This window comes from Anolis sagrei, chromosome 1 (genome assembly GCF_037176765.1).
Source record: "Anolis sagrei isolate rAnoSag1 chromosome 1, rAnoSag1.mat, whole genome shotgun sequence".
In the NCBI taxonomy this organism is placed as follows: Eukaryota; Metazoa; Chordata; class Lepidosauria; order Squamata; family Dactyloidae; genus Anolis; species Anolis sagrei.
This window is the reverse complement of record NC_090021.1, coordinates 48,284,265-48,406,458: the sequence shown is the minus strand read 5'-3', so window position 1 is coordinate 48,406,458 and position 122,194 is coordinate 48,284,265. Positions and strand designations below refer to the sequence as shown.

The following is a 122,194-nucleotide window of genomic DNA, read 5'->3' as shown; positions in this document are numbered from 1 at the left end:
TTACTGGAGCCAGTGTCCTTCTCTGTAGGAATGCCTGGTTCGATATCCAGGGATGCCTGGCTTGGTAGCAGTACGTATAAAAAAGATCTTGGAGTTCTTGTGGACAAGTTAAACATGAGATAACAATGTCATGCAGCAGCAAAAAAAAAAAAAAAAAAAAAAAAGCCAATGGGATTTTGGCCTGCATCAATAGGTGTATAGTGCCTAGATCCAGGGAAGTCATGCTACCCCTCTATTCTGCCTTGGTCAGACCACATCTGGGATCACACTGTGTCTGATTCTGGACAATGGAATCTAAGGGAGATGTTGACAAACTGGAATGTGTCCGGAGGAGGGTGACTAAAATGATCAAGCATTTAGAGAACAAGCCCTATGAGGAGTGACTTAAAGAGCTGGACATGTTTGGCCTGCAGAAGAGATGGCTGAGAGGAGACATGATGAGGGCCATGTATAAATATGTGAGGGGAAGTCATGGGGAGGAGGGAGCAAACTTGTTTTCTGCTGTGAACGCAGAACAATGGCTTCAAACTACAGTAAAGGAGATTCCATTTGAACATGAGGAAGAACTTCCTAACTGTGAAAGTTGTTCAGCTCTCTGCCCTGGAGTGTGGTGGAGACATCTTTGGAGGCTTTTAAATGGAGGATGGATTGCCATCTGTCAGGAGTGCTTTGAATGCAATTTTCCTGCTTCTTGGCAGAATGGGGTTGGACTGGATGGCCCATGAGGTCTCTTCCAACTCTTTGATTCTATGATTCTCTGAAAAGCTTGGTTCTTGTTTGACATGGATGGAAAGGGAGGAAATGAGGCAATTTCCAGGTACATGGGTGTTGATACAGCATTCGTAATCAAATCGGGAGTGCAGAGGCAGAATCATGTTACTTTGGTTTGTTTACTTTTTAATTTCTAATACAGAAGAGAGAAAGGTTAAAATGATCCAAGTAGGGTGAGTCTTTGCAAGTGAAGGCATAGTTCACAATGGAAAAAGAATTGAAAACTTGCCTGCCTTCCAACTCTGCCTTGCAAGTGCCCTTTGGCCCAGTATGAGTAGCTAAGGAAACATAGCTCTTCTGGTCTCTCAAATAAAATAATTCTTGCTGGATGGAATTATAAAATCATAGATGTGGAAGAAGACTATCCTCATTCATTTATTTCTATGCTATTTTTCTAATCAGTTGTGCTCATAGCAGCTCTCCTCACATCCACGTGAACACTGATAAGTATCAGTTCAAATGGCATAATAGGAGCCATTGCAAATATTCACTGTGTTAAGTAAATACACAATATAAATATCAGTAAATCCTGACTTATTTATTCCAGACCAATACAAACAAAGTGACCTTGTCCAACAATTTAAACAGGACAGAAGCTAAAAGCCTTACACTTAAATAAAAATGCAGTTAATGGAATGGAAGTTAAATAATTTCCATTGCACAATTAACCGCCACCTGCTAGTTATGAATCACACCTCCCTCACTTGTGGATTTAATCTTAGCTTTCACAATTTAGCTTCCTTACACATTCACCCTTTATCTTGGAAACTAGTCCAGCGGAGTCACTTGTTTTAACAACACCAAAAAGTAAACATCCACCTTTGCCAGAATGGGAACAGCCAAAAAGAGAAGCTGGAAGAAACATTTTTGTTTTGTTTGTGTGTGTGTGATGAGCGACATGAGAAATTGCAAGTTGCTTCTGGTGTGAGAGAATTGGCTGTCTGCAAGGACGTTGCCCAGGGGATGCTCAGATGCTTTACCATCCTGTGGGAGGCTTCTCTCATGTCCCTGCATGGGAAGCTGGAGCTGACAGAGAGGAGCTCACCCCACTCTCCGGATTTGAACTGTTGACCTTTGGTTCACCAAGTCCTGCCGGCACAAGGGTTTAACCCTTTGTGCCACCAGAGGCTCCTGATGCATAGCGACACTTTTTGTGGGCACAGCTTCAAGAACAGTACCTTTGGGACACTGTTCACAGATGACAAATTGTTATTCACAAAAGTATATGCCTAGATGGTAATATTCACATAAAAACACACAGTGCCAAAGGATTTAAAAATACTCACATCTCTGCTAATTAGGTGTATTTTGCATGTCTAAAATGGCTATAAACATGAACAATAAATTGGTAGGTCCCCATTTAAGAACATAAGAACATTTAAGACCAGGTATCCACCCAAGGGCAGGCAACTCAATCTTCAACCTGTAGCATGTACTAGTATAGCCAGATACATTTCTAGGTTGTCATTCCGCCAACCTGGTTAGATTTGCTGGACTCTAACTCACATCATACTGGACTGACCTTGAGGGAGCTGGGGGTGGTAACGGCCGACAGGGAGCTCTGGCGTAGGCTGGTCCATGAGGTCACGAAGAGTCGGAGACGACTGAACGAATGAACAACAACAACTCACATCATTCCAACTAGCATGGTCATTGGCTGTACTGGATGCATATCTGGGGGATGCAGGAATGGGAGAGGCTGCAAGATAGTATATTTTGAAAATTTGTTGTTAGTAATGATAGTATGGAGCCCTCACACTCAGTGGCACAGTGGGTTAAACCACTGAGCTGCTGAACTTGCTGACCGAAAGGTTGGTGGTTCAAATCAGGGGAGCAGGGTGAGCTCCCACTGTTAGCCAACCTAGCAGTTCGAAAACATGCAAATGTGAGTAGATCAATAAGTAACACTCCGGTAGGAAGGTAATAGCACTTCATGCAGTCATGCTAGCCACATAACCTTGGAAGTGTCCACAGACAATGCCGGCTCTTGGGTCTTAGAAATGAAGATGAGCACCACCGTCCAGAGTCGGACACGACTAGACTTAATGTCAAGGGGAAACCTTAACCTTTAACTTTAGTGGTAGCAATAATTGTATCATTCCCATTTCTAGAAAATAATTACTGGAGAAGACTAGATTGTAAATCCAAACCTACAGTACTGAAGGAGAAGATTAAGAACATGAAAAGTGGGGAAACTTTAGATCAGTCGGCTCTGGGACATACCTGCTGGTCTAATCCACTGCTGCTGGCAAAAGAGCCATGTCAGCTGCTCTCACAAGGCAGGGAAGGCTGAGGAAGGGCAATCAGAGTTAGTGTTTACACTGAAATTGGCACTGGAGCCCTGGAGAGCTGGATGCAGCTTAGCTCCAGAAGTCTGGACTGTGCAGCCGAGGAACCATTTTTCCTTCATATTAAATGCTCAATGGTGGTTGCTCAGTTTGTTCAATGAGCAGAGCACATCAAATTGTTTCTTTCTGAAAAGATGGAACAGGGAATAAATAACGAGAGGCATAAATAGGACCTTGGATGTGCAAAAGGAAGGTATTGGGAGATCTTTTTTAAGAAACATGCAAACGAGGCTAGTCCTACCATTAAGCAGAGTCCGGCAGCCACCTCAAGTGGCAGACATGGCTGCCAATCTAGAAATGGTGGGGGTACCAAAATAGGAAGTCTAACTACTGAAGTGACTTACTTTTCCCACATAACCACATTTGTAGATTATCAGTTCCCATTGTATGGCTCACACAGTGTTCTATTTTTGGCTACTTTCTCTTCTCAGTCACACTTTCTGCCATGTAAAGATTATTTAGTATACTGCAATGAGTGTTATATATTTCAAACCTGACAGATCTCTTGTCAGTATTACTATTGAGATCTAATTTAGACGTGATCTGATGCCAACTAAAGAAGATCTTAGGCCCTGATCCTTCTTCTCAAAGCAAGGAGGAGGAATCTTGGGGGGGGGGGGGGAGAGGTTTTGGAAAGTGTGTGCAGATATATACATTATTTTTATGGGCTAGATTTTTTGTTTTTTGTTCATTTTGGCCCCTGTTCCAGAAGAAGGATATGCAAATTAAACAAATATATACATGGTTTGTGTAACCATGGTTGCCTATGTAACTGTATCCGTATTAACCTGTGTATCCGTAGTAACCTATGGATGCGAGAGCTGAGCGAAGGAAGATAGATGCTTTTGAACTGTAGTGTTGGAGGAAAATTCTGAGAGTGCCTTGGAATGCAAGAAGATCCCACCAGTCCATACTCCAGAAAGGATATTACATACTGAAGGGAAGGATATTAGAGGCAAAGATGAAGTACTATGGCCACATAATGAGAAGACAGGAAAGCTTGGAGAAGAGAATGATGCTGGGGAAAATGGGAGGAAAAAGGAAGAGGGACAGACTAAAATGGATGGATGTTATCACTGAAGTGACTGGCTTGACCTTGAAGGGGCTAGGGGTGGCCATGGTGGGCAGGGAGCTCTGGTGTGGGCTGGTCTAGGAGGTCACGAAGAGTCGGAAGCGACTGAACGAATAAACAACGAAAACCATGGTTGATGTCTAATGTGCCATGCGGGGCTATTTTAGAACTCAGGTGTTGACCCACAAAACCAAAGGCCTTGTCTGGAATGTTCTCAGTCTTCCAAATTTACATTCTCAACCTTGTTTTTGAATTTCAACAGAGTGTTACCTCCAGAGGGAGGCCTCTCCGAGCAGAGCTTGAAATTTTTCCCTCTTGGATCCCAGAATCACCCAACCAGCACGTCCTCTATGTTTATTAATGAAAGGCAAAAGGGAGAAACGTGGCAAGAGAAAAGCGCATTAAGCCAATCCTGACTGGGACCACCTTCCACTTGGACACCAATGCCCTCACTGTGGAAGAATATGGGAATCAAGAACGGGGCTCCACAATCACCTATGGACCCACCAAAACACCTCCACAGTCACCTATGGACCCACCAAGAGGACCATCATACTCAGACAATGCGGGATCGCCTAAGTAAGTAAAAGTACTGTGTCCAAAACTATGACTCTTCCCAGTCCTCCTCTGCCTGCAAGGTGAGGATCTGTTGCTTAGATCTTGCAACATGGAAATTGCCATTCCAAAAACAAAAGAAGCCAAGGCACCAAGCAAAACAAGTTCCTTGGAACCAAATAGGAAGTGAAAGTTCAGGGGAGGAGGAGAGGGGAACTTGCCCTCTGCTTTGTAACTCAGTTATGTCCTGGGATTTCTCTAGTTAATGGGCTCATGAAGAACAAATGGCTGCCTCTGAGTCTTATGTGTCTGAGATCCTAATGCCATGATAGGCCTCACTTCTGTCTTTCACCCACTAAGCTTATTACGGAAGTGACAGAGCTGACTCACACTGAAATAGACAGAAGATTACCCCAGTTCCAGACCACAGCTGAATGCACGGAATAACTAGACCCGAAAGATTCAGACTTCATGACCCTTTTTCCTGGGATCCTTTAATACAGTGCTACTCTAAGTGGTGTGGAGAGATGCCAGTCCCAATCCATTGGATACCAGCCCCTGCAAGTTTACAGCAAAGAAAAAAAATCAACGATAGCCAAAAGAGAGTACCTGATGGGAGGAAATGCTGAAAAGTGCTGATTTGACAAGTAGATACCAAGGGCAGATGTGTGCATGTGAACTCTGTGATCTCCCATTGAAATAATCCTTCCTTCAGAAATGAATCCCAGAGGAAAGTCCTGTTTGCTCTATGGTGTTTACACTTTGTTGACAAAGAATGGACCAGATAGATATGTTTGTGTACACATCTATCAGAAAGGTGTCACTGTCTCAGATAAGGGATGCTGAACCTGTACAGTCAGCCTTCCATATCCACCAGTTCTGCATCCATGGATTCAACAATCCACAATTTGAAAATGTCCTCCCAAAAAAGCAAACCTTGATTTTTACTATTATATAGGGTGGGCCAAGAGTCCCAAAAGAATATTCAATGTGTTATCAAATGCTTTCATGGCTGGAATCATTGGGTTGCTATGAGTTTTCTGGGCTTTATGGCCATGTTCCAGAAGCATTCTCTCCTGACGTTTTGCCCACATCTATGAAAGGCATCCTCAGAGATTCAGGGGTCTGTTGGAAACTAGCAAGTGGGGTTTCTATATCTGTAGAATATCTAGGATGGGAGAAAGAACTCTTGTCTGTTAGAGGCTGGTGTGAATGTTGCAATTGGCCACCTTGATTAGAACTGAATGGTCTTGCAGCTTCAAAGCCTGACTGCTTCTTTCCTGGGGGAATCCTTTGTTGGGAGATGTTAACCGACCATGAAAAAACTGGCTAGAAAAAAAGGGAGGGAAGGAAAGAGGGAGGGAAGAAAGGAGAGAAAGAAAGAGGAAGAGAAAGGAAAGAGAAGGAAGGATGTGCGGAAGGAGCGCAGGAAGGAAGGAAAGAAAGAGGTAGAGAAGGAAGAAAGGAGGGGGAAAAGGAGGGAAATAAAAAAGAGGGGAAGGAAGGAAGGAAGGAAGGAAGGAAGGAAGGAAAGAGTTAGAGGATGAAGGAAGGAGAGAAGGAAAGAAAAAAAGGGAAGGAAAAAGGGAGGGAAGGTTGGCCACAGCAACACATGGTAGGTACAGCTAGTAAATAATAATAAACTAGCAATCAAATAATAATAATAATAATAATAATAATAATAATAATACAATAATATCTTATAATAAATAATATAAAATGCCAACAATCATAATAATAAATGATAATAATAATAATAATAATACCACAACAACAATACAGTGTGGATACAGCCCTGGCGGGGTGGGGCTGTTTCCATGCGCCTCCCGCCTGGCCCCCGCGAGGGGCACGTGGGAGGGCAAGGGTCAGCGCGGGGAGCAAAGGCACTCTGCACGCGCTCAAGGGCAGTCTCGCGCCCTCCTCCTCCTCCTCCTCCTCCTCCTCCTCCTCCTCCTCGGGTCGGGTCCAAGGCTGAGTCCCGGCGGAAGTGCTTGCTCTCAGCCTCGGGAGCACTAGGACCTGGAGGCGAGGGCTCTCGGTTGCCGCAAAGCCCGGCCAACAGGCTGGCGGAGGAGAGAAGGAAGGCAAGGCAGGAGAGAGAAGCCCTTGAAGAAGCCCTTGGCAAAGTGTCCCGGCCTCTGGATCCATGTAAGTCTGCACAGCTGGGCTTCCCACACATCTCTGTGTCTCTATATTGTATGTGTGTGTCTTCCCTGCTTCTCTGGGGCTTTGGAGGGAGAGAACGCTGTAGTGCAGGCATGGGCAAACTTCGGCCCTCCAGGGATTTTGGACTTCAACTCCCACCATTCCTAACAGCCTACCGTCTGTTAGGAATGGTGGGAGTTGAAGTCCAAAATCCCTGGATGACCGAAGTTTGCCCATGCCTTCCCCAGGGAAGGCATGAGCTGAAGATCATCATGAGCTGAAGTGCACTCACACCCACAGATTGAACACCACTGAATGGACAAGCCCTTCATCCCTACATGGAAAGTATTTCTTGTGATTCTGACATCCCCCAAAAGCATAGTAGTCCTCTGTGATCTTGGAAGCCAAGCCAAGCCAGCCCAGGTGATGGAGACAGCCGGTGTTGCAGAATGTAATTCAGAAGACTTACTTAGGTGATCCCTCGTTGTCCCAGTAAGAACTTGTCCCCTAAGGTCGGTGTCTTGGCAGTGGGTAAGTAGGGGCCCTATTCTTGACCCGCATCTTCTCCCGCAGTGAGGGTATCGGTTTCCAGGTGGAAGGCGGTCCTGGTAAGGGTTGGCGTGACATGCCTTCCTCTTGGCACATTTCTCTCTTTCACCCTCCATTTGTGCCTCTTCAAATTCTGCAGCACTGCTGGCCACAGCTGACCTCCAGCTGGAGTGCTCAAGGGCCAGGGCTTCCCAGTTCTCAGTGTCTATGCCAGAGTTTTTAAGGTTGGCTTTGAGCCCATCTTTAAATCTCTTTTCCGTTTTCCGTTCTTGAGTTTAGAGTAGAGCAACTGCCTTGGGAGACGGTGGTCGGCATTCGGACAACATGGCCAGTCCAGCGGAGTTGATGGCGGAGGACCATCGCTTCAGTGCGGGTGGTCTTTGCTTCTTCCAGCACACTGACATTTATTTGCCTATCTTCCCAAAAGATTTGCAGGATTTTTCAGAGGCAACGCTGATGGAATCATTCCAGGAGTTGCATGTGCCGTCTGTAGACAGTCCGCGTTTTGCAGACATATAGCAGGGTTGGGAGGACAATAGCTTTATAAACAAGCACCTTGGATGTCCCAGTCCTCAAATACTCTCTGCTTCATTCGGAAAAATGCTGCACTCACAGAGCTCAGGCAGTGTTTTATTTCAGTATTTCTGAAATAAGCTGTATTTCTGGCATTCCATTTATTATTATTATTATTATTATTATTATTATTATTATTATTTGCTTGGGGAAGAATTGAAGACACTGGTATGGAGAGAGGGTGTTGTGCGTAATAGTCACTGGTATGCACTTCCAGGCAGTTTAACTAAGTCATCACACTAGAGAGAAAAATGCACTTTAAATCTGGTTTCTGCCTCCTGCAGAATTCTGGGGTTTGTAGTTTAGGGAGGAACCTTTAACAGCCTCGCTACACTACACACCCCAGAATTCTGCAGGAGGCAGAAACCGGATTTTAAGTGGATTTTATCTCTAGTGTGATGATAGGATCAGGTGCCTCAGTGTAGTGCAAAGTACAAGGCTGTGGTTGTGGTTGTGTGTGACCAAAGGGTAAAGGTATTAAAGTGCCAAGCAGTTCTGCCCCTCTTTAGATATATTTAATAGGATTATGACATTGCTGGGCCCTCTGGTCCCACAGTGGGTTAAACTGCTGAGCTGCCGAACTTGCTGACTGAAAGCTCAGCAATTCAAATCCAGGGAGCAGGGTGAGCTCCAGTTGTTAGCCCCAGCTCCTGCCAACCTAGCAGTTCGAAAACATGCAAATGTGAGTAGATCTCAATAGGTACTGCTTCAGCAGGAAGGTAATGGCGCTCCATACAGTCATGCCAGCCACATGATCTTAGAGGTGCCTATGGACAGCGCCAGCTCTTCAGGTTAGAAATGGAGATGACCACCACTCCCCCAGAGTCGGACACGACTAGACTTAATGTCAGGGGAAACCTTTAACATTACCTATGACATTGCTACTGAGTTTGATTCAGGGATTAAAAGTACGGCTCCCAGAAGCATGTTGTTTAGTAACTTTTGGGAGGTACAGTCCCAAACATCAAAGAGAACTGTGTGGCATGTCATGCAAGCTGAGTATCTAATTTAATGTGTTGTCAAAGGCTTTTATGTCCAAAATCACTGGGTTGTTGTGAGTTTTTTTGGGCTTTATGGCCATGATCCAGTAGCATTCGCTCCTGACATTTCAGCTGCATCTGTGGCTGACATCTTCAGAGGTTCTGTATCTGATTTAGGCCCTTTCCACATCTGTATAAAATCCACATTGAACTGGATTACATGGCAGTGTGGACTCAGATAATCCAGTTCAAAGCAGATATTATGGATTGTCTGCCTTGATATTCTGGGTTATATGGCTGTGTGGAAGGGCCTTTAATTTGACTGTTCAGCCCTTCAATGCAATGTACTTACTTCATCTCACTAGAGAAATAATCCACATATAAGGAGGAATCAGTAGGATTGCTACCTAGACTGCATCCCACAGATTGTTGAGCGCATTTGCAACTCTGTGAGATAGAGAAGTCAAAGAAGCAGGAGAGCAGCAAGACAAAATAATCCCATCTGGTTCCCTTTTGATGTTGTCAAGTTCTTCCCAAAGGATGCTTTTCATGTCGTGTTTCTCTCAGGCTCTTTTCCCACCTGTGAAATCCCCAATGCAATATGTTCTAAAGTGACACAAGCAACAAGGTCTATTATCACTGATTCACCCCAAATTCAGTAAATAAACATGTGAATTGGCAGCAAGGCCAGGGGAAGTTCAGTTGCCTCTGATGTTGTTGTTGTTCATTCGTTCAGTCGACTCCAACTCTTCGTGACCTCATGGACCAGCCCACGCCAGAGCTCCCTGTCGGCCGTCACCACCCACAGCTCCTTCAAGGTCAGTCCAGTCACTTCAAGGATGCCATACATCCATCTTGCCCTTGGCCGGCCCCTCTTCCTTTTGCCTTCCACTTTCCCCAGCATAATTGTCTTCTCTAGGCTTTGCTGTCTCCTCATGATGTGGCCAAAGTACTTCAACTTTGTCTCTAGTATCTTAGTCTCTAGTATCCTTGTCTCTAGTATTATTTCTCATGCCTCTGATAGCCACTGCTTTAATGGTGTGACCTTGGGGAAGGTCCTTGGGCTTTTCTCTCAACCTGCAGTGCCCCTCGCTCTCTGTCCAAGTCTGAGTCCATCCTTGAAAATGAGGAAGTGCTGCTTCTTCCTAAGAGTCACATTCTTCTTTAACCTTCATGGTTCCAAGTGTTAGTAAAGGTAAAGGTTTCCCCTGACATTAAGTCTAGTTGTGCCCAGCTCTGGGGGGAGGTGCTCATCTCCATTTCTAAGTTGACGAGCTGGCTTTGTCTGTAGACACCTCCAAGGTCATGTCATTAGCATGACTGCATGGAGCACTGTTACCTTCCAGCAGAAGTAGTACCTATTGGTCTACTCACATTTGCATGTTTTCGAACTGCTAGGTTGGGCAGGTATTATTTGCATATCTGTCCTAAAAAGCTTAAAGTGGGATTCATGTCAGCCATGTAGTAAATAGTCAGTGGATGGGAAATGTGATAGTCTCGTGTAAATTATAGACATTTATGTGAAAAGGGTCCACTTTGTTCATTTTCAGGGAAAAGACCTCTTAGCTTCCCTCATCATGACCCTTTCTAAGCTCCAATAGTTCCTAGCTTCCCTAGCACTAGGTTTGAGATGTTTGTCAGCATAAGTTACCTGTGAGTTTCTGTCATGCTGTTTAAGGTTGATCCCTGAAATGGCCTTTATTTAATTAATATGCAGCTAGAGGTGCCCCCAATGGTGCAGTGGGTTAAACTATTGAGCTGCTCAGCTTGTTGACCTAAAGGTCATAGGTTCAAATCTGGGGAGCGGCGTGAGCTTTCGCTGTCAGCCCCAGCTTCTGCCAACCTAGCAGTTTGAAAACATGCAAATGTGAGTAGATCAATAGGTACCACTCCGGCAGGAAGGTAACGGCACTCCATACAGTCATGCCAACCATATGACCTTGGAGGTGTCTACAGACAACGCCGGCTCTTCGGCTTAGAAATGGAGATGAGCACCAACCTCCAGAGTCTTTATTTAATGTATAGATAATTCATGTACATGGGGAAAAATCTGCAAGGCAGTTTACAATGTGAGACAAAGAAACAAAACAAAAAAACTCCAGTAAAATGTAAAGCGCTGTAATGATGTTAAAATCCTCAGTTAAAACATTTCAAATCAGAAAACTCAAAACACAGTCGATTACAGACCAGGTAGCAGATTAGGCTGGGGGTTTGTTATGATAATATACACATGTAACCTGCCTCCATTGGGAAGGCACAAAGATATACACACAGCCGAGCTTCTGGTCGCATGGATAAAAGAGGTTTTTACAAGATTGAGTGGCTTGAAATGCACCTGACGCTTGTGGATAAGTTTCCACCACTGGGATGTATTCATTGCCTAGAGCCAAACACTGAATCGTGTGAATTCCATTCGCTTTGGCAGTTGTGACAAGACCAAACTGCTATAATCCTCACCCTTATGGCTGCTGTCCTCTCTGTGACATCATAAATATGTCAGCCTGTCATTAGATACGGTGGGTCTGTCGGGCACACTTGGGTGGTATTTAAAGCCGCCAGCTCTCTGGATGCCATGTGACAGAAATAGTTTCAGAGTATTCAGTGTACCAGTGTTAGCCAAGCACTGAATTAATTCTTGTGCTTACACTCCTTTGTTTCTGGATTTGTGTAGAGGCTGATCTTTTTGCAGGTGCTTACTTTTCTTTACCTTTTTTTTCTAAAGCATCCAATTAATTAGCCTTATGGATGTTTGAAACTAAGATCCAGTATTCGTCGCATATCTGAATGTTTGGAACATTTTAAAGGTATTTCTAGTACAACCTAGTAATATTTACCTGCAAATTGATCCTTCTCATGCTGAAGTCAGATGGAAATTTTATTTATTTATTTATTTCGGATATTTGTACCCCACCCTTCTCAACCCCCTTCCAGCTGGCACATATTTGATGCCTACAAATAAACACAATAAAATACATACCAAAACCAATCATTATAAATAGTTAAAAACATTAAGTTAATACAATAAAATCTACAAAAATAAACCGAAATCAGGAACATGGGGAGAAGACTGACCTTGAAAATCTCTTTGGATTGCAGTTCCCAAAATCTCTTGGCCACTGGCCATATTGACGTTGGATTCTAGGAACCGAAGTCCTGAAAATCTTTACTTTTGCCCAGGCTCAGTCTCTAAAATGGGCCACTCCTTTCCATATTGCACTTTCTCATCTAATCTCAGCCTGAATCAGTTGACCTGCATCAGGCTCCCCAGTGAGTTCACATTTGGGGTAATATTTGAAGGAAAGACATCATTTTTGACATATTTTAGTGGGTTTTTGAATCCAGGGCTCACAGGGTTATAGCACCATGAGCTTATTAATAGCGAGGACGATGATAACGACATCTCCTTCCCATGCTGTCTTCACTTGGGACTTAACCTGGGAAGAGGGTTGGTAGGGTTTTCCTGGAACAATACATTGTTGTGAATATGTGCGGCTGCATATTTTAACTGCCTTTGGGAGCCTGGCCATTGAGGGTGTCAAAATGAATGCTACCCCATTTAATGTTATGCTGTTAGTCACTGTCCTTACCATGTCAAGGAGAAATTTGGTTATGATGGCTTCGGGTTCTGTCAGACCAGCCGCAGTAGACCTGCATATTAGGCCAGGAATTTATCCCTGGGCCTTTCATGTAATTTGATTTTTGAGTGTAATCTTCCTCGAAATGAAAGCTGTCTTGGGCTTCTGACCAAAGCATAACTTAGAAACCTTAAGCAGATCTTTCTGTTGAAGTTTACTAGACAATTTAATTGGAGGCCAAGAGAGAACAACTTATCTAGACACTGTTCGATCCTCCAGCATCATTCTTTGGAACTGGAAGCTCTTTGTGGAGACTGGGTGGTCTATAAGCAAAGTGTTGTTGTTGTTGTTGTTGTTGTTGTTGTTGTTTGATACATAACAAGATTAGTACACATCAAACAAAATCACTATGCTGGCTTTTGTATTTGATCACACATCTGATACTTCCCAAGCGCATAGGACTGTGTGATGTATTGGCATATAATGCATGGAGATCCGAGTAGGGTGGCATCATCATCATCATCATCATCATTATTATTATTATTGAAACTGTGTTCAACAAGCTAATATAAGAAGAAGGCCTATTGTACTGTTTTTCTTTCCAAAAAATGAAAGTCGTTGCCTAATCTGGAAATTATATCAATATTTCTTTCTTTTGGAGACTTCGTTGCTTTTGTGGTGCCATAGTTTAAACACTTAACTACAACTCTGGAGAGAGACTACACTTTGAATCCCTCCTCAGACATGGAAACTTACTGGCTGACCTGTGACAAGTCATACTCTCAGCCTCAAAGGATGGCAAAGCCATTCTGTAGAAATCCTGCCCTATGGTAATGTTACCAAAAGTCGGAAACAGCTTGAAGGCACACTTCTATAATCAACTGCAACAACATTGTGTTGTTGAAGGCTTTCGTGGCCGGAATCACTGGGTTGCTGTGAGTTTTCCGGACTGCATGGCCATCTTCCTGAAGCAACAACATTGCCGTAATGATAATATTTTGGGATGCTGGCATTAGGTGGAGCCAGAAACAAAACTGAGTGGAGTCAAAGTGATAGTGGGTGGCATTTGCTATACTGTTTGATGATGTAATGTCTACACTTTTTCTCTGTGGGGCACCCTATATCTGAAGGCCACATGAAATTAGTCTGAGTGCATCATGAAATGGAGCTGGATTACAGTTTCCCCACCCAAGAGCCCCCTGAAAATTGAAACAGTCTTCGAGGCTTACTACACAATGTCTTCTTTACTTTTTTTTCTCGTGTCAGGAGTGACTTGAGAAACTACAAGTCACTTTGTTGTGAGCGAATTGGCCATCTGCAAGGACGTGGTCCAGGGGCTGCCCAGATGTTCTACCATCATGTGAGAGGCTTCTCTTATGTCTCCACATGAGAAGCTGGAGTTGACAGACGGAAGCTCACCCCGCTTCCTGGATTCGAACCACTGACCTTCCAGTCAGCAGTCCTGCTGGCACAAGACTTTAACCCATTGCTCCACCAGGGGCTCCTTCTTCTTTACTGATTGGTAATCATTTTGCTTCCCTTTGGTTCCTGCCTTTCTTAGCCTCTCCTAAAACCAATAGCAGGAATGCCCCCTATCAACATTTTGTCGCGTTGTTTTACTTGTTTGTCTGCAAGGTTTTTTCCTCTGCGTATTTTTTTCACATACCATTGGAGGGAGGTTATTATTCTCTGGTAATCTTTTTCTTACATTCCAGTGTAATGCCCAGACCACCTCTGCGATTCTGTAATTATGTAGATTGCCTTCCTAATGCATGACCCAGCGTGACATTTGGCTGCTCAGTCAGCTGCTGTTTGAAGTAGTCAAGTGATTCTTTCCTAGGGCTGAATCCCTCCAGCTGTCGGTAGGGTGGACTGTTCTTGCATAAGGAAAACTCTGGACAGTGATTCATGTCTTATTTATTCGCCACCTCATCTAATGGGTTTGGCTAATAATTTAACTTGTGAGGAAATCCCTTTCAGTGACTACAACTCAAAGAACCCTCAAGTGACTTTTTCAAGCTGTCGGTGTAAACTATCAGTCCAAAGAGTTCCTTTTTTAATTCTATCTTTTAAAAGTCTGTTTTACATCTGGGAGGATGGCTATCTTCACTTGGTGAACCCCTGTTTTATCGAAGACTTTCATGGCCAGAATCACTGGGTTGTAAATTTTTCGGGCTGTTTGGCCATGTTCCAGAAGCATTCTCTCCTGATGTTTTCCCTGCATTTATGGCAGGCATTCCAACAGACCTCACAGCCTCTGAGGATGCCTGCCATAAATGCAGGTGAAATGTCAGGAGAGAATGCTTCTGGAACATGGCCATACAGCTCAAAAAACTCAACTTTTTTTGTCGTGTCAGGAGCTACTTGAGAAACTGCAAGTCGCTTCTGGTGTAAGAGAATTGGCCATCTGCAAGGACGTTGCCCAGGGGACACCCGGATGATTTGATTTTTTTATCATCCTTGTGGGAGGCTTCTCTCACGTCCCCATATGAAGAGCTGGAGCTGATAGAGGGAGCTCATCCGCCTCTCCCCGGATTCGAACCTGTGACCTGCCGGTCTTCAGTCCTGCCAGCACAGGGGTTTAACCCACTGCACCACCGGGGGCTCCTACTAATAGTATGTTATGCAGCCCTTGTGCTGATGGAGTAGGATTGGGGTGAAGTAGTAAAGAGGACACTTTGGATTTTCTTGCTGAAAATTACATTTGAGAAATCTAAGGATGCGGGCTGTAGCTCCAAAATTGTGAAATCCCTTCATGCGGAAAATCCTTGGGGAGAAATTATTTTGGAAAATAGCACAGTCAACTCTCCAGATAGAGAAATCAGTTTACTTGAGAGCTTTTGAGGAGTTTAAGCAAAAGGGAAGACAGTCTCCTAAAGAAAACAAATTAACATAATTAATAGCAGTCTTCAGTAGGCAGGGTGGTGTAAAAGTGTGGGTGTGAGACTGGGACTCTAGTGACCAGGGTTCGAATGCCTGCTCAGCCTTGGAAACCCACTGGGTGGCACCCTCTCAGCTTCAAAGAAAGATCATGGTAATGCTCCCTTTGAGGAAATACTGCCAAGAAAAGCCTTGAAGGTGCACAAAAATAACAATAATGTTATCTGTTTACATTTGTTGAGCTGAGTGGAAATTTTGGGTTCCAGAGCATGCATCATGTTTATGTTGAGAGATTGATTTGAGAAAAGCAAATGAAAAAATACTCAGTTTATATATGAATTCAGGGAAGGGTGGCCCTTAGTCGCACATGACTGACTGGGGTTGCCCAATAATGTGAGGCTGCATTTTTGATGTCAGCATTGTACTCAGCAGTTTGAATCAGACATACTATTGTGCAGAATAGCTTAGGTCTTATTTGTCTAGTACGGGGGGGGGGGGGGGGGGAGCAAAACAAGCTTATTCAGGCATTTTTGTTTAGCATTAACTTCTCATTCATCCTAAAGTACTGGTGGATGTTGTTGTATACCTTCAAATCATTTCTGACTTACAGTGTCCCTAAGGTGGCTTTATCCCATTCTTGCAGGTAAGATTTATTCAGAGGGGCTTTACCTTTGCCTTCCTCTAAGGCTTTTTTTCGTGTCAGGAGCGACTTGAGAAGCTGCAAGTCGCTTCTGGTGTAGAGAATTGGCCGTCTGCAAAGATATTGCTCAGGGGATGCCTGGATGTTTTATCATCCTGAAGGAGGCTTCTCTCATGTCTCCACATGAGAAGCTGGGGCTGACAGACAGGAGATCACCCCGCTCCCCAGATTTGAACTGCTGACCTTTTGGTCAGCAGTCCTGCTGGTACAAGGGTTTAACCCATTGCGCCTTCCGGGGCTCCTTTCTAAGACTGAAAGAGTGTGACTCGTCCAAGGTCATCCATTGCTCATTGAGGACTTGAACCCTGATCACTAGACTCTAAAGTTCATACACTCCCCCACACTGGCTGTGGCTCTCCAGATACTTTGGACCTCATTTCCCCCAGTCCCTTACTGTTGATTATGTTGGCTAGTACTCGTGTAATTAGAGGGCTACAGCTGCAAAAATCCCAAAAGCAAATCTTGATTTTGCCCCGTGCCAAACACTATCCTGATGTGTAGGCATACCCTCCTGTCGTGTCCTGCCTTTGTGATCCTCAATCTCTCTTTGTTTGAGTTTGTATATAAGGGATGCCATTTTGGCACACTGCTGAATGAAATGGGACAAACATCTATAGATTTTAGCGCACACAGAGGATCCTTGAACCAAATTCCAATTAATACTGTGGGGCCCACTGCATCATTGTGAGATTAGCTGCTTAGGAATGCCTTTTCCATAGGTTTACCTGTGGGCTACGTTATTTTCCTTTGTTGGCTAGCAAACCATCTTTATTTTATTTCCCTAGGAATTTAAAGTTTGGTAGCTTTAGGTACGGAGCCCCTGGTGGCTGCTCAACTTGCTGACCAAAAGGTTTTCAGTGCAAATCCGGGGAGCAGGGTGAGCTCCTGCTGTTAGCCTCAGCTTCTGCCAACCTAGCAGTTCAGAAACATGCAAATGTGAGTAGATCAATAGGTATTGCTTTGGCGGGAAGGTAACAGCGCTCCATGCAGTCATGCTGGCCACATGACCTTGGAAGTATCTATGGACAACACCGGCTCGTTAGCTTAGAAATTGAGATGAGCACCACCCCCCAGAGTCAGACACAACTGGACTTAATGTCAGGGGAAAACCTATACCTTTTTTAGCTTTAGGTACTCCTTATTCAGTTCTTTTGGCGTTGCATCAGTGTTCATTTTATTTTTGCTTTTGAAAATAATATTGCATTTTCTTTTATTCTGTGGGATCTAATTTGGAAACATACTTGAATGGTGACAAAATGAATGGGAGACAAAATAGTAGCAGAAATGGGAAGAAAATAACAGAACAATTGCAATGTACCAATAATAGAACTTTAATTTGCTTGCTTTGATCACGCTGACTAGATTGCCTACTCATACCTCTCCTTGCTCTGTAAAGGAGTTGTAGAAGTTTGAAAGATGTGTGGTCCTCCAGATGTTTTAGCTGACAACTCCCACCAGCTCTTGTTATAAACAAATAATAATAATAATAAAACTTTATTTATACCCCGCCACCATCTCCCCAAGGGGACTCGGGGCAGCTGAGATGGATCAATTGGTATTACAATCCAGCAACAATTGGAGGTTTGTAGTGAACCCTTGACTTACATTTTAAGATTCTAGTTCTCAAATACTATATCCTGTAATAGGCATATTGAAGTTAAAAAGAGTAAAGGTTTCCCCTTGACATTAAGTCTAGTCATGTCTGACACTGGGGGGTGGTGCCCATCTCCATTATTAAGCCAAAGTGCTGGCATAGGCAGCCCTAGGTAATTTTCAATGGTAAGCAAACAGTATTCCCCCCCCCCCCCCCAATCATTGATATATATTTTCTGTTCGTAATGGGAGTTCTGTGTGCCATATTTGGTTCAATTCTATCATTGGTGGAGTTCAGCATGCTCTTTGATTTTAGGTGAACTATACATCCCAGTAACTACAACTCGCATATGTCAAGGTATATTTTCCCCCAAGAGCGCCTCAAGAGCGCCCCTGGGCAAAATCAACTATACTGTGAATGCTTACTTTGCGTAATGGGTTGAGCCACCTTTGAGTGCCGGCATTGTCCATAGACCTCTCTAAGGTTGTGTGGCTGGCATGACTGCATGGAGTACCATTGCTTTCTCACCAAAGCAGTACCTATTGATCTACTCAAATGTGTATGTTTTCAAACTGCTAAGTTGATAGAAGCTGGGGCTAACAATGGGAGCTCACCCCGCTTCCCAGATTCACACCACTGACCTTTCGTTCAGCAAGTTCAGCAGTTCAGTGATTAAACCTGCTATATTGAAATTAGTGGACGGGAAATTGGTAATTTCTGGTTTGAGAGAGATTGTTTGATGGTTTTAAATTAGATTCCAGAAGACCAGAAGTCGAAACCCCATTCACCCACATAGACCTTGGGTGATTGTGTCAGAACAAAGCAGTGGTAAATTCCTCTGAATAAATGTTTCTAAGAAAACACCATTATAGTGTTGCCATACGTTATGGTCAACTTGAAGACATGTAACAAGAACAACACCTTTACCAATATCCCAGTGAACTGTGCTTGTGGAAATAGCAGTGTAAATTTTCAAAAGACCACCTGATGGTCTAACAATTTCAAGACAAATAGTAAGATTGGTCAGGCAACTGGAAGCCCTTAATACTTTATAAACTATTTAATCCACACAGTCATATGACTCCTTGATTCTTAGTAAAGAATGGCACCTTTCTTTTCCTCTTCCCCATTTGCCTTTATAGTAGCCATGCTTCTAACGCAGAAGAATATGTTTGCTTTCTCCAGCTAAAACTGTTTTGGTTCCCTGCTGTCTAATGTCAAAAAGGACTCAGCTCTTTAGTCTCTTACTTGATTCCCTTAGATGTCAGTATAGTTGAGATCTGCAAAGCTGGAATGTCCTGTAGAAATCTATTATAGTAGCCAGCATTTGTTTTAAATGCCAGGAAAACAGAGAGCAACCTACATAAACTCGAGCTAAAGGGTCACCAGTCAGTTGGTCGGGTGCACAGTAGCCTCAGTGGGCATAGTCATCTTGTGAGTGATAGGGTAAGAATACATCCCAAATTGAAAAGATACATGGAGCAAATGTTATTGCCTTTTTCTAAAACAGATAGCCAGTTTTCTTCCCAAGGGTAAGAAATGGAACTAGATTAGATTTAGTTGCATGGACAAATCTAATGCTTACACATCCTCAGGTTTTCAAATTTATGATCACTGGTAAGAAGTCCCAATAATGCACCTTGCCTTTTTGTTCCAAATTCAATTTCTTTCAGTTTGTATCCTGATCGTACTGGTTCTATTCAAAGCAAAAAAGCAAAAAATCCTCTGTGCTTCATTTGGCTTGCACTAAAGCCCCCAGTGGCACAGCGGGTTGAACAGTTGAGCTGCTGAACTTGCTGAACGAAAGGTGAGCAGGGGTGAGCTACCACTGTTATCCCCAGCTTCTGCCAACCTAGCAGTTCAAAAACATGCAAATATGAGTCGATCAATAGGCACTGCTTTGGCAGTAAGGTAACAGCACTCCATGCAGTCATGCTGGCCACATGATGGAGGTGTCTATGGACAACACTGGCTCTTTGGCTTTGGAATGGAGATGAACACCACCCCCCAGAGGCGGACACGACTAGACTTAATGTCAAGGGGAAACCTTTACCTTAAAAACTCTGTAAATAATAGCATTAATTACAGTGGTAAATTCTTCTTCTTAGTTAAAATCAAAGAAAGTACTTTACGAATTGAAAAACAAATCTTTACGTAGTACACTTTATACTTTTTTAGAAAAGGAAAACAATTCCCAATAAAATTCTTCTGGCTGTTTTTGAGCTTCTGAATAGTTCAGTTTGATGTGGTCATCTCTTAATTAATAATTTCCAAATTCCCTTTCATATTTTGCTTTTTTTAAAAAAAAGTTATGTGTTTTTCTTCCCAGTATCTAGCATCTTCAGTAATTTGGACTTTTAACATGTTTTCATAGCCACATAGAATCCAGTCATGGAATAGCCTTTCCCATTTTGCTAATGTTTAAGAAGTATATGTTACTACTCAGAAGTAAATCCCATTGAGCTCACTGGGAATGGCATCCAGATTGTGGGTCTAGAATTGTACTTTAGTATTTTTAGTATTGATACAAGCAATGTACTTCCCCAAAGATGAATGCAATGCATGCAATTTAAATCAACCAGGTGGCATTCAGATAAATAATTCGGCAAAAATAAAGCTGGGCTCATGTATAATATGTTGACGTGCTGGAACAGAAACCGTAAATATTGTATCATTCCAAAGTGGTTGGACATTTGTACAAGTACAAAACATGTGATATAGAGAACATGTTTCATTATAAGCTCTCCGGTGCTTTCCTACAAATATCCTGCATACTTAATTTATTTTTAATTGGAGTCAAGTGCTTGCATAATAAAAGTTTTAATATAGATTTTTGAATGACTGAATGGGGTGTTCTATCCAGAGTTTAAATAGCTTACAGGGACACACTATTTCTTCTGTCCCACTTTCTGTATTCTGTACAGATCCTTAGTTTTTCTTGATCAAATGATACCAAGGGTTTACAACTGCACTCATCTTTCCTTGCTAATATGAAGAAGAGAAACAGAAAAATAGTATAGTCAGAGAGGAGGAGTGTCACACACTAGGCCAGGAACATCTTCCCACCCAGCATCAAACAGAGTCCATTAGTTGTTAACTACAAAAGTTTGTTTACAAAAGGCATATACAAAAGGGAAAAAGGTTCTTTCTTCGACGGCAGTAGAAAAAGTGCTATAAAATAGCAATAGTCCAAAGTATAAATGTCAATAGTCCAAGACTGTAATGTCCATGAAGGTAACAAGAAACGTAGAGTTCACAGTAGCAAAGAACATGGAGTGCAAAATAATAAGGTAGATGAACATCCAAGAAGTCATAGCATAGTCAAAAATTCATAGCATGAAAACAAGAACTTAAGCAAGGCAAAAATCCATACAGGAACATAGGCAAACTTGAGAGTTGGACATGAACGTGAAGTTAAAGCGAGGTTGTGTGCTCTGAAAAGCCCGAGAATCAGTACCTAATTTAAACTCAAACCTGACCCAACAAACATGAGATCAAATTTTCTGCACCTGTGTTTCAAGGACTGTTTCTCACTAATTCTTTCCAATCTTCTAATTAACCTTTCTTTAGCTCGCTCCCAGCGGAGCTCTAATCTCATATCATGGGGCAACTCCCCATCTTCTGAAGGCTGAGAAGCCCGGGAAGACCAATTCTCAAGGCAAACATCTTCTATCTCTTCTGTAGTTGTTGGACCTGTCTCTGTGATATATGGCCTGCATTTCTGTCTGTGTTTCAACCTGAGGAACAGACACCGACTCAGTAAAAATCTCATCCTCAGAACCCCCAGCATCCTGCTGAACGCCAACAAGGAGAGGGAATCAGAGTTGTAAAGATAGCAAGATCTCTTGTGCATCTGGAATTGTGGTTAGTAAAGAGCTAGATCTTGATTTATTGGTAAAACTTCAAGTGCAGTTACTTTGTCACTTTATAACAAGCACAACAATAAATTGTACTAGTGAAGTGAAAAAAAAGCTTGATGTTAAGCAGGAGTAAGTTTTTTGTGTGGAATACTTTGATTTTTTCACTGTGACTTATACACAGAATAAATTCTTACCACAGAATCCTTAAATTGTAAGAGTATTGCATAAAGCTCCAGCTGGTGGTACTTGTGGCATGACATTTGTCCTCATCTGATCTACCCAACAAGTTGTCTGAAGAAATTAGTAATGTATCTATGGTGGAGGAGTGTTAAACTCCTGTGCCGGCAGGACTAAAGACCAACAGGTCGCAGGTTTAAATCCGGGGAGAGCGTGGATGAGCTCCCTCTGTCAGCTCCGGCTCCCCATGTGGGGACATGAGAGAAGCCTCCCACAAGGATGATAAAAACATCAAAACATTCAGGTGTCCCCTGGGCAACGTCCTTGCAGACGGCCATTCTCTCACACCAGAAGAGACTTGCAGTTTGTCAAGTCACTCCTGACGTGAAACAAAAAAAAAAATCAGATGATGAAAACAAAGGTGTGGATTGTGGTCGAGTAAAGACTTTAGACTGGATGAATTAGAACCAAAGAGGAAGAATCAAGGTATTTTTGTACATGTGTCAGTCAACAACACATTGGACTCATTAGAGTGCTAAAGGTCAAAGGATATAATGCAAACTTTGACCAAATTGTGTCAATAAAACTTCAGAGAGAACTAATTAATTAAATTCTAAATCAAAGTTTATACTCCAACTACAGAGACAGAAAAAGAAGAAATTTAAAGATTCTGTGGTATAGTCTAGGAGGAAATTAATATGCCACCATTCAAATATGTCTCCAAATTAGATCCCACAGAATAAAACAAAATGGAATATCATTTTTAAAAGCAAAAAATAAATTAATCACTGATGCAATGCCAAAATAATTGAATTAGCAGTACTTAAAGCTACTGAACTTTCAGTAGCTGGGGAGATAAAATAAAATTGATCACACAATAAAACAGAACTTATTGTTAATCACAGGCAATTGGAAGGCAAATACAAAAATAACAGAGCAGAATTAAAAATTGTAGGAAAATTTGGTCTAGGCTGAAGAAATGAAGCAGGGTTGAATTTTGTGATTACAAGAGTTTGTTAATCACAAGCATATGCTTCTAGGAACCCAAGAAGTGACTATATACATAAATGATGTCACCTGATGTCCAGTACAAAAATCAAGTAGACTACATAATTAGAAGAAAAAGATAGAGAAATTCTGCCCTCTCTGTAAAGTAAGACCAGGAGCAGATTGTGGCACAGACTGAACTACTCATACTAATATCAAAAGTTAGAGTAAAGAAATTAAAAAAGAGTCCTAAGCTAACCATCTTGCAAAAAAAAAAATATGTGAAAGATAAATTTGCGTTATTAGGCTGAATAAACTGGCTGCCAGATGAATTCTGGATTGAAACCAGGGATACTATCTGTAGTCAAAAAGAAAGAGAAGACTCAGTGGATGACAGGAAGCTGTTCCAGTAGTTAAGGACAGATGAGAAGCAAAAGTAAAGGAGACAGAAATAGAGCCTATCCCCAAATGCAGCTGTTCAATGACTTGTGTGAATGGACAAGATTACTATAATAATCTATCCATAAAAATAAGAGGTAACAACAACAAAAAAGGAAGAACAGAAAACCACTTCTGCAAAATCAGAGAAATCAAAAGGAAATTTGATTACTACCCGAGGGAAGTTTTTCTTATAAGCATTCCTTCCAAAAGGCAATGTTTTGTGTAACTATTTTGAACCAAGCAAAACAAGGGCTGCTGGAAAATTACTAGGTCCAACCAAACCTAAGGTTTTAATGCATTATTTCCCTTTTCTCGCCTCTCAAAGAGACACAAATGGCTTGCACTCTGCTGGTGCCCTTTGCAGCTTTGGACCAACTCCCTGCATGAGGGTGATAAGGCAGTCTCTCTTTATCAGAGGCATAATACATTATCTGCAGAGGCACCGAGAGGTAAGAGAATAGATACTTTCTAACATTAAGAAAACACAGGATGGATTAACTCTATTTCAAAGGAGCACATTTTTGGTCTTTGAATTGTGTAGCAGAAGTTGATGTAGCTGGTCAGAAAGAGGCAGAAGCAGAGGAAAGGATGTTTATTTTGCATCTGATTCTTCTCTTGAAAGGTCTAAATATGTTCCTCTTAGTGGGTGTGAACAGTATTATGAATTGGGTGGGTAGCATTCTACACTCCAAATGGTAGTACCAATTCTGATTCTAGTCCAACATGTCTTCAAGGTGCTAGATATGGAGTGACAGCTACAACTTATATTTACATTACAAGAGTGTCACTAATGGTGGAGTCTATCTCAGATGCAACCAGTCCTTCTAAACTTTTACCTGCTGCTGACATATGTCAGATGGTGGTTCATGACCTTGCCAGCTGCAGAAAATGCAAAGCAAAGGGGCTAACGCTAGCATCTGCTATATAACCTCGCTTGGCTTTTCTGGCTACGAAAGCAGCACAGCTTGAACCGTGATCCTGACACTTCCCCTAGGACTGGCCTACAGCTCTATGCCACTTCTGTAGCTATAGCGTGGAGAACACATGTGGAGTATTTTTAATTTTTCTTGCAAGGCAGTTCACAACATGAATATAAACAGAATACTGTTAAAACCAATATTTTGCAATATTGAAAAACAATTTAAAACAGACAGTAGATCAGTGTTTCTCAACCTTCCTAATGCTGCGACTCCTTAATACAGTTCCTCATGTTGTGGTTACCCCCAACCATAAAATTATTTTCGTTGTTACTTCATAACTGTAAATATCTGATATTCAAAATACATTTTCATTCACAAAATTTGGCACAAATACCCGATACACCCACATTTAAATAATAGTAATATCATAAAGCTTTATTTATATACAACTCTATCTCCCCGAGGGGGACTCAGTGCAGTTTCCAAGTAACATCATCAAAACATACAGAGTAAACAGTATGGCATAAATTAACAAAACAACATAAGCATAAAAATATCGCAATAACACACATATATATTAAAAAATAATCCTGCCTGTTCAGAACAATTAAAAGGCCGGGCCGAGGCTGGTGGTGTTGAGGAAGGGGATTGATTTTGTAATTTGGGAGCTGTAGTTGCTGGGATTTATAGTTCACCTACAATCAAAGAGCATTCGGAACGCCACCAACAATGGGATTGAACCAAACTTGGCACACAGAACTCCTATGAGCAACAGAAAATACTGGAAGGGTTTGGTGGGTACTGACCTTGAGTTTTGGAGTTGTAGTTTACCTACATCCAGAGAGCACTGTGGACTCAAACAATGATGGATCTGGACCAAACTTGGCACAAATACTCAGTATGCCCAAATGTGAATACTGATGGAATTTGAGGAAAATAGATCTCGATATTTGGGAGTTGTAGTTGCTTGGATTTATAGTTCTACAATAAAAGATCATTCCGAATCCCACCGATGATAGAATTGGGCCAAACCCCCCACACAGAACCCCCATGACCATCAGAAAACACTGTGTTTTCTGATGGTCTTTGGTGACCCTCTGACACCCCTCGTGACCTTCCCCAGAGGTCCCAGCCCCCAGGTTGAGAAACACTGCACTAGATTAATGTATAAGCATTTAAAAATTGACATTCAGTAGGAACTATAGTACTTATATTTTTAAAGCAGTGAATGTTCTGTTTTCAAATGTCTGACTTGAATTTAATTTGCAAGTGAAAGCAGTATTTTTATATTTAACCTTAACATGTTGCTATCTGGGCTCAAGGGAAATCTGGAGGCAAAGGAAATGGCTTAGTACTATACTTGGAAAACTTATTTTTTAAACTTGCAGACCCCACACTCCTCAGTGTCCATGCAATATGGGAGGGTACTGAAAGTTGTCATTCAAAAAAGTAGTTTGCCTGGAATGTGGTCAATACACAAAAAACAGGTAAAGCATGTCTATGTGATGGCAACACCACCATACAGTCCCATGCTTTTGAGACTTTCCATTTAGTCTTTAGAGTCGTTGCTACTTGGTAGTCATTTTCTTTATCCTCTGTGTGCTGGATGAAGTCCAGTTAAGGCCTATTTGTTGCTCCTCCAGGCTCTACTTCTTTCCAGGAGTCTGTTTCAGTTGTCAAGGAGCTGGTGCTTCTACCAATTTTATGGGCCAGATGACCTTAGAGGTACATGGGATTTTCCTCCAGCTGCTTTTTAATGGTTGGATAGGTCTGACTGCTTCTTGCTTTGAAAATGCCTCAGGCCAGTCATGCAACTTGTGCAGTCTCTTAAGTTCTCAAAGTGTGTGAGGTTGTGGGGCAGTTGTGTGTACTATATAGTTCATCTGCCGAACATATACACAAGCATAACTGTAACTCTCCTGACTCAGCAGTGTGCATGTATACACACACACCAATTTTGACATGCCAGTTTTTGTAGAAGGGACACACTATTTTTCTCTTTCTGCTCGTCTGTGAGTCTTCCTCTCCTCTTCTGTGTCTATGTCGATCACTCCCTTTCATAGAACCATAGAATCCTAGAGTTGGAAGAGACCTCATGGGCCATCCAGTCCAACCCCCTGCCAAGAAGCAGGACAATCGCATTCAAAGCACCCCTGACAGATGGCCATCCAGCCTCTGTTTAAAAGTCTCCAAAGAAGGAGCCTCCACTACACTTCGGGGCAGAGAGTTCCATTGCTGAACAGCTCTCACAGTCAGGAAGTTCTTCCTCATGTTCAGGTGGAATCTCCTTTCCTGTAGTTTGAAGGCATTGTTCTGCATCCTAATCTCAAGGGGAGCAGAAAACAAGCTTGCTTCCTCCTCCCTATGACTTTATCCTATCCTCACTCTTGCAGCATTACAGGCCATTTGTTTTCCCTCAAATCTGCAAAACACCACCTCACCTTATCCTTACTTTTCTTTCACACTATTTTCTTTGTCATTTCTGTTGTTGGGCACCTTATATTATTTTCTGGTGTATGGTGACCCTAAGGCAATATTATCATAGGGTTTTCTAATGCTAAGAGTGTATGGTTTGTCTACGTTGTGTTTCTATGGTCAAGTGAGGATTCAAACCTTATTCTCCAGAGTAATTGTCCAATGTTCAAACCAGCCTACCACATTAGCTTCCACTACTATCATTGCATCAGTACTCAGTGCACCTTTGTTTGGAGTGTGCGCAAAGTGATGCATTGGCTCCCCTTGGAGTATCCTTATTCTCAGAGTACTTTTTTTCCATGTCAGTCAGGAGTGACTTTTTTTTTGTCAGGCGCGATTTGAGAAACTGGAAGTTGTTTCTGGTATAAGAGAATTGGCCATCTGCAAGGATGTTGCCCAGGGGTTGCCCAGATATTTTGATGTTTTATCATCCTTGTGGGAGGCTTCTCTCATGTCCCCGCATGAGGAGCTGGAGCTGATAAAAGGAGCTCATCCGTACTCTCCCTGGACTCGAACCTGCGACCTGTCGGTCTTCAGTCCGGCCGGCACAGGGGTTTCACCCACTGCATCACCGGGGGCTCTGGGAGCGACTTGAGAAACTGGAAGTTGTTTGTGGTGTGAGAGAATTGGCCATCTGCAAGGAAGTTGCCCAGGGGATGCTCAGATGTTTTACTCCCCTGTGGGAGGCTTCTCGTGTGTCCCTGCATGAGAAGCTGAAGCTGACAGATGGGAGCTCACCCCACTCCTCAGATTCAAACTGCTGGCCTTTTTGCCAGTACAAAGGTTTGACCCATTGCATCCCCAGGGGCTCCTTTCTCAGAGTACTCAGGGGAGTTGATACAGAGCAGTTGGAGTCCTCTCAAGTCCGTGGTAGAAAAATGAAATTTCCTTTAGAAAAGTGACCAGGTTGTTTGGAGGATTCTGAGAAAAATTAGTATTTTATTTCCAAGCTCTCTCTTGGATATTCTGTGTTGCAGCTGGACATATGTTCAGAAGCTGAGCATCTGTTACTCAATAATCATTTGTTAATAACCTCGAGGTGAAGTGGAGCCATTAAAGCGTTTATTGCTGAAAAGATAAAGGGTAAATATTTGTCGTGAGGCAGAGAAGTTTATAAAGAGTGATAACTAAAGGAAATAGTGTAGGGGAGACATAGTGAGTTGTGATGGAAGGGGAAGTACCAGAAAGTTTTGTGTAGCCTGAGTCTCATTTGTTGTATGTATTGTCGAAGGCTTGTCGAAGGCTCATTTGTTGTGTTTTTTTGTGGTTTCCACAAGGATTTCATCTTTTCCCATCAACATTATGTGGTGAGTGCTTGGAGTCAATACAACCTTATGTGATGAGAAGTGATATATCGTATATATTTTCTCCAGCACAACATAGAACAGCAATTTAATACAAAGGGATCATCACAGTAATTCAATATAGAAAGCCCCAATCCCTTTGGGAACTGGTCTTTATGTCTCAATACCCTCAAGTCATCTGTTGACATACGGTGTCTTCATACATTTTATATGGCTTTCTTAGTTAAGGGGTCTCAGAAGTGGTTTTGCTACAGTCATTCATTTGAAATATAGTTTACAACATTTGGTAGTTGCCAGTTTCCCACTGAAGTACTAATCAAGGCTCATCCTGGTTAACTTCCAAGTTCAGACAATATCTGGGCATTTTGTCTCCCTTGGAAATTGACTTGGAAAGAACAGAACTGGCATGTTGGTCTTGTTCCACTACTGATGATGATGAACAATCCTACACAATATGTGATGACAGAGGACTCACTTAAAATGCAAAGGGAAGGCAGACTGGTGCAGGTAGTTTTGCCCTCCAACATGTCTTTGCATGTTCTACCTAATAGTAGTACCTGCTTACAACCTGTGGCATTGTTGTTAATAGATTTGAAGCTTTGATCCTATGTAAATTCTGTGGAGCTATTGCCACACTGTTCACCTGAGCAGAGATTTGTGGAAGTGAGCTGTCAGCTGAACATGAAAACCTGATGCACTTTATTGGGAAATTGAGGTGGCAAAATGCATTCTTGCTCCTATGTGTGTGTGTATGAGCCTTCAAGTTAATTTACTTATTTAGGCGATCCCTCGTAGCCCAAGGAAGATGGTTCTCCAAGTGTAGTGTTTTGGCAGTGGGTCCATAGGTGGCTGTGAAGCCCTATTCTGTGGACCTGGCAGTGGAACCAAGCCTTTGGGGCAGTGCAATGAGCAATAATAGAATGCTGTCCTGAGATGGTTTTTAAGCAACTGATTTTAAAGTAGATATAAGTGATTTTAATGTTTGAATATATTTATGATTTTATGTCCCGGCATTGAATGTTTGCCGTATATATGTTGTGTTCCGCCCTGAGTCCCCTGCAGGGCGAGAAGGGCGGAATATCAACGTTTTAAATAAATAAATAAATTCTTGATCCACATGTTCTCCCACAGTAAGGACATTGATTTCCAGATGGAAGGTGGTCCTGGTCCCGGTTGGCATGACACACCTTCCTCTTGGCAAGTTTCTCCCTTTTGCCCTCCATTCGTCCCTCTTTGAATTCTGCAGCACTGCTGGTCACAGCTGACCTCCAGTTAGAGTGCTCAAGAGCCAGGGCTTCCCAGTTTTCGGTGTCTATGCCATAGTTTTTAAAGGTTGGCTTTAATCTCATTTTTAAATCTCATTTCCTGTCCACCAATGTTATGTTTCCCATTCTTGAGTTGGGAGTATATTAACTGCCTTAAAGTTACACTAGACAATAATGTCAGCTATGTGGGAGATCCGCTGCCATTACATCTCTGCTTGCTTGGCGTATGCAACACATGCATAGAGAGCAGAATCTTTCTGCAGTGGATCTGTGCGGAATGTGTGCGGGAGAATGGCCTTTATGTGTGGGACTCCCAGCAGGGATAAAGCCTAAGCTACAGACAATGCAGGTTTGTTTCTAGCTCATTGCACCATAATAGCAGCACTTAAATTACTCCTCCTGCTTCTTCTCAGCATAGAGAAATTATGGCTCCCACTGGGTGGCTGAAAATTCACATAGAACCTGCACAGGGGAAGAACATTCCATAGCCTCAAGCAGACTCATGCCATTTTGCTCTGTCGCCCCAAATAATGGGCATATCTGCATCTATATCATTTGGCCAGCAGGTTTCATTGTCTGAGGGTGCACCTGTATAGTATAAGTTGAAACAAATTGCATTTTGGACTTGTATTATTTGCCTATTTGACTTGTGGTAGCCCTATGACCTGCAAGAGTCCTTACCGTCGACAGAACTATAGCTTTAGAGTTGAGAAAGTGAAAACTGGAGAGATCGCTCATTATTTTTATATCTGCTGGTTACAATGTGCATAATGTCCTGCTTAGAGTACTGTCTATTCTAAGCTTCTGCCTTGCCTGTGTAATTAAAGGATGCAATATTTAATCGCTTGGCTAATTGTACCACAGTGAGCTGGTGTATGTGTGCATGTCCTTCAAGTTGCTTATTGACTCATGTTGACACCATCAATCTTATATGGGTTTTCTTAGCCAAAGAATAATTAGAAGTGTTTTTTTGCTGGTTCCTTCTTCTTAAATGTAGCTTAAATCACCTGGTATTCACTGGTGATCTCCCATCCAAACCAGAGCTGAATCTTCTAATCTTCAAAAATCAGGCAAGATGCATATATTTTCACTAATATGATTTTCCAACAGAGGGCAGCATTTCTATCTATTTAATTGGCATTTTGATAGCAGCACCCACAAGATGAACTGTATGGAATTGTTTCAGTGTTTCTGTCGTGCACTTTCAACCTGTTATTAATTTTTACTGCTCCCATATTTTTTTTAAAGGTAGATATTGGACCAATATGCCACAGTGGACATCAGGCAGATGTTTGTAAAAATGGATAATGCAAAATCCCATAAAATGACCTATATAAACAAACAACTCAAGGATCTGTCAGTTTAGCTAAAACATAACTTGACTTATCTGTGTTTGGTTTAATGGCACCAAATATATATGATCCTATTGTCACTGGCAAGAAAGATCCGCATAGTCAAAGCCATGGTATTCCCTGTAGTCACTTACGGATGTGAGAGCTGGACCATAGGGAAGGCTGAGTGAAGGAAGATAGATGCTTTTGAACTGTGGTGCTGGAGGAAAGTTCTGAGAGTGCCTTGGACTGCAAGAAGATCCAACCAGTCCATCCTCCAGGAAATAAAGCCCGGCTGCTCACTGGAGGGAAGGATACTAGAGACAAAGTTGAAGTACTTTGGCCACATCATGAGGAGACAGCAAAGCCTAGAGAAGACAATTATGCTGGGGAAAGTGGAAGGCAAAAGGAAGAGGGGCCGACCAAGGGCAAGATGGATGGATGGCATCCTTGAAGTGACTGGATTGACCTTGAAGGAGTTGGGGGTGGTGACAGCCGACAGGGAGCTCTGGCGTGGGCTGGTCCATGAGGTCACGAAGAGTCGGAGACGACTGAACGAATGAACAACAAATTGTCTTAGTAATGTTTCCATTGGTATGGTTACATTAATCTCATTATTACATATTGATATTCCTTATGCAGCAGCATGTAAGAGCCCCTGGTGGTGCAATGAGTTAAACTCTTGTACCGGCAGGATTGAAGACCGACAGGTTGGAGGTTTGGATCTGGGGAAAGTGCGGATGAGCTCCCTCTGTCAACTCCAGCTCCTTATGCGGGGACATTCGAGAAACCTCCTACAAGGATGGTAAAACATCAAAACATCCGGGTGTCCCCTTGGCAGGATTTCTGATCGAAAGGTCAGCAGTTCAAATCCAGAGAGCAGGGTGAGCTCCCACCTGTCAGCTTCACCTTCTCATGCAGGGACATACAAGAGGCTTCCCATAGGGTGGTAAAACATTTGGGCATCCCCTGGGCAACTTCCATGCAGATGGCCAATTCTTTCACACCAGAAACAACTTGCAGTTTCTCAAGTCGCTCCTGGCACAAAAAATGTAGCAGCATGTGCTTTTTAAATGTGTCTCAATCAATTTTTGGTTATTTTTGTTGCCCCATCTAATTCCTAACTTCAACTATCTTAAGGAATTCTTTGTATTGCTTTACTCTTGTTATTGAGCATCCTTTTATTTTGGACTATATCTCCTATATTAGCCAACCATTTTCTAGCCCCAAATATCTGAAGGATCTACTCTTGACTAAAGGACTCAAACCTTTACTAGATGTATATGTATGTATATATCTGAACATTTGATACCTTCCTTTGAGTGACCATAGCATTTCTGAATACAGTATATTTGTTGTATGGACTGAAAAACATCACATATATTGGTTTTTAAAAAAATATTTCTGTATTTAAGCATCTCAGAAATACCACCTACTGAGACCCATTTCTAGGTGCCACTTTTTCTGAACTTTATATGGCTCAAAAAAAAAATAGGCTTTCTGTTTTGTCTGCTAGTTTGTGCTTCCTTTGTAGGTAGAAGGCATTTTGTAATGGCTGTTTTTGTTGTTTTATAAAATATTATTTTAAAATATTACCATTGAGTATACACAATATAATTCAATGCTTGACCATTTGTCAGCTGCTCCAGTAACACTGAAGGGAAGGGTATAAATAAATGCCATGTGGCCTGTCTGCTGGGATGTTTTGCCTAGGCATTTTTTTGCGGCAGAGAGAGACAGTGTTTGTTTTGTTTTCCCTGCAGTGTTTCCTTCTGATACCAATTCTACACATGCCCAAGTGAGACACCAGTTGATTGTTGATGTTTCTAAACTGACATTGCTGCTTCCCTTCATCTTTGCAGACAAATGAGTCACAGGGAGGATGTTTTGGCCTTATTTCTTCAGGCCTTCCTTGATAGTCTTTCCCGCTGATTGCTTGGCTCAGAAAAGACTTCTTAATTAAAAGTGCTGGGATCACATTTCAGCATCTTTTCAGATGGGTTGAAGATAGTGTCATCCTCCACTTTCACAAGAACAGCAGAAAAATAGTACAAGTGAACTCTATCTTCCACAAAGATTGGAGAAGTTATATTTAAACCAAAGCACCCAGAGAATCTTCAACCAGCATAGGCAGATGAATGGTGATTCAGGAAGTTGTAGCCCAAAGCTCATAGAATCATAGAGCTGGAAGAGACCTCGTGGGCCATCCAGTCCAACCCCCTGCCAAGAAGAAGGAAAATCACATTCAAAGCACCCTCGACAGACGGCCATCTAACTTCTGTTTAAAAGCCTCCAAAGAAGGAGCCTCTGGGGCAGAGAGTTCCACTGCTGAACAGCTCTCACAGATAGGACATTCTTTCTAATTTCAGGTAGAATCTCCTTTTCTGTAGTTTGAAGCCACTGATCAGCGTCCTAGTTTCCAGGGCAGCAGAAAACGAGCTTGCTCCCTCCTCCCTATTACTTCCCCTTATACATTGATACATGGCCATCATGTCTCCTCTTAGCCCTCTCTTCTGCAGGCTAAACATGCCTAGCTCTTTAAGCTGCTCCTCATAGGGCTTGTTCTCCAGACTCTTGATCATTTTAGTCACCCTTCTCTGGACAGATTCCAGCTTGTCAACTTCTCCCTTCAATTGCGGTGCCTAGAATTAGACACAGTATTCCAGGTGTGGTCTGACCAAGGCAGAATAGAGAGGTAGCATGACTTCCCTGGATCTAGACACTATACTCCTAGTTATGCAGGCCAAAATCCCTTTGGCTTTTTAAGCCACTGCATGACATTGTTGGCTCATGTTTAACTTGTTGTCCACAAGGACTCCAAGATCTTTTTCACACGTACTGCTGTCGAGCCAGGCGTCCCCCATTCTGTATCTTTGCATTTCATTTTTTTTCTGCCTAAATGGTGTGTCTTTTGTTGGTTTTGGTCCATCTCTCTAATAGAGAATTTCTAACTTTTACAAAACGTGGTCTTCAGTCTTTGGCCAACTGTTACATGAATGTTTTCTCATCAATGTATCTGCCTGGCCCTATTGGAAGATGTGATGTGACAGAACACTGAAAGGTAGATGAGGCTAGCAATAGAAAGAGCGTATACATAGTTTTAAATCTGCATTTTTTTTCTACCATGGAGTCCAGTTTATCCTGCAAGTGACTTACATTCTTTAAGTCTCAACCTCACCCCACCCCAAACAACATATATCTGATCTTCTACTCTCATTATTTCACATAAAAAAGTTGGACGGATGAATGTTTCCCAATGCAACTGAAGTTTCTGTCTGTATGCCTGCCTAGCATTAATGTCTGGCTATAAGATACTTGATGGAGCCCCCGGTGGCGCAGTGGATTAAACCACTGAACTTGCTTACCGAAAGGACACAGGTTCGAATCCGGGGAGCGTCTGAGCGATCGCTGTTATTCCCAGCTTCTGCCAACCTAGCAGTTCGAAAATAGGTACCACTCCACCAGGAAGGGAACGGCACTCCATGCAGTCATGCTGGCCACATGACCTTGGAGGTATCTATGGACAACACTGGCTCGTTAGCTTAGAAATTGAGATGAGCACCAACCCCCAGAGTCAGACTTAATGTCAAGAGGAAACCTTTACTTTAATTGTAGCATTAATTATATAATTCCCATTACTAGAAAGTATTTACTGGAGAAAACTAGATTGTAATTGTGCCTCCTTTGTAAGCCGCCCTGAGTCCCCCCCGGGGTGAGAAGGGCGGGGTATAAGTAGATGAAATAAATAATAAATAAATAAATAAATAAATCCAAACCTAATGTCAGGGGGAAACCAAATAAAATACTGGAATTTGCTATAATTTTTAGGGAATCAGTTTCTTTTAAATTTGCTATAATTTGCCATGGTTTTACATTTAAAATCCAATGACCCAGGATTGACTTCTATGCCTCATTGGTGCAGAGAAATGTTAAATATGGTTTGATTTTGTAGAACAGGATTGCACAACTTGCATCTCTCTGAAGGCCATTTTTATTTCTAGGTTAGGTAAACAAGAAAGCATTTTTCTTCCTGCATTTCATAGAATCATTTGCTTATTGCTTCCATTTTAACTGTTTTTCTGTCTGTTTCTATACCTCTGCTTCCTCTAACATGTCCTCTTATGCCTTTCTGTCTGTCTATTCTTTCTCTTCTGCACAACTCGTGCTTCCTTTTGCTTCCATCTGGTATTTCTTCAGGAATACCATCTCAGTCACTTCCCTAGTAGTGTTGTACAATTGCAAGCCTCTTGACATCTCCGTCTTTTCTTTTTCTCTGTTTCGCAAGTAACTTTACTCTCCATGGATCTCCCTCTTGGAGGTCGCTTGGCCAGTGAGCATGTCCTCATAATACATCTAGAGGCCTTTTGTGCCAAAAAGCGTTTAGCTTGGCTGATTTTTATGGCCTTGCTCCCAGGCTAATGGACACTAATGGCCAAAGGATTTGTAATTCTTTCCCAGTTCTCAAAGTCTTTTGCTTCCATGGAAGAATGACTCCTTGGCACCAAGCCCTCAATGGCTAAGTTCATGGATGTGCTCAGAACAGAAGAGGAATCAGGCAAATAATCCTGAATGAACTTGAACTGACAGCTTGCTGATGAATTCTACAAGTGAGACTTGTGCTTGGTTGGGTATATAGGAACCATTTGCCCCTTTGTTTTTGGCATTTAGATCTGGGAAATGGAATGGTGCAACCTTTCATCCAACATTTCTCCCCTGGTTGAATTTGTTAGAGGTGTCTGCAAATAACAAAACATGAGTGATATCTTGGGACAACTTGTAACAAATTGATGTTATCTTTTTTAAATTTTACTTTCTGATATTGGATAATTAAATCTTATTTGCAGAATGAGGTGTAAGATGGACTGCACCTCTGTCCAAAATCCTTGGTGTAACTGTGTTCAACAGTATTCAACAGAATTTATTTTCAAAGTTGCATATTAGACTAGTGCTTTGGCCAATATGAATTCCATGGAATTTAATTTAATTACATATTGTCATAAAAACCTGGAATAATTTACAGGACTTTTAAAAGTAAAATTTCCAGGTTTTTATGACAATATGTAATTTAATTTAATTACATAGTCATAAAAACCTGGAATAATTTATAGTAATTCAACTCAATTACATTTAATTACCGTACATATTGTTATAAAACCTGGAATAATTTACTATTAAAAGTAAATTATTCCAGGTTTTTATGACAATATGTAAATTAAATTCCCCAATATCAGTATTAGCCGAAGCACTAATATGCAACTTTGAAAGTGTGTTTTTCCAGAGTATGTTCAAATGTTCCCTTTAGTGTGATTTAATATGCTTTGGCACTAATGAATTTCAGTGCTTGACTCACCATTAATTCCTTTTCTTGGATGTTCTTGTATCTTCTGAAAGTAAGATGACAACTTTTCATGCTTTGGAGATTAAAGCAATTTGTATGTACACTAAAAAATCCATCAGTCATTAAAATTAGGGGCAAATACAACACCACGTTTCATTTGCATCCCTGACCCCTCAGTAGAATAAATAGATGAGTGAAACCATGAAATCTAAATGCGTTTCTTTTAAAACATTTCCACCCACACACATGCAAAAGACTCTTAGTTTACCATTTGTGTTGACAGCCTTAAAAGAAGATTATGATGAAGAAGAAACTGTTCTGGGGCCTTTTCACACTACATAATTAGTGCACAGTGATTCCATCTTAACTGTTATGGCAATATCCTATGGAGTCCTGGGATTTACACTTTAGGTGAATTATTTAGAATTATTAACCAGACAGCTTTACCATCTCAGCAACACAGCAAACTCTGGACTTCACATTATGGAGCTTGAGCAGTTAAAGTGGGCTCATAGTCCTATAACTGTGTAGTGTGGAAAGAGCATGCTTACTGGTGCTATTGGAGAAGGACTTCAAGGCAGGAGTTTAGGGTCTCACTTGATGAGATTAGCAGGGTGGCTTCAAATGGAGCAGAGGTGGATTATCACATTTTGAAGGAAAAGTTCTTTGTTATGCCATTTTTATTTATGTTTATAATAATAATAATAATACTTTATTTATATCCTGCTACCATCTTCCTGAAGGGATTCGGGCGGATCGCAAAAGCACTCAAGGTGCAAACGCATAAAATACAATAAGTGCATGACTCATATCACGATAACAATAACAAGCCGCATAACATCATAAAATCCTACTAGTTAAAAAAAATCAATAAAATGCAATAATAGCTGCAGATATAAACATGAGCCCCCGGTGGCACAGTGCGTTAAACCACTGTGCCGGCAGGACTGAAGACTGACAGGTCACAGATTCGAATCCAAGGAGAGTGCAGATGAGCTCCCTCTATCAGCTCCAGCTCCCCATGCAGGGACATGAGAGAAGCCTCCCACAAGGATGGTAATACATCAAAACATCCAAGCATCCGCTGGGCAATGTCCTTGCAGACAGCCAATTCTCTCACACCAGAAGTGACTTGCAGTTTCTCAAGTCGCTCCTAACACGACAAAAAAAAAGAGATATAAACAAATTGCAATCAGTATCGGTCCATAAAGAGTGGGGTGAAATAATCACTAGTCCTGAAGTATATCACTTTTCCATATATCTGATCTTTTTTATTATCTAATATTCCTATTGGGAGTCTACCTATTTTGTCCAATGGGAGTTTGTTTTGCCATTTTTCCAGCATTCTAATGTTTAAGATAGTGAGCTTCCTTTTCTTTTCTTTATTTCTTGACTGTTCATCCTTTCCTTTAAACACAAACAATGATTCCACTAATTTATTGAGTTTTTAATTCTTACCTGTGTGTGAGAGAGTATGCTTTGATTGTGTTCCTGCACAGCAAAGGGTTGGACTGGATGGTCCTTGGGGTCTCTTCCAACTCTGTGATTCCATGACTTTTCAGAACCTAAACTTTCCCAATTGCACTTACTCTTTAGCTGTTTCCTATGCCTTTCTTCTCTCTGTATCTTCCTGGGAGAATGTAGTGAAATTTTGGACCCTGTTTTTAGATTAACTTCTTCTGACAGTATATCTTGCCCTACTAACATGAATTTGTCAAGTACTTTTAGAATCACATTTGGACTGTAGTTCCCCTAAAAATTAATCAACAATACATCAAATCAGACTCTAACATGTGGGTGGTGATTACGGTAGTTATTTCCGTATCAGCTTAACAAGGACTTTTCCAAGGAAGTGGTTAAAGTACCACTCCCTTTAAATATTTGGTTTGAAACCCAGTTCCATATGCGGTATTGAGCCAGTATACTTTACAGATGTATTTGAACCCTGGCTTTGGAGTCATATTTTGAGTTGAACTCTTACGGTTTGGCACTCCCTGGATGAGACTTAACACAGAGTAAGTCCTCCCAGCCGGCAAAATTCCTAAAAGGAAAAAAAAATACTGTGTTCTCTGCATCACTCAAATATAGAAGTAGGTTTGTCTCCCGCTGGCTCTGTAAAGTTCTTATGAATGCCCTGCTATTCTCAGGAAAGATAAATAAACCATGCTGTCTCCACCTTTTTAACAAGCCAAACTGTCTGTTGAACAAGCACACAGGGCAAAGCGCAGTTTAGGAATGGAGAAGAAAGGCAGACAGATCGTTTCTGTGTGTATTATAGCAAAAGGTTCAGGAGCCCAATTAATATTCAGAACCAGTCCAGGCCTGTGTTTGGAAGAGCGAAGGTGACCCACTTTATTACTTGGACTCCTATGTAGAGGAGGGAGTGTAGCCTAAGAAGTGGCAGGACTTGGGAGGGAAAGGCAAAGCTTTCCTGGGCAGGGCAGTCGGTGAGAGGTGCCAGTGGTGTAGGCATAGAGTTGCCAGCCAGAGTGAAATGCATGACATTTAGGAGAAGGAAGGGGTGGGAAGGGCCAAACAGCAAGGATGTGAGAAGTGCTGAATAGAGGGGGTGCAAAAGGGAACCCAAAAGGAGAGAATGCAGATTCACCAACAGCAATATTCATAGAGCACTGAAATGAAGGTGATTGGCTTCCAAGAAAATATATTTGGAACAGAAGCAAATCCTCAACTTTGTCCTAGATATGGTTATGTAAAGGCATGGGGACTATATAACAGTAGGGAGGGATGACGGGAGTTTCATCCAGCTACACATGATGGATGTAGCTGGATGAAACGCCCATCATCCCTCCCTACTGTCTTTGCTTGCAAGGGCTGATAGAAGTTGAAATATGGATTTCTAAGGCTCAATCTACACTGCCATATAAAATCCAGATTATGTACTTTGAACTGGATTATATGCCAATGTAAAAGTAAAGGTTTCCCCTTGACATTAAGTCTAGTGTCCGACTCTGGAGTGGTGGTGGTGCTCATTTCCATTTCAAAGCCAAAGAGCCAGAGTTGTCCGTAGACACCTCCAAGGTCATGTAGTCGGCATGACTGCATGGAGCACCGTTACCTTCCCACAGAAGCGGTACCTATTGATCTACTCATATTTGCATGTTTTCAAACTGCTAGTATTGCAGAAGCTGGGCTAACAGTGGGAGCTCACCCCACTCACCAGATTAGAATAGCTGACCTTTGAGTCAGCAAGTTCAGCAGTTCAGCAGTTTAACCTATTATGCCACCGGGGGCTCATATATGGTAGTGTAGATTCATATAATTTAGTTCAAGAAAATCATTTGGATTATCTGATTTGATAATATGGATTATATGGCAGTGTAGATCCAACCGCATATTTGAAATGTGCTCTTCAAGGAGCTTTAAGTGGTTCTGAAATATTAGCCTGTTAAACCCTCCACAAAATACTGTGAGATACGTTGTTCTTGAATTTCTGAAATCGTATGGTCAATGTAGTAGTGGAGCCAGGCTTCCATTATAAACCATGAATTTTAAATTTACACTGGAATGTGTGGTTTTAATGTGTTTTAATCCCTGTGTCTTTTAATGTATGCATTTTATTGGTCTTGTGTTTTATCTATGTATTTTAACTGTGTTGTACCCTGCCTTGAGCCATGAGAGCGGAACTGGTTTTAAATTGATTTTAATGTATATGTTGTGTTAACAGTTTATGGCTATGTGTTTGTTTTATATTGTATGTTTTTGTATTATTTTGCATATGTGGAAACAGCTCTGAGTCTCCTTGGGGAGATAGGCAGTATATAAATAAAGTTTTATTATTATTTTGAGGAGAGGTGGACAACAAATAACGACTATTGTTATAATCATAGTAATAAGGAGGAGGAGTAAGGTCCATTTCATCTCTTTTGTTTCCCCTGAATTTAGCTGCCATCCATAGATGAGCTGGGATTTATTCAGCAAGAAATTATTGTTGCAAGTTAACATCATTGTGTCTGAGACATAAATAATCAAGATCCATTAGCTTTCCTTGTTTCAAGTAGAAACAACCACACTGGCTTTTAAATATATAACCACACAGCTGTCTGAATATTGGGATCCTCCTTGGGATTGTGGTTTGGGAGCTGTTATGATGAGCATCTGCACCACACCTCTTTCCCAGAGAGAAGCACTTCCCAGCCTTGACAGTCCCAATAATTAATCACACAATAATTAAGCATAAGATTACAGCCTAGAATTTCTCCACTCCTGTTTCCAAGAAAGGATTGGTCTTTCTATAGAAATATTACTTTTAATTTATTTCATGTTAAAAGCATTGCATAAATAGATAAGTCTAAAACTGATAAAACAAAACAAGCTGCTAGATAGTTTTAGACCAAAAATGGGCAACAGCGACTGCATTGTCTGTAGGTTTAAACAGTTCTTCCTAAGTGCATGAGTCAGGGCACTGTGGGCAAGCATACAGATGCTGAGTTGTTTGTTCTGCTCCACAGTCACACAAGATGGAGCATTCTTCTAGGTAGTTCCATTTTGCCAGGTTGTCTTTTGATCTGCCAACTCAGGTTCTGGGTCTGTTCATGGACTTCCAAGTTGGCCATTCTTGGTTTTTTGATCTGCCAACTTCTCTTCTGTGTCTGTTCAGGGACTTCCAAGTTGACCATTCTTGGTTATTTTTTTATCAGCCAACTCAGCTTCTGGGTCTGCTCAGGGACTTCCAAGTTGACCATTCTTGGTTTTTTGATCTGCCAACTCAGCTTCTGAGTCTGTTCATGGACTTCCAAGTTGGCCATTCTTGGTTTTTTGATCTGCCAACTTCTCTTCTGTGTCTGTTCAGGGACTTCCAGATTGACCATTCTTGGTTATTTTTTTATCAGCCAACTCAGCTTCTGGGTCTGTTCATGGACTTCCAAGTTGGCCATTCTTGGTTTTTTGATCTGCCAACTTCTCTTCTGTGTCTGTTCAGGGACTTCCAAGTTGACCATTCTTGGTTATTTTTTATCAGCCAACTCAGCTTCTGGGTCTGCTCAGGGACTTCCAAGTTGACCATTCTTGGTTTTTTGATCTGCCAACTCAGCTTCTGAGTCTGTTCATGGACTTCCAAGTTGGCCATTCTTGGTTTTTTGATCTGCCAACTTCTCTTCTGTGTCTGTTCAGGGACTTCCAGATTGACCATTCTTGGTTATTTTTTTATCAGCCAACTCAGGTTCTGGGTCTGTTCATGGACTTCCAAGTTGGCCATTCTTGGTTTTTTGATCTGCCAACTTCTCTTCTATGTCTGTTCAGGGACTTCCAAGTTGACCATTCTTGGTTATTTTTTTATCAGCCAACTCAGCTTCTGGGTCTGCTCAGGGACTTCCAAGTTGACCATTCTTGGTTTTTTGATCTGCCAACTCAGCTTCTGAGTCTGTTCATGGACTTCCAAGTTGGCCATTCTTGGTTTTTTGATCTGCCAACTTCTCTTCTGTGTCTGTTCAGGTACTTCCAGATTGACCATTCTTGGTTATTTTTTATCAGCCAACTCAGCTCCTGAGTCTGTTCATGGACTTCCAAGTTGGCCATTCTTGGTTTTTTGATCTGCCAACTTCTCTTCTGTGTCTGTTCAGGGACTTCCAAGTTGCCCTGGAGGCAGACCCTCATGGGGGGTGGGGAGGGGGAGGAGCATACAGTTGGAATTGCCTGGTTTAGCTGCCCACTGGGATACTCTTGCTGTTGCTGGAGGAACGATAAGAGGAGTAGTGGTTCACATGAAACTTTTCCTTGATTTAAGTCTGCTGCGAGTAGGCTGATAGCCATATAGTGGGTAGCTTTCACATTGTTCAACCTTATTTCTCTTGCACTTTGCAGCAACTTTCCATCACACATCAGGGGTGGGGGTGGGGGTGCAATGCCAGTTAGCTTATAGTCTATCAACAGGTGTAGGTTTCTGCTAAGGTGTAGATTTCTGATAGAAATCCGATAAAGGTGGGAGAAGGCAGAATAACTTCTCAGTGACCTTTGATTGGTAGCTTTAGAAATGTCTAAATCACTTAAAGATTTAATACCACTCCTTCCTATGAAGTTTGTACTTTGGTGAGGTGCTTGGGATTCTCTGTTTCAGATTTCAAGTTGTTGAAACTTCATTGACAAAGAAGAGTTAAATATTTAACAGACAAACCACATCATTTCTTCAAATAGAAATCATGGCAGTTAAAATATTAATGTATATTAAAAATCTACAGGTCAAGTATCCCTTATTTGGGGATCCAGTATCCTCCAGAATTGCCCACATGACTGGCTGGAACACTAGAATCATAGAATCACAGAGTTGGTAGAGATCTCATGGGCCAACCCCCTGCCAAGAAGCAGGAAAATTGCATTCAAAGAACCCCCGGAAGATAGTGTTTATCAACCTAGGGTTTGGGACCCCGAGGGGGGGGGGGGTCACAAGGGGGTTTCAGAGGGGTCTCTAAAGACCATTAGAAAACATGTATTTCTAAGGATCTTAGGAACCCCATTGACAAAGAAGACTCAAGATCTCTCCACCTGAACTTCTCTTCCTTTTTGGAAACAAATGACGAATCCTCCCACCAAAAGCCCTCCTGCACTGTGATTGGCTGGCCTCTCAGCCAAGGGGAGGGCTGTTTCTGATACTCCAAGTGGGGAGGGGAGAGCAGGTGTGCTCGGCACGTGACAGCATGGTGCACATGTGTCGGCAAGGGAGAGGGTGCGAGGATGGAGGGGGGTTCGTGCCAGCAAGTCTCTTCAAGGCATGGGTGTTCTGTGTTGGAAGTTTGGCCCAATTCTATCATTGGTGGGGTTCAGAATGCTCTTTGATTGTAGGTGAACTATAATTCCCAGCAATTACAACTCCCAGATGTCAAGGCCTATTTCCCCCAAACTCCACCGGAGTTCTCATTGGGGCATATTGAGTATTCGGGCAAAGTTTGGTCCAGATCCATCATTATTTGAGCCCATTGTTTGGTCCAGATCCATCACTGTTTGAGTGCTCTCTGGATGTAGGTGAACTACAACTCCAAAACCCAAGTTCAATGCGCACCAAACCTTTCCAGTACTTTCTGTTGGTTGTGGGAGTTCTGTGTGCCAAGTTTGATTCAATTCCATCATTGGTTGAGTTCAGAATGCTCTTTGATTGTACATGAACTATAAATCCCAGCAACTACAACTCCCAAATGACATAATCAATCCCCTCCAACTCCACCAGTATTCAAATATGGGCGTATCGGGTATTTGTGCCCAATTTGGTCCAGTAAAGGAAAATACATCCTGCATATCAGATATTACATTCATAACAGTAGCAAAATTACAATTATGAAGTAGCAACGAAAATAGTTGTATGGTTGGGGGGGGGGGGGTGGGAGTACCACAACATGGGGAACTGGATTAAAGGGGTTGCGGCATGAGGAAGGTTGAGAAAGAGAAACCCTTATGAAGTTCCAACTCCCTCCAATTCCATAGTGTTGAGCCATAAAGTGGTGGCAATCTGCATTACAAGTACCGGATTACTTTCAAGGTGCTGGTACTAACCTTTAAGGCCTTATATGGTCTGGGGCCGGCGTACCTGAGGGCCCGCTTATCCCCCTACCAACCCCAGAGATTACTTCGGTCCGCGGACCAAAATTTGCTTGAAGTCCCCAACATCCGGGCTTATCATCTGTCCTCTACTAGGCAGAGAGCCTTCTCAATTGTGGCCCCTTATTTATGGAATGCCTTGCCAGTTGAAACCCGAACCATCCGAGAGCTACTTGCTTTTCGGAAAGCCTGTAAAACCTTTCTTTTCCGACAAGCTTTCAATGGGTGAATAACTCGGGACTATGTCTGTTTCGCGTTTTTATTGTATTTTAAAGTTGGTTGTATTGTTTTAATCTACTGCTGTAAACCGCTCTGAGCCAAATTGGGAGTGGCGGTATGCAAGTCAAATAAATAAATTAAATAAATAAATAAAAATTACAACAGCACAACAGAGAGAAAACAAACAAGGACATCTAATCACCTCTCAACAAAAGCTTGCTCCAGGCACTGTCAGGCCATTATATGCTAATCAAGGTGGTCAGTTGAAACATTCACACCTAGCTCCAGCAGACAAGAGTCCTTTGTCCCACCCTGGTCATTCCACAGATATATAAACCCTTTTTCCTATTTCCAACAGATCTCACTACCTCTGAGAATGCTTGCCATAGATGCAGGCGAAACGTCAGGAGGAAATGCCTCTAGACCATGGCCATATAGATCGAAAAAACCTACAACAATCCAACCTGTCCAGAAGCAAATCCTGCTCCTCTTTCTCTCCCTCCCTCCCTCTCCTCTCCTCTCCTCTCTCTGAAGGAGGCTGTCTGAGGCGGGGAAAGGGGCGGAGCCAAGAGGGAGGCGTGGCCTGCCCCGCCCCTTGGGCCTTAATGCCGGGCCACGAGGCCGAGAGGGGAAAAAGGCAGGAGAGGAGCTGAGGAAGGAGGTAAGCCCATAGGTCCAGGTCGGGGATACGGCTGACTGTGTGATGTGATAGGGCCGCTTGCCAGGCACCTGTGGCTGAGAGAGCCGGGGAAGGAAGATCAGGCAGGCCGGCCAGAGCCATTTTGGGCGCTTATTCTTGAAGGAACTCTTTCGGAAAGTGGAGTTTTCCTATGACATGATCCGAATTTGGCGGGAAAGAGCTCAGATACCCGCCAAAGCGAATTGTGTGTTTGTATGTATGAGGGAGAGACAGGCAGCCCTCCCCCCCCCGCAAGTTAGGAACAACAATAGGTTCTGTAGGTTTGTCCTTAAGTTGGATTTGAATGTATTTTTTGAGTGCACCAACCAATATATATATATGTGTGTGTGTATATATATATCCACTGAATTGAGCAGTGCCAGGCAAAGAGTTGTGAAACTGCATTAATTCTGCAATGTAGATCGGTCCTGGGCAAACTTGGGCCCTCCAGGTGTTTTGGACTTCAACTCTCACAATTCCTAACAGCTGGTAGGCTGTTAGGAATGATGGGAGTTGGAGTCCAAAACACTTGGAGGGCCCAAGTTTGCCCAGGTCTGATATAGATGCACCCAGAGAGGAAAAAAGGAGGGAAATTTGGGTTGTTGTGAGTTATATATGTTTGTGTGCATTTATGTGTGTGCACATATATATTTTGAATATACACACACATATGGTATAAGTGTGTGCAGATATATGTACGCTAGTGCATGTGTATATGTGAGTACACGTGTGTGTGTGTGTGTGTGTGTGTGTGTGTATGACTATGTTTTTTTAAAATGTAAATTTGATGTAGTTGTTTATGCTTTGATTTTATTGCTGTAATATGTTGTCTGGGCTTGGCCCCATGTAAGCCACTCCGGGTCCCCACAGGGAAGATGGTGGTGGCGGGGTATAAATAAAGATTATTATTATTATTATTATTATTATTATTATGTAGATAAATGGATATGTTTGTGTATATATGGGCGCGTACATAGATTTGTGTTTTATATATATATATACATACACACACACACACACACACACACATACATACAATAGGTATGTGTAGATGCACCCAGAGAGGAAAAAAGGAGGGAAATTTGGGTTGTTGTGAGTTACGTATGTTTGTGCGCATTTATGTGTGTGCGCACATATATGTACTGAATATATACACACATATGGTATAGGTGTGTGTAGATATATGTATGCTTGTGCATGTGTATATGTGTGTGTACATGTGTATGTGTGTATATATAGTATTTGTAGATAAATGTGGATATGTTTGTGTATTTATGGTTGTGTACATAGATGTGTGTTTGTGTATATGTATATACAACATGTATGTGTAGATGCACCCAGAGAGAAAAAAAGGAGGGAAATTTGGGTTGTTGTGAGTGTTCCGGGCTATATGGCCATATTCCAGAAGCATTCTCTCCTGACGTTTCGCCTGCATCTATAGCAGGCATCCTCAGAGGTTGTGAGGTTCTCTGAGGATGCCTGCCATAGATGCAGGTGAAACGTCAGAAGAGAATGCTTCTGGACCATGGCAATACAGCCCGGAAAACTCACAACAACCCAGTGATTCCGGCCATGAGAGCCTTCGACAATACATGGAGGGAAATTTGTTTCTGGAGAACAACAACTTCAAGGATTACACACACACACGCAAACATATATATGGATAGCATAGGTAAGGGTGTTTTTTTTGCTGTCTGTCCCTGTGTTCAGAAGGTCTCACCTCACTTTCTCCTCCTGTTAGAATTGGATTTTTGGAAAACGTTAGCTTGTTGTGGAAACAAGGATTAGGTGTAAAGCTTCTTTGGAGACCCCTTTTCCCCATGACAACTCTTTCAGGAGTGGATTTCCCTTCCTAGGAATAGATTTCTCACACTTCTATTGTATATTTATTCCACTTTCCCCCACTCACCAGGCTTGGTCTTTTTGCCGCTTTCAGCCTCCCCACCCCTAATGAATCACGTTTTGGGAAAATCTGTTTTTAATGGGCGTGAGGCACCCTTTTGTTCTGAATCAGCAAAGTGGAAAGAAGTGATCACTTCAGTTGGGTTAGGGCAGGCCAAAGCAGTTCGTTCGTTCACATGTGAAATAGAAGGGTGCATCTCATTTGACCCTTGTTCTCTACACTGTAGAATTAATGTGGTTTGATGGCACTTTGACTTTCATGGCTCTCCATTCTTTAGAGTCCTTGGAGTTGTAGTTCTCCAGAAACAGATTTCCTTCTGTTTTTCCCTCTGGGTGAATCTACACTTTAGAATTAATGCAGTTTGACAACTCTTTGCCTGCCATTGCTCAATTCTGTGGAATCTTGGTAGTTTTTCCAGATCCTTAGAGTGATGGTGCCTCACCAAACTATATTCCTTGCGCTGGCAGGACTGCTGACCTCAAGGTCGGTGGTTAGAATCCAGGGAGTGGGGTGAGCTCCCGTCTGTCAGCTCCAGCTTGTCATGCGGGGACATGAGAGAAGCCTCCCATAGGATGGTCAAACATCTGGGCATCCCCCCGTCCTTGCAGATGGCCAATTCTCTCACACCAGAAGCGACTTGCAGCTTCTCAAGTTGCTCTTGACACACAAAAAACAAGCTATAACTCCCACAACTCTTTGATTCTATGATTCTAATTCCATAGCATTGAGCCATGGCACTTAAAGTGGTATCAAACTGCATTAACTTTGCTGTGTAGATGCACTCATAAAGATTCTTAAACTCTGGAAATCTCTAGGTCCTCCAGCATGAGAGGAGGAATTTGACCATAGAGCTACATTGTAAAATCTAGATAATAATTAGGGTTTACAGTGACTCAATCAAAAGTCAAAACCAGAAACGTGGAGGGACCACTTCAGGCTCTGTGTATATGGTGTATTAATGGATTTCCGTTTAGACTTGGGTACTAACTCATAAATAGTTTATTATGCATACACAGATATTCCAAAATCCCAAATATTTGTGGTCTGAAACATTTTGGATAAGAGATTCTCAACCTGTGTCTCTTATCGCAAGGCGGGTTGACAGGTCAAAGTCATTCAAGCGTGAAACAGCATGAAAGATTAGAGTGTGAATACGATTACTGTGATGCAAGGCTCTGCATACAGTACATGGTGAACAGCTGCTGGACATTGGGCATCTTATACTGATATTGTACTATGCTAATAATATAATTTATTGTATGAAAATATATCTTGTAAGTTGCTCTGAGTCCCCTTCGGGGTGAGAAGGGCGGCATATAAATGCAGCAAATAAATAAAATAAATCTAAGCTCTCTGCCTACTGAACTGCTCTGTACGTTCTTAGAAATGTAATACTAGCTCACTTATGCAAGTGCATCATTTATTTTCTTAGCCTTTGATGTCTGGAGATTCTTCCCAAAGGGCTCCACTTAAAAATCAAAGCTTCTGCCTGAGATGACTGGGGGATTTTTGGGAAATGTAGTCTCAAAAAGTAATGCTTTTCAAGCTTTGTTGAAAAAGTACTGTATTGGGAATTAGTCATAGCTGACAGAACAGATGTTTTGCATACAGAAAGTCCTATGGTAATTTCAGTACTTGTCATTTACAGGTGGGGAAATTGTAGTCAGAATCTCAGGGGAAGCTCTGCTAATGTCATCTGCCATTTCTGGTATTTTAAATTTTTGTAAAAGGTACATTAAATCTCATTTGACCCTTGTTCTTTGCTATACTCTGTGTAAACCCTAACATACTTATCTATATAAATAAAAATGTAATGTTTGTTTGTGGGATTAACAGAACTCAAAAACCACTGGACGAATTGGCACCAAATTTGGTCACAAGACATCTAACAATCCAATGTATGTCCTTCACTAAAAAAAATGATTTTGTCATTTGGGAGTTGTAGTTGCTGGGATTTATAGTTCACCTACAATCAAAGAGCATTCTGAACCCCACCAACAATGGAATTGAACCAGACTTGGCACACAGTTCTCCCATGACCAACAGAAAATACTGAAAGGGTTTGGTGGGCAGTGTCCTTTGGTTTTGGAGTTGTAGTTCACCTACATCCAGATCATTGTGGACTCAAACAATGATTGATCTGGATCAAACTCTACATGAATACTCAATATGTCCAAATATGAACACTGGTGGAGTTTGGGGAAAATAGAATCTTGACATTTGGGAGTTGTAGTTGCTGGGATTTATAGTTCACCTACAATCACAGAGCATTCTGAACCCCACCAACGATAGAATTGGGCTAAACCTCCCACACAGAACCCCCACGTGGGCCACAGCAACGCGTGGCAGGGGACGGCTAGTTACTAAATAAATGGTAAACAGCAGCAAAACAGAATAGGTGAAATGTTATCTTTCATTGGACCAGAGCAACTAGCTATTTATTTAGTGCTTCCGTGGTTGCATAAAGCACCCAGCAACACAAATATTCCAGAAGTTTTTGTTTATTCAAAGATTGTATCATTTGCATTGCTCAGAGCACTTCCAGCAAGGAAAATAGCACAACCTATCGTAAATAAGGATGTATAAAAACCCAAAAATACAAAAATCAAGGTCAATAGAGGTGCAAATAGACTCAGAATGTTTTTTTAATAAAAGTGATAGTTGTTTATTATGTAAATAGGTGAGCCATGTGCAGGCTATGCATTCCTGCTGTCTCATCTTGTGTTTGCTGTCACACTGTTGAATTTTGGTCTTGATGGAACATGCGGCTCCAAATGTGTTTAAGGTTTGACTGGGTAAGCTTATGACCCTTGGGAGTTCATAAAGTCTCATCTACTTGTCCTGATAAAACAGGAAAGAAGCGCAAACACATAGTTTGAGGCAAGATAATCTGGGTGTGAGAGAGTCTTTTTCTGTGTTCTTATCGCACCCCAAACACTCCCACACCTTCAGGGATGTAGTGGTAAATACTGAAGGGCAGGTTCACATTATGACAGTTCCTACAGAGACAACCCAAAGGAGGATCCTTCTGTGGTGACCCTTATTAAGACAATTTCTGGTTGTTTTCAGGAGCAGGTCTTTTTAAAAGCTATTTATTTTTGACCACCTGAGAGCAAGCCCATTCTAAATTGGTTTGGATTGTAACAGGGGTAACTCATAGCTCTACAACTATACCACAGAGTAAATTTGTGTATTCCTGGTTAATTGTCTTAGAGAAAATTTAATACCAAGACAAATATATAGGGACATACAAAAAAAAAGTTCAGCATGTTTCAGAAAGTATTTTATTCAGAATTAACAATATACATGTGTGAAATGAAAGCCAGGGGAGCATTCTCACTACAGAAATGCAGTACTATTGTAATTCAACTGTCATGATTCCATCTTGTGAAACATCTTTTCAGAAACAGTCTTGGTCTCCTTAGTGGATGATCTGCATAGGGAACTCGACAAGGGGAGTGTATCCTTGTTGGTTCTCTTAGACCTCTCAGCGGCTTCTGATACCCTAGACCACGGTATCCATCTGAGACACCTCATGGGAATGGGGCTTGGGGGCACTGTTTTGGGGCTTGGGGGCACAGTCCTACTCGGAGGGTCGTTCTCAGAAGATTTTGTTGGGGGGGGGCACCTGCTCGACCTCCGCAACCATTGACTTTTGGGGTCCCACAGGGCTCAGTATTGTACTATGCACTTTATATGTTTTTAACTCTGTTAAAGATTAATGTGTATTTACTTGCTTAGCTGTTTTAATTGTTGGAATATGTTTTTATGACTGTGTTTATGTGGCATTGAATTTTGCTGGAGCTGTAGTCAGCCTTGAGTCCCCTAATGTGGTGAAAAAGATGGGGTATAAATAAAGCAAATAAATGGTGAAATAATTGAGTTTGTAGTTTGGTGAGACACTGGAGAGCTTTGGCTCTAAATGCACCTCACTAAATTCCATATCCCAGGACTACATAGAATAGAACCATGGCAGTTAAAGTGGAATAATAGCACTATAATTATGTATAGTGCAACCACTGAATCTGAAAAGAAATATATAAATTGAGTGTTCTCATAACGACCTGAAAACTTGTTCTAAATACCTCTGGGGATGATTTTTTGTGGCCAACCACTCTTTTTTCCTACTTGTTCATTTTCTGAGTAGTTATCAATGGACTCTATCATAGACTTACAGTCTGAAATTTAATTATGGCTAAATGTAGTAAGGTAAGAATCAAGAGCAGGGTGCTGATGGTTCACCCCATTTGACCACTCCCTGTATGGCATGAACACTTGCTCATACACACCTGTTGACTGAAGGAATCTTGTGTTGAAAACATTCTCGTTAATAAACCTTAATTGGCTTTTAAAATCACACGTAAAACCAGGTAGCACAGTCATTTCAGGGAGCATCCACATTTCAAAAGATGGATGCAGAAGCCAGTCCTTGCTGCAGCAAGTTTTTCTATCCATTTGTATTTATTTAGGGGAGAGTTTGTCTATAATATTCATGGCTGTAGTAAAGAGAAACGTCAGGAGAAATGCCTCTAGAACATGGCCATATAGCCCGAAAAAACCCACAAGAACTGAGTGATTCCGGCCATGAAAGCCTTCGACAATACATGAAACACAGATAATTCATAACATTTTATATGATCAGCCTTGGAGGAACTGCCCATTTGTGAGATCACTTCAGTAATGACAAGCTTGCAAACTTTGTGGTTTGTTTGTTTGTTTTTAATGCAATACAACTATTTGGTTCACTCCTGACACGATAAATAGTAATGACATTAGTGGACATGAGACATAAGGCTTTTTTGGTGGTGGACCGACTCTGCAGACTTCTCAGGAGAGGCATTTGTGACCTCTTCATTATAGATGATGTTGTTCTTATTGTATGTCTTGAAGTCATTTCTGACCTATGTGAACCCTGGGATGAACCTTAGTGGAATTCCTTATTCAAAGGTGGCTTATTGTTGCCTTCCATTGAGACAGCGAGTATGATTTACTTAACCAGGGTTGACAAATTAATTTTCATGGCTGAGCAGGAATCCTGATCTCCAGAGCCCCAGTGCATCACTAAAACCAGTACACCATAGAATAATAGAGTTGGAAGAGAACTTGTGGGCCATCTACTCCAACCCTCTACCAAGAAGCACCCTCAACAGATGGCCATCCAGCCTCTGTTTAAAAGCCTCCATAGAAGGAGCCTCCACCACACTTCGGGGTAGAGAGTTCCACTGCTGAACAGCTCTCACAGTCAGAAAGTTCTTCCTCATGTTGAGGTGGAATCTCCTTTCCTGTAGTTTGAACCCAGATTGATTCTTGTAAGAGCTTGAATATTCAAGCAAAAATGCTTGAATATTTCAGATCTTTAAAAAGCAAAGTCTTTGATCTTGTAGGTTTTTTACTGGTATTTGAAATACCTTACTGTTATCCAAAAGGTATTTAGTGATTTTTTTGGTTTAAATTGGTTTAAGAAACCTGATGGTGTCAATATTCTTTTTTTTATCGTTATTATAGAGAGTGGTTCCCAACCTGTGGATCGTGGACCACCAGTGGTCCGCCAGAACTAAAATATGGCCTCACCGCAAGAACTAAAATGTGGCCTCACTGTTGCAACAAGAGCAGCTGGTCTCATGAAACCCTCTTATAGTGCAAAGGCTTATTAAATATGGTTTTCTTTGGGTAAGCAGATGACGACTACAGGATGGTCTATGTTCTGCATCAGAAACTAGAGCTGATGTGATCTATCCAATGCAGTTTTCTGAATCAGCACCCCAAATAATGAATCTGAATCTAAAGTTGACCAAAAACTGATTCATAACCTTTTTGGTACTATTGTTGGTTAAAGTGGTTGCGGTCAAAAAAAGGTTGAGAACCACTGATATGGAGGATGTTTGAGTTAATTTTTTTTTTATTGAAAGAATCACTTTGTGAGCACTTCCTTGAAAAACAGCTCCTAAAGTAAAAGGTAAATGTAAAGGTTTCACCTGACAGTAAGTCTAGCTCATAAATATTTTAAATACTGTAAGAAGCTTAATAAATAGCTATTTGAGATTTGATTTTGGAAACTTCCTTTCAGAACTGCACCGGTTGCTTTCTGGGCTGTCTCATTCCAAGTCTCCGTAACTGGAAAGGATAAGTTTCTCTAAGGCAAACAATTGGCACAATAAAGCATATTGGGTACAAGTTAACTAGCAAAGAAAGTGGGATGATGGTCACATTGGGAGTCAAGGCTCTTCTGGATTCTTGGGCCAGTTCTTAAACATGCTTCTGAAATGAGCTTCGTGTATTCCAAGTAGACTGGAACATACTTAGTCCTAATCTTTTTTTATACTGGTTTTAAACCACTTCATTGGATGTGTTGCAATAGCAGATTCCCAGATTAGTTTAGTGTTTACACCTTATTTTATTTTTGTGGTTATTTAATATTTAATGTTTATTTTACTTAAGTGATATTTGTCTTTACTGTTCTAATGTAGCACAAATTCTATGTAAAATCATGCGACGTATTTTTGACATTAATATTGAAATGTGAAATATATACAGAAAGTCTTGTCATAAAATCAGCTTGATTTTGTGTGTGTGTGTGTGTGTGAGAGAGAGAGAGAGAGAGAGAGAGAGAGAGAGAGATCTCATACCCATATCTACCTTTAAAAAATATGGAAACTTTCTTTCAACATTTATTTTCAACAGTTTTTAATTTCCCGGTGGGCATCTGTAATGGATTTATTGCTTTGTGTCATCTGGGAAGAGTTCACATGCCGGAGCAGAAAAAACCAAACTAGTTTCCCCTTTCAAATGTATTTAACCACAACTCTCATCAGTTAATAACCATTTTGGCTGGGATAATGAAATGATAATTAAAGCTGTATTATTCAGATAGATATGCTCAATGTGCTGCTTTATTGTTTCAAGTGGTGCCTGAGGAAGCTGACTTTAAAGCAGGCTTTCCTTTCCATTTGGAACATGCCTATGATTCTATGGTTCTGTGTTGGTCTGCTTTCTTTGGAGATGGCTAGAGTACGGTGATGATGGAAATGCTTTTAAAGTAAAGAATAGTGGGGAAAGAAGCCAAAATATGTGTACTCATGGAAAATATGTGTACTCAGGACATTTTGTGCAAATACTAAAATCACAGCTATTTTTTAAAAAGCAAAACCAAAAAAGGATTATATTTTGCTGGTACAGTGGGAAAAGGAATATGCATTTTTGATCTGTTGCTTTTGGCCATTGCTTGGGCACTCCTTGGGCACTATGCAAAGTAGTAGCACTGCATAAATTATTGTTGGTGCTTATCTGGAAATATGTTGCTACCATACTTTGTTGTCCTAAGGCTCTGTCGTGCAGATATTTCAAGAACAGGGTGACTAGTTTGCTGTGTAGCACCAACTTTCTGAGTTTTTGTATTTTATGGCAAGCCCCTTAAAGAGGAGTAGTGCTTTCCACAAAGTGGAAAAGCCACATAAGAGTAGGACTGGAAGTAAATTTTCCACATTTGGAGTCGTTTTGCATAGTTGGGTTCTAAAATCTAAAAACTGAGAGGTCTGGAGAATATGAGAAATCCCATGGGGAATTTAAAGATGGTTAACATTTTGAGTTGGAGTTTTCAATTTTCCCATCTTTACCCTAAATCAGTGTTTTTCAACCTTTCTAGTGCTTCAACCCCTTAATACTGTTCCTCATGCTGTGGGGACCCTCAACCATAAAATTATGTTCATTACTTCTTCATAAATGTAATTTTGCTACTGTTATGAATCATAATGTAAATATATGATATGCTTGACATATTCTCATTCATTGGACAAAATTTAGCACAAATACCCAATACGCCCAAATTTGAATACTGGTGGGAGGTTGGTGTAGGAGGTTGATTTTGTCATTTGGGAGTTGTAGTTGCTGGGATTTAAATTTCACCTACAATCAAAGAGCATTCTGAACTTCACCAATGATGGAATTGAACCAAACTTGGCACACAACACTCCCATGACAAACAGAAAATACTGGAACAGTTTGGTGGGCATTGGCCTTGAATTTTAGGAGTAGTAGTTCACCTGCATCCGGAGCGCATTGTGGACTCAAACAATGATGGATCTGGACCAAACTTGGCACGAATACTCAGTATGCCCAAATGTGAACACTGGTGGAGTTTGGGGGAAATAGACCTTGACATTTGAGGATTGTAGTTTCTGGGATTTGTAGTTCACCTACAATCAAAGAGCATTTTGAACCCCACCAACAGTAGAATTGGGCCAAACTTCTGACGCAGAACCCCCATGCCTTGAAGGGACTCACTGGTGTGCACCTTCCTCCAGCCTCGCATTCTCTCCCTCACCTGCACATGTGCACCACGTTGCCATGCACCAAGCACACCTGCTCACACCTCCCCATTTGGAGTCTCAGAAACAGCCCTCCCTTTGGCTGAGAGCCTGGCCAATCACAGCTGTGGAGGGATTTTGGTGGGAGGATTTGCCATCTGTTTCCAAAAAGGAAGAGAAGAACAGACGGATAGGTCTTCAGCCTTCTCTGCCAAAGGGGTTCCTAAGACCTCTCTGAAAACCCCTCGCAACCCCCCCCCCCAGGCGTCCCAACCCCCAGGTTGAGAAATGCTGCCCTAAATAGTAGCAAACGTCTTTCAGGTGTCTGAAAAGTTGACAAGATAGTAGGGTAAAAATCAAATAGGACGGAGGAGATCAAATTCGTAGTACATGCATATCTTTACCATAACATGGTTTTTGTGAAAGCCAGAATTTTGACTGGACTTTACGGATTTCACTACTGGCAAGAAGTGACAGAAAAGACAGCATTGCTATTTATCCAACTAGGTAGCTGTGGGAATGCACCTTTCAACCGTTGTCTGTTCTTGCTCTCACAATTTTCATGGCTTGGCACAGAATCTAATGAGAGTAGTATTTACCTAGTTGTGTTACATGCAAATAATTCTTGGCATATTGTCTTGATTTCTCAAGTATATTGCAGAGAACGGGTAAAGAAAAAAACTAACACACACTTCAAAGCTATTAAGAACTGGCATGATGCTCTTATCTGGGACAAGCTTGCTTCGAAAAATGTTTATAATCCTTATAAATCAAGAAGAGAAATGAGAGGAAATGTAAAAAAGCTGAAATAATCACAGAACCTTCATGTCATGAATGAATAGGAAGTTGTGTGTGTGTGTTCAAATTATATGTCGACTTTAAAGGTTTTTCTCATTTCTATGTATGGTTGTGAAATCCGAGCAGTGAAGAAAGCAGATAAGATAAAAATCATTTGAAATGTGATGCTGGTGAAGGGTTCTGTGCGTACTGTGGGTTGCTAAAAAGATGAATAAATAACCACTAGAGGAAATCAAGCCTAAACTCCCTTTAGAAGCCATGTTGGTTAAACTGAGACTATTGTACTTTGGCCATATCATGAGAAGACACAACTCACTAGAATACAAAATACTGGTTGGTAAAGCAGAGGGATGCTGAAAAGAGGAAGACTGCCTTTCAGAGATAGAATCGATCTGGAGGTTACAGATCTATTCTATCTCTGGGGGCTGCATGTAATCCATAGGCTGTTCCTTGTTCACTTTGTCTTAGATTATTTCTAGATTTGTAAGTAGTGCTAGATGTATTCAGATTTCTAAATAAGCCACTAATTGCTTTCCTGACAAGAACACTCCAACTGCATTTTACTAGTTTTCCCACCATCCTCTTTGCCCATTCTTTCTTTCTTCCATTCTGTGACCATCCGGATTACCTATTTTAGTTGGTTATTGTACGTGATGCCGATTCTGGATAAGAATTAAGTATGATGTACTTAATTTGCTATGATCTTGGCTTATGTACAGTTCTGGCCCAGTTTACTTGTCTGAACGTATCTCCCTCTATGACCCACCTCGGAGTTTACGATCATCAGGGGAGACCCTGCTCTCGATCCCACCACCCTCGCAAGCGCAATTGGCAGGGACGAGAGACAGGGCCTTCTTGGTGGTGGCCCCTCGTCTGTGGAATGCACTCTCCAGTGAAATCAAGGCGAGTCCTTCTCTCCTCTCCTCCAGGAAGAAACTCATGTCTTGGCTTTGGGACCAAACATTTGGGCAACTGGCTGAGCAACAACTGTGATGACTCGTGAGAATTGTCAATTAAGAGACCTTGAACTGGAACTCTGGACTATGATTTGGATTTGTGTACTCAGACTTGGTTGTGTTAATATTTTAAGGACCAATATTTTTAATGTATTTTATTGCATTTTAATGTATTTTTATTGCTGTTGACCTGTTTATGTTAATTGTTATGCTTTAACTGTTTCTTTGTCGGCATCTAATGACTGCCAATTGTAAGCTGCCCTGAGTCCCTCTTCGGGGGTTGAGAAGGACAAGATACAAATGCTATAAATAAATATTTCTGAAAAAGCTTCCTTCCACGAAATGTTTGTGTGTGTGCGTGCACAAAGCTTCAAGTCATGTGTTGATGCAAGGTGACTTTATACATTTGAAGGAGTTTTCTTAGCCACCCCCCTTTTTGTTACCTGGGATAAATAATCTGGAAAATCAATGTGAGATCCCTACAGAATACAAAGTGTGGGTACTTAGGAGGTTTTTGTCAGCTTCATCTGGTGGACTCAGTCTAGCAGTCATTGGTGAAGTTCTTTGTGTGTACAGACCACAGTCAGGGTAGTCGTAAGTTAACGGTTGTATCCCAAGTGGAGCAACCCTTTAATCTGGTGGAATCCCTTGGAAACAAAATCAGCTCGTACTAAAAGCATTACTCATAGGGCCTGGGGGACTTTCAGGTAAGCCTTGTGCTCAATTAAGTGATAGTGTGTATTTCAGCCAAGGTTGCATGCTTGAGAAGCCCAGAGTCTACTAATCTTAGGGCCAACCTATGTCCTTGATGTTGCAGGAGATAAAGAACTAGAACCGGGTACCTGTGAATCCGCAAGTCAAGATACACACCCTAGTTGCACCTTGTTCTATTCTTCATTTATTAGTTTCTTAATTATATTTTATACCACACCTTTCCTCAGTAAGATTAAAGTGCTGCCCTTGGACCTCTTCCTCCGCAGTTTTTCACACAACATCTTTGTGAAGTGGCTTGGCATGAGTGGCAGGATCAAGGACATTTGATGAGTTTCATGTCTCAGCATGTATAAGCATCTGGATTTTCTAAGTACCTGCCTGACACCACTCTACATGGCCTGACATTTTCATTTGCTACATGCTCCATACCTCTCCACGGGTTTCATTTTCTTTGAATCAAAGAACACTAGAAAAAGAGTTCATCCTTGTACATGTTGCTCCACATCAAATTCCTGTAGAGAGGTCCTGCCCCTCTATACTGGCCTTCTGTCAAATAACAATTCTCTAACCCAGTCATTCTCAACCTGTGGGTCCCCAGGTGTTTTGGTCTACAACTCCCAAGAATCCCAGCCAGTTTACCAGCTGTTATGATTTCTGGGAGGTGAGGGCCAAAACATCTGGGAACCCACAGGTTGAGAACCACTGCTCTAATCTTTCTATCAGTGAGGTTTCCTCGCATTTCCAAGCTGTTTTTGAATTTGGCCTCTTAACTCTGTGGGTCTGTTAGAATCATAGAGTTGGAAGAGACTTCGTGGTCCATCCAGTTCAATCCCCTACCAAAAAGCAGGAAAATTGTATTCAAAGCACCCCTGACAGATGGCCATCCAGCCTCTGCTTAAAAGCCTCCTAAGAGTTCCACTTCTGAACAGTTCTCACATTTAGGAAGTTCTTCCTCATGTTCAGGTGGAATCTCCTTTCCTGTAGTTTGAAGCCATTGTTTCATGTCTTAGTGTCCAGTGTAGCAGAAAACAAGCTTGCTCCCTCCTCCCTATGACTTCCCCTCACATATTTATATATGGCCCTCGTCATGTCTCCTCTCAGCCTTCTCTTTTGCAGACTAAACATACCCAGCTCATCAAGTCACTCCTTGTAGGGCTTTTTGTCCAGACCCTTGATCCTTTTAGTCACCCTCTTCTGGACACATTCCAGCTTGTCAACCTCTCCCTTCAATTGTGGTGCCCAGAATTGGACACAGTATTACAGTTTTCTGACCAAGGCAGAATAGAGGGGTAGCATGACTTCCTTGGATCTAAACACTATTTATGCAGGCCAAAATCTCATTGGTTTGCTAGTACTTTCTTGTGAGGCTGGGAGAGTGCAACATCTCCAAATGTGGATTAAAATCCTGATCTCTAAGAGTCATAATCTAGTGCCCAAACCATTGCACTGCACAGGCTCTCTGTAGTTGGCACTTACATTGTTATTGTGCGCCTTAAAAATCATTCCTGACTTACAGTGATCCTAAGGTGACTTTATCTTTAGATTATGTTAGAGTTACTATGATATAAAATTTCACCGAAGACATGATCCAGCCAAATATATAAATGAAAAGTGGGGAAAAAACCTAGTAATACTCCTTGAAATTGCCTTGCTTATACAGCCATTAAAGATCTTGTGCCTGGAGCTATCTCCAGATTTCACTGAGAATCCTAATTCCTAAGACTGCTCTGCTATATCCAAAAGCAAAAATATAAATGTGGATAGAAAATGGTTATTTTATGACATCGTATGCAAGGTTGGCAGATCGAATCTGGGGAGCGGGATGAGCTTCCATTTTTAGGCTCAGCTTTTGCCAACCTAGCAGTTCGAAAACATGCAAATGAGAGTAGATCAATAGGTACCACTTCTGCAGGAAGGTAACAGCTCTCCATGCAGTCATGCTGGCCACATGACCTTGGAGGTGTTTACAGACAACACCAGCTCTTTGGCCTAGAAACAGAGATGAGCACTACCCCTCAGAGTTGGACACGACTAGACTTAACATCAGGGGAAACCTTTACCTTTACTATGCAATCCCATAACATGGGATGGCTTTGAATTATTCCAAATACAAAATAGAAACACTTTGATGCTTCATTGAGTCCTGTGCTAGAGGAAAGGCAGAATATTCAGTCAGAGATTTTAAAATTGAGAAGCCCAACGAATATGAATTATTTCAAAAGCCAGAGCGAACTAAAAAGACCATAGGAATGGCGGCATAGAAACCTCTCCTACAAGACTATTTGGGATGACAGTCAAAACAATTCTGTCTCACTCAGGTCTGTGCGATGTTAGGTACTGGAGCCAGCCATCACTTACACTGTTTGTTTAAAATGCCCTTCCATGGAGGTCTTGCCTTTAATCACTGAAAGAATCTTGTGCAGGACAGGATCCAGCCTATTACATTTCTCAATTGTCTAAACAAGTGCAGCACTTGTGCTGAAGTCTTTCTTATGTGCCAGAGAGTTATTAATTAGGACTCCGCTAGCAGGCTCTCCATCATCCCCAGGAACACATAAACATTCAAGTGTGTTCCTGTGTAAAACTATTAAAACCAAGGAAGAAAACTGGAGGGCGGCCCTGGAGAGCAGCTGGCTCTGAGAGAAAATTGGCATTTTGCTTCTCAAACCAATAGACCAAAGGTTCCTGTTGTGGTTCGATCTCTTGAATGGCACGACTTGCTACTGTAGAATCACGGGAGCTGCAGTTTTACAAGGTCGCCTTCTGAACCAATGAGTGAAGGTACCTCATCAAACTACAGCTCCCATCATTCCATAGTATTGAGCTGTAACAGTTAAAGTGGTATCAAACTGCATTAATTGTACAGTGTAGATGCAGCCTCTGTCGTATCAAGGTTTCAATTTAATTCCCTCCTTAAAATATATTCCCCTGCTAGCAGAACTTGGAAACTTCAGTGTAGGGCTGCAAGTGCCATAATGCCGCAAATAAAAAGGCCACAATGTCTAGGACAATGGTTCTCATCCTGTGGTTCTCCAGGTGTTTTGGCCTATAACCCCAGAAATCCCAGCCAGTTTACCAGATGTTAGGGTTTCTGGGAGTTGAAGGCCAAAACATCTGGAGTCCCACAGGTTGAGAACCACTGGTCTAGGAGATTGTTTCTGGAGCTCTTCTTGATAGTGTTAAAAGGACTTAAACTTTGTTTGAATTTTCCATATATTTGTGAACAGAATATTGTTTGAGAATCCAAATTTTAGAAACTTGTGCCTCTGTAGCTACTTCAACACATTACACCTAATAAGCAAAAAACCCACTGCTTTAACCCACTGCCCCCAGTGGCCCAGTGGGTTAAAGCGCTGAGCTGCTGAGCTTGTTGACCGAAAGGTCACAGGTTCGATTCTGGGGAGCAGCGTTAGCTTCCGCTGTCAGCTCTAGCTTCTGCCAACCTAGCAGTTTGAAAACATGCAAATGTGAGTAGATCAATAGGTACCGCTCTGGTAACGGTGCCCCATGCAGTCATGTTGGCCACGTGACCTTGGAGGTGTCTATGAACAACGCTGGCGCTTTGGCTTAGAAATGGAGATGAGCACCACATCCCCAGAGTTGTACATGGCTAGACTTAATGTCAGGGGAAACCTTTAACTTTACCTATGACATTTCTACTGAGTTTGATTCAGGGATTAAAAGTAAAATGTCAGGGGACGACCTTTACCTTTAACCTTAAGCAAAAAACAAAGAAGCTTTCCTTTTTTGTTAGTATTTTGGAGTGGAGTGTCAGCTTACTCACATCCTTCCCTGACAGGAAAACAGCCCTTATCTGTAGTGTTCATAAGCCAATTTGCCACACTCAGAAGATTAACTGTTTTGTTAATTTGTAATGCAGAAGAACCTTCTGACCTCTATTACCCCAGGCTATTGTTTCCTTTCCTGAAAAGCACTGAAATGGTAGAGGGAAATATAAAGAAAATAAGCAATGTGGAATTCGGGATACTCCTTGGACCTTGGACGGGAGTTTGGGAAACTGAATTCAAATCCCTGTTCCGCCATGAAGCACATTTGAAGGCTTTGCACCACATTCTCAGAAAATCAGAATTCATAAAATAGTTATGTGGATTAAAGAAGAGGCCATAAGCATTTTATAGCATCTTGGAGGAAATGTGATTGGAGGAAGTCAAGAATTTCAATAATCCAAGGAAAAGGAAAAGAGCAAAGCCAAAGCAAGAGACAAAGTCTCCAAGAGTTACCTATCAATTTTCAAACAATAGGAAGAGAGGCAGTAGTATAGCAGTTCAGTAGAGAGCTGAACAAAAGGGTATAGGGTATATACACATGTGGTTTTAAAAAAACCTAGATTCATGTTCAGTGCATGTTCTTTTCCAGGCTTCCCATAGACTTCTGTAGATTACTGTGTATCATCTCTAAAGACTACATACATGTTAATTGTTTCTGTTTTTTTAAAATCTCTGCAACATGCAATCTATCTTATTTGCTTGAATAAATTTATTTATTCATTTACAGCATTTTTGTTCCACTCTTTTCAGGATGGCGTACAGATTGGCAACAATTAGATGCCATAAACATACATACATATAAATTTAAAACATTTAATATCACATAATAAAAATTCATATAAAATCCAATTAAAACTATAATAATTAATGTTATTCAAGGTATTTGCTGTGCACATACTTGCATACACCAGCCTCTGGGGAACAGAAAGTATCTTCTAAACCAGCCATGGACAAACTTCCATGTAGGCTGTTGGGAATTGTGGGAGTTGAAGTCCAAAACACCTGGAGGGCCCAAGTGTGCCCATGGTTGTTCTAAACCCACTTTTCACAACAAAATTTGCTTAAAGCCTTTCAAAACATGCTTAGTTTTGTGGAGGGCAATAAAAAATTTCATGAAGTTGTTGCTATTTCTTAAGCTGAATTCCAAAAGCATCCTAGATTTTTTCTGGTGTAATGTATCACTTCCCACTCTACTTATTCTGATTAATTAAATTGTGGGAATATAGCCAAACAGATTATTCTCTTGGAGGCTTTATCTCTTGTTTTGGCCCTGCTCTTTTTTCTTTCCCTTGGATAATTGATATTCTTGACCCTGGATTTGGCGTCAGAAGGAAAACTCCTCCGAGTGAATGGTTTGTTTATGGTTTAGCTCCAATTCTCCTTAAAATTTTATTCTGGTTATGTTGCAGTGTGAACATAAGACTGGAAAGCTTGGCCTTAAATAGACCTAATATTTTAGTTGCCAGGGTGTTGTGAACCTGGTTTGGGGGAATGCTATAAATCCTAGGTTTTATGTTGGTTGCTGTTCCTCCAGGAATAGTTGTTGAACAAATGAAGCACCAGAGTGTTGCAGAATATGTTCACAACAGTTCTGTCTCCCATCTCCTTGGTACTTTTTAATTTTTTGTTAATCAAACACAGTGATAGAATGTTTTGTCCCAGGTTTTAGCTTTGACTGTGTTCCCTCTCAATTCAAAGCAGCTGGAAGTGGCCCCTGGTTTGAATAGGACAAGGCCAGATGTCTCCTAAATATAGCTGAAAGGGAGCAGATGGACAGCAAAAATAGCTGAGTGGGAAGCTGGGCCATTATGCTTGTACGGGGAAGGAGGCAGAGACCCATTCACTAAGTACCAGTGTCTCTCTCCTTTTTTGCAATATTGCATCCAAAATCATGGTACCAACCAGCTGTTTGGATTAGAGTGAATTAATTTCTGCAGCATAATGAGTATTTAAAAATAACAGTGTGTCATTCCACTTATATGACAGTAATGATCTAATGTTGTGCAGATTGCAGAGTATTTTCTATTGCATACATTGATTCGCATCATCACGAATGCTGCATTTTTACAAGGACTGAAATAACAAGGGAAGATAAAGGAAATCTATGGGATCATACAATCATAGACCTCTTGGGCCATCCAGTCCAACCCCTTGTCAAGAAGCAAGAAAATCACATTCAAAGCACTCCCAACAGATGACCATCCAGCCTCTGTTTCAAAGAAGGAACCTCCACCCCACTCCGAGGCAGAGTATTCCACTGCTGAACATCCCTCGCAGTCAGGAAGTTCTTCCTAATGTTCAGATGGAATCTCCTTTCCTGTAGTTTGAAGCCATTGTTCTGTGTCCTGGTCTCCAGGGCAGCAGAAAACATGTTTGCTCCTTCCTCCCCTTGACTTCCCCTCACATATTTATACATGGCCCTCATCATGTCTCCTCTCAGCCTTCTCTTCTGTAGGCTAAACATTCCCAGCTCTTTCAGCCACTCCTCATAGGGCTTGTTTCCAGACTCTTGATCATTTTAGTTGGCCGTCTGCAAGGACGTTGCCCATGGGACACACAGATGATTTGATGTTTTATCATCCTTATGGGAGGCTTCTCTCATGTCCTCGCATGAGGAGCTGGAGCTGATAGAGGGAGCTCTCTCCCTGGATTCGAACCTGTGACCCGTCTGTGGTCTGACCAAGGGAGCATAGAGGGGTAGCATGACTTCCCTGGATCTAGACACTATACTCCTATTTATGCAGGCCAAAATCCCATTGGCTTTTTTTTTTGCAGCCGCCTGACATTGTTGGCTCATGTTTAACTTGTCCCTCTTTCTGTATCTTTGCATTTCATTTTTTCTGCCTAAGTGGAGTATCTTGCATTTGTCTCTGTTGAAGTTAATTTTGTTAGTGTTGGCCTATCTCTCTAATGGATGATGCAAATAACACTGTATTGCTCTGATGCTGTCAATTTCTGTTTGGAGGTAGTTAACAAAGTCACAGGAGATAGCATCTTAATTATGAGAGTTATCTGATTCTACCTGGAGGATTATTATACCGTATATCATCAACTGTAAGATACCATCAATTATACAACTTACACTAATTTTAGAATAAAAGCAAAAGTAGGTCAGAGAAATAATTAAGTAGGCAACAGGCTTTCCCCCAGGTATATTAAATGTGAAACCCTCAAATCTGTTGTCTCTCCAAAGCTATTTTAAAGAAGGGCTAGTATTTGATGATGACTGTCTTTCAATTTTATTTCTGTTAGAGAAGTCTTTGCAGCTTTAAGAGCAAGGCTGTGTGAGAATCATAAGCAATGTTGGCTCTCTGAAACCACTTTTGTCTCTCTTAAAAGCTGTCTCTGGACTGAGTTTAATTTACTGCAGTGCATGCATGACTCTCAGCCGAAGAGTAATGATAATCTCTGGTGGCAAACAGCCATTTGCACAGTCAGGTGTGTCTTCCAAGTATCCAGGCAAGCCTTTAAATCTCCCCTTTAAGGAGCTGCTGGGACACACAAATTGACACAAAGCTAGCTGCATTCCGGACCAGGAATCTCTATTAGTAGAAATGCAGTGAGAAATCAGATGTTCAATTTGGATTGGGGAGACTTCACTTCAAATCCTCTTTCAGCCATGTAGCTCTTTGGGTGAGTTTAATAACCCTTCCTCTTAATCCTGTTGTGAGGACAAAATGAAATGCATGTCACCCTGACCAAAATTGGTTGGATGAAAGGTAAAAACAAATATAACAAAGCCACCTCCAGTATCTGGGAATAGCAACTTTCTGCGTACTGTTTCTCAAAGGACTGGTCACATGCTTGCTCTTAAATCTGCTCCTTAGGCACATGACTGAAACTGCAAGATAAGCAGTATGCCAGGTCTTATGTTACACTGTGGTAGGCCATTTCCCAGTCAGTGAAATATGTAAGTCCCAGATCTCTTCTAAAGCGAAATCTTAAGAGCTCTTTCACTCCTAACAAATTTATTATTATTTATTTAAAGTTCTTATATTCATGTTGCATGCAGTTATAGGAGCCACTTGCAGCTGCTATTAAACTCTACCTCGTATTGCTTAGTCAATATCTTGCGCACTGGTGCATAGACAATGGAATATGTTCATCCTGTATATAGAATGCAGCATTGTACCTACTACTATTTTAATTAATATTAGCCATCCCCTGCCACGTGTTGCTGTGGCCCACATAGGGGTTCTGTGTGGAAGGTTTGGCCCAATTCTATCGTTGGTGGGGTTCAGAATGCTCAGTGATTGTAGGTGAACTATAAATCCCAGCAACTACAACTCCCAAATGTCAAGATTCAATTTTTCCCAAACTCCACCAGTGTTCACATTTGGGCATATTGAGTATTGGTGTGGAGTTTGGTCCAGATCCATCATTGTTTGAGTCCACAGTGATCTCTGGATGTAGGTGAACTACAACTCCAAAACCAAAGGTCTCTGCCCACCAAACCCTTCCAGTATTTTCTGTTGGTTGTGTCCAAATTTGATGTCAATTTGTCCAGTGGTTTTTGAGTTCTGTTAATCCCACAAACGAACATTACATTTTTATTTATATAGATTGATTTACTATGGATGCCTTCTGAATGCTCTTGTTTTAAATATCTTTACATTAACAGCTTAAAGTGCCCACATTTATAACAGCCATTGTTGCTCAAACAATGTAAAATTACCTTTCCCACTTATGAAAGCCACCTGATTTTCATATTAACATTCCTCAAAGTTTCCCACAATCAAGATCCAATTGTATGTATTCTTTAAAAATTTTATATCGAACTTTATGGAGATAAGAAACTTGACTTTCTCCATTGTGTCATTACTTCCTGTGGGAATAGTTCATATCCATTCTTGTTGTAAGTAGCCTTCCTCGGTTTGTATATTATCTTGCTGGTTCAAAAAGCCGTGTGTGTCACAGAACATTGCTTGACATGTGTTCACAATCGCGTCTGAAGTAAAATGTTTTAGGACTTGACTTGCACAATCATTTAGACTACTGTATATAGCAGTGGTTCCCAACCTGTGGTCTGTGGACCACCAGTGGCCTGCAAGAGTGAAAATATGGTCTGTAGCCTCACCATTACTACACCGTTACCTCAAAACCATGTGGCAACGAGAGTGATTGGTCTCGCAAAACCCTCTTATAGTGCTGAGACAACAGGGATGTCGGGAGGGGAGAGGCTAACTGTCCAAGGAAGATTACTATTACAACATCAGCTCTAGATTATTAAATATGGCTTTCTGTGGGTGAGCAGATGTTGACTACTGGATGGCATATGTTCTGTATCAGAAACTAGAGCTGATGTGGTCTATCCAACGCAATTTTATGAATCGGCACACCAAATAACGAAACCAAATCGAAAGTTGACCAAAAACTTTTGGTTCTAATTTTGGAGACTGGTCCCTGGTTTAAAAAAAAGGTTGGGAACCACTGGTATATAGTAAGATCCCATAACTGCCAGAGCAGTATTTACAGTTTCACTTAACCTGCATGGGAGGTTGGGGGGGGGGGGTATTTTTAAAGGGATTTGCTATATACTCCAAAGGTAATCACAGAGTTGCATTGAAGGACCTAGCAAACTCCTAGAAAGGATACCTTTTTAGGAATCTTTAGGTACTCCCACACAATATGCTGGGAGGAGAAATGAGATTATTTTATTTTGGTTGTTTTTGTGTGCCCATCCAGGAATGTATCCCTGTGGATATGGAGGTCTTACTATATTTCTGTACACAATTGACTGTGGGTTAGTCTTGTGAACATCAGTGGGGCTTAGACATGTTAATAGGATCACACTGTAAATCTGTTACTTGTGGTCCATCTGTAGCAGGTTTGCATTTCTGGTGCAAACAAAACACTCATGTTCGTTGAACTTGAGTGATATTCTTTGTGATTCTTGTTTTGTTTCTAATTTTCATTCATTAGAAATCCTGATTCACCCACAGGATATTCTGGGAAATGACGCACATTATGGTGACTACTCCCCTTGCCTCTTACAGCTACTTGGGTTTTTTTGTACTTACAGTTTTTCAATTTATAACAAAAAGAATGAGCCATGGAAGGATTATCTATGATTAACCAAGGTAACTCTGAAGAACTGTTCTTGGACTTAATCTTCTCATGAATAGCATGTTGCAAGTCATTAATGCATAATGTTTGGTGAGTTGTTTTTTACTCACATGATACAAATATCCTATGTAAGGAACTAATTGGTTTCTCTCTCTCTAACTACAAGGTTTAAAATACCATGCCTTTGTAAAGATCCTTTCTAGTAGGAAAAATAAACTCCGATTTCTGGCCCTTATTGAAAAGCTGACCGTATTTATGAATGAAAAAAAAATAAGGAGCAAACACATAATTCACTCTATAGTGTCTGAGTCTGTGCTGGCACAGCTGTGCCAGGAGATTTTATTCTTTTTCTTGCACTGTTAGTTTGCATGAATCTATTTGCATGAATCATTTTGCAATTGGGTAGCTTTCCCCAGGTTGCAGTCATAGGGCCAACCACCTATCAATCATCGTTAGAGCCTTTAGATCTGCCCATTTCCCCAGGTTTGGAGGGAAAAGGGGACTTTATTTCAGTCTCACAGTTTGGAGCCTTACAGCAGGACATGTGAGCTTTCTCTGTCCCTCCTGTAAAAAGCTTCACTTCTTACAGCTTTTGCTGGGGAAAAAGGAAAACCTCTACAGCTTTGCTGGGGATTAAAATTACAGTTCCATAGCCTTTGCTGGAGGAATACAGCCAGCTTTTGCTGGGGCAAAAGAAATAGTTCCTACAGCCTTCTTGGAAAAACTAAAGGACACCAACTTGGCAGATCTACAACAACCATTGCCTGGTAAGGGACCACTCGGGCTATCCATAACGCAGCATGGAGCCGGGAGTTGGGGCCTCATGCCAGCAGGGTAAAGAAAGATTGCCCAAGGAGGGGTCCGAAGGTTTCCCTAAAGAAGATAGGAACAGTTTATCAAGCAGTTGCCTGTCTCTTGTTGGCCGATCGAGAAAGCTACTAGTTTTTCAAGGTTATAAAGCATTTAATTTGTTTGTTCGAAGGGGTGGTTCAAGAAGCACACACGCATGCACACACACATACATACCTGGATATGTTTTAGGATATTTAAGAAGTAGCAGAATTTCTACAGTGTATTGTGGTTTTACATGGCATGTGACTGTGCTGTAATTTAAGGATGCAGTAAGAAGCACTTTTCCATACAGTAGACATACAAACATAAAAGTGGTTCCTGGGTGCCTCTGTTGCTTACTCTGCAGCAGAGCCTAGAGAGGTTCCTGAGTGACTACAGTTCTCAGAACGTCCCAGCCATCATGTTTGGAAAATTTTCCACAATCTGGGAAAGGTCACAGTCTTCAGACAATCTTCCTGTGTGCTCAGACGCATAAAGACTTTTCTTTGAGTTGGAAACTGTTTTCTGGTGTACTGAGAAGCAAAGGAAGTGGTTCTGTGAACTAGAAGCAAGTCAGCAACCTGGGTCAAAATTAAATTTCTTTCTCTACCCTTGAGACAATGCGGCCTTGTTTGCTTTTCTTCTTTGGCACAGCCAATAGCCATGGGAGCCTGAGACTGACCCTGAGAAAATGCCTTCAGCCTCCCCAGTTCAGCCTTACAACTTCCATTGTAAACTCATTCCTTGCTTTGAGGGTATGGGAATGTGAGAACACAGCACCAGTCTTTACAGTGGAATGAGATCTTAATGTTGTGAGGTCAAAGTAGAAAATAGCAAGAAAAAGTAAAGTTAAAGAAACCATTGTTGTGAATAGAAGTCACCAAAGGGATTATCAGACATGGTAGATGACATGATCATATTGGTCGCCCCAATCCCTGCAGAATACGAGCACTTTATCGAAATAGTGAAAAGCTGTTCACGGGTCCCTATACCGAAAAGTTGCAGAACACACTACCTTCAGGGCATTACTCCTGAAAGAGCTGCCTTGTTGGAAGACTATTACAGGCTCCACAACGAAGACCCATTTAGTGAGCAAACTCTTCAGGCAACGCAGAGCATTTTGTCTTCCATCTCTGAAGCCAAGAAAGAACAGTGGATAAAGCTGATAACAAAAGCTGACATGGGCAGGGGCAGCCAGAAGGTGTGGAGGCTGCTAAGACCATTGAGCAATGACCCCTCACAAACTAATACCCATGCCAACATAAAGGCAGATCAAATAGCACACCAACCTTTGAAGAATGGAAAACCCAAGCTTGCCACCAAAGTAAGAAGGAAACCAATAGTCAGACAACCAGATAATGAGAGCAACAACCTCCATTAACCTTTTACTGGACAATTGGACAAGGCTCTCAATAAACGTAAAAATGGCAAAGCAGCTGGCCTGGATGATCTACGGGTAGAACGAATTAAGAACGTTGGTCCAAAAGCAAGGTGCTGGCTGCTGGAGCTGATGAACAACTGCATTGCATCCTGTCAGATCCTCAAAATCTGGAGGAAAGCAAGAGTCATAGCCATCTTGAAACCAGGGAAAGACCCTAATGATCCAAAAAGCTATAGACCAATCTCCTTGTTGTGCCACCTTTACAAAGTTCTGGAGAGACTTATTTTGCATAGAATTATGGGGGGGAAATTGACCCATGTCTGATTCCACAGCAAGCTGGCTTCAGGAAGGGCAAAAGCTGCACATCACAAGTGTTGAACTTGACTCAGCACATAGAAGATGGCTTTGAAAGGCAGGAGATTACAGGAGCTGCTTTCAAAGACCTGTCAGCAGCTTATGTCACTGTAAATCATCGCCTTCTCCTGAGAAAAACTTACAATATCACAAAGGACTACCACCTCACCCACCTCATAGGAAACCTGCTACAAAACAGGTGCTTCTTTGTTGAGTACCAGGGCCAAAGAAGCAGATGGCGGAAACAGAAGAATGGCCTGCCTCAGGAGAGCGTGCTTGCTCCATCCATGTTCAACATTTACACAAATGACCAGCCACTGCCAGAAGGGACAGAGAGTTTCATCTATGCTGACGATCGTGCCATCACCCCTCACACAGGGAGCTTTGAGATGGTTGAACAGAAGCTCTCCGAAGCTCTAGGTGCTCTTACTGCCTATTACAGGGAAAACCAGCTGATTCCTAATCCATCTAAAACACAGACATGTGGTTTTCATCAGAAGAACAGACAAGCTTCTGTAGCTCTGAGGATTACCTGGGAAGGAATCCCACTGGAGCACTGCAGCACACCCAAATACCTGGGAGTTACCCTGGACCGTGCTCTGACCTACAAGAAGCACTGCCTGAATATCAAGCAGAAAGTGGGTCTAGAAACAATATCACACGAAAGCTGACTGGCACAACCTGGGGATCACAACCAGATACAGTGAAGACATCTGCCCTTGCGCTTTCCTAGTCTGCTCCATGCATGCCCAGTGTGGAACACATCTCACCACGCTAAAACAGTGGATGTGTCTCTTAATGAGACATGCCGCATTATCATTATATTGTCTATTGTCGAAATGTCAAATGACTTCAGTTCAGCTATTTGGATTGTCCAGGCTTGATTTACTCTTGGACCCATTTATTTGTTGTTTTGCTGGTTTTTAATATCCACAGAAATCTCTGTGGAGAGTAGTATTCTGGAGTCTAGTGTCCTGTATGTGTGCTTATCCTCCATGTTTATCGCATTTATCAAGTTTCAGATTTTCTTTATGTAAATCTGTTCCCTTCCAGTATTAGAAATCCAGGGTTTCAGCAAGAAAGAATGAGGAGTGTGGAAGAAGGGTGGCAAGTTCATGATATGTAGACAGAAATTCCCAGGGATTACTGACTAAGGGATGGAGACTGCAGAGAAAAAGGTGGAAAAAAATAAAGGATTTTAGAAAGTAGCAGAAGCTAGAAAGAAATAGGCATGGTGGATCAATAATGCAACCTGGGTGATGTAGAGAGGAAGCAGTGCTCCATGATCTGAGCATGTGGAACTGTGTTTGTGGCTCATTGCCACAACTACAGGATGAAGTCCTGCCCTGCTTGGACCTTTAGTGACAACTGATGAGAAGACATGAGCAAACACTTGTCAGCTGTGGAAAGATTTGTGTTTGTGTGTGTTTTGATATGTGGCTCTTAGAACTTCGAATGTGACTGTGCTGCTGGATTATGTAAAATATTACTATATAAATAAAACAGTGTGACTTGTTTGGATCACCACGTTTTCTTGGCATGATCCCTGTGCCTTTTAACAGTTGCATGTCAGAGAAGAAATACAGCAGGTATTTTCCCCTCACTAGTTAGAGAAAAAACTGCTGTTGAATTTCTACATGTTTATTTATTCTAGAAAAAGTGTAGGAGCCTGTCCGAAAAGAGAAAAAGATGGCAGTCCTTCTGCCGCCCTCTCTTTCCATTTGTTTGGCTGTTGGTGAAGTATGAGATAAAAAGTCAGTACACCTTGAATGGGTTCCTATACTCATTGTAGCTGAGAGAAGAAGCCAGACCAAGAACTCCTCTAACTAGCATGCTTGTTACTGATCTGATCCTTAATTAATGCCAGTGTGGGATAAGCAGGGGTTTGAAATGATAAAACACCTTTTTCAACAGTATGTAGAAAGATGTTTTTATTGTTGAAACCTTCACATGGTAGCGTAACGCGTTAAGCCGCTGGTGGCACAGTGGGTTAAATCACTGAGCTGCTGAACTTGCTGACCAAAAGATTGGTGGTTCGAAACAGGAGAGCAGGGTGAGCTCCTGCTGTTAGCCCCAGCTTGTGCCAACCTTGCAGTTTGAAAACATGCAAATGTGAGTAGATCAATAGGTACCGCTTTGGCAGGACGGTAACGGTGCTCCATGCAGTCATGTCAGCCACATGACCTTGGAGGCGTTTACAGACAATGCCTCTCTTTGGCTTAGAAATGGAGATGAGCACCATCCTCCAGAGTTGGACATGGCTAGGCTTAACGTCAAAGGGAAACCTTTACCTTCACGTTGTTTTATGGTGACCTTACGGTGAATTTGTGGCTTGATAGTGGGCTTCCATAGCAGAATGGGGACTCAAGCATATACATTGTGGGATATTGGTTACATCCTTTACATCACTCCACAAGGTACCAGTTCATGCATTTCCCTTGAGGAAACAAAGTACTGATTCAATATCAACTACTAAATCTGTGTATAACCAATGGAATATAAATTCTAGAACAGCAAGAAAGTATTCTTCTGCAAACTTTATCATTGCTACTCAAAGTGGGTGAGTAGCAATCTATGGTGCAGACATACACTCATCCTTGCTGCCTCCAAATGTGTTGATTCTGTACAAATGTTGTACACCCAAGGAGGCTGAGCAGTCCAGAAGAACTATTTCCTGCTTTCTTAGTTACTATACTTACATTGACCAATACACTCTAGAATTGCCATGCATAGAAGGTGTGCTGACAAGTCCACCCATTGAAAGCATTTATTTATTTACAGTATTTATATTCAGCCCTTCTCTCCCCACAGGGGACTCAAGGCGGATTACAATGTACATATACATTGCAAACATTCAATGCCATAAACACACAACATATATAGACAGACACACAGAGGCTATTTAACATTCCAGCTTTTTCATAAGGGTATTCTGGCCACCAGGGGAGCTGTTGCTTTACCGTCCATTTGTCACACTGATGAAGTACTTCCTCATTCTTCGCATGCTTGCTGGAGATTTTTATGGCATCGTAAATTATCCTCTTATAAGCAGTACCTAAATTTCCTACTTGACAAATGCAACTGTCTTTCAGACTGCAAAGGTCAACAGCAAACTACACAAATTGGTCGGAAGCTCACTCCGGCCCGGGCTAGCTTCGAACTCATGACCTTTTGGTCAGTAGTGATCTTAATGCAGCTGATTCCCAGTCAGGTGCGCCACAGTCCCAGTGCTTTTGCTGACAAGTCCACCCATTGGAAGCATTGGTTAGATCTGACTAATGCAGAGGCTAAAAGATGTTAAGGGAAAGCTATTTGCGTGAAATAATCTTGAGTGAGTTAAATTAAGCCTTTTAGGGTCATGTTTTCTTCTGGCAACTCAGCAGAAAAGATATTGCGCAAAACCTAATCTTATTGCTGTTTGCTTCGTCAGAAAGGGGCCCTTCTGGATTATCTACCCCAAGCAAACATTGCCTAGCAGGTGCTTGGGGCTGAGATACCTCTTCTACTTTGTCCTTTATCACTAAAATTGCTGGTACTTACTAGTTCAATGGATTCGCAGTTGATGAGCTCACCTGTGGTCTAGGTAGGTCTATTTTCACAAGGCCCGATAAGCAAGGGTTCTGGGTTGTTGTTGTTGTTGTTGTTTTTAAGGAGTTCTTTTACAAATTTCAGGGTTGTAAGTTTTCTATGTTTTACACAGGACTGGGGATAGGTTTTACTCTGTAGGAGAGTGACTGGCTTAAGAAATATCAGTATATGCTTAACTTCACAGAATGTGTCATTATGAGTGTAATTAATTTCTGCAGCTGTAATATTCTGTGCAGAATTTCCCCTCTGATGGATGATTGTATATATGTTTGAGGCTGGAGAGAAAAATTAAAAACAGCCCATTAGTCTTATAGATATTGGCGCCACCTCAGTTGGTCTGTTCCAAAAGGAGTTTGGCTTCATCTGTGATGGGGTCCTTTAGAGAATTATAAGGTGTAGAGTCCTAGCACAATTTGTGCCTTCAATGCTTGGGAAAATGCACCATCAGGATCTTTAATTTACTGCCATTAGCTGCCTTGAAAGCTTTAGTTTTCATTATAGGGAGATTAATTGATGATAAAACCAAATATAGAAAGGACAGTATGTGCAACTCTTGTTTATAAAGCAAGCATGGCAATCATTACCCTGGCAAATAGGCTTGGCTTTGCTCTCAAAAGGAACATAGTCATGGATGAACAACCAGGACAGTGAGTATAATTTATATATTTGTTTCGTGAAGTGCAACCATTGTGTATGGGAAGGGGAGGGGAAGGCAAGTCCTTTCTCCATTGACTGTACAATCTTATTCTGTTTTTGTGTTTCTACTTGCTGTTCCCATATGTCACTCAACTACTAGCATATGATGATTAAACCGTTATGTGTGGAAGATGAATATATTCACATATTTCACAGGAAAATGTGTTCCCAACATTGTTATTTTTATGCCTGTCCAAAAGTAGTAGAATATATGACATGTGCTGTTAATATCAGCCATAGTCCTGACATATGGAAGAAACAATAAAGAACACTGTTTCTGTCCATGCATAAAAGACATTTCCCTCACCATTCAGCTACTGCATCTTACCCCTCTCGAGCTCTGATTATTACCTGGGAAGGAATCCCATTGGAGCATTGCAGCACACCAAAATACCTGGGATTTACTCTGGACTGTGCTCTGACTTATAAGAAGCACTGCTTGAACATCAAACAAAAAGTGGGTGCTCGAAATAATATCATACAAAAACTGACTGGCACAACCAGACACAGTGAAGACATCTTCCCGTTTTCTAATCTGCTGCTGAGTATGCATACCCAATATGAAATACATCTCACCACGTTAAAACTGTGGATGTGGCTCTTAATGAGACATGCCGCATTATCACAGGATATCTACGCCCTACACCACTAGAGAAATTACACTGCTTAGCTGGTATCGCACCACCTGACATCTATTGGGAAGTAGCAGCTAACAATGAAAGGACCAAGACATTGACATATTCAACCCATCCCCTGTTTGGATATCAGCCATCATGCCAATGCCTTAAATAAAAAATAGCTTCCTAAGATCTACAGAGACACTCACAGGAACACCTCAGCAAGTAAGAGTCCAAAAGTGGCAGGCTAAAACCCAGAACCTCAATCAGTGGCTGAGGCCAGATGAGAAACCCCCTCCTGGGCACACAGAAGAGTGGACGACCTGGAAGGCGCTGAACAGACTGCACTCTAGCACTATGAGATTCAGAGCACATCTTAAGAAATGGGGCTACCAAGTGGAGTCCACAACATGCAAGTGTAGAGAAGAGCAAATCACAGACCACTTACTACAATGCAACCTGAACCCTGCCACATGCACAATGGAGGACTTTCTCACAGCGACACCAGAGACACTCCGAGTGGCCAGCTTCTGGTCAAAAGACATTTAGCATAATGCCAAGTTCTTTTTAAAAAACTTTGTTTGTGTTTTTAAATTCATTTTAACTGTACCCTCAACTTGCTTCTGACACACTAAAAAATAAACCCCTCTTATAAGCAGGTTTGTGGCAAAACTTCTGGACTAAATAATACCCTAGCCAGCATCTGGGAGTTTCATTCTAAATAGAAAGATATATTTTTCAAGCTTTGTACTTAGGGCAGACATTGTGACATCTGGTTTGAACCTTGGCACCCATTTTCTTTGTTTTTGTGAGGAATTAACCATCGGTGATAAAAGTGGACTGGAGAAGATTGTAAGTTTAGTTGAGAGCCTTGTGATCTTTGGCCTATAACAAAACGGAAAGATGTTAGGGATGTGGTACCTTGCATCTTCAGTCTCATTGCAAGGCAGGAGTTTAATTCTTAATTAATCCCACTCTGAGTGAAAGCCACGGGAAATAGCCTCTGCGTAGTAGGTGCTTCTCCAAACAGTGGCCCTGTATACAACTAAGACAGACAGACACTTTTTTGTCAGTTCAGTTATGGTGGCATGGAAATAGCTGGTATGGTTAGCATGAACTATTCCTTAAACTAATAGGTGTTGAGCCAAAGGGTAGCCCAGTGTTGTCCATAATAGAGATAAACATTGTCGAAGGCTTTCGTAGCCGGAATCACTGAGTTGTTGTAGGTTTTTTCCAGGCCATATGGCCATGTTTTCACTACCTCTGAAGATGCTTGCCATAGATGCAGGCGAAATATCAGGAGCGAATGCCTTTAGAACATGGCCATATAGCCCAAAAAAACTTATAACAACCCAGAGATAAACATAGTTCGTTGATGTTTCTAAATTTATAAATCCTGATGTCCCTTGAGCCAGGGTAGTCTTCACTGAGAGACTCCTGCACACAATTCTCATCAGTGATTTTTGTTTGGTAAGGCAATGAAAACTTATCCTGGGCAAATAAACAGCAACAGTGTCTGCGAGGAAGTAATACATAATCCAGGCCTGATTTATCTCAAACAGAAGAAAATCCTTAGAGAAGGGTCTAGTGGGAGAGGTCAGAAGGACATAGACACTTGAATATACAAGAATCCAGAGCCCTATCAGGCTCTTGTTGACAAGTAAAAAGTGTGGAGTTGTACCTTGTTTCTTTTTGCTTCTGCGAGGATTTTTTTTTTTTTTTGCTTTCTAAGCAAGCAGTAGGAGAGAATTTATGACAACCTTGGCTATAGTTAAACGTTCCTCTCTGTTGAGGTTTCAGTTTGGGGCTAAAAGAGCTTGTGATTCCAATAGAAGTATGTCTTTCTCTCCAGGTGACATTAAACTTTTAACATGTGTGTGCACGTGTGTGTCTCCCTTCTGCATGATTGGATTTCAATTCTAATACGACAGGAGCAAGTAAATTGAGATGGAACTGTTGCTCCAAGTGTTCCTCGTTGTGGAGAAGCTGGGCCTTATGGGAGGTACAATTCAGTCACATCTTGAGGGGTACACTTTGCCCAGCAGTACAGTAGAGGGAACCTCCAGGTAAAAATCTGAGGATACTTGGAAGGAAACTGATCTGGGATTTACCCATCTGAAAGTCAGAGATTCCTCCCAGTCTAAATGAAGAGTGAGCAACTAGATGTTCAGCTGTAACTCCGATAATTTTACACCATTGGCTATGCTGGTTAAGTCTGATGGTTGATGCAACCCAGAAAGATCTGGAGTGCCACAATTGCCAACCCCTTATGAAAGAACTAGGAGAACTATAGCAATCAACCCTTTGATCTGAGCAACACATTAATAGTTTCTGGTCACTTCATCCCCTGTTTGAATATCAGCCAGCAAATCAATGCTTTGAATCAAGGAATAGTTTTCCAAGATCTACAGAGATACCCGCAGGAACACTTCAGCAAGCAAGAGTCCAAAAGTGGCAGGCTAAAACCCGGAACCTCAAACCATGGTTGATACTGGGCACATCAAAGACTGGGCGACTTGGAAGGCGCGGATCAGACGCAGGCGCTGATGAGATGCAGAGCCAACCTTAAGAAATAGGGTCACAAAATGGAGTTCACGATATGGAGAAGAACAAACCACGTACTATAATGCAGTCTGAGCCCTGCCACATGCACAATGGAGGACCTTCTCACAGCAACACCAAAGGCACTCCCAAGTGGCCAGCTACTGGTTAAATGACATTTAGTATAATGCCGAGTTTTTTAAACTTTGTGTTTTTTAAATACAGTCCAACTGTACCCTTAGTTTGCTTCTGATAAGATAAAAAAAACACCTTAGTGGGAAACACAGGATAGCAGTCTTAGTGTCAAATCTAACAAAGGTTGGTTGGATTGCCCACTGGAATAAATTCTTTCAGTTAATCTCTTGTCCAGTGCTTCCATCATGTCTATCCCAAGGGCACACTTTCTTGTTTTACTTGGAGACATCAAAGGAGACAGCTGTGCCAAATACTTAGTGAAGTAAAGAATTTATCAGCTTAAAAACAGGGGAGAGGAAGGAAAAGAGAAAGAGGCAGGAAAGACCTGCAATTTCCAGGGCATTTTGGCAACCTTTGAAGACAAAGCAAAACACTGATTCTTGCTTTTGCAAAAAAACGTTCTGGATAATAATGAATTCAGCAAAATATAGCAGCAACTACAAAAATGCTTAAATAGTTATCATAGGAAAGAAATAATAATAATAATAATAATAATAATAATACTTTATTTATATTCCGCCCTAGCTCCCCAGAGCAGATTTAAGCATGCCAGTTCTTGAGAAGGAAAAGCCGCCACAAAATCTATAGTTGGGCAGTGATTTTATTAATTGCTCCCTCAGCGTTTTGTCCCTGGAGTTTCTCTCCCCCCCCCCCCCCCCCCCCGGTACGTAGGCTTGTTTATCATCCCGTCTCTCCATGAATTCTCCCTACAATTAGTTTTACCCTCTTATCGCACCCGGAGTTTTTAAATCATTCGGCCCGCTCTGTTACTATGTTTTGGTTTTATGTGTATTGTTTATATGCTTTGATTTTTTCCCTATATTATCATGTTGCTTATTTTATTGTAATTTTCTATATTTTGTAGTGTAATTTGTTGTTCGGGCTTGGCCCCATGTAAGCCGCTCCGAGGCCCCATTGGGGGAGATGGTGGCGGGGTATAAATAAAGATTATTATTATTATTATTATTATTATTATTTTAAATGCCAGAAAAGTGTGCATACCTTCAAATGCTTGCGGATTTTATCAAGTTAAGTGGTACAAAATATACCTTCCCTCCCCCTTTTTTTGTTCTGTTTGTCCAGAATCGATGAAGAGTTCTCTAGAATTTAAAATCTTGACACTTTTCTGTCATTTTATTTGGTGATGAGTAAAAGAAATTAATAAGTTAACATTTAATATTTAACTTGAGTTGTTTTACATAAGTGGAGCCAATTCTTTTGTATTTCAGCCTAAATTATCTTTAGAAAGCTAAATAAAAACTCTCAAGTACTTGTCCAACTTCAAAGTGGTGCCAAGCCTAGCAGCGGCCCTCTTTTCTGACAAAGATGTTGTCCAAATGTGGATTATTCTTGGTGATAATAACCTACTCTGATTTCAGATTAGAAGAGGTTATTGCAGGGCTTGATATGGATCTAGAAGCATTTGCCTTCTCTTTATCAGTATATTATTTTATGGTTAAGCTTGATCAACACAACAATTATAAGCGTGCTATTCCAGATGTAAGCCTGATTATTTTTAGGCCAGTTTATTCAGGTGAGTATGAGTAGCATCCTCTGCATTAGGGCAATTTGGCTTGAGAGATAAACAGTAACAAATGTTAAGCAAGAACACCTGAAGCCTCTTTAAACTCAATTATTCCATTGTTGTATTGTTGAAGGCTTTCATGGCCGGAATCACTGGGTTGCTGTAGGTTTTCAGGCTCTATGGCCATGTTCCATTATTGTTCGTTCTGATTAGTAGCAGTCTCTGATTTTTAGGAAGGATTCTTTCCTAGCCATACTTGGAGTCTCTAGTATTCATTGGTGCTTTCCTTCTCCGGTACGAGCCAAGCTTGACCATGCTTAGCCTCTGAAATCAGACAAAATTAGGCAGGTTTCATTTCCTATGTTCAGAATACTTTGTAGTTTTTTGAGACTATGTAGAAGCTACAATGAAATACTGAGTTTTCAGATGTAGTGAGCAGCCCAAGTGGATTATGGATTGTGGCATTTATGATGGAATGTGCTATAATTGGTTCAATGTGTTTTTCACATTTCACTCCTTTTATTTCTTCCATATAGAGCAGTGGTTCTCAACCTGTGGGTCCCCAGATGTTTTGGCCTTCAACTGCCAGAAATCCTAACAGCTGGTGAACTGGCTTGGATTTCTGGGTGTTGAAGGCCAAAACACCTGGGGACCCACAGGTCGAGAACCACTGATATAGAGCTTTATTGATCATAATCAGTACTTTGACCTGGACCTAGGCTTAAGTTGGTCCCAATTTGACCACATGGTTCACAAGTATTTTTTTTGTGTGTGTGATCCTGTATTTGTTTGATAGTGGACAGCTACAGTTGCTTTATTCATAACTGCAATTTGTAGTTGTTGCACATTGATATGCATGGTACAATAATAAACCTGTTTACTCCCCACCAGAGTGATGCATGTGTGTATGCCCCTTCAGGTTGCTTGTTGACTTATTGTGAACCCATGAATTTCATAGGGTTTTCATAGGCAAAAATACTCAGAGATTGTTTCGCCAGCTCCTTCTTCAGAACAACAGCCCACAACATCTGGTATTCATTGGCTGACCTTACTTAGCTTCCAAATCAGAAAGGATTGGATGCATTTATGGTATTTAAGCCCTTACCAGAGTGATGAGACATCCTGAAACTGAGAGCTTCCAAGTAGTGGAAGTGTGTGATATTAGATGCCAAAACTGATAGTGTTGTTTAGTCAAATAAGTTCTTTAGGCTATTAATGTAGCAGTTTTTAAAGGGAGAGGTACTAAGAACTGGGCACCAATCTGAGCATCTTAAATAATAATAATAATAATAATAATAATAATAATAATAATAACTTTATTTCTAAACCCACCACCATCTCCCCAATGGGGACTCGGAGCGGCTTACATGGGGCCAAGCCCAGACAACATAATACAGCAATAAAATCAAAACATATACAACAGACAACAACAACATTATCAAAATGACATTAAAAATAATAAAATAATAATATTAATAATAATATTAATAATAATAATAATAACATAACATAAAATAAAAATTCCAAGAGACACAATTATGATAGAGATGACAATAAGATAAAGTGGCTACTTAATTGCTACCTACTAAGGTATAGATTTTGACAAAGGGGAGAAAACAGATCCAGTGTTATTTGACACACTTGGTAGAACTTGCTTGGATGAGAATGTACCGTATTTATTTATGTATTTATATTTATAATTTCAGCTATATTTCATTTGGATGTTAATTTCTCTTTTGTCATTAGTTTATGGTCATTTCTGTATTATTTTGTTTTATTTTTGAAATGTTTGTATTTTGTATAGGGCATTGAATGTTTGCTTTTCCTGTGTGTAAACCACCCTGAGTCCCCGTGGGGAGAGAGGATGGTCTATAAATAAAGTATTGTCCAAGGCTTTCATGGCCAGAATCACTGGGTTGTTGTGAGTATTCCGGGCTGTATGGCCATGTTCCAGAAGCATTCTCTCTTGACATTTCGCCTGCATCTATGGCAGGCATCCTCAGAAGTTGGGAGGTCTGTTGGAAACTAGGAAAATGGGGTTTATATATCTTTGGAAAGTCCAGGATGGGAAAAAGCACTCTTGTCTGTTTGAGGTAGGTGTGAATGTTTCAATTGGCGACTTTGATTAGCATTTTATAGCCTGGAAGTTTCAAGATCTGGCTTCTTACTGCCTAGAGGAATCCTTTGTTGGGAGGTGATTAGCTGTCCCTGATTGTTTCTTGTCTGGAATTCTCCTGTTTTTTGAGTGTTGTTCTTTATTTACTGTTATGATTTTAGAGGGTTTTTTAAATACTGGTAGCCAGATTTTGTTCATTTTCATGATTTCTTCCTTTCTGTTGAGAACACAGAAATGCTGGACCACTCTAATAACTACCATGTCAGACTACACAGAGAAGCCATTGAAATCCACAAGCATGTGGACAATTTCAACAGAATCAAGGTGGCCAATTGTAACATTCACACCTACTTTCTTTGTCCTACCCTGGACTTTCCACAGATACGGTATATAACCCCAACATTCCTAGTTTCCAACAGACCTCACAACCTCTGAGGATGCCTGCCATAAATGCAAGCGAAACGTCAGGAGAGAATGCTTCTGAAACATGGCCATACAGCCCAGAAAACTCACATCAACTCTATAAATAAAAAAGTATTATTATTATCATCATTATTATTATGCTACCTTTCTCCCAGAGTAGGACCCAAATCAGTTCACAAAAGGAATCAATTAAAAAACAACCTCTGAGTATACCTGCCATAGATGCGGGAAATACATCAGGAGAAAATGCTTCTGGAACATTGCCAAACAGCCTGCAAAACTCACAGCAATCCAATTAAAAGAAATTATAAACAATTTGTAAAATGTGCCACTTACTTCTTCCTGCCTATTCTTCCCAGGGGATGTTAATGGAGCTTAATCAGTGTTTTCCTACATCACACTCTTAATAAGATGATCGACAAATGCCTTGGCTTCCTTCCTCCATTACACAATGAGAGAAAAATATATATTATGTCTTTCATTAATGCAGTTCTACTAGAACATTTCAGTCAAAGTTCCTTGTATCACTCTCATTTAATTTAAATCAGGGTGATCTTGGAAATGGTTGGAGTGCCTTGAGAGGTGGTTTTTGACAGAAAATCCTTTTTCTCCTCAAGGTTTCTGCAGCTATCTCTAAGGATCATGCCTGGTTTCAGTGTACCAATCTCCATCCTCTTGAATTAGGATATTTTTCTGAGATCAAGATTGAAAAATTCCAGCAGCTTTCACACCATACATACAGTGAGTATTTATTGCTATGTGTCCTCAAAAATTACTGTGGAAATCCGTACTGAATCAGAACAACTGCTTGTTTTATTTGGTAAAGTATCTAAAATATTTTCTTCTTTGAAGTGTTTCTGGGCTCAGATTTTTGAAAAGGATAAGATATGCCCCTCATTTTCAATGTGTTTTTGGGCTGTTATCTTGCAGTGTTTTGGATACCATCTCCTGATAAAACTTATAATTTTGTCTCTTACGTTTCCTTTTTGCTTGTGGTTTTGGAGCTAAAAGTTCTGAACACAGTCTTTGTTGGCGAGGCTCTGCTCCAATTTTGTAAAGAGAGTTCCAAGGCATGCCATTAAAGAGGCTATTGGGTCTTGCCTGTGTAGCATTATTGGATCTCTCTGGCCAAAATTGGATGGTTGGATTGCATGGGTGGACCCACTCAGACTCTCTCTCTCTCTCTCTGAAGCATCTGCTCTGAATTTCTAGATCTTCTAAACACAATTAAGGAAAATATGTGATGAAAGATACCAGAGAAAATTATTTAGAAGGGACAGATTGATTTATAAGAAACAGTGAGAGAAAACAAAGCACTAGAACTAAAGATCAGTTTACATATTATAGAGGGGCTTTAGGATAAAAAAAGTGTGGTTTAGCAGTTTGAACTGTAACTCCCATCTTCCCTCATGCTGTGCTGACTAAGAATTATGGGACTTGCAACTAGCACACACTGAGCTTCTTAGTTGTCCACCTATGATCCAGACAGTACATCTCAACATTAGAAAATGTTGACCATTTCCACTACCTTGGCGGCCACCTCTCCACAAAAGTAAGCATTGACACTGAAATGCAACACCACCTGAGCTCTGCGAGTGCAGCATTTTTCCGAATGAAGCAGATAGTGTTTGAGGATTGGGACATCCGTAGGGAGACCAAGGTGCTTGTCTATAATGCTATTGTCCTCTCAACCCTGCTATATGCCTGCAAAACGTGGACTGTCTACAGATGTCATACTCAACCCCTGGAACAATTTCCATCAGTGTTACCTCCAAAAAATCCTGGAAATCCTGGAAATCTCTTGGGAAGATAGGCAGACAAATGTCAGCATCCATAGGGAGACCAAGGTACTTGTCTATAACACTATTGTCCTCTCAACCCTGCTATACGCCTGCAAAACGTGGGCTGTCTACAGATGTCACACTTAACTCCTGGAACTATTCCATCAGTGTTGCCTCTGAAAAATCCTGCAAATCTCTTGGGAAGACAGGCAGACAAATGTCAGCATGCTGGAAGAAGCAAAGACCACCAGCCATCAACTCTGCTGGACTGGCCACATTGTCCGAATGCCTGATCACTGTCTCCCAAGCAGTTACTATACTCCCAACTCAAAATCGGGACACGTAATGTTGGTGGACAGGAAAAGAGATTTAAAGATGGGCTTAAAGCAAGGCTTAAAAACTATGGCATAGACACCAAGAACTGGTAAGCCCTGGCCCTCGAGCGCTCTAGCTGGAGGTCAGCCGTGACCAGGAGCGTTGCAGAATTCGAAGAGGCACGAATGGAAGGCAAAAGGGAGAAATGTGCCAAGAGGAAGGCGCGTCAAGCCAACCCTGACCGCCTTCCACCTGGAAACTGATGTCCTCACTGTGGGACAACATGTGGGTCAAGAATAGGGCTCCACAGCCACCTATGGAGCCAAGACACTACACTAGGAGGACCATCATCCTCAGGCTACCAGGAATTGCCTAAGTAAGTTGCAGAAATAAGTACACGTCTGCTGTATTGAAGATACTGTGGGATGACAAAATAAAGACAGCAATCCTGGCAGCTATTTCTGGAAACATTTTTCAATTTTGTACTTACAGGATGTGTCATAGATTTGTTGAAATTGGGAAAAGTAGGAGAGATAATTTTTTCCTTAAGAGTTATGTAATAAAGATATCAACAAAGCTCTGTTTCACAGAATAGATGACTAAAAATTAGATCCTTCAGACAAGAGCCTTGACTGAAGGATTGGGTTCAGATTCAAGCCTAGCACTGTTTGGAAAGGAAATAGTCACAACATTTATGACCCAAGTTTCCATCCTGGTCACTCTTAACCACATTTTAAAATTACAACTTCTAAAGAAAGCTGTGTTATTTTCTTTGGAAAAAAGACAAGGAACAAAAACAAGGAACTGTGGATTAAACATCCATCTCTACAGTAAACAAGGAGTACTCATTCAGGACAAGATGAGAAAAAGATGTGGTTGTTAATTTACCAACACCTACCCTTCATGTTTTTATTGCCCATCTGTTTCTGTTTATACTTCCTCTCCCATTTCACTTTATTCTTAGTTCTTCGGTTTATCACATTCTAGTTTTATATAATATTTTATCGAAACTTGTGTTTTCATATCCAGGATGAGACAAAGCTTGAGTTTTCTTTATGTTTATGTGGGTTTTTTAAAAACTTGAATGATGAAAAAAAAAAAAACAGAATTAACAGGTTTACCCATCCAGACCCTGGGATTTAGATGCTGTATTCTTCGCATTCTAGGTTTCAGTCCGTTTGTGTATTCAGCCATAGTAGTGCTGAATTAATGCAGTTTCTCTCCCCCCCCCCCCCCCCCCGCTCCTCATTTTTAGAATCTAATTAGCAAAATGAAAATGTTTGGAAGTCATTTCCATGTGTGTTAGTGCTTCTTCTTCATGGTCTCCGTGAAATTACACATATGGTAGTTTCTGCACCTGTGCAGCAAGCTAGGAATCCTCTAGAAAGCTTCTATGATCTTGTGTCCGTAGCTCAACCCACTCTCCCCAGGTGGTATATAGCCAATGAGAGGAGCTGTAGCCTCAGTTCCTTTCATCTGTCACTACCACGGCAGTGTTAGCAATCTCTCTGTTTAGATTAGCTACTTTGACTTAGGATTTCTTTGACCATGGTTTTTGGCTTAACCCTTCAAGTTTGACTCTTCCATGTTGACCCTGGACTCCTTTCAACTACTTCTATTACTACTTTCCTACCTTAACCCAGACTGTTTGTGACCATTCTAACTTTACTCATTCAAGCCAGTATGTCTACTGCTCTGTTTAAGAAATGTGTATCCTGTGGGGGGGGGGGGTGACCTGAGACAGGTGGACACTGTGTGCCTCCTGTGCCTGGTGGGACCCCATTCGGTATAGGCTTGCTCCATTTGTCTGGCTTTCACATTGCAAGCCCAGAAAAACCATAAGGTGCAGCTAACCGCACACCTATATGGGAAAGCCCTCTTCCCCTGTGCCTGTTAACACGCAGGTAGTGTAGCCGCTGCCAGCTCCATCAGCGAGCCTCTTAGGGCTCCTTTTACAGCCAGGCACCAAACTGGCTGTAGAACAGACACCCAAGAGGAAATGGGTCTGGGCCTCCTCAGCCAATAATGTCTCTGAATGGCACAAACATGGCAAAAAGTTAAAAAACAGAAGGCTGCTCCCACTTTGGTGGCCTCATTGACACCTCCCTCGCCTAGCAGAGCATTGACTCTTCAGCAACAGTTTGCTTCCAATTGTGCCAGTCACAAACGCACAGGGACAGGTGTGGCCTTCAGGTGCACGTCTGCTCCCCTTCCTGGAGACAGCCCACCCACTGCTGGTACCGGAGCATGCTATGCCTGCCACACCCTCTAGCTGTGGCAGAGCTTGAAAGACCAACTAACGAGCCCATTGTGAGCTTGATGCTGGCTCCCATGGCACCCATCGCGGAGACCCCAGGCTGACGGTTTCGCCGCTCAACCTCTCGGCATTCCCCCATGTCTAGGGCGGGCTACCACCCCGATTCTAGGGACCAGTCTCCAGACACGTGATTATGGTCCACGATCCTGGAGGCCCCCTCCCCCAGGCCTCCTCATGGCCAATACCGCTCCCTTTACTATTACAGCGTAAGGGAATATGGAAGGCCTTACCTTGAAATCGAGCACCAGGAGTATATCCACTGCTCCTGCTATTTTGGCCCTATGGACATCCAAGCGATCTGTTGCTTGAATGTTCGAAGGAACCAACCTGAGCTGTGTTCTTGCGAACTGTCGTTTATACTATAAATTCTCCGCAAAATACTTGGTTACAGTGTTGAGTCACTCACAAATACAGGATGGGATACTTTGATTTGTTATGGAAAAGGGACCTGAACTCTGGGGTTGCGTGTTGTGGTTTAATGTTGCCTTTTTTGTGCCGATAGTTAAATTACTCCAGTTTGTTATGTTGAGATTTGGAATACCTCCTCTCCTCCATTCACTTCCAGCTGTTATCGCTACCTCATTACTTATCAGCAAAAGACAGCTTTCTTCTGAAAGAACTGGTGTACATGTGGCGAAAACATCTAGGAAAACCTTGTGCACGATGACTTTTCAGCATGGGCTCCAAGTGTGTGCCTGTGGAACTGTATCACATGTGTGGCTGATTATTTAATTTTAAAATTCTGCTTTCTTTGGTGAAGTCTGTTTCCAAATTAGGCTATTAGTGTACAATTGTCCTGCATTATTCAAAAATTTGGCTAGGTATCAAGTCTCTGCCATTTCCCACCACAATCTTCTTCCCTGCAGTATTAATTCTGTACTTCACTACTGCAGAAAAATCAATTCGGTCAATCAATCAGTCAGGGGCGGGGGGGGGGGGGGGGGGGAACGGGAAAAAATAATTATACAGTAGTTTTTGATTAGTAGTTCTAGGAGCTATCGATTTGGAAAAGCTCTATTCATAACGTCTTTGGCATCAACATTGCAAAAAAGATGATTAGGGGTGAAATAAAACATTTTGGAAAGATTGCTAGCATTTCCTATGATCAGATGAACACATTTAGGACTTTGAAAACTTAATTTGTGCCTACATCTGAAAAACAACCCTGATTTTCCCCCAAGCTTTGTCTCTCATGTTAAGATTTTATCCGCCTTGAAAAAAGAAGCTAGGCTGGTTGTAAGTTTACTGCAGCCATTCTTATTTATTATCTTTTATGGCAAAATCAAGCTGCACCCATTCTTGTTTAGTCCAAGAGGTAGCAGCCTGTCTTGCTCCTGCGCCATCACCATCTGGAAAATCCAGTATTTTCTCATTTTAGCCATAATGTCAAGCCACCCACCAGATGTGGCACCAGGCACTGCTCTGACCGCAGACATTTGAATCAATTCTCCAACCTCCTGTGATTCGGACATAGGTCTGACCTCCCCTATTTCACAGAAGGCAAATAAGCACAGTCTTGCTTCCTTCAAATAGATGGCTCTCAGTACAGGATAAGGCTCAGCAGCCAGAGACACCGTCTTCTTTGTACACTCAGGTATTTGTAATGATTGCTTCCTTCAAGGTGTTCATTTTTTCTGGCAAAAATGGTTTTGGGTGACTTAGTAAAGGAAGAAACTTTCACAAAATTCTGTCTGCGCCTCACAGCTGTAGTTATCTTTTTCATTTCTTCTAGTTTGAATTTTCTTGCTTCAGTACAAGAAAGGTCTACTAACCCATGATGTCCATTTGGAATATATTTTGTAAGGGAAAATTGGAGTGTGTTTTGGGAAGAGGGAGGGAGTGGAAAAGAAGTATTTTTAGCATTTGTGCAGTGTTAGACATGGAATATTACACGTACAAGTTGGCTGGGTCTTGATGACAGGTTGTTTTTCTCCATTTTGGAATATCAGGTGGGAACAATGTTTGTGAAAGAATGTGGAATGAGAGCAGGAGTTATGATTCTGTCAGGAGGGATGTGCCAAATATATGAAACTGTTTAGAAGTAGGCAGAACAAATCAGAAAAAACAGGAGGTGGCACATTATGCTATAAAGTTCATTAGATACTGCATGATCCTTCATAGGTACAGCAAGTGGTAATCTCAATTTGTAAAGGTAAAGGTTTTCTCCTGACATTAAGTCTAATCGTGTCCGACTCTGGGGGTTGGTGCTCATCTCCATTTCTAAGCCAAAGAGTCATTGTTGTTTGCACAAGGATTAAATAAAAAGTAATGCCTCCACCTTCATAACTCCTCAACAGATGGCAGTACTGGTATGTGGCAGGTACTGGCTTGTTTAGTAGACTCTCCTCTACAGTTCCATTTTGGCGGGAAGCCTTAGCATTGAACTGTTGTGTTGTAAAATGCAAAGTATGGAACCCTGCGCAGATGGTCAGTCAATGTGACTTAAGCAATGTGCAGTCGTTGAATTCTTGACAGCAGAAGGTGTCACCTCAATATCTTTAAGCTTACTCGCCCAACGTCGCACAGTACTCAAATCAACACAATCACCATAAACAGCTTGCATTCTCTGATGAATCTCCTTTGGGGTGACACCTTCTGCTGTCAAGAATTCAATGACTGCACATTGCTTAAGTTGCATTGATCAACTGTCTGCGCAGGGTTCTATACTTTGCACTTTAACAACACAACTGTTCAATGTTAAGGCTTCCCACCAAAACGGAACTGTACAGGACAGTCTACTGAACAAGCCAGTTTTTTCTTCGTGTCTTCCGTGAAATGCACACCTATGGGTTCTCCTGTGCGCATGCGCAGCAATCCGGAACTTCTAGAATTTTTAATGAATTTTTAAATGATTATTTAAAGAATAAAGATAGGCTCCGCCCACTCTCCGCCCCCCCGGTATATCAGCCCCCGCGGGCGTCCCAGAGGTAGTTCCTTTTTCCGCGCCAAACAGGCAGCATCGTCAGGACTTCTCCTTTCTTTTTGGACTCTATTGGCTTCTTGACCAGGACTCTCCCTCGACTACCAGACCTCTCCTTCCCCTGACCACGGACCGGCTGACGACCATTCTAAATCAGGCTAGATGTCTTCCCTCTGTTTTAAATTGTTCCTCCTGCGGGGCCAACCTCCCCGAGGCAGACAAACATTCTAAATGCCTCCTCTGTCTGGGAGAGACCCACAATCTCCAGACTTGCGAGATTTGCCTTAGCTTCACATCCAGAGCTCGCGAAGGCAGAGATGCCAGATTAAAAGCTCTTTTGTATGAGCGGGCCCTGGCCCCGCAAGCTCCTCCCGCTCCCTCCCAATCCTCCCCTGTTCAAATTACCTCCCAGCCTCCCTCCCCACGCGTTGGGGATAGGCGGGATAGAGAGCAAGCGGACTCTCCCACTGTGGAGCCGCAGAAAAAGAAATCCAAAACAGCTAAACAGACCACGAGGTCTTCAAAAACAAAAGAGAAATCAAACAAACAAAAAAAGGGACGGCAACTCACTGGCACACAGCCCTTGAGTCCCCCTGTATTGCAGTCTGTGCCTTTTCTCCCCGGTTCCACGTTGCAGCTCCAGGAACCGCTCCCCTCCCTCCTCCACATGGAAGACCCCTCCCATCTCCCTCCTCTCGAGCTCTTAGCTCCGCACATGGAGCTGGAACCGCAGCCTCCTCCAGACGCCTCCCTCTCCCCCCCGCCTCTCCCGCCCTCTCAAAACTCACCTCCTCCTTCGCTCAGCCCTCCCCAATCCCCGGAACCGGAGGAGTCACCATCCCCGGCTCGGCCCAGCGCCTCAGCGCACTCCAGCGGACGCCGCCGCCGCTCTCCATCCCCGGTTCCACGCCAACCCACAACTCCTTCTCTTCCCCCTCCCAAAAGGACGCGCACAGTGCTTCCTTCTCACCAGCAGCCTTATGGATACCAGGAATACCCTTACCATATGTACCCTCCCCCTCCTCCCTTCCCGGTTTATCCCTTCTACTACCCCCCCCCCCTGATTCATTCAAGGGGATGCATCCACCTCATTACTCTGATCCAAACTTTCCCCAACCCCCCCGTGAACCTCCTTCCGCTACACTCTCTCGTCCCCCAGACCCCCAGGGAGACATGGATCCCCAGGGTTTTAATATAGAACCCACTATGCCCCATCAAATAGAAACAGATACAATCGATTTAGAGGCCACGAATGACACACCAGTCATTCAGGACCCCCAACCAGACCCTGACCCGTCCCCTCAACATTTGGAAGATTTTAAAAAATTCTCAGCTCTGTTAATAAGGCTTGCCAAAGCCTTAAACCTTACCACTCCTGAACCTTCAGATACTGTATCAGATCCATGCTTTACATCTACTGAACAACAAACGCCTACATCTACTGTGTTACCCACACTTCCATTTCTCTTGAAAATTCTAAAAAATACAGGAGTTGCCCCAGCCTTGGTTCCAGCAACCCCTAAAAGAGCAGAAAATTTATACCGTATTGATCTTTCCACAGCCTCATGGCTCTCTAAGATGCCTAAGGCAAACTCTGTGGTGACCGATGCTCAACCAAAACCTATCCAAACAAACCAAGCATCTCCCTCTGACAAAGAAGGGAGAAAGCTAGATACTATGGCCAAAAAAATTTATTCCTCAGCATGCCTTTTCGCACGCATGGCCCATTATGGGGTTTACATGAGTGTTTACCAGACTTTACTCTGGAACAAGATATCCCCTTACCTAGAACTCTTACCACCAGCTGAGCAACCAATGGCTAAGGCTTACCAACAGGAAGCCCTTCTCTTAGCCAAACTGCAAAAAGACCTTGCAAGAAACACTGCTGATAATTCTGGAAAACTAATTGCAGGGTCAGTAGCCCTTCGTCGTCATGCATGGCTTAGAGCTGCTATCCTCTCTCAATCTCAACGTTCGCTCATTGAGAATCTCCCTATGGATGAGGCAGGTCTATTCAACCCTGAGACTGACTCACAGCTTAAACACTCTCACGAGATGAAACAAACAGTGTACAAATATGACCAACAACCGTACACTTACCAACGACAGCGCTGGGGCTCCTACTATTTTCGCCCCCACTTTTACAACAAACCTTACAACACCTCATTCTACAGAGGACGACAGCGACCATATGCGCCCACTGCAGCCACGAGACGCCCTCCACTTCCCTCAAGAGGTCAGTACCGTGGTACCAGACCCCCAAACAACAACAAAAGACGTTTTTAGTATACTCATCCCCCCTCCCTCAACCCAACACCTCACTTACCTCAATAGACTACACTCCTTCCTCCCACAGTGGCAATCCATAACCACAGACACTTGGGTCCTTGATATAATTGATAGAGGTTATGCAATTGAGTTTAATAACTACCCACCTGTTGGGAAAGTCATCACCACACAATCCTCCCAGACCATATGGGACGAGGTTCATTCCTTGCTCATTAAGGGAGCAATCTCCTCCATACCTCCACACACATCTAACACCTGCTTCTATTCTCGTTACTTTCTCATAGACAAAAAAGGTGGCGGACTACGGCCCATTTTGGACCTCCGCAAACTCAACACCTTTATCACCCCACGCAGATTTCGCATGGTCACTCTTCCCAACATCCTTCCCTTCATTCCCGAAGGGGCATGGTTAGCAACAATTGACCTACAGGATGCATACTTCCACATCTCAATTAGACACTCCCACCGAAGGTTTCTTACCTTCACGGTCCAAAATTACCATTTTTCGTTTAATTCTCTACCCTTTGGTTTGTCCACCGCCCCCAGGGTGTTTACAAAATGCATGGCGGTCATAGCCGCACACCTCCGCCAACAAGGCATAACAGTTTTTCCGTACCTGGATGACTGGATGTTGGCCTCGACTTCAAAGTCTCAATTATGCACAGATATTCATTACATCTTATCTCTTTTGCAGGATCTCGGCCTAGTGGTGAACCACGAAAAGTCTCATCTTCAACCAACTCAACGCATCCAATTCATAGGAGCCATCATAGACTCCACACTCCAAAGAGCCTTCCTCCCAGAGGACCGCTTTTTGAAACTCCAACAAGCTATTCTTTCACTCATCCAAACACAGCAGGCCTCAGCTTGGGCTATCCAATCTATACTTGGCCATATGGCATCTACCACCAGCGTAACCCCCTTTGCCCGGCTTCGGATGAGGCCGCTGCAGAACTGGTTCATCAGAACTTTCGACCCCCTCCGCGATCCACAGTCCCGGATCCTCTACCCCCCACACACGGTGCTACACTCCCTCACATGGTGGACAAGAGCACTCAATGTTCGCCTAGGCATGCCATTCATACAACCACATCCGTCCATGTCCCTGACAACGGACGCCTCCAACTCAGGCTGGGGAGCACATCTCAAGGGATTCAAAGTCAGCGGTCACTGGCTCCCTCAGGAGCGCCGTTTTCACATAAATGCACTGGAAATGATGGCGGTGGAGAAGGCCCTTCGAGCCTTCGCCCGTATCACCTCCAACCATATAGTCCAAATAGTAACAGACAATACCGCAGTCAAATATTACATCAACAAACAAGGGGGAACTCGTTCCCAAGTACTGACGTCAGTCTCAACTCGCATCTGGGAATGGTGCATTCAGAAAAACATCCTCCTCTCGGCCATCCACCTACCGGGCCAAGACAACACATTGGCAGATTCGCTAAGCAGAACATCAAAGAACAATCACGAATGGCATCTCCACAGGTCCCAATTTCAAGCCATCACACACAAATGGGGGATGCCCACAATAGATCTATTCGCATCCCCAATGAACACCCACTGCCCAACATACTGCGCAAGACTCCCCCCTCACGCATCCCCAGGTTGTCTCGGGGACGCATTCCTCTTCCGGTGGACAATGAACCTCATCTACATGTTTCCACCCCTCCCTCTCCTATCCCCAGTCATAGCCAAGATAATTCAGGACAAATCGGATTGCATCCTGATCGCCCCTTGGTGGCCACGCCAACACTGGTTTGCCACACTCCTCCAAATTTCCAACAGGGAATACTTCCATCTGGATCCCTTCCCAGACCTCCTCACGGTGGAGAACGGGCTCGTTCTCCACCCAGACCTCCCCTCCCTCCGCTTAACGGCATGGAGGATCCGATCACAATGAATCTATCAGAGGAGGTATCACGCATACTCCTCGCCGCTCATAAACCATCCACCACAAAGTCTTATGCTTATAAGTGGTCATTATTCACAACATTCACAAAGTCAGTTGGACACAACCCTTCTACAGCCCCCGTCTCCATAGTGTTGGACTTCCTAGTCCACCTTTCCAATAAAGGTTTTTCCCTCTCTTCAGTTAAGTGCTACCTAGCTGCTATATCATCCTTTAGAAGAAAATGTGGCTTGCCGTCCCTTTTTCAAGATCATTTGGTTCAATTGTTTTTGAAAGGATACAAGAATATCCACCCGCCTGTCGCCCCCCCTCCCCCACAATGGAGCCTAGAGCTGGTACTATCCCAGCTATCAAAGCCGCCCTTTGAGCCCATGGCCTCCAATGACATATCTCACCTCTCTTGGAAAACAGCATTCCTGGTGGCCATCACCTCGGCCAAAAGAGCCAGTGAACTCACGGCCCTCAGATCGGACCCACCGTACGTGAGGTTCCACGATGACAAGGTTGTCCTTCGTACCGATGTCACTTTCTTAACTAAAGTAGTCTCTCACTTCCACATGTCTCAAGACATCATATTACCAGCATTCTTCCCGAATCCATCGTCTCCACTAGAGGTGGCCCTCCATTCTTTGGATGTCAAGAGGGCCATTTCATTCTATTTGCATAGGACATCCCCTTATAGGAAATCCCCAAGGCTCTTTTTAAAATACAGGAAAGACATGATGGGGCACCCTGTCTCTTCCCAGGGTGTAGCCTCTTGGATCATTTCAACGATCAGACTAGCCTACCAATTGGCAGGAAAGCAGCCACCATCTCACGTGGTGGCCCACTCAACCAGATCACTCTCCACCTCCCAAGCCTTTTTGCGTGGAGTTCCACTTGATCAGATCTGTAGAGCGGCAACATGGTCCACACCGTCCACGTTTGCATCACACTACAAACTGGATGTGTTGGCCAAAAAAGATGCAGCCTTCGGCAGAGCTGTACTGTTTTCCTGTGTGGCATGACCCACCTCCAGGTCAGTAGCTTGCTATTCACCCATAGGTGTGCATTTCACGGAAGACACGAAGAAAAAATAAAGGTTGCTTACCTGTAACCGTATTTCTTCGAGTGTCTATCCGTGAAATTCACACAACCCGCCCATCCTCCCCTCTGTCATGCCTCCATTAAACTTCTATTTGGCGCTAGGGGAACTACCTCTGGGACGCCCGCGGGGGCTGATATACCGGGGGGGGGCGGAGAGTGGGCGGAGCCTATCTTTATTCTTTAAATAATCATTTAAAAATTCATTAAAAATTCTAGAAGTTCCAGATTGCTGCGCATGCGCACAGGAGAACCCATAGGTGTGAATTTCACGGATAGACACTCGAAGAAATACGGTTACAGGTAAGCAACCTTTATATCTGCCGCATACCAGTACGAAGGTGGAGGCATTACTTTTCATTCAACCCTCGTAGATGTCTCCAAAGTTATGTGGCTGGCATGATTGCATGGAGCACTGTTGCTTTCCCACCAAAGCGGTATCTATTGTCACATGTGTATGTTTTCGGACTGCTAGGTTGGCAGAAGCTGGAGCTAACAGTAGGAGATCACCCCGCTTCCTGGAATTGGTCAGCAAGTTCAGCAGCTCAGCGGTTTAACCTGCTGCGCCATCAGGGTCTCAATTAGCATATTGTTTTTCAATTATTATGGTCAAAATAGCTGCCAAGGGGATGCTAGAGGTGCATGAGCAGGGAGTAGATTGATTCTCACCCCATAGATTATAAGTGAATGTAGATGTCACAGTTAGGGTCATCTCCTTAACTGTGACATCTCCTTAGAGGAACTTGAAAATAATCTATTTTTCATCCAATAGTTTTGTGTTTCATTTACATATTATATGTATTGAACCTATTGTATAGTATACAAATTGTTTTACACCTCTTTGAGATCACAATGGCTTTGTGGCTAGTGTTTAACTAAGACTAGCCCTGTGTCCAGTCTTGTTAAGATAATTATGTGGATCAAAAAATCATGGGATTTGAAACGATCCACTGCTATGTAGAAGTAAACTCACTTTCGGAGAGAGAGTTTGCCACCTTCTGAGACAGTATATTTTACTGTTGAACAGCCCTTTCTGTAAGAAAACTTTCTTCTTAATGTTTATCTGAAATCTCTTTTACTGTCATTTGATTCCATTGTTTTGTGCTGTAGAAAACAAGCTAGTTTCCTTTGTTATATAAGATCCCCTCAGAAGAAGGCTAATTGATTTTTAAAGCTGCTGAGGGGGGAAATGACTTAATTATTTTCACAGAGGAGCAGTAGAGTAGTCTTTTAAAATGGGAACTATAGAACTGTGTCTACACACAGATTGTCTTTTAAGGCAGTGCAATGCATTGTGGGCAAATGGAAAATCAATTATGTCCTATCTTGCACAACGGTATAAAGGGTATAATCACTGGCACAGCTAGATTTCATGCTGGTCTAATGTTGGCACCTTGACAGGATGCCAAACAAAATATAAGCATGTTACAATGTGAACAAGGAAGCAGTTTGGTTTCTGTTATTTCATGTATGTAAAAAGGAAGTAGAATACAGATGATTATCAAGATCTCCTGCACCACACTTGTAAAAATATTATTCCTGCCTTAGATTTGGTGTCACCCCTCTATAATCAAATATTGTATGGTCTCTTGAGAAAGCTTTCTCAGATTCAAATACAATAAGACAGGTTAGAAGTTATCCAATATATTGAGTTCTCTTGAAGATTGGATAACATCAAAATGAATGGAGAAAGAAGCATATCTTTCTAGAATCAGAATTTAGAAGTAGAGTAGAGTCTCGCTTATCCAACATAAACGGGCCGGCAGAACATTGGATAAGCGAAAATGTTGGATAATTAGGAGGGATTAAGGAAAAGCCTATTACACATCAAATTACATTATGATTTTACAAATTAAGCACCAAAAATCATGTTTTACAACAAATCGACAGAAAAAGCAGTTCAATACACAGTAACGTTATGTAGTAATTCCTGTATTTATGAATTTAGCACTAAAACAGGGAAGGGTTCTTTCTTTCTCTCATCCTGGACATTATTCTGGGCAAGAGGCAGACTGCATTGGATAATACAGAACGTTGGATGAGAAAAGTTTGGATAAGCGAGAGTACTGTACATAAAATTGTGGACTTCTATCTTTTTGTTCTTCCCACCACCTCAGGGTTTCCTGTTGCCCAGGGACCTTGCCAAGTTAGGCTGTAATGTACATGAGCTTTGGCTTCCATGGAATTACAATTAATAATGACAGATACACTAAGCTTTCACCATACATATGGATCAGGCAGAAAAACTGCAAAACAAAGCCATGTAGTGGGACAATAAAGTTTATCATCTGCTTTTCTGTGTACTTCACAATTTCTACTGTAGCTCCTACCCTGTCAGATATTGGTTTCTCTTCATTTTCTTCACCGCATTCTACTTAATTAATTTTGCCCATGGTCCTTGGAACACAAATGGCATGCCTTTCTGGACAATTTTGGCTTGGGGCTTTTCCAGTCTTAGTTCTGCTTGGTCATGTCTCAGTTACTGTGTATGTTTAGAACTTCAGCCCTGTATTTTGCAGATTTTCCATTACTACTATTTAATGTTTTCATTACTAACCATTACTGTTGAGCTCACTGCTTATTGGGAAATGTGCGTGGGGAAAAGAAGCAAAGCACTGGGGGGGGGGGGGGGGGGGAATGCAGACTTTTCCAAAGTTTATAAGCAACCAATAATTGTCTGTAAGCAACCAATAGGAGCCACTGGTGACACAATGGGTTAAACCCTTGTGCAGGCAGGACTGCTGACAAAAAGGTCGGTGGATCAGATCTGGGGAGCAGGGTGAGCTCTTGTCTGTCAGCTCCAGATTCTCATGCGGGGACATAAGAGAAGCCTCCCACAGGATGGTAAAACGTCCTTGCAGATAGTTAGTTCTCTCACATCAGAAGCAACTTGCAGTTTCTCAAGTTGCTCCTGACACGAAAAAAATTGCCTGTTGCCATCAACTATGAAAGTACAGGAGGATTACTTCTATATAAAATTGTAAAAAAAGAAAGGACTCACAGCACATTCTGGCTAAGAACATTTTTCTAGTATACAGCAGCAAATCCATTAAAAAAAATAATGCTACCATTTACTACTTTGAGTATTTCCGAAGTGGTGAGCAAAAAAATAAAATATTCAAGCCCTTGCTTGTGATCATGGAGGATTTTGTTGCTGTTGTTGTTAGCTCCCTTTAAGTTAACTTTAATTTGTGGAGACCCTATCTCCAAGTCACCTTACCTTCAAAAGCCCTGCTCTATTCTTGCAAATCCAGAGCTGTTGTTTCTCTGATTATCCATTAATTGTTCTCCATTTTACCAAGCATTATTATCTCTTCTATTGAATCATCTAATGATATGGCAAAAACACAATAGCCTCAATTTAGGCATCTTGGTTTCTAGGGAGAGCTCAGGCCTGATTTGTTCTAAGACCCATTTATTTGTCCTATTAGCAGTCTGCGACATCCCCAGAACTCTTCTCCAGCACCATGTCTGAAATGAGTTGGCTGTCTTCCTATCAGATATAATGAAAGCTAGAAGCTGGGGGAAAAAACCAAAGGCATATTTGTGATCAGATTAGCAGTGTACATAATAGAAAGAATGCACATAGAATGTTTCTGTTACACTGATGTCTGAAATACACAGTTTGTTATATGTTTTTAGATGATTTTCCTGGATTTGTTCATAATCTCATTACTCTTTGCTGTTCTTGGACAATCAGGGTCCATATTAACTGGGTTTTTCTTTTCTTTTCTGTGATTCTCCAGGAGGCCGGCAGTGAAGTGCATCAGTGAAAATTCACAAGGAGTGATATAGTCTGACAGACTTGTGCAAGGTGTCATAATGACAGGAACTAGCCCTCCAGACAGGTATGCTTGGGATACAGAAGTACAGAAAGGGAGATGCGCCCTCTGGGCAGTTCTCAGGACATGCATTTTCCCTTTAACTATGTTTATTTAATACCACCAGATCCATGGGTAGCTTCTGGGACCCCTGCTAACCAAGCTTTAGAAGTAATGTGTTAAGTAACACAGTAACACTATGACTTGTAATGTGTTACTTTTGAAAATTAACATTGATATATTTATAATGTGTTGTTGATAACAATCCAGTCCTTGCACAGTGGATAATCTTTGTTATTCCTAAAATTCTGCTTTGGGGAGAAGTAGTGGCCTTTAAAAAAAAACCAACGTCACAAATTCCCACCATCTCCCTGGAATAATATTGTATATTGCAAAATTGTATTTAATGTAAACTGCTTTGAGTCTCCTTTGTGGAGAGAAAAAGTGGGATAGAAATAATAACAACAACAACAACAATCTGATACATATTGCACAGATGTGCCATTTCTCCTGCTCTTCAGTTTTCAAAAACTAACCTTTAATTTGTCGTCGAAGGCGTTCATGGCCGGAATCATTTATAAACTGTGAGTTTTCCGGGCTGTATGACCATGTTCCAGAAGCATTCTCTCCTGACATTTTGCCCACATCTATGGCAGGCATCCTCAACCTCTGAGGATGCTTGCCATAGATGTGGGTGAAATGTCAGGAGAGAATGCTTTTGGAACATGGCCATGAGGCCTGGAAAACTCACAGCAACCCAATAACCTTGATTTGATTCAATAATGTGTGCTTCTCACTGAGGCTAATAGTGCCTCAAGACTCCTAATTAAAGCACTAAGGAGCTTGTACAGAAGGCTCTCAGACAACCTTTGCACCCTTTTACATGCCTATTAACACTTCAAGGAGGCCTTACTGAGAAATTGTGCACATTCTATGTTTCTGGTTGTATCCTTATTTGTAACAAAAAAAACTATTAGGAAGTTAATTTTTGCCACCACAGTGGATGTTAGTTTCAACATTGTGAAAGTTCCAGTAGGACAGGGAAAGGCCACATCTTTTGTTTTTCTTGTTAGGAAGAATAATAATACCCAAATTAATAAACTACTAAAACACTTTCCATTAGTTGTTATTCGTGATTACAGGATTGAGAATAAATAATGCATTGAAATGGATCCATGCTACTAATTAGTTTATATTTAAGGCTATCACTGAGGAAATCATATAGGAACAATAGGGATTTTTTCTGATAATCTCCAGGAAGTGGACACTGTAAAGGTCATAAATATATGAGTGATTATTTCTGCTGGCTTTCCCTTTCATGCTGTCTTGTTTTTGACAGCACTACCAACACTGTTTTCTTCAAGAATCCTAATTAGGATCAGAAAGTAATCCCTGAGGCTTGGGATACCATGTGGATGGGATTGAGGTGCATTTTTGAACTAATATTAAGACCTTCAGAAGAACGGTTAATAAATGGGTTGCTGTGAGTTTTCCGGGCTGTATGACCATGTTCCAGAAGCATTTTCTCCTGATGTTTCTCCCACACCTCTAGCAGGCACCCTCAGAGTTTGCGAGGTTTATCAATGTCTTTAAAGTCTTTTACAAATTTTCCATTAAGAACACTATCTTACCAGTTGGACCATTTTTCTTTCAGGTACAAAGGTGTTTGGCTGATCTTTTTCATCCTTGGCCTTGGGACACTTCTGCCATGGAATTTTTTCATGAATGCTACACAGGTGTGTTCAGGAAAGGCGTTAGCAATTTGTGTTCTCGGGATGTAATATTTACCAGATGCCTTAGATTTTTTTTAGATGAGCAGTTCCTACGCTATATATCAAGAGATTGGAACCAAGGAGTGCTTTGAGAAAACTGTATTGCATCTTATATTTAGTGAAATGTGGAGACTGGGTACCACGTTGATTCTTTTCCTCTGTACTCAGATGGTCAGGGATATCATCCTGAGTGGAATGTAGAAGTGCACCAGGATAGCTTGGTTGCTATTTATTTATTTATCGTGTCAGGAGCAACCAGACATTTGTATTACATTTTTAACAAAACAAACAAACAGACAAAACACAAAGTTTACAAGCTTGGTAGTTGATTAAATGTCCTTTGACCAGTATCTGGCCACTTGGAGTGCCTCTGGTGTTGCCGCAAGAAGGTCCTCCATTGTGCACGTAGCAGGGCTCAGGTTGCATTGCAGCAGGTGGTCAATGGTATGCTCTTCTCCACACTCGCATGTCGTAGATTCCACTTTGTAGCCCCATTTCTTAAGAATGGCTCTGCATCTTGTGGTGCCAGAGCGCAGTCTGTTCAGCGCCTTCCAAGTCGCCCAGTTTTCTGGGGAGTCTCTCATTTGGTATCAGCCATTGATTGAGCCTGCCACTTTTGGACTCTCGCTTGCTGGGGTGTTCCAGCGAGTGTCTCTGTAGATCTTAGAAAACTGGTTGCTGCCTTCACTGTAGATTAAGTAGAAGGAGATCCAGAAGCATTGCTACAGCCCATAAAGTTTTGTTTTCAATGATTTAGGAAAGGAGAGAACAAATATCAGAAAGTTATCCTGCAGTTACAGGAAGGATGGTTGTTTTTTTAATGAGAGTAGTTGAAAGTGATGGTAAGGAGAAAACAGAAATGTTACTAAGTACAAAGACTGTTTTTAATTCTGGAAGAAAAATACTGTATCGGATGCTTTTAAGCTTACTTTGATTCAAGGCAAGACTAAATAAAGTTGTCTAGGTGAGTCATGGTCAAAACACAATAGTTTATTTAATTTCAATGGGCCTTAAGTAGTGCTTTGTGGTTTGTGCCAATTTATATCATGCATTGTGCCAGAGATGTGGCAAAATTACTTTGGGGATTGCCCCTTCCAGACTTCCTCCCAGTATTGGTCATGTTTTCTGGGGGAGAGGAATTTGGACATGGTAGGTTCAAAAGCAAATTTTTCGAGCATTTCCCTTGATGAATACAGCCTGCTTTCTATTGTTGAAAGACTGAAGAGGTTGGAGAAGTGTGATAGAAGGAGATTTTCAAGGATTTGAAGGAAGCCAGTGTGACTCCATGTCCAACTTCCTCCATTCATGCCAGAGGATCTAGAGATTTCTAGAGAGAAGGCCTCTCTAGGAATCTCTAGGCTCTCCAATGTAACTCTATAGTCAGCTTCCAGAGGAAGGTAACTACAGAATTGTGCTAGAAATTCCTAGAGAGATGTTCTCACAGGTTAAAAAAAAAAGCAATTGCTTTGTTTATAATTTTGTACTTTCAGGTGGGGATGGGGTACTGTGCATTTGATCCCAAGGAATGTTGAGGGTTGGCTAAACTTTAGTAATGGGAAGGCAAGACTTTTTAGCATAATGCTAACAGCTTTGGTTTTCTTCCTGTTGTCTCTCACATGTCTGTGTTCATTCCCTCTAGTACTTTACTGATCGCCTAAAGGAGGATGCTTCTGTCGACCGCCTTAACAACTTGAATACCACAGCATCCCCATTCGACAAGGTGAGTTCAGGGGAAATATGAGCAGCTTCCATGTTGGAGTTATGTTTGATAGTGGTATCAAGATAAAAGATGGGTTTGGATCATAGGTTCTTAACCCCTATACCAAGGGACAGCAATATATGGCAAATGAGACGGAAGACATTTGACTTCATCTTTGATGGACATTCTATGCCAGGAATGGGCAAACTTTGGCCCTCCAGGAGTTGTGGGAGTTGAAGTCCAAAACACCTGGAGGGCCAAAGTTTGCCCATGCCTGTCCTATACCATGCCTGATGGAATAGGTAGGCCCAATGCAGCATTAGTCCTCTTTCCTTCGCCATTAGCATCATTTTGAGAAGAAGAAAAAGATAACATGCAGTAGGATTTCTGAATGCTGATTTCATTATGGCTGAGATGTGGAGAAGTCCAGGTGAACTATTCCTCCCAGTACCATTTCTGAGCTTTCAGTGATTCAGATGATAGAACAGAATGCCAGAAGCCTAACCTACAGTCTTGGGAAGGATAGCTTGATCATTTTTAGGAGCAATAGATTGGTAAATCAATCAAAAAAGAAATTATGATAGTGAGTACGTGACTGAGGGAGTGAAATAGGTGGAAGCATTTCAGAAAGGAAGACCAAAGGGTAACTCGAAAACTAGCAAGAATAGTGCAAGAAACCCTGACAATATAAGAATGACTGAAAATTTATCTGTTATATCTGAACTGTATGATTCCATGCAAGACCTGGGGAAAGGCACCTTACATTTGTCCATGTCCAAAGAACATTAGTCCTGGGTTGTTGTAGGTTTTTGGGGCTATATGGCCATGTTATAGAAGCATTCTCTCCTGACGTTTCGCCTACATCTGTAGCAGACATCCTCAGAGGTTGTGACCTCACAACCTCTGAGGATGCCTGCCATAGTTGCAGGCGAAACATCAGGAGAGAATGCTTCTAGAACATGGCCGTATAGTCTGAAAAACCTGCAACAACCCATTGATTCCAGACATAGAAGCCTTCGACAACATTAGTCCTTTTAGTCTCAGTGGGATTTGCATGACCAATTTTCTTTGACTACACCGATTTGCTATAGCATAATGGATCTGGGTAATTTACCCACTTTCTAAATACTTTCAGGCTTCCCACCTCAGCCACAGCAAGGCAAATGCCACTGAGAAGACGGTAGACCCTCCCTCACACTTGGTTGGCATATTCAACAACATGATGACGCTCTGTGCCATGTTACCTCTACTCATCTTCACCTGCCTCAACTCCTTCATCCACCACAGGTGAGACTGTAAAAAACTTTCTCAGAAGGGGAGTTCTACACTTCTCTTCTTCCTGTTCTACCTCAATTGCTTCTCAAGCTGAGTGATTTCCAGAAGGGTGAAAACTGTGAGATCAGGCAGCATTGATCTTCCTGATAGAAAACTGATTTGGCAGCAGGACTGTCAGAAATATTAAATATTAACTAGGTATTTTTGATTACAAAAGTGTGATTATAAAAGTGTGAGTTCGTAGGCCGAAGCCTGCTAGAGTTAGTGGGCCAAAGCTAGTGTTATCCTGAGGAGTCTGAGGTAAACCTTAGTGGGAGAAAGGTCTCAGTCTGTGAGGTAGGCCTCACAGTGTAACAGTGTAGGGTAGGCCTTAGTCTATGAGAAGATAAGAGTATGAGGAAGGCCTGGTATGAGAAGCTTCAGTGAAAGAAGCCCCAGGTTAAAAACCTCATGTATAAAGCTACTATGTGAAGCTCCTGTGTAATTTCGGTGTGAGAGGAGGCTCTGTGAGAGTGATGCTGTTTATTTGCATAAGAAAGAAACCCAGCGTGGAAACAGTGAAGGAAATATAAAGAACTTTATTTGTGTTATAGAAACCTTGTTCTTGTAAATAGTATAATCATATTATTTTACTACAAAGGAACGCTTCCTATGGAAGAGGTAACATTGGTCTGTGTGTTTTTGTTCTTTTTATCACTTTGGTGGCGCTGGGTCATGCTGCTGCTAATAAGTTACTCTGCTGTGCATTTATGAGGAGGGTCTTTTGTTAATAAGCCCACTCTCCCAACAAGGGCTTCAATTTTGAATCACAGAAGTTGTTTTATATCAGTTTTTCATAAAGAGAAACTGAAATAGGAGTGAAATGTTCAGTAGTTGTAACAAGACAACTCGGTGGCTCGCTGTGAAGCATTTGCTCGATCCTTCGCGGATAAAATTGAGCGGATTCGGTCAGGTTTTGGCGTCATGTTAACGGCAGTCTCTGGGGATGTAACAAGAGCATCTGCTTGTCCAGTTTTGTTGGATTCTTTTCAATTGGTTCAGCTTGAGGATGTGGACAGGATCCTTGGAGAGGTGCGACCCACCACATGCATCCTAGACCCCTGCCCATCCTGGCTGATTAAGGAAGCCAGAGGGGGATTGGCAGAGTGGGTGAAGGTGATGGTTAATGCCTCCTTACAGGAAGGAAAATTTCCAGCGAGCTTAAAACAAGCTATTATAAAACCGCTGTTGAAGAAACCATCACTGGATCCCACTCAATTCGACAACTATCGGCCAGTCTCCAATCTTCCCTATTTGGGCAAAGTCATGGAACGTGTGGTGGCAACACAACTCCAGGGGTTTCTGGTAGACACTGATTATCTAGATCCGGCACAGTCTGGCTTTAGGCCGGGACATGGAACTGAGACAGCCTTGGTCGCCTTGGTAGATGATCTGCGCAGGGAGCTTGACAGGGGGAGTGTGTCCCTGTTAGTTCTGCTGGACCTCTCAGCGGCCTTCGATACCGTCGATCACGGTATCCTTCTGGGGCGCCTCATGGACATGGGGCTCGGGGGCACTGCCTTGCAGTGGCTCCGATCCTTCCTTGAGGGACGGACCCAGAAGGTGTTACTGGGTGACACCTGTTCAGCTCCGCGACCGTTGTTGTGTGGAGTCCCACAGGGTTCAATTCTGTCCCCGATGTTATTTAACATCTACATGAAGCTGCTGGGGGAGATCATCCGGAGTTTCGGAATGAGATGTTATCTTTACGCAGATGATGTCCAAATCTGTCACTCCTTTCCACCTGTCACCAAGGAGGCTGTCCAGCCCTTGAACCGGTGCTTGGCCGCTGTATCGGACTGGATGAGAGCTAACAAATTGAAATTGAATGCAGACAAGACAGAGGTCCTACTGGTCAGTCGTAAGGCCGAACAGGGTATAGGGTTACAGCCTGCGTTAGACGGGGTTACACTCCCCCTGAAGACGCAGGTTCGCAGCTTGGGAGTGATCCTGGACTCATCGCTGAGCCTGGAACCCCAGGTCTCGGCGGTGGCTGGGAGAGCTTTTGCACAATTAAAACTTGTGCGCCAGCTGCGCCCGTATCTTGGGAAGTCAGATCTGGCCACGGTGGTCCACGCTCTTGTTACATCCCGGTTGGATTACTGCAACGCACTCTACGTGGGGTTGCCTTTGAAGACTGCTCGGAAACTTCAACTAGTCCAGCGAGAAGCAGCCAGATTACTCACCGGAGCGGCGTACAGGGAGCATACCACCCCTCTGTTACGCCAGCTCCACTGGCTGCCGATCCAATTCCGAGCACAATTCAAAGTGCTGGTTTTGACCTACAAAACCCTATACGGTTCCGTCCCAGTGTATTTGTCCGAACGGATCTCCCTCTACATCCCATCTCGAAATTTAAAATCATCTGGGGAGGCCCTGCTCTCGACCCCGCCACTATCACAAGTGAGGTTGGCGGGGACGAGGAGCAGGGCCTTCTCAGTGGTGGCCCCTCACCTGTGGAACTCACTCCCCGGGGAGATTAGAACAGCGACTTCCCTTTTGGCGTTCAGAAAAAAATTGAAGACCTGGATATGGGACCAAGCTTTTGGATATTCTGGCAGCTAAGGAAAGATCTGACGATAAACAAGGGCGAACGGAATGGAATAGATAAACGGACTCTGAACACTGAGCATGAGATTGTTTTGCTATTTTACTATGTATTAATGTTTTTAACTTGTTAATCGTTTAAATTGCTTTTATGTATTGTTTGTTTATTGATTTAGGCATCGACTTGTGCCTTCGTTTGTAAGCCGCCCTGAGTCCCCCCTCGGGGGTGAGAAGGGCGGGGTAGAAGTAATTGAAATAAATAAATAATAAATAGTTTTTAAAATATCTCTTTCTCTCTTATTCCCTTTGTTAGGATCCCTCAGCAGGTGCGGATCCTGTGCAGCCTGGTTGCCATCTTCTTGGTCTTCATGCTCACAGCTATCCTAGTCAAGGTCCCCATGGAGCCTTTGGCATTCTTCATCATTACCATGGTCAAGATAGTTTTCATCAATTGTAAGTGGGGATCATCAATTGTAAGTGTAAATTGATTTTTGCTGGGAGAGGTAGAACAGACTTCTCTCCATATAGTTCTCCACCTCTGCCATTATTCCAATAATTGCTGCAGTGGGTTGTTGTAGGTTTTTTTCGGGCAATATGACCATGTTCTAGAGCAGGGGTCCTCAAACTAAGGCCTGGGGGCCAGATATGGCCCTTCAAGGTCATTTACCAGGCCCTCGCTCAGGGTCAACCTAAGTCTGAAATGACTTGAAAGCACACAACAACAACAACAATCCTATCTCATCAGCCAAAAGCAGGCCCACACTTCCCATTGAAATACTAATAATAAGTTTATATTTGTTAACATTGTTCTTCATTTTAATTATTGTATTGTGTATAAGATATGTGCAGTGTGCATAGGAATTCATTCATGTTTTTTTTCAAGTTATAATCCGGCCCTCCAACAGTTTGAGGGACTGTGACCTGGCCCTCTGTTTAAAAAGTTTGTGGACCTCTGTTCTAGAGGGATTCTCTCCTGACGTTTTGCCTGCATCTATGGCAAGCATCCTCAGAGGTAGTGAGGTCTGTTGGAACTAGGAAAATTGGGTTTATATTTCTGCTACAGTGTTTTTCTACTACATAAGCAGGACTAAGAGGGTTTGCCTCTATTTTCAGCAGATCGGCATGGAGCAGTGATTTAACAATGATGACAATAGTATAAAATAGGTTCTTTCTTAACTAAAAAGCTATTCTAATCTAACCTAGAATAGATCTCTGTGTAGAAAAAAAAAACATGTGCAAATTCCTACAACAATTTAAAGGAATCTTGTTTCCCGGTTTTATCACTGCCATTCTAAGCCATGTCTTTGATTGCACTTTTAGAAAACTAGCTTAAGAATTTAAAATATGTCAATCTTTGTACTATAACTGTACTCACAAGGGGTGATGGGAACCATCATCTGAAGATTTCCTTATTGGGAAGCCTGGTGCCCAGTAATCACACATTAGGACTGAGTATGACATGCAACCATGATGTTGCACTCTGTAGCTAGACAGCCGCCTGCACTATAGCCTGCACTATAGCCCTGTTTACCTCTCCGAACATATTCTCCACCATGAAACATCAAGATTATTAAGATCGTCTGGAGAGGCCCTGCTCTCGGTCCCACTGGCCTCGCAAGCACGTCTGGTGGGGACGAGGAACAGGGCCTTCTCGGTGGTGGCCCCTCAACTCTGGAACTCTCTCCCACTGGAGATCAGAACCGCCCCTTCTATCCTGACATTTAGGAAACAGGTGAAGACTTGGCTATGGAGACAGGCATTCAACGAGTGAGGCATGGGTGTTGGTATACCAGAACTGTGTTCTTCCCTTATAAAGGTTCTGCTTTCTCTTTCTTTCTCTTTATTCTGACAGCCTTTGGTGCCATTCTCCAAGGCAGCCTGTTTGGACTTGCAGGACTCCTACCTGCCAGTTACACAGCTCCTATTATGAGCGGGCAGGGCCTCGCTGGGACATTTGCAGCTCTGGCCATGATCTGTGCTATTACCAGTAAGTCTTTCTCCCCCACCTCCTTTCCACCTACTGTTGCATCACAGCCACTCACCTGATTCAGCAGGATGGCCAGGATCACAGAAGTGTCAGGTTATAAGAAACTCATAAAATTAATTGTGTTGCAACTCCTTTATTCCTCATCATTAGATATCATTATAGCTGATGGCAGTTGTGATACAGTAACGTTTGGAAGGCTGCTGCTTGTTCTGTTTAGTCAGGATAGTGGGGTTTTAATTGAGATACAAGGCTTGTGGATATGATATCTGAGATTAAAATGTCGTTTAACCTTTCTCCAACCTCAGAGCCACAAGTGTTGGGTTACAATTCCCAGTATCCCCAGTCTACATGACAGTTAAGCAAAAGTGATGGGAGTTACCATTCAGTAACATCTTGAGACCTAAATTGGGTAAAAACTAAAGAGCATTGGCCAATAAAATAAAAAATATAATTCATCCATGGGTTTCAGCGGCCCTTTGAAGGCTGTTGTGACCCTCAGTGGAAATGGGTTTGACACCCCTGTGCTAAAGGAATGGACTGCCCGTGGTTCATTCTCTTCTCTTGAGGCCTAACTGCTGCCGTAGAAACTCCCAAACTTCCTGCCTGTGTTTAGTGATCTGATATCTATGAACAATAAGACTTGAGATTACAGAATTGCTGGCTTCAGGCATCTGTAGTAGGGGGTCCCAATTCTATCAGTGGGTTTGTGATTGTGCCTCCATTTGTGCAAGCACTTGGTTTGAAAATGTTTCCTAGAAGCACAGTTCCCAGGGAGAGATAGGTGGCTCCCTCTATTCCATTCCTGAGTATATGTAGGATGTAAAAGCACAACTATGACTGGCATTTTGTATGTATTTAATTGCTTAATCCTTTATGGTCTATGTTTTTAATGTCAATCATGTTACTAGTGTAATTACGTTCTATTGAGTATTTGTATTCTTTTTCATTTTAATGTTAATTCTCCTCTGTTACAAGTTTCACCATGTTATTTGTATTATTCTGTATTGTTATGATGTGTTTTGAATTGATTAAAGCATTGAATGTTTGTTTTTTTTGTATGTAAACTGCCCTGAGTCTCCTTAGGGAAAGAGGGCAGTCTATAAATAAAGTTGTTGTTGTTGTTCCCCAGTGGTCATTTCTTCCAAATCTCTTTCAGGTGGCTCGAAACTGGAAGACAGTGCCTTTGGTTACTTTATCACAGCCTGTGTGGTGATCCTGATGGCCATTGGCTCCTACATTTTATTGCCTCGTCTGGTAAGGACACATAGAATCATAAAATTGAAAGAGACCTCGTGGGCCATCCAGTCCAACCCCCTGCCAAAAAGCAGGAAAATCACATTCCCCTGACAGTGGCCATTCAGTATTTGCTTAAAAGCCTCCAAAGAAGGAGCCTCCACCATACTCCGGGGCAGAGAGTTCCACTGCTGAACAGCTCTCACAGTCAGGAAGCTCTTCCTAATGTTCAGGTGGAATCTCCTTTCCTGTAGTTTGAAGCCATTGTTCTGCGTCGTACTCTCCCGGGCAGCAGAAAACAAGCTTACTCCCTCCTAAACACGTTTCTTTGAAGGTAACCACATGTCTACTGAAGTAGTTAGAAGAGCTTATTTCATTCCTACCCAATGGACACCATTTAGTAAGGGAGGCCAGACTTTTTATCACATTATCAGTTATACACCAATATTGTAAAGCTGCAAGGACTCTACTGTTATTGTGTTGTCAAAGGCTTTCATGGCTGCAGTCACTGGGGTGTTCTGTGGCTTCTGGGCTGTATGGCTGTGTTCCAGCAGCATTTTCTCCTGACGTTTTGCCAACATCTGTGGCTGGCATCCTCAGAAGATCTTCTGTTATTATTTCAAAGAAATTCCAATGTCCATCCCTTTTCCCTTGTTTTATTAGTTGGTGATTTTTTTTTCTTCCACACCAACGTAACTCCTGTGTACTGATTTATCAATAGGACTTCTTCCGTTATTACTCTATGAAGGACAAGACAGAGTATCGGGTCCATGAGAAGCACTCTGAAATGGAAACCAAAGTTGATCTCATAAAAAAAGGTAAAAGCCAAAGAGAAGAAGAGGGAGTGAGGAGGAGGTGTGCAGATCACTTAGTGGTTATATCTTTAAAATAAACTATGGTGATTATTGCATTGTTGTTGTTGTTGTTACATTTATTATTTTACTCTATGTGTTATTATTGTTACATTTATTATTTTACTCTATTTATTATTATTACTACATTTATTATTTCACTTTGTTATTTTTATTACATTTATTCTTTTACTCTGTTATTATTGTTATTACATTTATTATTTTGCTCTATTATTATTACAGATATTCTTTTACTCTATTATTATTGTTATTGTTATATTTATTATTTTACTCTAAGTAAGTACGACATAATTAAACAGCTAATAAAACTGTCAAACCTGGAACAGAAAAAAGTTCATTTTTTTATGGGAAGGATACATAAGCACATTTACATTTAAGAAGATTAAAATAATGATTTCATCAGAGTTGGACATTTTTATCTTAAATTACAGTTTTATGTAAATATTAAAAAACATTTAACCTGATGCCTCAATTAATGCAATTTTATTGTTATCTATTTTTATTTTTATTTTTGAAATTTATCAGTAGCTGCTGCATTTCCCATCCTCGGCTTATATTTGAGTCATTAAGTTTTCCCAGTTTTTTGTGGTAAAATTAGGTGTCTCAGCTTATATTCAGGTCAACTTATATTCGAGTGTATACAGCAGTGGTTCCCAACCTGTGGGCCGTCAGACCTAACATAAGGTCAGCGGCTCTGATTATTAAATATGGCTTTCTGTGGGCGAGGAGATGGCGACTACTGGATACCATATGTTTTGTATCAGAAACTAGAGCTGATGTGGTCAATCCAATGCAATTTTCTGAATCAGCACTCCAAATAACCAAACTGAATAAAGTTGACAAAAAACTGATTTGTAACCCTTTTGGTACTAAAGTTGGAGAGTGGTCCCTGGTCAAAAAAAGGTTGGGAACCACTGATATATAGTAATCATAAGGCATGGGTGGGAATGCATGGGATCAGGCTGTCCTTCAGATACTGTGGCCTCAAGCTGTGAAAGAGTTTATAAGTTAAAACTAGTCCTTTGCCGTGAGCCTGAACATGATACAGACATCTCTGAATGTGGTTCAGTTCTGATGTGATAAGTTGGTAATGTGTAGTGCCACAAGCGAAGCAAATTACACCTATTTAACACAATTTTTGTCTCTGGGTTATAAATGTCATTTCCTAATTGGTTCTATCATAAAAAACATGGAAAAGGTTTATTAAACTGCAATTTTTTTGTTTTTGCGGGACATCCTTCAGCACATTTTTTTCTATAGTATTTCAATTACTATCTCACAGAGTTTCAACCAATTCAACATAGTTTGTGGCAGCCACAAAAAACAAAGTTTCTGGAGTATAATTTATTTTATTTATTTAAAACTTTTATATCCCGATCTTCTCACCTCCATAGGGGGACTCAGACCTCTACAGTCAAAGTAGGTACCACACAGTTAAACAGGAAATAACACTGTCGAACCAGGAACAGAATTTTTTTCAAATTTTGTTACATAGTGTTATTCTTACCCATTTGCATGGCTTCCTCTTCCAGCAGATGAACCGAATGGCGTAGAAGTCAAAGACACCATCAATGGAGCCTCCCATGCAGCTCAGCCCAACTCCTCAGTCCTCAGCATCTTCAAAAAGGTACCTGTAGATTCAGTATTTCATTTCCCCACCTTTGTCAGGGGTGACTTGGTTATGCTTTTCCTCCAAATCTATGATTCTAAGTGTTTTGTTATCATTAAAAAGGTGCCTGGGATTCTTAGGCTGAATGTGTTCCTTTTCTGATTGCTCCTACAGATCTGGGTCATGGCTGCTTCTGTGTGCTTTGTCTTTACTGTCACTATTGGAGTCTTTCCATCTGTCACAGTTGCCACAGTATCAACTGTTGCACCAAACACACTCTGGGGTGGTAAGTTAAACTGTCCTTTTGTAAGCTTCAGGACCAAAGCTTGTTACATTTGAATTTGTAGAAAGATGTGTATGTGTGTGTGTGTGTGTGTGTGTGTGTGTTTGGGGCCACCTGATGGTGCAGCAGGTTAAACCGCTGAGCTGCTGAACTTGCTGACCAAAGGGTTGGCTGTTCAAATCTGGGGAGCGGGGTGAGCTGTTGTTAGACTCAGCTTCTGCCAACGTAGCAGTTTGAAAACATGCAAATATGAGTAGATCAATAGGTACCATTTCAGCAGGAAGGGAACGGCGCTCCATGCAGTCATGCTGGCCACATTACCTTGGAGGTATCTACGGACAATGCTGGCTCTTTGGCTTAGAAATGGAGATGAGCACCCCTCCCCCCAAGAGTCGGACATGACTAGACTTAATGTCAGGGGAAAGCTTTACCTTTACTTATATTAATAAAACAATATTGTTATATATTTTCTTAAGGTGCCTTTGAGCAGCTTCATTCACGGCTCTCAGTAGCTTTTGACCTAGAAATTGACATCTTTTCAGATCAAACAAAGTAACGTCATTCTGAGCATCAGAAGGATCATATAGGCCAGGGATAGGCAGCACATAGACCTCCAGATTTTGTTGGACTGCAAATCTCATGGGATCAATTCAACATAGGCAATGGTGAAGTATGATAGCAGTTGCACAGCAGCAGTTCTGACAGCCCCCAAGTACAGAGCACAGTACAGGCAGCCCCCAAGTTACAAACAAGTTACAAAGTGCTGGTTTTGACCTATAAAGCTCTACACGGTTCTGGCCCTTAGAGTCTCTTACTCTAAAGAACCTAAAAACCTGGCTGTTCCAATGTGCCCTCTCAGATTAGGAATCCCCCATCCCAAGTCCTACAAGCACTTTAGTATAATTAATATTCTGCACACCACATTATTTAATCCTACGTTCCTCCTGCCATTCCAGCACTTTTAACCCTGTACCCCTTTGCACTGGCCGGCCCAGTTTTAAGGTGTCTTGATGTATTGTTATTGTTGTTATTTGCTTAATTATTTGATTTGCTTTGTTGTTATTTGCTTAATTATTTGATTTGCTTTGTTTATTGTTGTGCTATGTTTTATTGTATTGTGTTCTGAGGCTTCGGCCTGTCTAAGCCGCATCGAGTCCTCCGGGAGATGCTAGCGGGGTACAAATAAAGTTAATAATAATAATAATAATAATAATTACTTCCTGTTGTCTAACCCCCATTCTTAACTATGAGTCATTTGTAAGTTGGATGTATGCAACTTGGGGTATATATTCCCTATTGTAAGATGTGGGCAGGAAACCCGCCTTGACCAAAAGGAAATTTGATGGAAAGTGGACAGATTTAATCAGAAGAATGAAGGCTTGGATGGGAAGATAGTGTGTGGGAAGAACACAGGATCTCTGTGTGAGGAATATTAGATGTCTTACAGTGACGAAGGTGGAATAGCCCCTTCCTATTTAATTTTCCATGTCCTGTTTGGACAGATGTCGTATGTCTTCCTGCCTTGCCCCTTTTGTCTCTGCCCACACTCGTCTGTATTTACATCATGAGCTACCTTATCTTACAACACACTGTGCAAATACAGTCACTGTGTTTGATAAAAACAGACTATTTAAATCATTATGAGTAGTTCCCACTACATAGTCAGGAGAGGAGAATTTGGAGGAAGGTATAGGACAGTGAGGGAAGAATCCATGATGGGGACAGTGTCGCATAGAACTGAATCTTTCCAAATCGATTTTGAAATTTGTCTTTATTAATGGAAGACACAGCAAGTGTGAAAGAAAAAGCAGCCGTTTGACTAAATGTTGCAGCATGCAAGCTGCTGTTTTTTCTTCTATCTGCCATTATGTTACCACTTCTTCCATATGTTACTACTATGCAGTATCTGACATTATGTTACCGTTCCCTGAGTCCTTTCTTTCAAGAGTTAGTTTATTTTCACCAGATTGATCATCTCAGACATCCTCATTTCAGTATCATAATGCAACATGTCAGAGGAAGACGAAAGAGTGAGGATTACCCCTCAAAGATAATGTAGTCTTGTAAACTTGGGCCTGGTTCATTTCTCTATATTGCTTTCTTGAATATTGCAAGAGAGATCCTGGCATTGACCTCTCCTTAATTGCTCTCTCCTCAGCTAAGTATTTCATCCCAGTCTCCTGTTTCCTGATGTTTAACATCTTTGACTGGGCAGGACGGAGCCTTACAGCTGTCTGTATGTGGGTGAGTAAAGAGTGTTGAGGTACTGGTCACATCCAAATCCCCTTTTCTCTAAAGCTCATTAAATCAAGTGAACATGTCCATCATGTTGCTGGAGATGAAGAATCATGAAAAGATCAGATTATTGCAAAATAGAGAAGATTAGCTCAATATGGGTACTGATAGAATCACCCGTTTGTCCTCCTTGGCATCTCCCTCTTTGTGAAATACTTCAATATGTAACACAAAAACCTGTTCAAAGGCATTAAAAATTTGTACTGGACCATCAGCATTCACACTTAATCAAAACAGAGGCCACTTATACTCTAGCAAATAAAATGCAGATTATTTACTTTGAATTGGATTATAAAGCAGACCAGTGTAGACTACTGGTTCCCAACCTGTGGTCCATGGACCCCCCCCCCCCCAGTGGTCCCCAAGAACTAAAATATGGTCCGCAGCTTCATTGTTGCAACAAGAGTGACTGGTCTCACGAAACCCTCTTATAGTGCCAAAACAACGGGGATGTTGGGAGGGAAAGCGCTGACTACACACAAAAGGCACGACAACAAGCCTCCTGACTGCTACTTCTCCTCTTCCTCCCTCCCCCTGAGCAGAGCCGTTCCATGTAGTGCCTGGAAGTAGTGGCGCCTTGGTGTCTTCGTTTTTAGGCCTGTTCCTGGGGTGCTGATTCAAACAATTGCATTGGATAGATCACATCAATTCTAGATAATTAAATATGATTTTTTGTGGGTGAGCAGATGGCAACTACTGGATGGCATATGTTCTGTATCAGAAATTAGAGCTGACGTGGTCTATCCAATGCAATTTTCTGAATTGGCACCCCAAATAACCCAACCTAATCTAAAGTTGACCAAAAACTGATTCATAACCCTTTTGGTACTAATGTTGGAGAGTGGTCAAAAAAAGGTTGGGAACAACTGGTGTAGACTCATAAAATCCAGTTAAAAGCAGATAATGTGGATTTTAGTGTAGTAGGGGCCTGAGTAATACCTGAAATTATAAAAGTACCAAAATTGGGAAAGCTTTTTGTGGTACAACATTTTTATTGTGTATTTTTAATTCATCTCCCAAAAACATGGTTAAAACAGCTGAATTCAGTCACGTACTACATTAACAACCAGTATATATATACAAAATATTACGGTCAATGACCAGCACCAAAAAATGAACAAACATTGGAATAGGAACATGACATACATTTAGGTATTAAGAAACACTGTCTAAAGCAAAGTTAAAACCCAGTATTGAATATGATAGTTATAATGGTATTAAACATTTATATGCTAAGATGACAATGGAAAACACTGAAATAAATACTAAAACCTTCGAAGTCTGTGACAGAATCTTGGCCAACAAGCTATTGCTGCTGCACAAAATCTACTGAGAAGTGTGACTGCTACAGCCCCACATGGAGTGCATAGCAGTATTATATTCAGAAAGTCATCATGCATAGAGACTGCTCTGGCTGTATTATTTTTCTCCAGCAAAGGTCATAGCTTTGCTCGACAGAATCACTCAAAACTTGGTGGTAGTCATTATTAGTTTTCTTTGGCTCAAGCCTAGCCTGATTTCAACCTTTGCTAGTCTTAGTTGTTGCCTCACTCCTATTAAAACAGACAAAGACAATATACCTCAGAATGACAGATGTTGGGGTTGCAGCATAAAGAAGGGTTCCTTACCTTCAGGGCATTACTTTCACACTTTTGCTCTTGTGAGCATCAAGAGCAATCAGTTGAAAAGAAGAAAAGAAAAGCAAGATATCAGAATCCTATATTCACCTGGCAGAAAGGACTGAAAAGGTATTTGTGATGTTTGAGGTGCTGCAGATATCCATCATGTGAAGTGGAAACTGGACAGTGAGGTTTCTGGGTACAGTGGAGCAAGAGAGTGGGTGGGAGAGTGGGTGAGTGAAAACAGGAAGGGAGGGTGCGGATATGGGGCTTGGAAGTCTGGTTAACCCAAGACTTGAGCAATAGTGGAAGGAAGAAGAAACGGAGACTAAAACTGCCAGGATGCTTATTATTTTTCTTGGCCAATGTAACAGACATTTCTAAGTTCTTCCCCCTCATTGGTTTGGCTTGGATAAAGACACCTCGCCAATCACAGACTTCTAGTAAATGGACCCACGCTCTTGGTCCTGCAATGAGAGGTCTGTCTGGTGCAGCACAAAGGCAACATAGTGACTGGACCTAGTCCACAGGCGAAGGATTGTGACTATCCAGTACAAGGTCTGTGGCTGAGGCCTGTAAAGAGCCCAAAGAAAACCGTCTTGGGGATTGAGAGAAATTTTTCCATAGCACTGTGGGCAACACAGTTAATCCTGGACTTCCTGCTTATGTGCTCCCATGCTTCTCCCTTTATATTTTAAGGTTGTTTTTGTTTCTTGAGTAAATATTCCATATATAATACTGAGAGACCCTGTCAAGCCTTCTTAACTTTTTTATTCACATATTGTGCTGGGATCTCCTTGTTGTCTCCTTTTTCTTTTGCCCAGTTTCATCACCATATCCCAAGCATAGGGATGAACTTACAAACAAGTTTCCAAACCAGCTCTGTGGAAAGAAACTTCACAGGAATATGCTTGTGTGGGCAGTTTCAGCCCAATGAGTTACCTTCCCTCTGAAGAGTCTGTTTTCTTATTGCTTCATCCCTTGGCGCAAACATTGTTTTGTCACATGATGCAGCAGAGCAATGATGGAAGAGGGCATACAGCAGTGGTATCAGCCTGTGGGTGCCCAGAGGTTTTGGCCTTCAACTCCCAGAAATTCTAACAGCTGGTAAACTGGGATTTCTGGGCACTGTGAACCAAAACACCTGGGGACCCACAGATTGAGAACCACTGGCATAGAGCATTATTCTTGTTAACATCTGAGTATCTGGTTATAGTCTTGTCTAGGTCCGAGAGCCTTCATAGGGAACTTGAGCTACTATGTTAACCAGGGACCAGTTCAAACATTGAAATGTCTTATTCGGTTATCGGTAATGTCACAGCCATAACCTATGTTAATAGGTTATAATCCAGCATAAAATGGAGAAGTCTGGTCTGTTTTGAGTGGCAACAGGTTTCTAAGTCATCTGGCAGTTAACTTTCCTTACCTTTTCAGGAAGGACAAACATGCTTTGAAGAAAGAAGGCACTGAGGTTATTACATAGTAGCCGGGCCACACTTGGAGAAATCACATTTTCAAGCCGCATATTTCAGAATTCCATGAATAGTAATCTAAAACAATAACTTCTCCAAGTGTGACCCTGTTAGTAAAAATTAACACCAGTGCCATCTGTTTACAAAACGTGTTTGTGTTTCTAGAAGGATCATGTATAATTAGAGTTGACATATCCAGTGAGGGAGGAACTCTTGATACCTAAGCTGGGAAATACACTGTTGTCAGAGTGACATATGTTAAATTAGGAACTTTGTAAACCAGGTTTCAAATCCCTGTTTGGCCACAAAAACCATTGGGAGAACTTAGGCAAGCCTTCTCTAAAGAAATCTTGCCAAGAAAACCCCATGTTAGGTTCAACTTAGGGTGGGCCTAAGTCGGAGACCAAAGACATTCACTATTACATTTCGCAAAGCCTAAAAGGCTCTCTTGTGGATATTCGGACTAGTTGAACATTCTTTAAGCAGGATAGAAGAGTGACTAACAAATCTTTTAGTGGTTTGTGTGTGTGAAACAACATGTGAAAAGTTAATCAGTGTTTTGCTAAGTCCCATTCCTAAAGCTGAGGGCTTCTTTCACAATGCACTGAGTTAACACAAGCAGTTCTTCCAGTTATTTTGGGTGTTTCTCCCCAAATCCTCCTGCATTTCACATGAGGTAATCATTGCTTTATGGAGTCATTGCTTAGCATTTTGCCTTTTTCAACAACCCAAGTGACCCAAGGAAGAAGAAAGGATCCGCTGTTCAGTCACTCAGTTTGCTTTTACAATAGGGATGGGGCAGTAGAGAAAAGGGTTGAGATTTGCATAGTTTTTATTTGTGGATGGGCTGAAATGTTTGTTAAATGGGAAAAATTAGAACTTATCAAACTCCAAATGAGTTTTGTGCCAGCTGGGAGACAGCCAGGAGCAGCAGCTCCTTCTGTGCCATCATCGTGATTATAGAGTCTTGACAAGAGTATTTTGGCTGATGGCTCTTGTGCCACAAAAAGACCAAGAATATATGCAAGGAACAAACTGTTTTCTGGTATATGTAATTTGAACAAGATGCCAAAGATGCTGCCAGAAACAACACTGGCAAGAGCAGGTTAGTTAATTCGTCCAACCATATATGAGAATAAGTCCTTTTTGAACATTACTGCATTTCCCTAAAGGCAAAAACAGTAAGACCCCCATATTTGTGGGGGATACATTCCCAGTAAGATTGCAATTACCTGAAACCACAGAAATGACCAAACACCATTAAATTACCTGGGTGTCACCATATCATAGAGCTGCCCTGGAGGATTTAGAGATTCTTAAGAGTGATATTTTCAAAGAAATTGCTGTGCCCTCCATTGCAGCTTTGTGTAATGCCTGGGGAAATCTGTCTGTAGAATTGACTGGCTCCCAGAAATCCTAACAGCTGGTAAACTGGCAGGGGTTTCTGGGAGTTGTAGGCCTAAACACTTGGGGATCCACAGGTCGAGAACCACTGCTCTAAGCAGTGATCCTGCAGGTCTTGGGACACATCTCAGGAACAACAGAATAACTCCTGTAGCTCCTAATGGTTCACCTTTGCTCATCTGTTGCAGCCCGGAAAGGACAGCCGCCTACTACCCTTCATGGTGATTGCGCGTGTGGTCTTTATCCCCCTCTTCATGCTGTGTAATGTGCAGCCACGCAAGAACCTGCCAGTCCTCTTTGCCCATGATGCCTGGTACATCATCTTCATGGTCTTCTTCTCCTTCTCTAATGGCTACCTGGCCAGCCTCTGCATGTGCTTTGGACCTAAGTGAGTATCACTTAAGTGAAGAATTGTATTATTTTAAAATCCAGCTTGTGCCCTGCCCAATCATCCTCAATTTCGTTTGCTTTGTATGTAATTGGCATAGGACTTGTGTAAGGGCTTATGGTTGCTGGCAAGCACCAGTCTCAATGAATTGCTGCATTGGTCCACAGTTGTTTATTTTAGCATCCCCTTTCTTAATTACAAGCCTTAATTCTCATCTCTTGAAGTACTTTGGCCACATCATGAGGAGACAGGAAAGCCTAGAGAAGACAATTATGCTGGGGAAAGTGGAAGGCAAAAGGAAGAGGGGCCGACCAAGGGCAAGATGGATGGATGGCATCCTTGAAGTGACTGGAATGACCTTGAAGGAGCTGGGGGTGGTGACGGCCGACAGGGAGCTCTGGCGTGGGCTGGTCCATGAGATCACAAAGAGTCGGAGACGACTGAACGAATGAACAACAACAAATTCTCATCTCCATTTCTTATTTCATTTGTCCATTAAAATCCCTGTTCATGAACATTCACTTCACCAAAGCCACCAAAGGACAAACATTAACAATTGATAAAAAAATTAAAATAGATTAAATTATTCAAAATGATCATTTTACAAATGCTTACATACAATTAAAATAGCCCAGAAGCTAGCTCTGTGATGCTGGCTACCTGCTGGAGGCTCAGAAGGGACATGAACCAGCATGATATCTCTTGGGAGACAGTTCCACAAATAAGTTGGTACCATTATGTTTTGTGCACTCATCCTCCTAGTTCTCAAGTGATGGAATGTGTAGTAGAGCCTCTACTAAACTTCTCAAGTTCACTTAGGCTCATATAGGAGGAGGCAGCCCTTTTTAATGTCAAAACCAGCACAATGAATTGCACTCAGAACAAACTGGAAGCCACTGTAGTTTAATCAAGAGTGGCAACACATAGCTTTTAAAGCACGCACTATGTAACAATTTGACTGCCACGTTTTGCACAAGCTGTTGCTTCCAAACAATTTTCAATGATAGGGCAATGTATAGTACATTGCAAGAGTCCAACTGGGATGTAATTAAGGCAGGTGTTGTCGAACGACTGTAGCTAAATCCATTTTACTGGATTTGGCTACAGGAAAGATGGATTTGGCTCCAGGTGCCACACTGACGGCTGTAGCTAATTGGGCAAAGGCAGTCCTGACCACAGAGTTTTCCAGGTGCCATGCTGGGTATAGGAGCATCACCAAACTGCGAGTTCTGCCCATGCTATGGAAGCATTTGGCATGCACTCAACAGGCACAACAGAACAAGTAATCTAGAAAACTACTACATGACCCTTAAGTCCAGAAAATGCATTATACAGCTTCCAAAACAGAAGATGCATTAGTGTGCTACCTTCATCCTGAGGTAAAAGAAATTGCAGGTTGTCATAGCTCAGTTCAACAGCCCACTAGTTATATTTCCCCACCTCTAAACAAGTGGGAATGGGAAAGCAGCAGCAGATGCTCTACCCAGAAAATCAACCTCAGTAGTTTGTTTTCTGTGAAGTGGGAGTTTGGTTATTTACCTCATACTCCAAGCATTTTCACAAAATTTCAATTATGACCACAGTCCAGAAAAGTAAATCTTCAAACATCTAGAAATCTGAACATTTCCCATCCCTGAACACTGGGTGGCAGCAGTAGCTTTTCAGTACCCAAGACCTCATTACAAACCAAGGTTCATAACACAGTCCAACCAAAATATGTTTTTCATGGTTTTGGGGCCTGTTCCTAGAGTTAGTTGGGCTGGTTCAGAAAATTGTATTGGATAGACCACACTAGCTCTAATTTTTTAGATACGTTTATCATAATTTTTATGGGTGAGCAGATGGCCATTGGTATACGACATATGTTCTATATCTCAAAAACTAGAGCTGATAGGGTGCCATTTTTTGAATCAGTCAGTCAAATATAGCCAGAAACATATTCTCCCTTTGCTCTTCTGGCACTCGGTCACCCTCTGTATTTTCAGAACTGGAATTAAGTTGTTAATCACTTATACAGTACTTCACTTTTTAGAGCAAAATTAAGGGGGGAGGGGGGACACATCATTGTGTCGACAGCTTGTACTCTGAAATTTCAGGGGCGAAAAGAAGCAATACAGACCATACCTACTTCTCTCTGTGTTACCAGTAAGTAGCTTTGGCACCTGGCTGTTTCTAAATAATAAGATGGTGCTGCCAAACTGACCTGTCTTTATTCTCCTTTCTTTAGGAAGGTGTTGTCCCATGAAGCAGAGACTGCAGGAACAATCATGGCATTCTTCCTCTCCTTGGGGCTAGCCTTGGGAGCCATCTTCTCCTTTCTGTTTAAATATGTTATCTAACAGAGGGAGCCATCTGTTCAGAAGCCATAGTATGATGGAGGATTTGTCGCCTGCTTCCCAGGAACCTGCTGACTTGTTTTCCTCCTAGCTTGGAAAGAGCGGGTTCACACCTGCTACAGAGACAGGCCTGCTCCTACGCCGAGTGATACCCCACTACTGCCAGCTATGTGTGACCTATCCGCATTGCGCCAACCTTTCTGTGTGCTGCCTCCCAAATGCAGTATCATTCATCTTGCTTATTCTCCTGAGCAGAAACTTCTGCTCTGGTTTGTTTACATTGTCGAACTCTATTACCAGGCAAAAGGGATTTGCTCCCCAACATCGTCACTGCCACCTTAGTCGAGACTGCCAACCCTGCTAATATTCAGATGGACTAGCTTTTTGTGATCATGTTTCATTAGTATCTGCTACATTGTTCCAGATGGGAAATCTCAGAATTATGGCAATGTCACCAAAACAACAGATATCTCCTGAGCCCTATTTTTGAAGGCAGTCCTTCTGGGTTGTATTTCTGGCATGCCAAAACTTTCCTTCTGCCTGATTTCTGTCCATGAAGAGATCTAGGTAAGAGTAGCAGCTACAGATGACATCCCTTGCCTATATTTAGTAGGTGTGTGTGTGTGTGTGTGTAGATAAGTGGTCATAACTACAAAGACCACTACTCAGCAAAGCGCCTTGAGTTGCTCCCCATTATTTTGCCTTTGTAAATATGTATACATTTTTTTGCATACAAACGGAACATGTCCTGATTTCTTAAACTCCTAGTGTGTCTTTTACAAATTGCTACAAGTGTTGCCTCAGGTGGCAATGATGAAAGAGCTCATGCCTCATTTGACATAATAGGAATTCAGGTGATATGAAAGGAGTTGTCCTCTAATGGTTCAGAGTAAAGGTGAAAGGCACTTGCAGTAATTTCCCTGCCTTTGGTGGAGAGGGGGGCATCTCTGAATTGTAAAGCTCAGGATTTCTGTTATTTTTCATCTGTCTAAAAATGGCAATGCTTGTGATATTTTTTAAGGAAGCAAAGCTCAAAAGAAATATATAACTAAGTGAAAAATTAAAGTAGGATTTTTTAAAGAAGTATGCTTTGAACCTTATTTTGTGATTAAGGAATAGAAGGTATAATATCAGAGAGGATAGAACTGCCACAGTTCTGCCAGGACTGTAACTTGCACTCAAACAAGAACATAAGTCACTGTCATGAAAGAAAGCTTATGGAAGACATAGCTAAAGACAAAAGAAAGGCAAAATGGGTTGGAAGCACTAAACTGCAAAAGAGCTGTTACTGCTTTAGACTAAAGGTTTAGCAGCCAGAATGCATATTGAAATACCACAAATGCATCAGAAGTCAGGCAGGACAGAAAAAAGATAAATAAGGTCCTGAGTGTCTGCTTTTTTTAAAAAAAGTAGATAATCCTGTTTAATACAATTACGCATCTCAGAACTGGTGGTGAAAAGAAACTAGTGTATTATCCATAGGGTGGAAGTAGTGATAAGAAGGTGGATCTCCTGAGATTACAATTAAAAGAAATTACATGAGTTGGTATGTTGAAGCTTAACTTCTCTGAAACCATTTTTAGCCTACAGCCTGTTTTCAGCCTTCTCTTGTTAGTAGTAGAACATGAGTGCCACCTGTTGGCCCATACATATATATATATATAGAGAGAGAGAGAGAGAGCGCACAATGCCAAACTAAAGGACAAATAACACTCAATTTTAAGGTATCAATAATAGCAAATAATTTTACAAATCCCAAACAAATTCAATGCCTGTATTAAGCTTTAATTCTAGTCACTATTTATTTGAATTAAAAAAAAATACTGGTATTGCCAGTCTGAAGTAGAA

General features: G+C 41.9%; 1 protein-coding gene across 6 annotated transcripts; it reads left to right on the top strand.

Moving 5' to 3' along the window:
• Positions 1–6,638: 6,638 nt before the first annotated feature.
• SLC29A1 (solute carrier family 29 member 1 (Augustine blood group)) lies at positions 6,639–121,429 on the top strand. Of its 6 annotated transcripts, none has more exons than XM_067464306.1 (15): positions 6,639–6,894; positions 81,696–81,819; positions 97,442–97,543; positions 99,171–99,252; positions 100,928–101,008; positions 102,123–102,274; positions 105,162–105,301; positions 106,701–106,835; positions 107,992–108,089; positions 108,790–108,886; positions 110,473–110,567; positions 110,724–110,835; positions 112,991–113,076; positions 117,811–118,010; positions 120,238–121,429. In XM_067464306.1, exons 3-15 carry the CDS (start codon positions 97,518–97,520, stop codon positions 120,347–120,349), a joined length of 1,416 nt encoding a protein of 471 aa, XP_067320407.1. In that variant the 5' UTR covers positions 6,639–6,894; positions 81,696–81,819; positions 97,442–97,517; the 3' UTR covers positions 120,350–121,429. The 6 variants fall into 6 exon arrangements, with proteins under 6 accessions (XP_067320407.1, XP_060610043.1, XP_060610041.1 ...); XM_060754056.2 differs by lacking the exon at positions 6,639–6,894 and adding an exon at positions 44,167–44,265 and having other exon boundaries at positions 81,696–81,815; XM_067464310.1 differs by lacking the exon at positions 6,639–6,894 and adding an exon at positions 44,167–44,265 and having other exon boundaries at positions 110,476–110,567.
• Positions 121,430–122,194: the final 765 nt, after the last annotated feature.

What these genes read in the sequence shown, in the direction of transcription:
- SLC29A1 (XM_067464306.1), top strand. Translation starts at nt 97,518, where the DNA reads ATGACAGGAACTAGCCCTCCAGACAG. An exon ending in TTTTCATGAATGCTACACAG is followed by an intron (nt 99,253 to 100,927) that starts GTGTGTTCAGGA and finishes CATTCCCTCTAG; the next exon opens with TACTTTACTGATCGCCTAAA. An exon ending in CAGCATCCCCATTCGACAAG is followed by an intron (nt 101,009 to 102,122) that starts GTGAGTTCAGGG and finishes AAATACTTTCAG; the next exon opens with GCTTCCCACCTCAGCCACAG.